The sequence below is a fragment of the Pseudophryne corroboree genome, chromosome 5 (assembly GCF_028390025.1).
Source record: "Pseudophryne corroboree isolate aPseCor3 chromosome 5, aPseCor3.hap2, whole genome shotgun sequence".
Lineage (NCBI taxonomy): Eukaryota > Metazoa > Chordata > Amphibia > Anura > Myobatrachidae > Pseudophryne > Pseudophryne corroboree.
Window position 1 is genome coordinate 719,682,125 of NC_086448.1, and position 108,721 is coordinate 719,790,845.

Here is a 108,721-nt window from a genome sequence, read left to right on the forward strand (position 1 = left end):
TCTTCGAAATCCCAAATCCACAAGGAGAGTCCAATTGTGTCGGTTGCGATGCCTGACCTTCCCAACACTGGACGTGAAGAGCATGCGCCTTCCACCATTTGCACGCCCCCTGCAAGTGCTGGAAGGAGCACCCGCAGTCCAGTTCCTGATAGTCAGATTGAAGATGTCAGTGTTGAAGTACACCAGGATGAGGAGGATATGGGTGTTGCTGGCGCTGGGGAGGAAATTGACCAGGAGGATTCTGATGGTGAGGTGGTTTGTTTAAGTCAGGCACCCGGGGAGACACCTGTTGTCCGTGGGAGGAATATGGCCGTTGACATGCCTGGTGAAAATACCAAAAAAATCAGCTCTTCGGTGTGGAGGTATTTCACCAGAAATGCGGACAACAGGTGTCAAGCCGTGTGTTCCCTTTGTCAAGCTGTAATAAGTAGGGGTAAGGACGTTAACCACCTCGGAACATCCTCCCTTATACGTCACCTGCAGCGCATTCATAATAAGTCAGTGACAAGTTCAAAAACTTTGGGTGACAGCGGAAGCAGTCCACTGACCAGTAAATCCCTTCCTCTTGTAACCAAGCTCACGCAAACCACCCCACCAACTCCCTCAGTGTCAATTTCCTCCTTCCCCAGGAATGCCAATAGTCCTGCAGGCCATGTCACTGGCAATTCTGACGAGACCTCTCCTGCCTGGGATTCCTCCGATGCATCCTTGCGTGTAACGCCTACTGCTGCTGGCGCTGCTGTTGTTGCCGCTGGGAGTCGATGGTCATCCCAGAGGGGAAGTCGTAAGCCCCCTTGTACTACTTCCAGTAAGCAATTGACTGTTCAACAGTCCTTTGCGAGGAAGATGAAATATCACAGCAGTCATCCTACTGCAAAGCGGATAACTGAGGCCTTGACAACTATGTTGGTGTTAGACATGCGTCCGGTATCCGCCGTTAGTTCACAGGGAACTAGACAATTTATTGAGGCAGTGTGCCCCCGTTACCAAATACCATCTAGGTTCCACTTCTCTAGGCAGGCGATACCGAGAATGTACACGGACGTCAGAAAAAGACTCACCAGTGTCCTAAAAAATGCAGTTGTACCCAATGTCCACTTAACCACGGACATGTGGACAAGTGGAGCAGGGCAGGGTCAGGACTATATGACTGTGACAGCCCACTGGGTAGATGTATGGACTCCCGCCGCAAGAACAGCAGCGGCGGCACCAGTAGCAGCATCTCGCAAACGCCAACTCTTTCCTAGGCAGGCTACGCTTTGTATCACCGCTTTCCAGAATACGCACACAGCTGAAAACCTCTTACGGCAACTGAGGAAGATCATCGCGGAATGGCTTACCCCAATTGGACTCTCCTGTGGATTTGTGGCATCGGACAACGCCAGCAATATTGTGTGTGCATTAAATATGGGCAAATTCCAGCACGTCCCATGTTTTGCACATACCTTGAATTTGGTGGTGCAGAATTTTTTAAAAAACGACAGGTGGCGTGCAAGAGATGCTGTCGGTGGCCAGAAGAATTGCGGGACACTTTCGGCGTACAGGCACCACGTACAGAAGACTGGAGCACCACCAAAAACTACTGAACCTGCCCTGCCATCATCTGAAGCAAGAAGTGGTAACGAGGTGGAATTCAACCCTCTATATGCTTCAGAGGTTGGAGGAGCAGCAAAAGGCCATTCAAGCCTATACAATTGAGCACGATATAGTAGGTGGAATGCACCTGTCTCAAGCGCAGTGGAGAATGATTTCAACGTTGTGCAAGGTTCTGATGCCCTTTGAACTTGCCACACGTGAAGTCAGTTCAGACACTGCCAGCCTGAGTCAGGTCATTCCCCTCATCAGGCTTTTGCAGAAGAAGCTGGAGACATTGAAGGAGGAGCTAACACGGAGCGATTCCGCTAGGCATGTGGGACTTGTGGATGGAGCCCTTAATTCGCTTAACAAGGATTCACGGGTGGTCAATCTGTTGAAATCAGAGCACTACATTTTGGCCACCGTGCTCGATCCTAGATTTAAAGCCTACCTTGGATCTCTCTTTCCGGCAGACACAAGTCTGCTGGGGTTGAAAGACCTGCTGGTGACAAAATTGTCAAGTCAAGCGGAACGCGACCTGTCAACATCTCCTCCTTCACATTCTCCCGCAACTGGGGGTGCGAGGAAAAGGCTCAGAATTCCGAGCCCACCCGCTGGCGGTGATGCAGGGCAGTCTGGAGCGACTGCTGATGCTGACATCTGGTCCGGACTGAAGGACCTGACAACGATTACGGACATGTCGTCTACTGTCACTGCATATGATTCTCTCAACATTGATAGAATGGTGGAGGATTATATGAGTGACCGCATCCAAGTAGGCACGTCACACAGTCCGTACTTATACTGGCAGGAAAAAGAGGCAATTTGGAGGCCCTTGCACAAACTGGCTTTATTCTACCTAAGTTGCCCTCCCACAAGTGTGTACTCCGAAAGAGTGTTTAGTGCCGCCGCTCACCTTGTCAGCAATCGGCGTACGAGGTTACATCCAGAAAATGTGGAGAAGATGATGTTCATTAAAATGAATTATAATCAATTCCTCCGCGGAGACATTGACCAGCAGCAATTGCCTCCACAAAGTACACAGGGAGCTGAGATGGTGGATTCCAGTGGGGACGAATTGATAATCTGTGAGGAGGGGGATGTACACGGTGATATATCGGAGGGTGATGATGAGGTGGACATCTTGCCTCTGTAGAGCCAGTTTGTGCAAGGAGAGATTAATTGCTTCTTTTTTGGGGGGGTCCAAACCAACCCGTCATATCAGTCACAGTCGTGTGGCAGACCCTGTCACTGAAATGATGGGTTGGTTAAAGTGTGCATGTCCTGTTTTGTTTATACAACATAAGGGTGGGTGGGAGGGCCCAAGGACAATTCCATCTTGCACCTCTTTTTTCTTTTCTTTTTCTTTGCATCATGTGCTGATTGGGGAGGGTTTTTTGGAAGGGACATCCTGCGTGACACTGCAGTGCCACTCCTAAATGGGCCCGGTGTTTGTGTCGGCCACTAGGGTCGCTAATCTTACTCACACAGTCAGCTACCTCATTGCGCCTCTTTTTTTCTTTGCGTCATGTGCTGTTTGGGGAGGGTTTTTTGGAAGGGACATCCTGCGTGACACTGCAGTGCCACTCCTAGATGGGCCCGGTGTTTGTGTCGGCCACTAGGGTCGCTAATCTTACTCACACAGCTACCTCATTGCGCCTCTTTTTTTCTTTGCGTCATGTGCTGTTTGGGGAGGGTTTTTTGGAAGGGCCATCCTGCGTGACACTGCAGTGCCACTCCTAGATGGGCCCGGTGTTTGTGTCGGCCACTAGGGTCGCTAATCTTACTCACACAGCTACCTCATTGCGCCTCTTTTTTTCTTTGCGTCATGTGCTGTTTGGGGAGGGTTTTTTGGAAGGGACATCCTGCGTGACACTGCAGTGCCACTCCTAGATGGGCCCGGTGTTTGTGTCGGCCACTAGGGTCGCTTATCTTACTCACACAGCGACCTCGGTGCAAATTTTAGGACTAAAAATAATATTGTGAGGTGTGAGGTATTCAGAATAGACTGAAAATGAGTGTAAATTATGGTTTTTGAGGTTAATAATACTTTGGGATCAAAATGACCCCCAAATTCTATGATTTAAGCTGTTTTTTAGTGTTTTTTGAAAAAAACACCCGAATCCAAAACACACCCGAATCCGACAAAAAAAATTCGGTGAGGTTTTGCCAAAACGCGTTCGAACCCAAAACACGGCCGCGGAACCGAACCCAAAACCAAAACACAAAACCCGAAAAATTTCAGGCGCTCATCTCTAATCTGGTGATGGCAGCTGGCCATCTGATCTATGTGCTCCTGCTGAGACCCTGGTGCAGTAAAGTGATGCTGTGAAGCCAACATCTCACTTTACAGCACCAGGAGTCATAGTAGAGCACAGTCATAGGCGTTTCTATAATGGGTGCAGTGGGTGCGGTGAACACGGGCCCCTGTCCAGAGGGGCCCACACTGCACACAATCGGAAACAATCGGGCACAAACCACTCGGAAACGGCCGCCGCGGCCATTTCCGAGATGTCCCCGGGAACAAGACGCGGGCGCAATGTTTCCGGAGACCTGCGCATGTGCTGTAGACTCTGGCATTATGTAGAGTCTACTGCTGCCAGAGAGGAGGGGTCCCCTCTTCTCTCAAAACACCCCTGAGCACTGTATAAGATAACCGTCTGCCCTCACGGGTCAACAATCACCGGTCCTGGCTGCAGATAAGTGTAAGTGGAGGGGGGGTGAATAATACCCTGAGAAGTGTGGTAAGCGGATTCACTGGGACAGAGCTTTCTTGCAGGCTCTGACCAGCATGCACTAAATGCTACATCCTTGCAATGTATCAATTATTGCAATGCAATGTTGAATTTATCACAATACTTCCACATCTGAAATGCTGATTGTAATAAATACGCCCCTAAGAATACGCCCGTAAGAAATATACGCTTGAAAAGGTGTTTCTATTTATTATTATTTTATTTCTATTGCTTGACTGTCATCCTTTGTAAACCAGCTTTATGTTACATTTTATAAATGCTGACTGTAGCACTATATACAAAAGAAAATGTATAAATATTTATGTATATTAATAATAAGAATTTACTTACCGATAATTCTATTTCTCGTAGTCCGTAGTGGATGCTGGGGACTCCGTCAGGACCATGGGGATTAGCGGCTCCGCAGGAGACAGGGCACAAAAGTAAAAGCTTTAGGACTAGGTGGTGTGCACTGGCTCCTCCCCCTATGACCCTCCTCCAAGCCTCAGTTAGGATACTGTGCCCGGACGAGCGTATACAATAAGGAAAGATTTTGAATCCCGGGTAAGACTCATACCAGCCACACCAATCACACTGTACAACTTGTGATCTGAACCCAGTTAACAGCATGATAACAGAGGAGCCTCTGAAAAGATGGCTCACAACAATAATAACCCGATTTTTGTAACAATAACTATGTACAAGTATTGCAGACAATCCGCACTTGGGATGGGCGCCCAGCATCCACTACGGACTACGAGAAATAGAATTATCGGTAAGTAAATTCTTATTTTCTCTGACGTCCTAAGTGGATGCTGGGGACTCCGTCAGGACCATGGGGATTATACCAAAGCTCCCAAACGGGCGGGAGAGTGCGGATGACTCTGCAGCACCGAATGAGAGAACTCCAGGTCCTCCTCAGCCAGGGTATCAAATTTGTAGAATTTTGCAAACGTGTTTGCCCCTGACCAAGTAGCAGCTCGGCAAAGTTGTAAAGCCGAGACCCCTCGGGCAGCCGCCCAAGATGAGCCCACCTTTCTTGTGGAATGGGCATTTACAGATTTTGGCTGTGGCAGGCCTGCCACAGAATGTGCAAGCTGAATTGTACTACAAATCCAACGAGCAATCGTCTGCTTAGAAGCAGGAGCACCCAGCTTGTTGGGTGCATACAGGATAAACAGCGAGTCAGTTTTCCTGACTCCAGCCGTCCTGGAAATATATATTTTCAGGGCCCTGACAACGTCTAGCAACTTGGAGTCCTCCAAGTCCCTAGTAGCCGCAGGCACCACAATAGGTTGGTTCAGGTGAAACGCTGACACCACCTTAGGGAGAAACTGGGGACGAGTCCGCAGTTCTGCCCTGTCCGAATGGAAAATCAGATATGGGCTTTTGTGAGACAAAGCCGCCAATTCTGACACTCGCCTGGCCGAGGCCAGGGCCAACAGCATGGTCACTTTCCATGTGAGATATTTCAAATCCACAGATTTGAGCGGTTCAAACCAATGTGATTTGAGGAATCCCAGAACTACGTTGAGATCCCACGGTGCCACTGGAGGCACAAAAGGGGGTTGTATATGCAGTACTCCCTTGACGAATGTCTGGACTTCAGGAACTGAAGCCAATTCTTTCTGGAAGAAAATCGACAGGGCCGAAATTTGAACCTTAATGGACCCCAATTTGAGGCCCATAGACACTCCTGTTTGCAGGAAATGCAGGAATCGACCGAGTTGAAATTCCTCCGTGGGGGCCTTCCTGGCCTCACACCACGCAACATATTTTCGCCAAATGCGGTGATAATGTTGTGCGGTCACCTCCTTCCTGGCTTTGACCAGGGTAGGTATGACCTCTTCCGGAATGCCTTTTTCCCTTAGGATCCGGCGTTCAACCGCCATGCCGTCAAACGCAGCCGCGGTAAGTCTTGGAACAGACAGGGTCCTTGCTGAAGCAAGTCCCTTCTTAACGGCAGAGGCCATGGGTCCTCTGTGAGCATCTCTTGAAGTTCCAGGTACCAAGTCCTCCTTGGCCAATCCGGAGCCACGAGTATAGTTCTTACTCCTCTCCATCTTATAATTCTCAGTACCTTGGGTATGAGAGGAAGAGGAGGGAACACATACACTGACTGGTACACCCACGGTGTTACCAGAGCGTCCACAGCTATTGCCTGAGGGTCCCTTGACCTGGCGCAATACCTGTCCAGTTTTTTGTTGAGGCGGGACGCCATCATGTCCACCTTTGGTTTTTCCCAATGGTTCACAATCATGTGGAAGACTTCCGTGTGAAGTCCCCACTCTCCCGGGTGGAGGTCGTGCCTGCTGAGGAAGTCTGCTTCCCAGTTGTCCACTCCCGGAATGAACACTGCTGACAGTGCTATCACATGATTTTCCGCCCAGCGAAGAATCCTTGCAGCTTCTGCCATTGCCCTCCTGCTTCTTGTGCCGCCCTGTCTGTTTACGTGGGCGACTGCCGTGATGTTGTCCGACTGGATCAGCACCGGCTGACCTTGAAGCCGAGGTCTTGCTAGGCATAGAGCATTGTAAATTGCCCTTAGCTCCAGTATATTTATGTGGAGAGAAGTCTCTAGACTTGACCACGTTTCCTGGAAATTTCTTCCCTGTGTGACTGCTCCCCAGCCTCTCAGGCTGGCATCCGTGGTCACCAGGATCCAATCCTGAATGCCGAATCTGCGGCCCTCTAGTAGATGAGCACTCTGCAGCCACCACAGAAGAGACACCCTTGTCCTCGGAGACAGGGTTATCCGCTGATGCATCTGAAGATGCGATCCGGACCATTTGTCCAGCAGATCCCACTGAAAAGTTCTTGCGTGAAATCTGCCAAATGGAATCGCCTCGTAAGAAGCCACCATTTTTCCCAGGACCCTTGTGCAATGATGCACTGACACTTTTCCTGGTTTTAGGAGGTTCCTGACTAGCTCGGATAACTCCCTGGCTTTCTCCTCCGGGAGAAACACCTTTTTCTGGACTGTGTCCAGAATCATCCCTAGGAACAGCAGACGTGTCGTCGGGATCAGCTGCGATTTTGGAATATTTAGAATCCACCCGTGCTGTTGTAGCAGTACCCGAGATAGTGCTACTCCGACCTCCAACTGTTCCCTGGACTTTGCCCTTATCAGGAGATCGTCCAAGTAAGGGATAATTAAGACGCCTTTTCTTCGAAGAAGAATCATCATTTCGGCCATTACCTTGGTAAAGACCCGGGGTGCCGTGGACAATCCAAACGGCAGCGTCTGAAACTGATAATGACAGTTCTGTACTACGAACCTGAGGTACCCTTGGTGAGAAGGGCAAATTGGGACATGAAGGTAAGCATCCTTGATGTCCAGGGACACCATATAGTCCCCTTCTTCCAGGTTCGCTATCACTGCTCTGAGTGACTCCATCTTGAATTTGAACCTTTGTATGTAAGTGTTCAAAGATTTCAGATTTAGAATAGGTCTCACCGAGCCGTCTGGCTTCGGTACCACAAATAGTGTGGAATAATACCCCTTTCCCTGTTGTAGGAGGGGTACTTTGATTATCACCTGCTGGGAATACAGCTTGTGAATTGCTTCCAATACTGCCTCCCTGTCGAAGGGAGACGTTGGTAAAGCAGACTTCAGGAACCTGCGAGGGGGAGACGTCTCGAATTCCAATCTGTACCCCTGGGATACTACCTGTAGGATCCAGGGGTCCACTTGCGAGTGAGCCCACTGCGCGCTGAAACTCTTGAGACGACCCCCCACCGCACCTGAGTCCGCTTGTAAGGCCCCAGCGTCATGCTGAGGACTTGGCAGAAGCGGTGGAGGGCTTCTGTTCCTGGGAAGAGGCTGTCTGCTGCAGTCTTTTTCCCTTTCCTCTACCCCGGGGCAGATATGACTGGCCTTTTGCCCGCTTGCCCTTATGGGGAGGAAAGGACTGAGGCTGAAAAGACGGTGTCTTTTTCTGCTGAGAGGTGAGTTGGGGTAAAAAGGTGGATTTTCCAGCTGTTGCCGTGGCCACCAGGTCCGAAAGACCGACCCCAAATAACTCCTCCCCTTTATACGGCAATACTTCCATGTGCCGTTTGGAATCCGCATCACCTGACCACTGTCGTGTCCATAAACATCTTCTGGCAGAAATGGACATCGCACTTACTCTTGATGCCAGGGTGCAAATATCCCTCTGTGCATCACGCATATATAGAAACGCATCTTTTAAACGCTCTATAGTCAATAAAATACTGTCCCTGTCAAGGGTATCAATATTTTCAGTCAGGGACTCCGACCACGCCACCCCAGCGCTGCACATCCAGGCTGAGGCAATCGCTGGTCGCAGTATAACACCAGTATGTGTGTATATACTTTTTAGGACATTTTCCAGCTTCCTATCAACTGGCTCCTTGAGGGCGGCCGTATCAGGAGACGGTAACGCCACTTGTTTTGATAAGCGTGTGAGTGCCTTATCCACCCTAGGGGGTGTTTCCCAGCGCGCCCTAACTTCTGGCGGGAAAGGGTATAATGCCAATAATTTCTTAGATATCAGCAATTTTTTATCGGGGGAGACCCACGCATCATCACACACTTCATTTAATTCTTCTGATTCAGGAAAAACTACGGGTAGTTTTTTCACACCCCACATAATACCCTTTTTTGTGGTACTTGTAGTATCAGAAATATGCAAAGCCTCCTTCATTGCCGTGATCATGTAACGTGTGGCCCTACTGGAAAATACGTTTGTTTCTTCACCGTCGACACTGGAGTCAGTGTCCGTGTCTGTGTCTGTGTCGACCGACTGAGGTAATGGGCGCTTTAGAGCCCCTGACGGTGTTTGAGACGCCTGGACAGGCACTAACTGACTTGCCGGCTGTCTCATGTCGTCAACAGTTTTTTGTAAAGTGCTGACACTATCACGTAATTCCTTAAATAAGACCATCCAGTCAGGTGTCGACTCCCTAGGGGGTGACATCACTAATACAGGCAATTGCTCCGCCTCCACACCATTTTCCTCCTCATACATGTCGACACACGCGTACCGACACACAGCACACACACAGGGAATGCTCTGATAGAGGACAGGACCCCACTAGCCCTTTGGGGAGACAGAGGGAGAGTTTGCCAGCACACACCAGAGCGCTATATATGTATAGGGACAACCTTATAAATAAGTGTTTCTCCCTTATAGCTGCTATATATGTTTTTATATGCCAAATTAGTGCCCCCCCCTCTCTTTTTTACCCTGTTTCTGTAGTGCAGGACTGCAGGGGAGAGTCAGGGAGACGTCCTTCCAGCGGAACTGTGAGGGAAAATGGCGCTTGTGTGCTGAGGAGATAGGCTCCGCCCCCTTCACGGCGGCCTTTCTCCCGCTTTTTATGAGGTAAAATGGCAGGGGTTAAATACATCCATATAGCCCAGGAGCTATATGTGATGTATTTTTTACCATAAATAGTGTTTTCATTGCGTTTCAGGGCGCCCCCCCCCCCCAGCGCCCTGCACCCTCAGTGACCGGAGTGTGAAGTGTGCTGAGAGCAATGGCGCACAGCTGCAGTGCTGTGCGCTACCTTTCTTGAAGACAAGATGCCTTCTGCCGCCGATTTCTGGACCTCTTCACTCTTCTGGCTCTGTAAGGGGGCCGGCGGCGCGGCTCCGGGACCCATCCATGGCTGGGCCTGTGATCGTCCCTCTGGAGCTAATGTCCAGTAGCCAAGAAGCCCAATCCACTCTGCACGCAGGTGAGTTCGCTTCTTCTCCCCTTAGTCCCTCGATGCAGTGAGCCTGTTGCCAGCAGGACTCACTGAAAATAAAAAAACCTAAGTCTATACTTTTATTCTAAGCAGCTCAGGAGAGCTACCTAGATTGCACCCTTCTCAGCCGGGCACAAAAACCTAACTGGGGCTTGGAGGAGGGTCATAGGGGGAGGAGCCAGTGCACAACACCTAGTCCTAAAGCTTTTACTTTTGTGCCCTGTCTCCTGCGGAGCCGCTAATCCCCATGGTCCTGACGGAGTCCCCAGCATCCACTTAGGACGTCAGAGAAAAAAGAAATAAAAATATATAACACACAAATCCTTGATAATATTGGTAGTTTACTTTGACATGTTGACTTGACATGTTATATATGTGTGTGTATATATATATATATATATATATATGTTGCTGTGACGGATTGGCACTCGCCTACCAGACGGTAAAGTGCTCCGGTGCCTTCTGAAACATCATGTAAACAACGATTCTATTCCATACAGCGGCACTCAGAGACTGGATGAAGTGGTAAAAATCCTTTTTACTGATTCATAGTGATAAGTTGCATTTCCAACGTTTCGGGGCGCAACCCGCCCCTTTGTCAAGGTGAGCAAACAAACAAGTGAATAAAACAAGTAGTACATACCTTTATGTGTTGGGAAGACCCGTCGGCGGGAAAGACAGCGGTGTGCAGTGAGCGTGAGTGATTTCCGGCTGCCAGCTGTGACGCGTGTAAGAGGTGCACGTCCAGTGATCGCGATACTGAGCTGCTGATCTCGGGCGTTGCCGTGGTAACCTCCAGTATACGGAACTGCCAGGTGATTCCGTATGTGGTCATGGCAACCGCGGGACTCCGTGTATTCGCTTGCTGAGTATGGATCGCTATCCGTGACTGTGAAAAGAAGTGGTTATAACTAAAAAGGGGGTATACTGCAATTAGGAACAAGACTACTTTGTAGAAATGAATTGTCAAAATTATTCAGACTGAAGTAAGCAATAATAACAACATCTAGTACTTAGTTATAATGTGCGTTCATGAAAATAGGTATAGTATCTTATGGCGTCAGATGTACCCAAGTGTAAGAGAGAGAGGGCACAGAAACGAAAAAAAGAAAGAAAGAAATTAGGATAGACCAGAACCGTACAAGTGACCGACAGTATGTGTAATTGCTATATGTATGGTTAATAAGCCAAACCCGTCGGATGTGTGATTGATTTGGTAATTATCAAAAACATATCTAAATATATTCAAATCGCTGTACGTTATGGTTCTTTTTTCTGTCCTCCATATATGATGGTACGGCATATGTGGATCCATTTATCCAGTGTTCACACATATGTTGTAAATGAGGACAACTGGAAAAGAAAAGAGTATTGACTGCATAGGAGAGGAAAGGGTTAAACATCTGGGGAGGGGTGGACCTAGCTGTAAGGAAAGTACAGCCTTCTTTAAGGGGAGGGCTTGATATATATAGGGAAGGTGAAGCCATTTTAAGTCCTCTTGGTGATTCGGTTTGGTGAGTGCTGCAGTGCCAGCAAAAAACTTTTGGTTTACCTTGCTTTTGCTGCACACATATTTTATTATTAGCATCTGTGGTGTTTTTCTCCTCCCTATTTATACCCTCTCACCTGGTGCCTGCTGACATGTCTGCTAGGCCCCGGCGCGTGTTAAGGGCCCCGGCTCGTTTCATGGGCTCGGACGTCCGAGCGGGCCCTGAGGAGGCGGTGGGTGGCCTGAGGGACGGGGCTCCGTCCGCTAGGGCCTCTACACCCACGGCCGTCGGCAGCGCGGACGGGGGCCGGGCGGGCTCGCCGCCGGGGGCCGGGAGCACTTCAGCAGGACGAGGACGGCGTAGGGGGCCGGTGGTCCCTCCAGGCCACCCGAGGATCAGCGGGCGGCGGCCGTCCCCTCCGGGGGCCGCCGTACCCGGGAGCAGGTCGGGCGCCCGCGGGCGCGCGCATGCGCGCTGCGGTGAGCGCCCGGGAGCGACAGAAAACAACTCTCCTTCCTCGCCGCGGCCGAGTGTTCGTGCCGGGCGGGGGGAGAGGTCAGGTGCGGGAACAGGCGGTCGCCGCGCGGGGCCTATACAGGAGCCTCGCGCGGCGGCCGAAGAGGCAGATCAAGGCGGGAGAGTTTTGACGGGAGGACGTGGGACGCGCGCCCGAGGCGCGCGCGCGCCCACGCTCGTTCCGGACTCCACAGGCCGCGCACGTGCGCGCGCAGGGGAGCCAGCTGCCCATAAATCACCCGTTCCTTCTCCCCGTATGCCGGTAGACGGCAGGGAGAGGGAACACATGAGGGGGGTGCAGCGTGTGCCTCAAGTAGGCAACGCTGGGCGCACGAAGGGAACAAGAGGAGGAAGGGGTGCAGCACCAGCGGCAAAGGATGGCCGGGGCCAGCGGGCGGGTGCGCCCTCCGCGGGCCCGGCGGCACGAGGGGGAGCAAGCGCGGGGGGGCAGCAGGTCCCCGGTAATACCGCGGGGCACAGCAGGTCCTTCGGCAGGAAGGAAGACAGGGAGTGGGTCAGCAGCCGCAGGGCCGCAGCACGGGCCGCTGAGCCCGACAGTGGGTCCTCCGCGGGGTCAGGGGATTTTTCTGCTTCCCCGGAGAGGGAAGAAGTAGGCTCTGAAGTTGAGAGTGGTAGAACTGTCCGGGGTGCACTTGCCTTCGGTTTGGAGCACGACGAGCAGGGTCCCCGGGGCGCGTCAGGCAGTCGGCGGGCGCGGGCTCGCGCCCAACCAAGGACCGGCCGCACATCGGGCGGCGGTTCCGCGCGTCGCGCCGCGCGGGATGTTGGCCAGTCTGCGGGACGCAGGGGGTCTGTAGATCATAGGGCATCAGCGGCACAGCGAATAGCACGAGCCTGCCGAGAGCTGGGGGCCGCCGCGGCGGAGCTGGAGCTGGGACCAGAAAGGGAGCAGCGGGGGCGCACGGTCACTGCGCATTCCGCACGGTCTGCCCGGCATGCGCCGCAAGCGCGGGCCGGGCCCTCTTCTTTTTTGTCTTCCACAGAGGACCGAAGTGAAAGAGAGGGGGCGGATTCCGTGGCGGACGATGATTGGATGGAAGATAACGAAGGATCCGGGTCGGAAAGGTCGATGGCATCCGGTGAGTTGGTACAGTCGATATCAGTTTCCACCACGAGCTCGAGTTCGCGAAGCTCTTCGTCCTCCTCGTCCTCCTCTTCTTTAGCGTCGCAGGCGTCCGACGCAGATAGTACTGCTAGGGCAAGGAGGGAGGCCGAGAAGCTTGCCAAAAGGGCGGCAAAGCAGCAGAAGAGGCGCAAGCGACGCAGGCGAATGAGTGTAGAGGAGCGTAGGGCAAAGAAGCGGCGCGATCTGCCGGGGGTCGTGCGCTGCGAATACACCGCAGTTATGAGGGGGCTGCGAGATAGCTGCCGCAAAAAAATATGTAGGGGTGACTTCGTGGACTTATTCGTCTTGACTAGGGCCATGAAGAGGGACTACAAAGCGGCGGCCGCTAAGACGGGCATGGGTACAGAAGCTTTCCGGTCTTTTGATAATTGGCTGGCCGGTTTTTGGGTGTTTGCGGCATGCTATTTGGAGGATAGGCCGGAAGAGCACATGAATATTATCCGGTACCTGCATCTAGTGCATGACATGCAGCGCACTTCCGCAGGCTCGGAATGGCGGCAGTACGACCAAGAGTTTCGGGAGAAACAGGATGGGCTGAGGGTCATGGATTTTGGTTTCAAAGATGTGGAGGTCTGGCTCAAAGTGACCCGGGCATCACAGCAAGAGGCGGAGCCCCAGGCACAGGTGCGTCGCGCGGGGTCATCAGCCCAGGGGGCGGCCACGGACGGAGGAATGGCCAGGACACAAAAAAAGACCAATGGTATGTTACACTAAGGGCAAATCAGTGAGAGACTTTGTGGTACACACAGATATCACCAACTTCAAACCTCTCCCTGCCAGCACGTTCCTGTCAAAAGCCCCAGGGTGCTATAAATGCTTGGGATGTGAAACGTGCAAAAACATGGTTACAGGAGGCACCTTCACTTCTAGTTCGACTGGCCGAACCTATACTATAAGACACGTTCTCACATGTACCACCAATCATGTGATTTATGTAATAACTTGCCCATGCAAATTACAATACGTGGGCAAAACAGTTCGTACGGCCAGAGAACGGTTTGCCATGCACAGGTCTGCTGTCAAAACAGCACTGAAACAACGTAAGTCTGAACAACCGGTGGCCAGACATTATGTGGAATGTGGACATATGCTGAGTGAGTTGAACTTTCAGATTATAGATCACATTCCCAAGAATATCCGGGGTGGTGATAGAGCTGGTGCCTTATTAAAAATGGAAGCACGATGGCAGTTTAAATTGAATACCACAAAACCGACGGGCCTTAATGACCGCATTCAATGGAGTGTGTTCTGAGCTATTTTCCAGTTGTCCTCATTTACAACATATGTGTGAACACTGGATAAATGGATCCACATATGCCGTACCATCATATATGGAGGACAGAAAAAAGAACCATAACGTACAGCGATTTGAATATATTTAGATATGTTTTTGATAATTACCAAATCAATCACACATCCGACGGGTTTGGCTTATTAACCATACATATAGCAATTACACATACTGTCGGTCACTTGTACGGTTCTGGTCTATCCTAATTTCTTTCTTTCTTTTTTTCGTTTCTGTGCCCTCTCTCTCTTACACTTGGGTACATCTGACGCCATAAGATACTATACCTATTTTCATGAACGCACATTATAACTAAGTACTAGATGTTGTTATTATTGCTTACTTCAGTCTGAATAATTTTGACAATACATTTCTACAAAGTAGTCTTGTTCCTAATTGCAGTATACCCCCTTTTTAGTTATAACCACTTCTTTTCACAGTCACGGATAGCGATCCATACTCAGCAAGCGAATACACGGAGTCCCGCGGTTGCCATGACCACATACGGAATCACCTGGCAGTTCCGTATACTGGAGGTTACCACGGCAACGCCCGAGATCAGCAGCTCAGTATCGCGATCACTGGACGTGCACCTCTTACACGCGTCACAGCTGGCAGCCGGAAATCACTCACGCTCACTGCACACCGCTGTCTTTCCCGCCGACGGGTCTTCCCAACACATAAAGGTATGTACTACTTGTTTTATTCACTTGTTTGTTTGCTCACCTTGACAAAGGGGCGGGTTGCGCCCCGAAACGTTGGAAATGCAACTTATCACTATGAATCAGTAAAAAGGATTTTTACCACTTCATCCAGTCTCTGAGTGCCGCTGTATGGAATAGAATCGTTGTTTATATATATATATATATATATATATATATATATATTTCTGGTAAGAAAATTCCTGCATCTGTCTCTAGTCTACAGTGGAACATGGATAACAGTACACTGAGCTCTTCATAGTCAGCCTGGAGGAACTTTAAACTCCTGAAGTTCTTTTATCATACCTCCCAACATTAGAAAACCTGGGATCAGGACTTGAGAGTGCGTACTCTCTCGAGAGGGAGTGCGCACTCAGGTCCGTGGGGCCACACTTGACATTTTGGGGCTATAACCATGTGTCATGCCCTCATTTCTTGTCATGCGCGCATCATCCATTCACCAACGCTCAGTGCAGAGCAGCACTTACTGAGTGGTCCCCCAACCACCTTCTACCCACCATCTGTCTGCGGGACACTGTGGCCCATGGGTGGGGCAGTGACCGGAAACCAGGACTGTCCCGCTGATTTCGAAATGGTTGGGAGGTAGGTTTTATTGGTTACATTTTTTGAACACGTACATAGAGAAATCATCCACTGCTTTCAGAGGCTGGAGCTCCCAATGGACACATACAGATGGATCCTCCGTTATCTTGACTGACTGAGGCGTTAGTCACGATCGGGCATACACAGCGTACCGGGTCGCAGGGAGTCGCACCTAGTCACAGAGAGCCGCGCCTAATCGCACGGAGGCGCACAGAGCGTTTGACGTTACCTCTATGTGTAATACCTGCGATCATCCACCAGATGTCGCTTTTTACAATCACCACCGCTCATGCGTGTGGTCTCCCGTAAAATAAAATACTGAAATACATAGTAAGAACTACTTTACTAGTGCGTTTCATTACGCTACATTATTTCATACAGTATATACAGTACACTATATATGATCAATTTAGAGTACTTTAGGAATATGTAAGCGTCCAAGTCCCGCAGACAAAGCAACATAAAACCAGTAGTGTACACTGACGCAAATGGACGTGTTAGAAGTACATTGTTGCCTATTGATGTTAGGAATATTGTATGTTAGCGTCCTAATCCTGTAGCCATTACGGCATAATCAAAACCAATGGATTTATTCATCTGTCGGCGGCGAAGTGGTGAAGTGTTCCGCTTCCTATACTTAGAGTCCCGGGTTCAATTCCTAAAGTACGAATACATGTTAGTTTTTTCCAGACACTTTATTATTATTTTTTATTTACATAAACCAGGGCAAAGCTTCAGGAGCGGTTCTACAGTTAAAGTTCTATGCACCGTACGGTACACATACAATTCTGTAGCAGGGCAAACTCAATTGAAATGACTACCACATGTGACTCCCAGGGCGGGTGCAAGAACTCTCTGCACCCTAGGCAAATCTTCAGCCTGGCGCCACCTAACCAGCAACCCCCCCCCCTTTCCCCCACACCTCCGATAAGGGCGATGCAGGTGTCCACTTGGTGAGCTGGGGTGAATTGCATTATTATACATACACAGAGAAAAGGGACAACACCCAAGGACTTTTAAAGTGATAAAATATATTGTAAACAAGTAAAAAAATGTTGTGACTGTGTTCACAGTATACTTTCACTTTAAAAGTCCTTGAATGCCGTCTATTCTTAATATACTGTATACCAGGGCTGGCCAAACCCGTCCTCGAGATCTACCAACAGGTCACATTTTCCAGACCTCCTAGCTGGTGCACAGGTGTAGGCATTACTAATTAAGATGTGCTGCATTCATTCCTAACTGACAATTCTACAGGTCTCCAGGAGGCCTGGAAAACATGAACTGTTGGTAGATCTCGAGGACCGGTTTGGCCAGCCCTGCTGTATACTATTGTATATGGGGTCTGGTGTGGGTATTTAATTAGGGCTGGGTCAGAATACCGACAGCAGCTTCCCGACCACCATAATACCGACATTTTGAATGAAATTAATTAACCTTACCCTAACCCTCCCTCCCCGCAGCTTAACTCTAATCCTCCCTTTCATACTAACATTCAGGATGCCGGCTGTCCCTTTAATTGTATGTGCATATACATAAACATATACGCACATACATATATTTGTATGCTCCTTATTGTGTTCCAACCCACCATCCATAGGTTCATTACTAACCTGCATGCAGACACATCCTTCGTTTTTGTTGTAGATGAATTCAGTGGTGCCCTCCAGTGACTGGCGCCCCTAGGCAGCCGCCTAAAGCTGCCTAATGGTAGAGCCGGCCCTGGTGACTCCTTGCCCCATGGAGGCACTCGACTATGGAGCAAGTAACAGCACAGATTTTGCAGGCTATGGGCCAATGCTGAATGAGCGTCACAATCCCCTAGCTAAAATGCACAGGGGCGATAGCGATAAGCGAGGTCTATGCCATTGGCGTTTCTATAATGGGTGCAGTGTGTGTGAGGCGCACAGGCCCCCAGGTCCAGGGGGGTCCACCCCGCACACACTGCACCCATTTGTTTAATACTTACCTCTCTGAAGTCCCCCGTCGAAGCCATCCCTTTTTTGAACACTAGGGGGAACAAACTCTATTGCGCCTGCTGAAAACCCCAGAAAGATGGCATGGCGGCCATTTTTCCCGAGCTTTGCGCATGCGCAGTAGCAAAATCTGCGGGAAAATGCACAATAGAGTCTGGTCTCAGACTCTATTGCCGCTGCGGAGAAGGATGGCACCGCCGGGGGTCCCAGGTAAGGTAAGTATTAAATGCTGTGCCTCGGTCAGAGAGGAGTGGACCCCTGAAGCAGAAGGCTGCACACGGGCCTCCTCCTCTCTTAAAACGCCCCTGGTCTATGCACATTATGGTACACCGGACTCAATCGCATAGCAAACTGACAAAATGGCCGCCGCCCGTGAACCGCCACCGCATGGCAGCGCTCGGATATGGAGTGAGAGATGGCATAAGTTTTGCTGGTCACGGGGCAATGCTGAAGGAGTGTCACAATCCTCTAGCTAAAATACACAGGGGCGATAGGGATAAGCGAGGTCTATGTGCTATGTACACCGGACTCGATCACATAGCATAGCAAACTGACAAAATGTCCGAGGCATGTGAACTCCCGCCGTGTGGTAGCAACAGTGTGGTCTATGCACATTACGGTACACCGGACTCGATCGCATAGCAAACTGACAAAATGGCCACCACCCGTGAACCCCCACCACGTGGCAGCCCTCGGATATGGAGTGAGAGATGGCATAAGTTTTGCTGGTCACGGGGCAATGCTGAAGGAGTGTCACAATCCCCTAGCTAAAATACACAGGGGCGATAGGGATAAGCGAGGTCTATGTGCTATGTACACCGGACTCGACTCGATCACATAGCATAGCAAACTGACAAAATGTCCGAGGCATGTGAACTCCCGCTGTGTGGTAGCAACAGTGTGGTCTATTGAAGTCAGGGATACAGTACAGTAAGTCAGCGGCCAAGTCCCCTAGCCATTAGGGCTTAATCTAAAACCAATGGCAAGGGATCACTGCTTACTGTATATTTAGACATGAGCTTGTGTACAGTATCTGTCATTAGGTGTTTTTTTCACTGACACTATTATTTTTTATATTGTAATATACAGAGCCAGCCCTAGGCATAGGCAAACTAGCCAAATGGGGCACAATCAGCTTCTGCTGATTAAAATGATATGCAGCATGCCTATATTCTGTGTGTGACTGCTGCTCTATGAAATGAAATATGAAAATTTAAATATGAAATGCATTACTAATGTGTGGCATTATGTGTATAAGGTGTACTACAATATTTTCTGGCGTAACATAAAGAAAGGGCACTACTGCGTGGTCTAATGTGAATAAAGAGCAATGTGGTGTGGTGTAATGTGAATAAGGGGCACTACTGTGAGGAGTAATGTGGTACTACCATGTGATGTAACGAGAATAAGAGACACTATTGCATGATATAATGTGAATAAAGTTGCAGTACTGTGTTGTGTCATTTCAACTGGGGGAATTATTGAGTTGCCATGCCCCTTCCCAGCAAGAACCGTTTTGGGCTGGCACTAAATGTGCACACTGTTCCTATTTAAAATATAGGTGGTAGGAGCACCAAAATGGGTGATGGTGCTGGGAAAGGGGTACAGGGTCAGAGGCGGAACTGCATCTGTGCAGGCATCAGGCAAAATCTAGCCTAGGGCATCATATTGGTTAGGTACGGCTCTGGTAATATACTGTACTGTTACTGTACTTTGCATTCAATAGAGATACTGTTTGCACCCAGGTTTTACATGAATCATTGGCAATGCTACAGGAGTGTCTTATTAGGCTATCTAAAATATACCACGACTATGGGTGGGTATACAGTAAGTAAGTTCTGTCACCATAAGCTGTCTGCTGTGTATAGCAGATTTCCAACTGGGATGCATTTGTGTGTTTGTAATGTAAAAAAAAAAAAAAAAAACATTTTACTGTACATTTAGTGTATACAGTATTTCTCCCCCATAATTGCACATCATACTGTACATTTACCCCCATGTACTGTACCATACCGTACTGTATAATGGAATATTTATTGGAAAAGCATCAATATTAATGTAAAAAAAAGTTTTTATTACAACATCCGATTTCATGTACTGTACTGATCAAAAAATAAGAATTTACTCACCGGTAATTCTATTTCTCGTAGTCCGTAGTGGATGCTGGGTACTCCGTAAGGACCATGGGGTATAGACGGGCTCCGCAGGAGACTGGGCACTCTTAAAAGAAAGATTAGGTACTATATCTGGTGTGCACTGGCTCCTCCCTCTATGCCCCTCCTCCAGACCTCAGTTAGGGAAACTGTGCCCGGAAGAGCTGACATTACTAGGAAAGGATTTGGAATCCAGGGTAAGACTCATACCAGCCACACCAATCACACCGTACAACTCGTGATAACTATACCCAGTTAACAGTATGAACAATAACTGAGCCTCTCTCAACAGATGGCTCATACAATAACCCTTTAGTTAAGCAATAACTATATACATGTATTGCAGAGAGTCCGCACTTGGGACGGGCTCCCAGCATCCACTACGGACTACGAGAAATAGAATTACCGGTGAGTAAATTCTTATTTTCTCTGACGTCCTAGTGGATGCTGGGTACTCCGTAAGGACCATGGGGATTATACCAAAGCTCCCAAACGGGCGGGAGAGTGCGGATGACTCTGCAGCACCGAATGAGCAAACTCAAGGTCCTCCTCAGCCAGGGTATCAAACTTGTAGAATTTTGCAAAAGTGTTTGAACCCAACCAAGTAGCAGCTCAGCAAAGTTGTAAAGCCGAGACCCCTCGGGCAGCCGCCCAAGAAGAGCCCACCTTCCTCGTGGAATGGGCTTTTACTGATTTAGGGTGCGGCAGTCCAGCCGCAGAATGTGCAAGCTGAATCGTGCTACAGATCCAGCGAGCAATAGTCTGCTTTGAAGCAGGAGCACCCAGCTTGTTGGGTGCATGCAGGATAAATAGCGAGTCAGTTTTTCTGACTCTAGCCGTCCTGGAAACATAAAGTTTCAGGGCCCGGACTACGTCCAGCAACTTGGAATCCTCCAAGTCCCTAGTAGCCGCAGGCACCACAATAGGTTGGTTCAAATGAAACGATGATACCACCTTAGGGAGAAATTGTGGACAAGTCCTCCATTCTGCCCTTTCCATATGGAAGATCAGATATGGGCTTTTACATGACAAAGCCGCCAATTCTGACACACGCCTAGTCCAAGCTAAGGCCAAAAGCATGACCACTTTCCACGTGAGATATTTTAGCTCCACGGTCTTAAGTGGCTCAAACCAGTGGGATTTTAGGAATCCAACACACGTTAAGATCCCAAGGTGCCACTGGAGGCACAAAAAGGGGCTGAATATGCAGCACCCCTGTAACAACGTCCAAACTTCAGGCAGTGAAGCCAGTTCTTTTTGAGAGAAAAAGGGATAGGGCCGAAATCTTGACCTTTATGGATCCTAATTTTAGGCCCATAGTCACTCCTGACTGTAGGAAGTGCAGGAATCGACCCCCCTGGAATTCCTCTGTAGGGCCTTCACGGCCACACACCAAGCAACCTATTTTCGCCATATACAGTGAAAAAGTCTTGCTGTCACGTCTTTCCTAGCCTTTATCAGCGTAGGAATAACTGCATCCGGAATGCCCTTTTCCGCTAGGATCCGGCGTTCAACCGCCATGCGGTCCAACGCAGCCGCGGTAAGTCTTGGATCAGACAGGGTCCCTGTTGCAACATGTCCTGACTGAGAGGCAGAGGCCATGGGTCCTCTGAGAGCATTTCTTGCAGTTCCGGGTACCGAGTCCTTCTTGGCCAATCCGGAGCATAGAATATTGTTCACACTCCTCCGTTTATTACAATTCTCAGCCCTTGGGTCTGAGAGGAAGAGGAGGGAATATATAGACCGACTGGAACACCCACGGTGTTACTAGTGCGACCACAGCTATCGTCTGAGAGTCCCTTGACCCAGCGTAAAACCTTTTTTATCTTTTTATTGAGGTGGGACGCCATGTAGTCCACCTGAGGCAGTTTCCATCAATTTGCAAAACTGCGTGAAGACTTCCTGATGAAGTCACCACTTTCCCGGGTGGAGGTCGTGTCCACTCCCGGAATGAACACTGCTGACAGTGCGCTTACTTGATTCTCCGCCCAGCGAAGAATTCTGGTGGCTTCTACCCTCACCACCCTGCTCCTTGTGCCGCCCTGGCGGTTTACATGAGCCCCTGCGGTCTGACTGGATCAGAACCGGTTGGTCGCGAAGCAGGAACTCCGCTTGACTTAGGGCGTTGTATATGGCCCTTAGTTCCAGGATATTGATGTGAAGGCAAGTCTGTTGGCTTGATCACAAACCTTGGAATTTTCTTCCCTGTGTAACTGCCCCCCACCCTCGGAGGCTTGCATCCGTGGTCACCAGGACCCAGTCCTGAATGCCGAATCTGCGGCCCTCGAGAAGGTGAGCACTCCGCAGCCACCACAGTAGAGACACCCTGGCCCTGGGGGATAGGGTGATTAACCGATGCATCTGAAGATGTGATCCGGACTACTTGTCCAGTAAGTTCCATTGTCCTTGCATGGAACCAGCCGAAGGGGATGGCCTCGTATGATGCCATCATCCTTCCCAGGACTCGAGTGCAGTGAAGCACTGACACCTGTTTTGGTTTTCAATAGATTCCTGACCAGTGTCATGAGCTCCTGAGCTCTCTCTATCGGGAGATAAACCCTCTTCTGGTCTGTGTCTAGGATCATGCCTAGGCGAGGTAGATGAGCTGTAGGAACCACGACTTCGGAATATATAGAATCCAGTCGTGTTTCCGTTTCACTTCCAGAGAAGGTGATACGCTGTCCAGCAACTGCTCTCTTGATCTCGCTTTTATGAGGAGATAATCCAAGTATGTGATAATAGTGACACCTTGCTTCCGCAGGAGCACCATCATATCCGCCATTACCTTGGTGAAATTGGTAATGACAATCCCGTACCGCAATTCTGAGGTGGATAAATGATGAGGTGGATAAATGGGGACACGAAGGTATGCATCCCTTATGTCCCGATTCATTTCAGGCTTGCAATGACCGCTCTTAGCGATTCCATCTTGAACCTGAACCTTTTCAGGTATATGTTCAGGGATTTTAATTCAATATGGGTCTAACCGAACCGTCTGGTTTCGGGATTATAACATGGTCGAATAATAACACCCTCTTGTTGAAGGAGGGGACCCTTGACCACCACCTGTTGAAGATACAATTTACGAATTGCAGTTAACACTGGCTCCCTCTCTTGGGGGGAAGCCCGCCGGGTCCTCGGTGAGGGGGCATCTTCTCACAGTCCAGCCTGTATCCCTGCGATACAATTTCTATTGCCCAGGGATCTAACAGGCAGTGAACCCACTTGTGGCTGAACTTACGAAGGCGTGTCCCCACCGGGCCTAGCTCCGCCTGTGGAGCCCCAGCGACATGCAGTGGATTTTTGTAGAGGCCGGGGAGGACTTCTGTTCCTGGGGACTAGCTGTGTTGTACAGCTTCTTTCCTCTGCCCCCGGCTCTGACAAGAAAGGACGCACCTCAGACTTTCTTGTTTCATTATTCGAAAAGCTGCATTTAATAATGTCGTGCTTTCCTAGGCTGTGCAGGAATATAAGGCAAAATATCAGAATTACCAGCTATAGCTGTGGAGACCAGGCCTGAGAACCTTTCTCCACACAATCCTCAGCCTTCCATATGCCTCTTAAGTCAGCATCATCTGTCCAATGTATATTCTACAGGACACGTCAAGCAGAAATCGACATAGCTTTTGTCTCTAGGACCCAGTATACTCATGTCCCTTTGGGCATGCTTTATAATTATATATCTATCACTTAAGACAGCATCTTAAAATATTTATATGCATACTAGGTTCTCAATCTCTGCTGATAAGGTACCTGTCCACGCTGCCACAGCGCTATAAACCCATGCCGACACAATTGCCGGTCTGGGTAGTATACTAGAATGTGCACACTATCTGCAGGATCCCTGAGAATAGCTAGTGCAAACAGGACACCCAAGGGGAAGATTCTTACAGCCTGAGAATTCTCTTGTGGGAAGCTGCCGTCTCTTGTCTGGAGATTCACGCTCTTTTTCCTCATGAGAGGAGGGAAATTTACCTCAGCATTCTTCCCCTTAACATGTGTACTCTCGTGTCAGGGACAGATGAGTCATCAGTGATATGCAAATCATCTTTTATTCCAATAATCATATATTGAATATCTTTTAGCCCTCTTGGCTGTAACTTTGCATTATCGTAGTCGACAGTGGAGTTAAACTCTGTGTCGATACTTTGTTATTTTGGATAGTGAACATAGAGAGACTCTGAAGGACTCTGTGACATAGGGACAGACCAGGGAAGATTTCCTTTCTGTTCCCTAACCTTTTGTGCAATAATTTTACCTCAGCACTTACACATATCCAAACAGGTGTCGGCGTTGTTGACGGAGACACCCTCCCACACACTTATCCGCTCTATCACCTCCTTAGAGGAGCCTTTTACCTCAGACATGTCGACACACGCGTACCGACACACCACACACACAGGGGATGCTCTATTTGAAGACAGTTCCCCCACCAGGCCCTTTGGAGAGACAGCGAGAGAGTATGCCAGCACACACCACAGCGCTATATAATACAGGGATGTACACTATACTGAGTGATTTTTCCCCTATAGCAGCTTATATACACAGTTTTGCGCCTAAATTTATGTGCCCCCCCTCTCTTTTTTTACCCTTTGTGTACCAGGATACTGCAGGGGAGAGCCTGGGGAGCTTCCTTCCAGCTGAGCAGTGAAGAGAAAATGGCGCCGGTGTGCTGAGGAAGAAGGCCCGGCCCCCTCAGCGGCGGGCTTCTGTCCTTTTATGTACTTTAATGGCGGGGGTTAATGCACATATACAGTTTATCAGACTGTATTATGTGCTTTTCGCCAAGTAAGGTAATCTAATTGCTGCCCAGGGCCCCCCAGCGCCCTGCACCCATCAGTGACCGGAGTGTGTGGTGTGCTAAGGGAGCAATGGCGCACAGCTGCAGTGCTGTGCGCTACCTTAATGAAGACCGGAGTCTTCAGCCGCCGATTTTCAACTTCTCTTCGTTCTTCTGGCTCTGCAAGGGGGACGGCGGCGCGGCTCCGGGACCGGACGACCGAGGACTGGGCCTGTGTTCGATCCCTCTGGAACTAATGGTGTCCAGTAGCCTTAGAAGCCCAAGCTAGCTGCAAGCAGGTAGGTTCGCTTCTCTCCCCTCAGTCCCACGTAGCAGTGAGTCTGTTGCCAGCAGATCTCACTGAAAATAAAAAACCTAACAAATACTTTCTTTTCTAGGAAGCTCAGGAGAGCCCCTACGGTGCATCCAGCTCTGGCCGGGCACAGATACTAACTGAGGTCTGGAGGAGGGGCATAGAGGGAGGAGCCAGTGCACACCAGATATAGTACCTAATCTTTCTTTTAAGAGTGCCCAGTCTCCTGCGGAGCCCGTCTATACCCCATGGTCCTTACGGAGTACCCAGCATCCACTAGGACGTCAGAGAAATGTACAGTACTCTATTATTCAGGACTTATAAAACTGTAAATAACTGTTCATACACATCAATAAAAGTACTACTGTATAGTATAATGTTTAATATTGTACATTAGCTTATGCAATATTCAGACAAAGGCAATTTTATAAACATTTTTAATAATGCATCAATTTAAAATTTTATACAGAAAATACAGCACAGAACTACATATTTGTTGTTTGACCATTTCTTTCAACTATATCAGGTAATACTTTATACAGGTGATTTATATAATTATTACAATGTACAGGTGTATCCCATCCAACAGCTGCTGTTTTGTTGTTGGCTTCGCAACACTCCTAATGTATCTCTTCAATTGAACCCACACTAATTCAATTGGATTCATGTCTGGTGATCTAAAAAAAAAAAAAAAAAGAGTACGAAAAAAAATGTTTGTAAATGAATGAAGTTAAATAGAGAAAATAAAACATACGGTATTGTACTGTTTATTAAACAAAAAAATAAATTTACAGTACTAGAGTGCTATCCAAAATTGTACTTGTACAGTATTAAAAGAATACTCACTCTGGTGGTGTGCGTTCCCAATTGATACCTTTCTCTTCCATAAATTTGGCTGAGGCAGAGTGTTTAGGGTCATTGTCTTGGAATTTCCTGTGATGAGATGGGTAATATTTATTCACGAATGGCACCATACATCCCTCTACTATTTTTTCTTGGAAGAATTGCTTATCCATGATCCCTACAGAAATAAAAAAAAATGTTGTTCATTAATAAGCAATTCATTTTATTGTGCAGTTACATGTACTCTACAGTACAGCATGTATTTTTACAAAACACAGGCACATAATAAAGTATATTACCTTCGAAAAATAATAGGGGACCAGCTCCTAAACGTGATATGCCTCCCCATACATGGACTTTCAATGGATGCTTTGGGCGTGTTTTTAATGAGATATGGTGACATTTCAGGAATGACATTCTGGAGAACCGCTCAAGAGCAACAGACAATTTATCTGTGAAAATGACATCATGAAATGTTTCACCACTCTCAATCCATCGCCGTGCCTGTTCAACTCTTTTTTCTTTATTCACATTTCTTATCATGGGAGATATCCTGTGAAGAGCCAAAAATAATTAATCAGAAATTAATCAGATACAGTAATGAAAGAGATTACTCTATATACAGTAGACTGTATGTGCAGTATACTGTACTATATACCTACTGAATACATTAAACTGTATATACATTACAGTATATACACAGTACTGTATATATATATATATATATATGACAGATTCACAAGTTCATGGGTAAAAGTACCGCAAAGAGTGACCCCTCCCCATTGGTGTTGGTTTATGCCTTAGGGGACTCGGACACTCATACTTGTATTTCAAAAGCACAGTATTTTCCACCGCCTACCCCTACCCCCATTGCCCTTCCCCCTGGGAGCCTGCACAGATCATGCAGTAGACAGAGAGGGAGTTCAGGTCATGTGCAATACACAAACGCAGACGATCTACAGTACTGTGTTGCTCAGTTAGTTGCATCAGAATACACTAATTTATACTCATTGTCGCTGTGTATTTGCATTTAGCATAAAGAATCGCTCCTGCAGATTTACTCTGATTTATGTGAAACCTGTGTGCACCCTTCCATTGAATGTATTACAAAGAAAAAAATAATAATATTAAAGTGAATGTCACAGGAACACATAAAAAAAAGGTTGGCACTTCCTTCCCATTAGTGTTGGTTTATGCCTTAGGGGACTTGGACGCTCATACTTGTATTTCAAAAGCACAGTATTTTCCACCGCCTCCCCCTACCCCCATCGCCCTTCCTCCCTGGGAGCCTGCACAGGTCATGCAGTAGACAGCGAGGTAGTTCAAGTCATGTGCAATACACAAACGCAGATGATCTACAGTACTGTGTTGCTCAGTTAGTTGCATTAGAATACACTAATTTATACTCATTGCCGCTGTGTATTTGCATTTAGCATAAAGAATCGCTCCTGCAGATTTACTTTGATTTATGTGAAACCTGTGTGCACCCTTCCATTGAAAGTATTACAAAGAAAAAATAATAATATTAAAGTAAATGCCACGGGAACACATTAAGAAAAAGGTTGGAACTTCCTTCCCATTGGTGTTGGTTTATGCCTTAGGGGACTCCAACGCTCATACTTGTATTTCAAAAGCACAGTATTTTCCACCGCCTACCCCTACCCCCATTGCCCTTCCCCCTGGGAGTCTGCACAGGTCATGCAGTAGACAGGGAGAGAGTTCAGGTCATGTGCAATACACAAACGCAGAAGATCTACAGTACTGTGTTGCTCAGTTAGTTGCATCAGAATACACTAATTTATACTCATTACTGCTGTGTATTTGTATTTAGCGTAAAGAATCGCTCCTGCAGATTTACTCTGAGTTATGTGAAACCTGTGTGCACCCTTCCATTAAATGTATTACAAAGAAAAAAAATTATATTAAAGTGAATGTCACGGAAACACATAAAAAAAATAAGTTGCCACTTTAGGACTCGAACCCGGGACTCTCAGCGTGGGAGGTGGGAGCCTTCATCGCTAGCCCACAACGCTTCATGAGAGATTCACAAGTTCATGTGTAAAAGTATTGCAAAGAGCGTCCCCTCCCCATTGGTGTTGGTTTATGCCTTAGGGCACTTGGACGCTCATACATGTATTTCAAAAGCACAGTGTTTATGCATTGTACATACTTCCTTTTACACAATTAGTTGTGTCTGCATACACAATCTTGCGTCTGCATACACAAGTGTTTTAACATGTTCGTTTGTGTCTGTATAAACTGTTTATTTTGAGAACTCTCACCGTCTGACCATTGGTCACCATCTATTAACATTACAGTCGTCACTGACCATTTGCCAGAGCTGTAGATCAATCCGCAGCTATATCATCTAAAGTACTGGATTAGTGGAGCATTAGCCACCCAGTAGTGGAGATGTGTAATGCATGCTGATTATCTAGTGACGCCTCAACGTGCCTGTCCATGATTAAACTCAGCAAGCTAAGCTATCGCCTTAGTGTGACTAAACGTCCGTCTAGGCACAGAACCAGTCAAGATAACGGAGGACCCATCTGTACAGCAGAAAACCCTGGTGGTGAAGTGTGGCCCAGGTGGAAATAAACTGTCTTGTGGATTGAGTACTTAAGCTTTATGCTGATGTTCTTTTACCTCAATGTACAGTAATGTGCAAAAGTTTTAGGCACGTGTGGAAAAAATGCTGCAAGGTAAGAATGATTTCAAAAATAGAAGTGTTAATAGTTTGTTTTTATCAATTAACAACATGCAAAGTGAATGAACAGAAGAGAAATCTAAATTAAATCAATATTTGGTGTGACCATCGTTTGCCTTCAAAACAACATCAATTGTTCTAGGTACACTTGCACACAGTTTTTGAAGGAACTCGTCAGGAATGTTGTTCCAAACATCTTGGAGAACTAACCACAGATTCTGTTGATGTAGGCTTGCTCAGTTTTTTCCATATCTTTATGTAATACAAGACAGACTCGATGATGTTAAAATCAGGGCTCTAGGGGTCCATATCATCACTTCCAGGACTCCTTGTTCTTCTTTACACTGAAGATAGTTCTTAATACCATTAGCTGTATGGGGTCGTTGTCCTGTTGCAGAATAAATTTGGAGCCAGATGCCTCCCTGATGGTAATGCATGATGGATAAGTACCTGCATGATTCTGGCAAGATAGTCATTAGCTTTAAAGCTGCAATACGTCTAAAGGGAAAGTCAGGTTGTTAATCAGAATCTTCCTTACTGGATGTTGCCCATGCAGTAGTGTTCAGAGACCGTTTTAATGTGCAGATTATGGGTTACTTTTAATACTCATTGTGAATTCCATACAAAAGAACATCTCTTCTTGCTGGCCCGCAAATAAGTGCACTTTTATAACATATATGCCCTGGAAAACAGAACAGGATATAACATTATTTATAATAAAGACAAGTAACATGCTGAGGTATAAACACAATTAGTTAATTTTACATTTTCTTGTTTATCATTAAGTGGAAGGATGGTACATATGGGAAATGTACACACAGCGGAACTACAATTGGATGCAGGATGTGTACTACTATAGAGCCCGAAGGTAAGAGAAGCCTAGAACCACTGAGTTGTACCCCATTCCGATTCAAATGTTCTGCTTTCAAATGAATACGGAAGTCACCTCTTTTTGCATAGCAGCACAGTATCAGCAGTGACCGACAACAACCCAAATTTTGGTATGGGACCAGGCAATACATTGCTCTGCCCAGAACTACACATTTTGGACAGTATTCAATTCTTTTCACCCCCTTCCACACCCATTCTGTTTCTGCTAATGGGCGTGGTATAATCATTTCAGCTTGCTGCCCCAGAGTAGCGAGGGCATTCAAACCTTTACACAGCCAAACCTGATTACTATGGGCGCAATATGCGCGATAACAGGGAACACTTTAGAAAGTAGATTGGGCCTGATATATCATTTGAATAAGATGTACAGTATGCCAACATGGCGAAAGTAACTCCTGAAGGAACACAAATTTGGGATCTGCATAATTTCCTGACATGCAGCACCAGCATTTTCAGTTAATCCAGTTACATGAATCCCTTTCAATGGAAGAATGCTGAGATTGACTGAGTAAAGGCTTTGGCAACTGTACAGATTACAAACAAACTTGATTCTTCTACACAATGGCATCAGTAGGGGGGTGTAGACTGCACCCATCCGAGAGGGTGACACCAAAATAGCAGAGCTGCTCTCACCGAGCAACAGTGATGGATGACATGTAAATGTGAGAGTCATCCACACTATGGGGTTAATTCAGACCTGATCGCTGCTGTGCCGACGGCTGTCTAAGCCCTGCGATCGCCTCTGCCTGATTGACAGGCAGAGGTGGTCACTGGGCGGAAGGGGGCGGGATGGCGGCATTTGGCAGAACTTTTAGTGGTGGGCCACGGCGGCTGCGTGATGTCACACGCAGCCACTGCGACCAGAGCAGCATCGAGAAGCTCCCTGCCAGCGCGCAGGAGTTGCGCTGGTGGGGAGATACTCTATCAATACAAAAGCGTCGCACAGCTTTTGTACTTGTGCAATGGGGCGGGGCCTGACATACAGGGTGGACTAGCCCTGTGCTGGGTGTCCCCCCGCATGTCAGGGAAGCTGATCGTAGATGAGTCTGAGTAACCCCCTATGCCAGGAGACGCTGGGGTTGCCCAGCAGATTCTGAAGCACTGGAAAAGCCCAGGCATGACGAGAATGGAGGCATGACATGTGGTCATGCCCCCCAAATATCAAACATCAGGAGTCATAGCATCACTGACACAAGGCCATGCCCACTTTCACGCGTGCAAGGAGTCTGCACTGGCTTACACCAACCCTAGTGATGCCATTGATTCTACAGGTAAGAGATTTGGTGCTTATAACGTGAAATGTAAAGGGCATTGTTTCCTCTAAACTGAATTATCTAAAAATATTAGCATTACAAACAGTCCTTATAAGGAAAACTCCATTGTACAGGGTTGCATTGAACAGCAGAATCTCAATGTAATCTTTCAATAGCTTGATTCACTTTATAGCTGAATGGCAATACTCCTTCCTCTGGGACCACCCAGTGGCTTCACTAGGGGGGGTGCAGGTAATGTGGGTCGCACTGTAGCATTACGTGCAGCATTCCTATCACAATGTAGGAGCTGGCAGTGCAGCCACAAAAGTCTCCTGGGGCAGCACAGAATCTCTGGGGAGTGATGAAACAGGGTTGGGTTGTGAGGCCACAGCCTCTTCCCATGATGCTATGCCCCCTTTTTGGTGGCTCCAGGTGTCTATGAACCCAGTGACGCCCCTGAGACTACCTATATATCACTCCACAGCTTGAGTAATTTTGTTGGAAGTCCCACTGCAGTAACTATTATCACTGAAACATAAGCAGTGTGGCCTACTCCTCAGATCATGGATCATGTCCTCCATTGCGGGGGACTGATTGCAGCGGGTACAATAGAAAGGTAGTTGGTGGATGGGTAGGAGGGGGGGGGAGTTAAAGAGAATTAACTGGAAGTCTTTCATTCATCAGTATTTATTTTCCAAATGATCCAGTTTGGATTGGGAGGGTGGGGGGACATCCTTAGTAGTTACTCCTAAAAACTGAGTTGTTCCCAACATACAGTACACACACAAATCATTCCATTTGCAGATAAAGGGCCAGTCAGATTCGGACACATCTAACCTCATGGATGCAAATAGTGATTGTTACCATATAGCACGTGCGTCGGACGGATCTCTGACGGTTCACACTTTGCATGAAATGGACTGAAACTGGGCAGCAACATACAAGAGATCTGTTTGATATGAGTGTCATGGGCGTATATCGGGAGGCATTTGATATGCGGCATGTCTGGATCCCGGCGCTCACCATACCAACGCCGAAATCCTGACAGCCGGCATACTGACAACTATTATCCCTCTTGGGGTGTCCATGACACCCCTGGAAGGAGAATAAATAGCGTGCCGCGCGCAGCGCACCACCGTGCCTGCAGCATGGTGAGCGCAGCGAGCCCGCAAGGGGCTCTTTTGTGCTCACTCCGCTCCCTGCATGCCGGCGGTCAGGATCCCAGCGTCGGGATTCTGGGCGCTGTGGTCCCAAGCGCCGGCATAACATATTACACCCCGTATATCTATAGCTCCATGTGATTCTGGGATGTATTCATGAAGCAGTGAAAAGAGTGGAGAAGTTGTTCATGGCAACCAATCAGCTGTTCTGTATAATTTTATAGTATGAAAGTTATAAATGTTACTTTAATGCTGATTGGTTGCCATGGACAACTTCTCCACTGGCTCACTTCTCCACAATTTCCACTGCTTCATGAATAGACCCCTCTGAGTGGTGCGTATCAAGAAGGACATTGTTGTTTCTGACGAATCTCCTGCAACCAGCACAAGTCTGATGCAAGTGCCAATGCTAATTAAGACGGTCGCTGGATTGTATCAGTTAGCCTGCTATAGATTCTCACATTGGGGGATCATTCCGAGTTGTTCGCTAGCTGCTTTCTGTCGCAGCGCGGCGATTAGGTGAAAAAGCGGCATTTCTGCGTATGGTGCGCAGTACGCACGCGCAACGTAATTTCACACAAAACTATGCAGTTTCACACAAGGTCTAGCGACGCTTTTCAGCCTCACTGCTGTTCGGTGAGTGATTGACAGGAAGTGGGTGTTTCTGGGCGGAAACTGACCGGTTTCGGGGAGTGTGTGTAGAAACGCAGGCGTGCCCGATAAAAATGCAGGAGTGGCTGGGAAAACGGGGGAGTGGCTGGCCGAACGCAGGGCGTGTTTGTGACGTCAAAACAGGAACTAAACATTCTGAAGTGATCGCTAGCTAGGAGTAAGTTTCGAGCTGCTCAGAAACTGCACAATCTTTTTTTGTAGCAGCGCAGCGATCCTTTCGTTCGCATTTCTGCTAAGCTAAGATACACTCCCAGTGGGCGGCGGCTTAGCGTTTGTACTGCTGCTAAAAACAGCAAGCGAGCGAACAACTCGGAATGAGGGCCATTATCTGTATGACATTAGCAGATAATAGTACATCTGGCTTTCTCGGCTTCGCACAAAAGAACTTCCAAGTTGGAATCAGGACCAAGATACACAAATCTGATACACACATTTGCAAATATATGATAAGCTACCCCCACTAACTTCAAGGCATTTCTGCCACTGGTAGTCCTGACTCTAAACAATGCGAGTTCCTATATGTGTTTTTAATTGTGAGCTAACTTACCAGGAGGTATCCCAATAAAACTTCTGGCACTACAAAGACAAGGACACCCGTGGAAGATAGCTCATCATATATATGCAGGTGTGTGTAACTGGAGCTACATTCAGAACGCAAATGCCGGATCCTACCCGGTAAGACAAACGTGTACTTACCGGGTGGGATCCGGCATGTGCGCTCCGCTGCTGGCTTTCCGACCCGGCAATATACCGGGTCGGTTGCCATAGCAGCGGAGGGAGCAGCAGCAGCAGGGGCGGGGGTGGAGGCGGCGCCGGGAGATGAGCTCATCTCCTGCGCCGCCTCTCCCTATGCTGTGAATGGGAACCGTGTCGCATCGACACGGCTCCCATTCACACCGCACCTGACCCGGTAATCAACCCGGGTAAAACCCTTCTTTTTTACCGGGTTCAATTACCGGGTCAGGCGACCCGCTAAATCGTGAAAGGACCTTTCACATCGCACACTGACCCGGTTCGACACGGCAATATTTATTTTATTCATTAGCAGTTTCTTATATAGCGCAGCATATTCCGTTGCGCTTTACAATTAGAACAACAATTATAGAACAAAACTGGGTAAAGACAGACAGACAGACAGAGGTAGGAAGGCCCTGCTCGCGAGCTTACAATCTATAGGGAAATAGGCATTGATACACAAGGATAGATGCTACTTGTCACATAATGGTTCCCCAGGTTGCTAGGTTCTTAATGGGTTGTATATGATATGATCACCCAGCAATGTTGGAAGACAAAATGTGAGTTTATGTGGACTGTACAGAGGGGATGTAACTTGATAGGGAAGCTGTGAAGGTTATGTGTGTGGGTCAGAAATTTGGTAGGCTTGTCTGAAGAGATGAGTTTTCAGAGAACGTTTAAAGGTTTGGAGACTAGAGGAGAGTCTTATTGTGCGTGGGAGTGCATTCCACAGAGTGGGTGAAGCCCGGGTAAAGTCCTGTAATTTTGAGTGGGAACAGGTAATACATGTGGATGATACCGGGTTATTTGTGCGATGTGAAAGGGGTATGGGTGTCCTGTATCACAAACTCCATCATTATAGTCTAGGTTTTAAGGAAATCAATGCTTAAATCCAGATGGTTGAATTACATTGACTAAGGCAGAGGTTCTCAAACGCAGTCGTCAAGGCACCACAACGGTCCAGGTTTTAAGTTTATCCATACTTGGCCACAGCTGACTTAATTAGTACCTCAGACAATTTGATTTAAGCATCTGTGCTGAGCCATGGATATACCTAGAACCTGGACTATTGGGGTGCCCTGAGGACCGCGTTTGAGAACCTCTGGACTAAGGTACTAATTAAGTCACCTGTGCTCAAGCATGAATATCCTTACAATCTGGATTGTAAAGGAGTAGTTTGGGAAACTCAAATACACTACTACAATATCTACAGTACCTTCAGAAATGACATTTTACCAATACTTTTTCCATAGACTCTCATATCCACTGTTTCTGTAGAGAAATAAATATGTAGTTAGTGGATATGTTCAGAAACACAAAAGGTAAAAATAAGATTTTAAACCTACCGGTAAATCTATTTCTCCTAGTCCGTAGAGGATGCTGGGGACTCCGTAAGGACCATGGGGTATAGACGGGCTCCACAGGAGATAGGGCACCTAAAAAGAACTTTTACTATGGGTGTGCACTGGCTCCTCCCTCTATGCCCCTCCTCCAGACCTCAGTTAGAGAACTGTGCCCAGAGGAGATGGACAATACAAGGCAGGATTTAGCAATCCAAGGGCAAGATTCATACCAGCCCACACCAATCATACCATGTAACCTGGAACATACATAACCAGTTAACAGTATGAACAAACAACAGTAACGGTCCAAGACCTATTCCAACTGTAACATAACCCTTATGTAAGCAACAACTATATACAAGTCTTGCAGAGTTTCCGCACTGGGACGGGTGCCCTGCCCAGCATCCTCTACGGACTAGGAGAAATAGATTTACCGGTAGGTTTAAAATCTTATTTTCTCTCACGTCTCTGAAAGAAAATCGAGAGGGCCGAAATCTGTACCTTAACAGAGCCTAATTTCAGGCCCATATCCACTCCTGTCTGTAGGAAGTGGAGAAAACGACCCAGATGAAAATCTTCCGTAGGTGCATTCTTGGTCTCACACCAAGACACATACTTTCGCCAGATACGGTGATAATGCTTAACCGTCACCTCCTTCCTAGCCTTTATTAAAGTAGGGATGACCTCTTCCGGAATTCCCTTTTTCGCTAGGATTCGGCGTTCAACCGCCATGCCGTCAAACGTAACCGTGGTAAGTCTTGAAATACACAGGGCCCCTGTTGCAACAGGTCTTCCCTCAGAGGAAGAGGCCAGGGGTCTCCTGTGAGCATCTCTTGTAGATCTGAGTACCAGGCCCTTCGAGGCCAGTCTGGGACAACGAGTATTGTCTGTACGTTTCTTTGCCTTATGATCCTCAACACTTTTGTGATGAGAGGAAGAAGAGGAAACACGTAGACCGATTTGAACAGCCACGGTGTTATCAGAGCATCTACTGCCACTGCCTGAGGGTCCCGAGACCTGGCACAATACCTCCGAAGCTTTTAGTTGAGGCGTGATGCCATCATGTCTATTTGAGGAGTTCCCCAAAGACGTGTTATGTCTGCAAAGACTCCTTGATGAAGACCCCACTCTCCTGGATGGAGATCGTGTCTGCTGAGGAAGTCTGCTTCCCAGTTGTCCACTCCCGGAATGAAGACAGCCGACAGAGCGCTTACACGATTTTCCGCCCAGCTAAGAATCCTTGTGGCTGCCGCCATCGCGACTCTGCTTCTTGTCCCGCCTTGGCGGTTCACATGAGCCACTGCTGTGACATTGTCTGATTGAATCAGAACCGGTAGGTTTCGAAGAAGACTCTCCGCTTGTCGAAGGCCGTTGTAAATGGCCCTGAGTTCCAACACATTGATGTGTAGACAGGACTCCTGGTCTGACCAAAGACCCTTAAAAAAAATTTCCCTGTGTGACCGCTCCCCATCCTCGGAGGCTCGCGTCCGTGGTAACCAGGATCCAATCCTGAATTCCGAACCTGCGACCCTCCAGCAGGTGAGCACTTTGCAACCACCACAGGAGAGACACTCTGGCCCCTGGGGACAGAGTTATTTCCCGATGTAAGTGCAGATGGGACCCGGACCACTTGTCCAGAAGGTCCCATTGAAAAGTCCTTGCATGGAACCTTCCGAAGGGAATGGCCTCGTAGGCCGCCACCATTTTTCCCAGAACTCGAGTGCATTGGTGAACTGACACCCTTTTCGGTTTTAGCAGGTCTCTGACCATGTTCTGGATGTCCTGGGCTTTCTCTATTGGGAGGAAGACCTTCATTTGTTCCGTATCCAGTATCATACCTAGGAACGGTAGTCGAGTTGTCGGAATCAACTGTGACTTCAGGAGATTTAGAATCCAACCGTGTTGCTGGAGCACTCTCAGAGAGAGCGCCACACTGCTCAGCAATTTCTCCCTTGATCTCGCTTTTATCAGGAGATCGTCCAAGTATGGGATAATTGTGACTCCATGCTTGTGTAACACCCCTTTACCTGGGCTTTCTGGGTAATGGTGTGTATTTAAACTCTTCCCGCTTTGCAATGCTTCTCACCTTGTACTTCTCTTGGTATTAGTGCCTCCACCCGAATCTTGACGTGACGTGCTCTTCTGGGAAGTGTTAAATTTTGGAAACACCAGAGGGAGACTCGGGAAACCCTCTGCCCACCACGTGCTTAGACCGACCCCACTACAGGAATATATCACACGGATATGTTGCAAAAGCCACTCTGGCACATTTATTAAAGGGTCTGGAATAGCAATTGCTTTTATGCATTTATATACAAGGGACTATAGTAGATCAATAAAAGAGGACATATACTAAAGGCATAGGAACATGTTGGTCAGTAATGCACACACATATCTAAAGGGTGTATAATGCAGTAATAAGAAAAATGAACATAATACATGAATCTGCTTTCTCCTGTCTGTCCCTTCCTGAACTTCCCTTTTGTATGCAGATAAAACCCTGGCCTTTGCAATCACTGACTGGGTAATGACAACTTAAAACAGCAGTATAACAAGGAATTTCACACATACCACATACAGCATTAGACAATACATCCCCCACTATAGTGCACTGTTATTTCAGAGTTCCTTATCTTCTGCATGCTATAGCTTGACTGAAAAGGTACTTTAACAGGTTCCAATTGGCACTTTCAGCAATGCTGGTACTTGTAGTTCCACAAACTGATTCTTGGTGAAATCACACACTTTGTTAGCTACTATTTATCAGTCTTTACCAAGAAACATAACACTGTAAACCGTTACTTATCTCACATTCCTCCAAAGTGTGTCCCTCTGCAAACTGTCCTCTCCAGGGGTCGAAAAGGAAGGTTTGAAATGCATTATCCTCTGTAGGCCACTTAACTTCATCAGACTGGGGTTCTCCCTCTCCGTAGGGCTCTTTCTGTACAGTCACGTGGACTTCTTCCCCAGTATTCTCCAGTCATTGTCAGCTGCATCTTGCTATATTCCAGACATGGTTCCTTCTCCCTCCTTGGCCATCTCCTCCTCCACTCCCCTGGACAAAAGCATTCCATTCTCCACTCCCCCCTCCCCATGCCCTGTTTCTCCACCCCCCGACAGCCTCTGCGTGTCTCTCTGTATATCCTCTGAAACCCAAGGCTGTCTGGGAGATGTAGTCTCTAAACACAAAATGGCCGGTGTCCAATTTCACATTTGCTGCCTGTCATAAGCGCGGGGCGCTACATACTCCCCCTGTGGGACTGGCAATCCGCTGACAAAGTGATGAGCCTGTTCCACACCCTGAAAAGGAATATGTGTTAAACCATTCTGTCTGTTTACACATCCACACATACCCTGACAAGCTCCTACGATGACAGGGGTGGGCCCCAAATAAGGCCAAGGGTAGACCCAGTGAGGGTGAACCACCCTGGGCACTTCAGTGGCCCTTCCTAACTCATCATAAGTAAATATCATAGGGGCCCTAGTGGTGCGTCTGGGTCGGCTAATAGCTGGAAGGGCTCCCTCATCTCCCTCTGACACCCTTTCTGGTTGTTCAGCCTCTCCCCCAACATCTCTCTCTTCTGGTTGGTCCTGAGCCTGTCCCTCAGGTTCTCTAACTTCCACCGTTACTTCAGGTACGACCTCCTCCAACCTGCACACCTGTTCTCCTCTTGGCTCTCCTGTAGCTCTCTCAGTAGACCTGTGGGGTCTAGTGACCTCATGACTTTGAATGACAGTCTCATTTTCCGTAGTGGGAGAATCATACCCCCATTCATCCTCACTGCAATCTGTCTCTTTATAATCTCTAGTTTCCTCTCTCCTGGTAGACCTCAGTCTTCCTGGCTTCCTCCAGGGCACCCTCTCGGTGGTCTCAACAGCATGCTCGGTCTTGAACCTCACATCTCTCCCAATCGGTAATAGGTGTTGACGGTGATAAGTCTTTATGGGCCCTGTTTGTCCTTCAGGCCTTACACGGTAAACAGGTGCCCCAGACATTTTGGCCACCACTTCATAGGGTTCTTCTCTCCATCGATTTGCCAATTTATGCTTTCCTGGTATTCCCAGGTAGCGGAGCAGTACTCTGTCTCCTATCCCCAGCACATTCTCTTTCACACGACTGTCATATCGAGTCTTGTTTCTCAAACCAGACTTAGTAGAAGCTTCTTGAGCCAACTTGTGAGCATGTCTCAGTTCTTCTCGCAGTCTCTGCACATACTGTAAATGTGTCTCCCCCGAGTGGGAAACCTCCATTATTCCGAAACAAATGTCTACAGGCAGTCGGGCTTCTCTTCCAAACATAAGGAGGTATGGTGAGTATCCAGTTGACTCATTTTTTGTGCAGTTATATGCATGTACTAACTGACTGATGTGCCTACTCCAGTGTGCCTTCCTGGCAGTGCCCAAAGTGCCCATCATGTTGAGAAGGGTTAGATTGAATCTCTCTGGCTGCGGGTCCCCTTGTGGATGGAATGGTGTCGTCCTCGACTTCTGTATCCCGCACAATTCGCAGATCTCTTTTATCAGCCGATTCTCAAAATCTCTTCCTTGATCAGAATGTATCCGGGCTGGAAGTCCATAATGCACAAAGAATTTCTCCCATAGAATCTTGGCAACAGTTGTGGCTTTTTGATCTTTGGCTGGGTAGGCCTGGGCGTACCGAGTGAAATGATCTGTCACGACGAGAATATGTGCTGTGTTGCTTTCATCTGGCTCTACAGAAAGGAAATCAATACACACCAGCTCTAGTGGCCCATCACTCGAAATGTTTTTCAATGGTGCAGCTCTTTCGGGCAGTGTTTTACGCAGAATGCAAGTCCCACAATTTCTGCAATATTTTTCAATATCAGTCTCCATCCTTGGCCAATAGAACCGATCGGCAATCAACCCGCTTGTTTTCTCAACACCTAAGTGCCCATGTTGGTCATGTAGGGCATTCAGTATAGAATCACGATGTTTATTTGGCAGAACCAACTGTCTTCTTACTCTACCATCTCGGTGGGTAGATTCCCTATAAAGGAGGCCTCCTCTGACCATCAGAAATTCTCTTTGCCTGTGCAGTAAGATGGCTTCTTCTGTTTTAAGGGCCTTTGGCCCCAACCTCTCATTGTTCTTTATCATCCAATAGACCGCTCCTAGGGACAGATCTTCTAGTTGATCACTTTTCAGCTGTTTCCTACTGATCCTCTGCAGATCACCCAGTTCAAACTGACTCAGCCAGCAATAATGTTTGGGCAGTGCCGCTTCTGAAAGTCCCAATGCAGTGACACATTCTCTCACAGGTGGCACCACCACTCTTCCTTCATGGCACATACCTCTTACTTCTGGAGCAGGCACTTCAACCCACTCTTCTTCAGGTGATTCCGCATGTCTTCCAGCCAACCTGGACAAAGCATCAGCATCAATGTTTCCTTTGCCAGGTCGGTACTTCAGCGTGAAGTCATACACAGCCAAAGCTGCCAGCCATCGATGTCCTGTGGCATCCAACTTTGCTGTAATCTGGATGTATGTCAACGGATTGTTGTCAGTATGGACTTCAAATGTAGCACCATACAAATAATCATGCAGACGGTCGACAATGGCCCATTTTAATGCCAAGAATTCCAGCTTGTGCACAGGGTAATTCTTTTCGCTGGGTGATAGGCCTCGGCTAACATAGTGCACAGGCCTCATCTGGCCTTCTTGTTCTTGGTAAAGTACTCCCCCGAGTCCATCAAATGATGCATCTACATGAAGAATGTATGGAAGGTCAGGGTTTGCATAGGCGAGCACTGGAGACTGGGTAAGACCCTCCTTCAATCTCTTGAATGCAGTTTCACACTCTTCTGTCCATCTTTCCCCAAATAGGTCATTAACACGGAGAAAGTGTTTATTTCCTTGCTGGTTCATCCACCCCTTCACTGGTGGGTACCCTTTGGTTAATTCTGTCAAAGGCTTGGCTAGTTTCGAATATCCTGGAACAAATCTTCTGTAGTACCCACAGAACCCCAGAAAAGACCTCAGTTCCTTTAGTTTTGTGGGCCGTGGCCACTCTTCCACAGCTTCTACTTTGGCAGGGTCAGTGGAGATCCCTTCTCTGCTGACAATGTGCCCAACATACTTGACTTGCTTCTGGCATAGTCGACACTTTTCTAAAGATAGCTTTAGCCCTTTACTCTTCAATCGGTCAAGTACTTTGAGCAATCTCTCGTTATGTTCTTGTAGAGTCCTCCCAAAAACAATCAAGTCATCCAGATACACGATTACCTCACGGAAATTCATGTCCCCCACGGTCTCATCCATGCACCTCTGAAAGGTGGCTGGGGCACCTTTTACCCTCTGTGGCATTCTCTTGAACTGAAAGAACCCTTCAGGGCATATGAAGGCTGTCTTCTCAGCATCTCCCGGACTCATTAGAATCTGGTAGTACCCACTCCTGAGGTCTAGCACAGAGAACCATTTGCTTCCTTGCAGACAGTCAAGTGCCTCATCAACTTTAGGCACTGTGTACTGGTCTGGCACTGTTCGCTTGTTAAGAGTTCGGTAGTCCACACACATCCGGATATCACCATTCTTCTTACGAGCCACCACTATTGGAGAGGCATAGGGACTCTCTGATTTTTCAATGACATCATTCTCCAGTAGACCTTTCAGATGACTTCTTACATCATACAAATCCGCAGGGGCCAATCTTCGTGACCTTTCTCGAAAGGGTTTTTCATCAGTAAGACGAATCTTATGTTGGACCCCTCTAGCCAGCCCTAGGTCCCAATCTCCTAGGGAGAAAACATCTCTCCTCTCTAACATTTCTTTGATCAGTCTGTCTAGATCGGCTTTCATGGCATCTGTACCTTCAAAGCATGGTTGGAAACTGTCTGCAACCAACACACTCTTTTTCTGAGCTTCTTCTGCCTCCTTTTTTCGATAGTCCGCCAGGCATACAGGATGAATGGTGAGCGTCTGGTAATATTCCTTTCCACCCTCCTCTCTGCACCATTGGGCAAGTGAATTGAACAAATGGGCATTGGTTCCTATGATAGCTTGCACATCCCTATCCTCTTCTTCTGGATCGGGACACACAAGGGCGACTACTTGCACTTCTTTTTCAATCCCAGCCACTTCTCTTGGGAACTTGAGGTCCACTGTGATGTATCCGAGATATGGATAGCTCTGTTCACTGAGGCCCCAGATGGTCAGCCCAGACAATGGATGTACCTTGACATCAGACAGATTCTCACGAAACCACTTCTCGAACACAATGGACACCTGGGAACCACTATCCAGTAGAGCCGTACACCTCTGTCCATTCAATAAGGCAGTCACGTGAGGCGCTGGACCGACTAGGCCAGGTGGCAATATATTCCAGGTAGCAGGTGAGTTCCCCACAGCATTGGTACTAACTTTCTTTAGGGGGCCAGGGTGGGGTCTTCTGGTCCCCCTTTCTCGTTTCCCGAAGGCTGTTCAGGTGGTGGGGATTGCTTATATGATGACCTCTGATTCCATCTGGCTGGACACTGTCTAGCTATATGTCCAGGCCGACCGCACTCAAAACATCTTCTGGGGTCACCTCGACTCTCTAGTTGTATTGGAGATGATGCATGCGAAGGCCTTGGGGCCTCCCTAGCTGTCTGAAGGGCTAACAGATGGTCTATCTGTTCCTTCTGCACTTGAAGGATCTTCAGTAACTCCACCTCTTTTGCACTGGTTTCCTGCTTCAGGCTAACAGTCTTTATCTTTTTGGCCACACCATCTCTAGCTTCGATTATAGCTTCCTCTTGTTTGACTTCATCGATTAGCTGGTTGAAAGAAGGAGCTGGGTTTCTAGTAGAGTCTCCCCGGAGCTTCAATGCAACTGGGTCTAAAGACAGTGCTCCTCTTAGTAACTGTTGCAGGCGACTCCCATCTACTTCACTGAGGGTCATTCCCCCTTTTTCCACAATGCGGTAAATTAGCTTGTCCAGGCGGTATAGATATTTGGACAATCTCTCCCCCGGCTCTTGACAGGTGTTTCTTAACTTGTAAAGGAGGTCAGTGGCATCTTCTGATGTTCCAAACTCTCTTTCCAGAGCCGCTAGATAGTTCCGTGCAGTAGCATTAGGGTCACTCCGACGAGTGGCCTGCACAATCTCCATTGCTGGACCACGTAAACTCTCCACTATCCGTTGTCTCTTTGCAGTCTCAGGACAGTGCCACTCTTCCATGTACTGGATTGCAGTGTCTTTCCACACCTCATAGGCATCTTCTCCAGTTGGAACAGGTTGGACACCTGAGAAAGGTCTCAATCTCCTATATCCACCATCATACTGGTTTCTTCCCAGTTGCTCCACGAGTTTATTCATAGCGACCAAAAATAATCGACTCTGCATGTCAGAGGCTCCATCTAGGCCCAGAGGTGAATCATCTTGTCTTGGAATGTCAGGGGACTGTACAATGGGGCTCCTTGCCCTCTCTTCAGTAGGACTTGATTCTTGGGCAACTCTCATCCCCTCACTTGGCTTAAGAGGCAACACTACACTCCAACGTTTGCTTCCCTCATATGAAAAAACAGCAGGGATCAATCCTCTCTCCAACACAGCATCGCTCTCTAGCAGCACAGCATCATCCCTCCTGCCCAGTACATTTGGCCTCTGCATCCCTGTCCGATCTGCAATCATCTTGGTAACCTCCTCATCTGGAACTTCCTGCAGTTCACCGCACAAAACAAAACAGCATTCTGAATCTTTGGATAGTTGTTCACACCAACCATATACTTCTTCTGGCTTCAAACTAGCCATGACGCCCGCCTGGTAAGCAAATTCTGAGTTAGCTGTACGAATCTCAGCAGTGCACTCCACTGTAACACCCCTTTACCTGGGCTTTCTGGGTAATGGTGTGTATTTAAACTCTTCCCGCTTTGCAATGCTTCTCACCTTGTACTTCTCTTGGTATTAGTGCCTCCACCCGAATCTTGACGTGACGTGCTCTTCTGGGAAGTGTTAAATTTTGGAAACACCAGAGGGAGACTCGGGAAACCCTCTGCCCACCACGTGCTTAGACCGACCCCACTACAGGAATATATCACACGGATATGTTGCAAAAGCCACTCTGGCACATTTATTAAAGGGTCTGGAATAGCAATTGCTTTTATGCATTTATATACAAGGGACTATAGTAGATCAATAAAAGAGGACATATACTAAAGGCATAGGAACATGTTGGTCAGTAATGCACACACATATCTAAAGGGTGTATAATGCAGTAATAAGAAAAATGAACATAATACATGAATCTGCTTTCTCCTGTCTGTCCCTTCCTGAACTTCCCTTTTGTATGCAGATAAAACCCTGGCCTTTTCAATCACTGACTGGGTAATGACAACTTAAAACAGCAGTATAACAAGGAATTTCACACATACCACATACAGCATTAGACAATACATCCCCCACTATAGTGCACTGTTATTTCAGAGTTCCTTATCTTCTGCATGCTATAGCTTGACTGAAAAGGTACTTTAACAGGTTCCAATTGGCACTTTCAGCAATGCTGGTACTTGTAGTTCCACAAACTGATTCTTGGTGAAATCACACACTTTGTTAGCTACTATTTATCAGTCTTTACCAAGAAACATAACACTGTAAACCGTTACTTATCTCACATTCCTCCAAAGTGTGTCCCTCTGCAAACTGTCCTCTCCAGGGGTCGAAAAGGAAGGTTTGAAATGCATTATCCTCTGTAGGCCACTTAACTTCATCAGACTGGGGTTCTCCCTCTCCGTAGGGCTCTTTCTGTACAGTCACGTGGACTTCTTCCCCAGTATTCTCCAGTCATTGTCAGCTGCATCTTGCTATATTCCAGACATGGTTCCTTCTCCCTCCTTGGCCATCTCCTCCTCCACTCCCCTGGACAAAAGCATTCCATTCTCCACTCCCCCCTCCCCATGCCCTGTTTCTCCACCCCCCGACAGCCTCTGCGTGTCTCTCTGTATATCCTCTGAAACCCAAGGCTGTCTGGGAGATGTAGTCTCTAAACACAAAATGGCCGGTGTCCAATTTCACATTTGCTGCCTGTCATAAGCGCGGGGCGCTACACTTGCGCAGGACCACCATCATTTCCGCCATTATCTTGGTGAAAATCCTCGGGGCCGTGGAAAATCCAAACGGCAACGTCTGAAATTGGTAATGACAATCCTGTACAGCGAATCTCAGGTATTCCTGATGGGGGGCATATATGGGGACATGAAGGTACGCATCCTTTATGTCCAGAGACACCATAAACTCCCCCTCCTCCATGTTGGCTATTATTGCTCTGAGTGATTCCATTTTGAATTTGAATCTTTTTATGTACAGGTTTAGGGATTTCAGATTCAAAATAGGTCTGACCGAACCGTCTGGTTTCGGGACCACAAATAGGGTTGAGTAGTAACCTCTTCCCTGCTGGTGCAGGGGAACCTTGATTATCACTTGCTGTATACACAGCGTTTGAATTGCAGCTAACACTATATCCCTTTCCGATGTGGAAGCTGGTAGGGCCGATTTGAAAATCGGCGCGGGGGCACCTCCTCGAATTCCAACTTGTAGCCCTGGGAAACTATTTCCAACACCCAGGGATTCAGGTCTGAACTGACCCAGGCCTGACTGAAAAGTCGAAGACGTGCCCCCACCGGTGCGGACTCCCTCAGGGGAGCCCCAGCGTCATGCTGTGGGTTTTGGAACAGCCGGGGAGGACTTTTGTTCCTGGGCACCTGCCGAAGCAGGTGCTCTTTTGCCTCTGCCCTTACCTCTGGCGAGGAAAGAGGATCCCCGACACCTACTGGACTTGTGCGACCGAAAGGACTGCATCTGATAGGGTGTTACTTTCTTTTGCTGTTGGGGAATATATGGTAAAAAATTTGATTTACCTGCTGTAGCTGTGGAAACCAGGTCCGTCAGCCCATCCCCAAACAATACATCACCCTTATAGGGTAGTACTTCCATATGTTTTTTGGAATCCGCATCACCCGTCCATTGGCGAGTCCATAAGGATGTTCTCGCTGAGATAAACATTGCATTGGCCCTAGAAGCTAGCAATCCAATGTCCCTTTGAGCATCCCTCATAAATAAGACTGCGTCTTTTATATGGGCTAGAGTTAAGAATATAGGCCCTCATTCCGAGTTGATCGGTCGCAAGGCGAATTTAGCAGAGTTACACACGCTAAGCCGCCGCCTACTGGGAGTGAATCTTAGCTTCTTAAAATTGCGACCGATGTATTCGCAATATTGCGATTACTAACTACTTAGCAGTTTCAGAGTAGCTCCAGACTTACTCTGCCTGTGCGATCAGTTCAGTGCTTGTCGTTCCTGGTTGACGTCACAAACACACCCAGCGTTCGGCCAGGCACTCCCACCGTTTCTCCGGCCACTCCTGCGTTTTTTCCGGAAACGGTAGCGTTTTCAGCCACACGCCCCTGAAATGCCGTGTTTCCGCCCAGTAACACCCATTTCCTGTCAATCACATTACGATCGCCGGAGCGAAGAAAAAGCCGTGAGTAAAAATACTTTCTTCATAGTAAAGTTACTTGGCGCAGTCGCAGTGCGAACATTGCGCATGCGTACTAAGCGGATTTTCACTGCGATGCGATGAAAAATACAGAGCGAACAACTCGGAATGAGGGCCATAGTATCCTTATCCATATTATCAAATTGATCTGTCAGCTCATCTGTCCAAGCTGCAATTGCGCTACACACCCATGCCGACGCAATTGTCGGTCTTAGTATGAGAATAAATACACTTTAAGGTAGTTTCTTGCCTGCGATCTGCAGGGTCCTTAAGGGCCGCTGTGTCAGGAGACGGTAGCGCCACTTTCTTGGACAAGCGCGTCAGGGCCTTGTCCACAGTGGGGGATGATTCCCAAATCTCCCTGTCCTGCTTAGGGAAGGGGTATTCCATATAAATTCTTTTGGGGATCTGCAATCTCTTTTCCGGAGTCTCCCAAGCTTTTCCAAAGAAATCATTTAATTCATGAGATGCGGGAAAATTAATAATCTGTTTCTTTCCCTTAAACATGTGTACCCTTGTGTCGGGGACCGAGGGTTCATCCTCAATATGCAACACATCCCTTATTGCCACAATCATACACTGAATGGTTTTAGTCACCCTAGGGTACAATTTTACTTAGTCGTAGTCGACACTGGAATCAGAATCCGTGTCGGTAGTAGTGTCTTGTGTTAAGGGACGCTTTTGAGACCCCGACGGGCCCCGTGAGTCGGTCCAATCCGAGGATTGACCCCCTGATGTCCCCCCTAATTCAGCCTTATCAAGCCTTTTATGTAAAGATGCCACACTTGCATTCAACATATGCCACATGTCCATCCAATCCGGAGTCGGCACAACCGACGGGGACACACCACTCATTTGCTCCACCTCCTCCTTGGAGAAGCCTTCCGCCTCAGACATGTCGACACACACGTACCGACGCCCCACACACACAGGGATTAACCTATAAGGGGACAAAACCCCAACCAGGCCCTTAGGAGAGACAGAGATAGAGTATGCCAGCACACACCAGCGCTTAAAAACACTGGAAAAAATATGACCAGATAGCGCTTTTTTATATATAATATACCAATTCCCACTCACTGCGTCGCTAATGTGCCCCCCTCCTCTTTTTTCCAGCCTGTGAAGTTCAGCAGGGGAGAGACCAGGGAGCCAGCGTTCATGCATGCAGCTTCTGTGGAGAAAATGTCGCTGGTTAGTGCTGAGGATCAAGCCCCGCCCACCCGACGGCTGGCTTCGGTCCCAGTGACTTTTCTATTAAAATGGCGGGGGATCTTAGATTTACTGCCTCCGCAGCCTAATCTATCTGAATTTGCCCAAAAGTGAGGAATATTGCTGCCCAGGGCGCCCCCCCCCTGCGCCCTGCACCCTTCAGTGCTGTTCTGTGTGTGTGACTGGGAGCAATGGCGCGCAGCTTACCGCTGCGCGCCTTACCTCATGAAGATCTGATGTCTTCTGCCGCCTAAGATGTCTTCTGCCTTCTCATCCCGGCTTCTATCTTCGGCATCTGTGAGGAGGACGGCGGCGCGGCTCCGGGACGAACCCCAGGTGAGACCTGTGTTCCGACTCCCTCTGGAGCTAATGGTGTCCAGTAGCCTTAGAAGCAGTGCCCAACTTGACAAGCCAGCTCTGCTTCTCTCTCCTCAGTCCCACGATGCAGGGAGCCTGTTGCCAACAGGACTCCCTGAAAATAAAAAACCTAACAAAATTCTTTTTCAACAGAAAACTCTGGAGAGCTCTCTGCAGTGCACCCATTCTCCTCTGGGCACAAGATCTAACTGAGGTCTGGAGGAGGGGCATAGAGGAAGGAGCCAGTGCACACCCATAGTAAAAGTTCTTTTTAGGTGCCCTATCTCCTGCGGAGCCCGTCTATACCCCATGGTCCATACAGAGTCCCCAGCATCCTCTAGGACGTAAGAGAAATTCAGTATATAATTTATTAGAATAAGATTTACATAGAAACAGAGAAATTGACGGCAGATAAGAACCACTTGGCCCATAAAGTCCGATTTGCAGATCATCAGTCATGAGCATAGTGAGCAGAGCTATTTTGCAGCAGGAACCTGCAGGAGCTCAGTTACTGAATCTCTTATAAATTTAACATAATCAGGAACTGGGTTTCAAAACCTGTCGTAGGCCAAAATGTATTTTCCATAAGATAAGTTTTATTTTAAAGTCCATTTTGAGTGCCTTATGTTCTAAAAACTATCTACTCTATCTATCATCTATAACTTTTTTAATAGCTCCACCCCCAGACCCGTTCCTGAACCTATTTTTCCAGAAAAATAGTACAGATTTTGAGTATATATTATTATTACTCTTTATTTATATGGCGCCACAAGGGTTCCGCAGCACCTAATAAAGTATGTAAACATATGAGCAGACAGTGCTAGAAAACACATGGTATATAAGCTTTTCTGCATCACCCATTCATAATACTCAAATAAGTAGCCGGGTGGCAACAGCCAAGGGTTAAGTGCAATTGTAGGGAGTATGGAGTAGATGATGGCATAAGTAAGGGAAGGAAAAGCACATGAGGTTAGAGGGCTCTGCTCATGAGAGCTTACATTCTAAAGGGGAGGTGCAGACAGACAGGGGTGACAGAAATGTGGTAGACAGTGAGCATGGAAAGATGACTAGGAAGAGAGCTGGCTGTGTTTGATGAAGAAGTGGGTCTTGAGAGCCCATGTGAAGTTTTGTAGAGAGGGGGAGAGTCTGAAGAGAAGAGAAAGAATTCCAGACATATGGAGCAGCACATCCAAAATCTTTATCTCTTAATAAAGCTTAATAACAAAACATATTTTATTTATCTGTGATAGGTATGTTTTCACTAGACCTCAAATAGATGATGTCTTGTATAACAGTGCTACTAATAACATAAGAAATATATATGTAAAACATTAAGAATTAGAAACGTCAGGAGTCATGTTGTTGTGTAGCTGGGGGTGAGGCCAAGATGGCACAGTTCACTGCGAATCGTTTCATCAAGCTGATTTCATTGGCTATTATGTGGGAAGCTGGTCTACTCTCACAGGAAGTCATTAGTCTCCCAGACATTCCAGGGGAGTAGGCAATTAAGTGTATAATTTGCCATACATTAACTGAATTTGAGTTGCCTAATATTGCTTTCATGGTTCTGCCCGTCAGTAACCATGAGATATTGTAAATTTCAAAACTTTGTGTGTAATAACTGTATGACCTATGAATACCTGTGTGCATTGAACGTAGACTGTGATTAACAGTCCAGTAGCCTACCCGACCTATTTCAGATTGCATAAGAGGCCAGTTTCTTATCTGTCAAGGGCAGCAGGGCTCCAGCCCTTATGGTTGGTTGTAAAACAGTGACAGAAATGACACATAAGGTCTGAGAATGTATATGTAAAGGGATTTCAGATTCTCCAACTGTATGTGCAGGAGATAAAGTGGTCTGGAAAGAGACAAAACTGTGTTCCGTCAGTCCACCCTGTACATGAAATCCTGCCTGGTTGAGGTGAGACCTGCTGTGTGCCACGCTGCCTGTATGAATAGATGTGGCAGGGAGTTAAGGGGGTGAGAACCGCCACCTCTTCCGGACCACTTTAAGCCCTGTGTATGTGGATTTTTTGGTCCTACACTCCAATAATTCTGTTTGAAGATGAAATATGTCCAATATCCCCTGACATGTTGATCTACAAACCAAACTTCCTGTGTGTGAGTACTAAGTAGTCCTGCCTATCTCTGGAGTTTGTTGCAATCCCCCCACTTGATTGGGAAATCTGACAAAGGGATGTGTGTGAGTCAGAGACTTTACTTAACATGTACAGTGAAAAGTTGAGGGCTAGGAGCAGCCCTGGACAGGAATAAATGACAGGGAGACCTGTATGAGATGCCCATTTCTCAGCTCAAGGCTAAGATGACCGGGCTAATTTCTAAAGTGAACTCCGATCACTACAGTTTCATAAATCGTACTTTGTGGTGATACTGCTTTCACATCGCAAACCTGGGTCAGACCCTTTCACACTGCACTTTCGACCTGGGTTATTCCTGGGTTGTTCCCTTTTTACACTCAACCCAGTTCACCCATGTAAACACTATGGATGTAATTTAAAATGGATGCTCTCTGGCTCACGAAGAGGAGGCGTCAAAAGGAGACACAGGAAGATCCAATCAGGGCTTTTTTTGGAGCCCTGGGTTAAATAATTGGGTAGGGCCTTAAAAACTGAACATTGAACCAGGTCCGACCCCTGTTTGGCCCTTTGGCGCTTTCACACTGCACCTCAACCTGGGTCAACACGGCAATATCCCGGGTTATTTTGGCAATGTGAAAGGAGTATGAGTGACTCTGGTTTATTTCTTATTTTTTTTAAATATTCAGTAAGAAATAGCCATAAGAAGGTTTCACCAAATGCACAGGAATTCCTTACCACAAAGGTTCTTAAATGTGGTCCTCAGGGCACCCCAACAGTCCAGGTTTTAAGTTTATCCATGCTTGGCCATAGGTGACTTAATTAGCACCTCAGTCAATTTGATTCAACCTTGTGTGCTGAGCCATGGATATACTTAAAACCTGGATCGTTGGGGTGCCTTGAGGACCACGTTTGAGAACATCTGCCTTACCACATGGTCAGGTGATGTCAACTCACTAACTGAATTTAAAAATAGACTGGATGTCTTCCATGCAAAGAATGGTAACAGTAGGGGATACTATGGGGGTGAATGATCCGATTGTCATGTTTGGAGACCAAAAAGGAGATATTCCCCCATTGTGATGCTAAATTGGTAATTGTCACATGTTGGTAATTGTGCTGCCTTCTTGTGGATTAATGTAATTAGAGGTTATGAAGGGGATAATTTTGGTCAACTTCTATCTATGCTCTCCTTTACACCGGATCGTAATGACACTGTTTGTACAGAATCATCATATATTTACACTACACAGCTGAGATAGGGCTTATAGCATAATATATTATATCCCCGTCACAACAGACCCCGCCCCTTCTGCAATAAAGCTCCGCTTGGAAAAACACCACTAAAAAGCAATGGGGGTTATTATTCAGACCTAATTGCTGTTGTGTAAATTTGCAAGCCGGCTGATTATCGAACGACTGTGCATGTGTACGGATTGAAGTACGCATGTGCGAGCCCAAACAGCTAAAAAACAGGATTTTGATACCTACCGGTAAATCCTTTTCTCCTAGTCAGTAGAGGATGCTGGGGTCCACTTCATGACCATGGGGTATAGAAGGTCTCACAGGAGCCATGGGCACTCTTAAGACTTTTCAATGGGTGTGAACTGGCTCCTCCCTTTATGCCCCTCCTCCAGACCTCAGTTATAGGAACTGTGCCCAGGGAGACGGACATTTCGAGGAAAGGATTTACTTTAATACTAATGGTGAGATATATACCAGTTCACACCTCAACCATGCCGCACAACATGGCATTCAACATAACACACACCAACAGGCATGAACCAATTACAGCAAACATGCTGAAACTAATAAAACACAACATGTGTAACTCTAATAAACAAAACTGCAGGTAAAGTACGCACTGGGACGGGTGCCCAGCATCCTCTACGGACTAGGAGAAAAGGATTTACCGGTAGGTATCAAAATCCTGTTTTCTCATACGTCCTAGAGGATGCTGGGGTCCACTTCATGACCATGGGTTTTATACCAAAGCTCCAGTACGGGCGGGAGAGTACAGATGACCCTGCAGCACCGGTTGCCCGAACTTGAAGTCTTCATCGGCCAAGGTGTCAAACTTGTAGAATTTTGCAAATGTGTTTGACCCCGACCAAGTAGCTGCTCGGCAAAGTTGCAATGTCGAGACCCCCCAGGCAACCGCCCAGGATGAGCCCACCTTCCTAGTGGAATGGGCCTTCACCGACGTCAGTAACGGCAATCCAGCCGTAGTATGAGCGTGCTGAATTGTACTTCTGATCCAACGCACAATAGTCTGCTTGGAAGCAGGACACCCAATCTTGTTGGGAGCATACAGGACAAACAAGGACTCTGTTTTCCGTATTCGAGCTGTTCTAGCGACATAAATCTTCAAAGCTCTAACCACATCTAGAGACTTTGACTCAGTGAACGTGTCAGTAACTACTGGCACCACAATATTTATGTGGAAAGATGAAACCACCTTTGGAAGAAAATGTTGACGAGTTCTCAACTCTGCCCTATCTTCATGGAAGATCAGGTAAGGGCTCTTGTGAGACAATGCCTCCAACTCAGACACCCACCGTGCGGATGCCAATGCCAAAAGCATCACCACTTTCCAAGTGAGAAACTTCAACTCTATCTCTTGTAGAGGCTCAAACCAATCTGATAGAAGAAACTGCAACACCACATTAAGGTCCCATGGTGCCACTGGAGGCACAAATGGAGGCTGGATGTGCAGAACCCCTTTCACGAAGGTCTGAACCTCTGGAATAGAGGCCAATTGTTTTTGGAAGAACACTGACAAGGCCGAAATCTGGACCTTGATTGACCCCAATTGGAGGCCCGCCTCCACACCAGCCTGCAGAAAATGGAGAAAACGTCCCAACTGAAACTCTTCCGTAGGATTTACCAAGACACATATTTTCTCCAAATACGGTGGTAATGTTTCGACGTTACTCCTTTCCTGGCCTGAATAAGGGTGGGGATGACTTCCTTGGGAATACCCTTACGGGCTAGGATCCGGCGCTCAACAGCCATGCCGTCAAACGTAGCCACGGTAAGTCTTGATACACGCACGGCCCCTGCTGCAGCAGGTCCTCGTGAAGAGGAAGAGGCCGAGGATCTTCTATGAGCAACTCCTGAAGATCTGGGTACCAAGCCCTCCTAGGACAGTCTGGGGCAATGAAGATTGCTCGAACTCTTGTTCTCCTTATGATCCTGAGCACCTTTGGGATCAGCGGAAGTGGAGGGAAGACGTACACCGACCGGAACACCCACTGGGCCACTAGCGCATCCACTGCTATTGCTTGAGGGTCTCTCGACCTGGAACAATATTTCTGAAGCTTCTTGTTGGGACGAGATGCCATCATGTCTACTTGAGGAACTCCCCAAAGACTTGTCACCTCTGCGAAGACTTCTTGGTGGAGGCCCCACTCTCCTGGATGGAGATCGTGTCTGCTGAGGAAGTCTGCTTCCCAGTTGTCTACTCCTTTTACATGTCTTTCTGCCCAGAGGAGGATCTTGGTCACCTCTGCCATTGCCGCTCTGCTTTTCGTTCAGCCCTGCCTGTTTATGTACACGACTGCTGTTACATTGTCCGTCTGGATCTGCACGGAATGATCTTGAAGAAGATGTACCGCTTGTTGAAGGCCGTTGTAAATGGCTCTCAATTCCAGCACGTTTATGTGAAGGCAGGTTTCCTGAATTGACTATTTTCCTTGGAAGCTTTCCCCCTGAGTGACAGCTCCCCAGCCTCGGAGACTTGCATCCGTGGTTACCAGGACCCAGTCCTGAATCCCGAACCTGCGTCCCTCTAGTAGGTGCGGACTTTGTAGCCACTACAGGAGCGAAATCCTGTCTTTTGACGACAGGATTATCTTCCGGTGCATGTGTAGGTGGGATCCCGACCACTTGTCCAACAGGTCCCACTGGAATACCCTGGCATGGAACCTGCCAAACTGTGTGGCCTCATAGGCCACCACCATCTTCCCCAACAACCGAATGCACTGATGGATCAACACACTCAATGGTTTCAATATCTGTTTTACCATTTTCTGGATTTCCAGAGCCTTTTCCACCGGAAGAAATACTCTCTGAACTTCTGTGTCCAGAATCATCCCGAGAAAAGACAATCTTGTCGTCGGTTCCAACTGTGACTTTGGGTAATTTATGATCCAACCGTGTTGTTGCAGTACTGACAGGGAGAGTGGGATGTTTTGTAACAACTGCTCCCTGGATCTTGACTTTATCAGGAGATCGTCTAGATAAGGAATTATTGACTCTTTTTTGATGCAGGAGAACCATCATCTCCGCCATCACCTTGGTGAATACCCTCGGTGCCGTGGAGAGACCGAAAGGTAACGTCTGGAATTGGTAATGGCAATCCTGAACCGCAAATCTCAGATAAGCCTGGTGAGGAGGATAAATGGGAACATGCAGGTAAGCATCTTTTATGTCTACAGACACCATGTAGTCCCCCTCCTCCAGACTGGAAATCACTGGCCTCAGTGATTTCATTTTGAACTTGAATCGTTTCAAGTAGAGATTCAGATTTTTCAGGCTTCGGAACTACAAAAAGGCTTTGAATAAAACCCCTCCCCTTGTTGTGACAAAGGTACCAGGACTATGACCTGATCCTGACATAATTTTTGGATTACCGCTGTTACTGCTTCCCTTTCTGGAAGAGAAGCTGGCAAGGTCGATTTGAAAAATCGGCATGGGGGAACGTCTTGAAACTCCAGCTTGTATCCCTGGGACACTATTTGCAACACCCAGGGATCCAGGCCAGACAGAATCCAACCTTGGCTGAACAGTTTGAGACGTGCCCCCACCCAAGCGGCCTCCCGCAAAGGAGCCCCAGCGCCATGCTGAAAATTTGGCAGAAGTAGGATTAGACTTCTGCTCCTGGGAACCTGAAGCTGCTATGGACTTCTTTCCCTTTCTCCTTCCCCTACCCGCAAAGAAGGGGGAACCTCTCGCTTTTTTTTATTTATCGGGCCGAAAGGACTGCATGTGCGGGTGATATGTCTTTTTGTGCAGGCGCAGGGGGCAAAAATGTCGAATTACCTGCGGTAGCCGCCGAGACTAACGCATCCAGTCCATCGCCAAATAAGGCCTCACCTTTATATGGGAGAGCCTCCATATTTCTTTTGGAATCTGCATCCGCGTTCCACTGGCGAATCCACAACGCCCGCCGAGCCGATACTGCCATGGTAGCAGCTTATGAACTCAAGAGTCCAATATCTTTCATCGCTTCTAGCATGTATGCGGCAGCGTCTTTGTTATTCCCTAACTTAAGGAGTATCTCATCTTTATCAATCGTGTCAATTTCTGATGACACGCTTTCTGACCATTTTTCAATAGCGCGACTCACCCACGCGCAAGCAATTGTGGGCCTGAGCAGCGTACCATTGGCAACATAAATGGATTTCAATGTAGTTTCCATCTTTCGGTCTGCTGGCTCTTTTAGTGAAACCGTGCCAGGTGCAGGGAGAATTACCTTCTTTGTTAACCTGGACAGTGCACTGTCTAACACAGGGGGTGACTCCCATTTTTTCCTGTCCTTCACCGGGAAAGGATAAGCTATCTGAATTCTCTTGGGAATACGAAATTTCTTTTCGGGATTCACCCACATCCCTTCAAAGAGTGTATTAAGCTCGTGGGAAGGAGGGAAAGTGACCTTAGATTTCTTTTCTTTATAGAAATAAGCCTTCTCCTGAGATACAGGAGTGGCTTCCGTGACTTCCAGAACTTCCCTTATAGCCACAATCATATATTGTATATTTTTTGCCAATTTGTGATCTATTTCTCTGGAGTCACTATCGTCGACACAAGAATCAGTGTCCGTGTCGGTATCAATATTCACAATATTCGCAAATGGTCTCTTATGTGACCCAGAGGGGTCGCCTGCGGATGGAAGAACAGAGCCCTGAAAAATCACATCCTCCACAGATTTTCTCCAGCACTCAGCATGAGATTCAGACTTATCTAATCTCCTATTGATATGATGCATACTATCACGTATTTCTTTCACCCATGCAGGCTCTTGGTGTGCCAGCACATTACACTTCTGTGTCCCTAAAATGTTTTTTGCCAGTTCATAGAGGTGTTTTTGCTGCCCAGAGCGCCCCCCCCCCTGCACCCTGCAGTGCCTGTGTGTGTGGGCAGCAATGGCGCGCTGCACTCCCGCCAGCCGCGCTCTACCTCAGCCATCACTTTCCTTGATAGAAGATCTGTCTTCTTCTACTCACCTGTCTTCTGACTTCTGGCTCTGTGAGGGGGGTGACGGCGTGCTGTGGGAGTGAGCATCTAGACACAGCTAGCGTTCAGTACCCTTCAGGAGCTAATGGTGTCCTGTCAGCCAGAAGCAGAGCCATGAAACTCTTCAGGAAGTTGGTTCCTACTTCTGCCCCCTCAGTCCCACGAAGCAGGAATACTGTTGCCAGCAGTTCTCCCTGAAAACAAAAAACCTAACATAAGTCTTTTCAGAGAAGCTCAGTAGAGCTCCCCTAGAGTGCATCCAGTCTGCCTGGGCACATTTCTAAAACTGAGGTCTGGAGCAGGGGCATAGAGGGAGGAGCCAGTTCACACCCATTGAAAAGTCTTAAGAGTGCCCATGGCTCCTGCGGAACCGTCTATACCTCATGGTCATGAAGTGGACCCCAGCATCCTCTAGGACGTATGAGAAAATCCAGCAACTTTTTTGATTGCTAGCTATACTAGATACCATTCCCAAACATGCCTTACCTCCTTTTACACTTCCACAGAAATCAAATTCATCATCAACTCCAGAACATAAGTCATATCTCTGGTCTGAGACTTTGTTCGAGTCCTGCCAGATTTCTATCTTAGCATGTACATTGTCCAAGTCTGCTCCTGTGAAAGAGACATACTGAAGTTATTTAGTTTACCCCACATGAGGCAAATGGCAAAAAAAAACACATCTCAGGACAAAAATGAAGTTTAAGGCCCTCTTCAAGGTTTGCCATATTGGGGGGGGAGGTAGGTGTGTGTGTGTGTGTGTGTGTGTGTGTGTGTGTGTGTGTGTGTGTGTGTGTGTGTGTGTGTGTGTGTGTGTGTGTGTGTGTGTGTGTGTGTGTGTGTGTGTGTGGGGTATGTGTTTCTTCTTCAGAGATTGTCTTCAGTAATTCAGAAATAACAATCAGATGAATATATCCATATTGTGTCTGTATTTCCAGGGATTTGGTGGTCCCTTTGTGTGTATATAGCTGCATAAGTCCTTTATTTTTGTGCCTTGGGACAGTTAATTTTTTGTATTTTAAACAAAGAGCTGAATGTTTAACCAATATGTTTTCATATTATAAAATTCAGGGCCTTAAGCGCCTTGAGTCCTATTAGAGAAGCGGCGCTATATAAATAAAATTATTATTATTATTCTGCACTATATCAATAAAATTATTATTATTATTATTATTATTCTGCCTCAGATGTAATGCCGATATTCACGCAAATTGTCATCAACTGCACATGCATCTACTGTAAGTAGCTAAAAAGTCACCCAGCGCTTGCGTCCTAAGGTATGTACGTACAGAGTCACAGGATGGACTGACAGTCCCCCAATACTTGCGTCCAATGGTATGTGCATGCAGAGCCACTGACAGCAGTTGCCCAATACTTGAGTCCCATGGTATGTGCGTACAGAGTCACAGGGTGGACTGACACGTATGGAGTCTGAATGTCACAATCCTGACTTTACTCCTCTTATTCTAGTACCTGGTCTTATGTCTTACCTCTGCCATTAGTCCTGCAGATCAGGATATCTTTCTTGCTGAGTTCATTGCCTGAGAGGTCATACAAGTTGAAGGCTGTGTTTCTGGCTGCTGATTCGCCACCTGAGAGAGTTCATTTATGTGAGTAATCTGCAGAATCCTGATTCCAGCAGTGTTATCCCTGACAAACTGGTCTCTGCACTAGTGTGTCAAATCCCGGGATCGGTGGGATCCCAGGATTTTGGGCCTGGGACTGGAGCTTCCAATACCGGGATTTTGTTGTTTCTTCTTTATGCCGGGCAGCTCTGAGCACCTGAGCACTCGGCTCATACGCTGCCTGGCTGTGCGGCTGTGAGCGGCGCTGCGTGATGTCAGTCAGCACAGCAGTGATGGTCCACGTTCCATGGCATGGCTGTCACTCTGAAGCATACTTGCCTACCTGACCCTCTCCATGAGGGAGAAAATGCTCTGCTCCTGGAATTTCCTGGTAATGTATGATTGCAATCACCTGTGGTGAAACACCTTTCTTATCAATTAACTAGCTCACCACAGGTGATGGCAATCATACATTACCAGGAAAGTCCAGGAACAGAGCATTTTCTTCCTCATGGAGAGGGTCAGGTAGGCAAGTATGCTCTGAAGTTGTGCCACTGCTATGAGAAGAGGGCTCATTAGTTCCGTCCGGGACTTGGGACCTCGGGGGGGGGGGACTCTGTGGGACAGGACTCTAGAGGAACAGGGAGCCCTGCTGCTGCCTGCGGAGAGCAGATAGTGCCAGACCTTCCCAGTACCACACACCACCCAACCCCACGCCCAGTGAGATAGTGCCTGCTGCCTGGGCCCTGCTTACACCACACTGAAGGTCTCACTCTGACTGAGACTCTCTGTCTCTGCCAATGCCAAAGCTGCCACTGTGACTCGTTACTCGACTGATTGCTGCTGCTCTTGAAGTGAAGCTGACCGAGTTTGGGGTGCTTTGGGTGTGGAACATTTCATCCTCAGATGTCTGTTTTCCCACAGATGTAGCACTTCTGGACCAGTTGGGGCTCCAGTGGTCTCTGATTACTTGCAGGGACACTGCGGGGCATTTGCTGGCCAAGCACACCTGGGTTTGAAGATGCTTGTTATGGGGGAAGATAAGCATAAGAGGGGTGTCACCATGGTTGTACAGTATTTTGGAGTTGGCTTCTGGTCGGGCGCTTCTGCCCATGTGGCCGAATCTTTAAGCTGGGTGTGATAGGGTTAAAACAAGTTAGCCATAGAGACTCCATTTTTGCATTTGAACACTTAAGGCTTGCACCTGGATAATCAGCAGCTATGCAGCATCATTTCCAGGACTTGGCTGTACGCCCAGACATGGTAGACCTTGCTAGTATGTTCAGAATAAGATAAGAAAGAACTAATTGGACCTGTAGATGGTTGAAGCATAGAATTATGTTTTAGAATATATTCATTAGCTTTGTGTGAAATAGTATGAACTGTATATTCTATATCCTGATTGGTTAAACGCCATTACACCCTCTTTTTGTGTATAACCAACCACGTTAGGAGCCATTTTGCAGAACAAATTCATGGAGCTCAACATTGTATCTTAATCCATTGCTGAATGTTATCTTTTCTCCAGCTAGCTGCATAATTGAAGAATGACTGACTGACATCGAAGGAAATTGTTAGTACAAGGTGACAGCTTGTACCCCGTCAGGTGGCTCCAGGTATAGCACCCACTCCTTCCCCTCTGAGGCGCACCAGTGAAAAAAATGCTCCCAGCAAATCAGGTCAATCAGTGCATCCCATGTAGTGGCTTCAGATCCCTTCACCCACTTTACCAAGTACTGCCGCAGCTGGGTGGCGAACTGCTCATGGGTGCTGTTAGTGTTCTTGGTCAAGTCCCAGAACTTTTTCCTGTAGGACTCAGGCCTTCCTACCTCTATGTCTATCTGTCTTTGCCCAGTTTTGTTCTATAACTGTTGTTCTAATTGTAAAGCGCAAAGGAATATGCTGAGCTATATAAGAAACTGCTAATAAATAAATAATAAATAATATATCGCTGTAGGAGGGCCCCTACGACTTTCTCATAAACTCCACAGTTCTCAGTGGTCACTCCTCGATAGGCCTCACAGTGCCTGTCCATGCACAGTGAGCACTAAGGCCCTAATTCAGCATCAGTTGCAGTTTTGCTAATAATGCAAAACTGCAACTGCTATCACTCGCATGCTGGGGGTTGCCCAGCATAGGGCAAGGTGATGTGAACGCAATGCGACCCACCCCATTTTAGCTATCCCGCAACACCATGTCAATCAGGCAGAGGCGTTTGCATCAATGCAATGTGATCACAATGGCTGGCTTGCACACGCGCAGAGTGGTCCCTGAGCATGAGCACTTGGCCGGACAGCAGCCAGATGCGATCACATCGCACCAGCATGTGATGATGAATAAGGCCATAGGTGTCTTGCCACTCCCACTTGGGTAAATCATGAAGTTTGCATTGCCTTTCAAAAACTTTGAAGTATCATCAATGTCCAAATCGCTGTCTGCAACTTGGCAAACTGTATACCTGCTGATATGGGTAAAGCAGCTGACAATCTTTCTCGGGTTACCATGGCTTGTGGTGCCTGCTCATCACGCCCCATCTGGATGATGATTAAGCGTTCATGCTCCATTGGGAATGTAGGGAAACATGGCTGCTGCAAGAGGGGGCGAGGCTTGGAGATCTCATTAGGTCCAGATGAAGGTCCGCTGTTGGGCCGTCATCTTGGGTGCTGCTACTGTCGGTGCTTCCCACCTCCGTCTGGTGCAACTCCTTCCAACTCACGAACAATACTCTTGTGATGATTTTAGATGCATTGAAAGGTATCTTCACGTCCTTTTCCTGACACACCATTATGTCCTTGGACATTCTGCTGTAGTCAGCCATCTCGTGCGTTCTCCTGTCCTGCAGTTACTCTTCTCCTGAGTAACTCGGCTTCTCCAATCTGGTGACCAAATAAAGCCGCCTGGAATTATCCCACCACTATGCCACCAATTTCTGATATTAACAGCAGTTCAACCTTCTTAATGTCACAGGAAGTATATCTCTCTCTTCTCAGTCAAAAGAGATCTCTCTCTTTCCATTCAGGACTCACAGTACCTTATATATAGTCAGAAGTCACAGTACAGCTCACATTACACAGGAACTGATAATTTACATTCCTTTTGACATATTTATCACAAATTCAAAGTATCTATATGGTTTATGCAGTGGATGAGTGCCAGTTGGCTGCGACTGAACCCGGATAAAACAGAGGTCCTTATGATAGGACCGCAACATCAAAGGATAAGACTGCAGCATAGCCAACCAACTGGACTTGCAATCTGGGATTCAGAATTACAAACCACTGATCATGTGCGGAATCTTGGCGTTGTCCTGGATAGTGGCTTGACACTTAAACATCACATATCAGCCACAATCAAATCCTCATTCTTTCACCTGAGGAACATAGCCAGAATCAAGCACTTAATTCCCTCAGATGATCTGCCAAAAGTCATACATGCATTTGTATCATCTCGATTAGACAACTGTAATGCCCTCTACCTTGGTCTACCAGCAAAAGAATTGCACAGCTTACTGCTGGTGCAAAACACAGCTGCCAGGCTGTTAACCAACCAACCAACCAACCAACCAACCAACCAACCAACCAACCCCACTCTAGCCACATAACACCCATCCTCTACTCCCTTTACTGGCTGCCTGTAAGATGGCGAATCATCTTCACGATTGGTTTACTGAGTTTCAAAGCACTACATGACCAGGGCCCAAGGTACCTGAAGCAGCTACTGACCCCATACTGCCCCACTCGATTACTGCGATCTATAGATGAAGGACTTTTAGCAGTACCTAGAATCTCCCGTAATTCATCTGGGGGTCGAGCTTTTAGTCATGCGGTTGCGACTCTATCGAACTCACTTCCCCGCGCAGTGCAAGAGACCCCAACTATAGAATCCTACAAAAGTAGACTCAAGACTTTCCTGTTTACTCAAGCATATCCATAATGTCCCTTTAGTATCTACATGCTTCTGTATTTTATGAAAAGCTGTTCTGTACTTCATTATTTTCTGTACTATATTATGCTATGTATCTGTTAAGCGCCTTGAGACCTATTGAAGAAAGAGCGTTATATAAATAAAATTATTTTTATTATTATTATAATGTTTGCAGATTTGTCCATTTAAAAAAAACTGATGGATGTGTCACGAGGTTATCCTGTGTGCTGGTTCTGGCCACACTAGGTAACTATGACTTGCATATATTGGAGCATTCCGAGTGTAAATCTCATAGAAAATCACAGAGGTCCTCAGTAAAATGGGTTAGCCTTATTAACACAAAGAGACTGATTCAGAGCTGGGACCAGACCAGACCAAAAACAAACGGAAGCAATTTCGCAGCTGGGCAAATCATGTTGAAATACTTTCTTTTTTTCTGCATGTAGTGTACTGTAAATACTGGATGCTTTACATGTAGCCAGGGGCGCCAGAATGATTTCACGCAGGGAGGGGCCAAGTTTGAATTTCATTTTTGCGCCTCTCCTTCAACCCCCCTCCTCCCCCTCCCGTGGTGCCGGTCTCCTCTCCTTCAAACCCCCCCCCCCCCTTCATCAGTGCGGGGGAGCGCTTACCTCTGTATCCCCGTGGGCGGCTTTTAAAATAGTGTGCTGCCGCAGGCAGGGTGCAGTGCCCCTTCTGTACTGGCCGGCTGTCTCTTCTTTGGTGATGCATTACTGGGAGGAGGCGTCGCATTCCGGGACCACAGTCACGCCTCCTCCCAGTAATACATCACCAGTGAAGAGAGAGCCGGGCAGTACAGAAGGGGCCCCGCACCCTGCCTGCGGCAGCACATTGCTTTTAAAGTTGTAGCCGCTTACGGGGATGCAGAAGGAAGCGCTCCCCCGCACCAGCGCCTGCGCCTCGATCATGTTTGGGGGGGTCAAGCTGCCCCCTTGCCCCCCCCCCCCCCCGTTCCGACGCCCATGCATGTAGCCCATAAATACTGGATAGATTGGTGCCTATTTTGCAATTTAGAATTCCCCTAGGACATGCCCCGCCCTCTCCCAAATCTAAATTGCTCTGCACCTAAATATCTGCACATTTTAAATCTGCTCCACCTACAGTGCAACATGGTTTTGCCAAAGTGTAAATTTGTAATTTTTTATGCTTTGCTTCAAAGACTGAATTAGCCTCATAATCATACTTGCTCTTCCGAACCCTGGGAAGAGTAGGCAAGTGCCCTACTAGCCTTCCCTGCCTACTTCAGTGGCGCACGCAGGGGGGGGGGAGTTCTGAGTACCCAGAACCCCACCAATCAGCCAAATTCTTTTTTTCAGAGATGGAGATAGCTGCGTCTCCGTCTCCATACAAACAGTGATCGTGATCACAGAAGCTGCTGCAGGTAGCTCTTGTCTGCGGAGGTCAGTCTCTGCACAGAGGAGCGTGGAAATTGCTCCTCCACGGGTCATACTTGCCTACTCTCCCGGATGTTGCAGGAGGCTCCCAATTTTTGGGGCGGCACCCCGCACCCCCAGAAATGCAGGCAGATCTCCTGCATCCTGCCCGCACCCTAGTGAAGCGGGCAGGATGGAGAGATACTCTCCGGTATTCGCGTGTCCGTGGGGTGGAGGAGGGGCTGAAATGATGCAAATCGTGTCAACAGGATTAACTTTAAATAGAGGGTCAACGGCAGATATATCCATTTTTTCACCCCCATGCTCACATATTGTTCACTGCTCATTTAGCACACAATAGGCCTGATTCAGCACACAATAGGCCTGATTTAGATGTGGTTGGAGCTGCTATCGTTCCTGCTTACATGGAAGCAACAGTGATAGCTCTGACAAGGTAATGCAGCAGGAGGCGTCACGCTGCCTGCATGCATTACTGATTCGAGCTGAGAAACTGAGGCCATCGCCACCATCTCCCTGCCCCCAATGGGCATCAGACTGTCAATCACTGACAGTCTGATGCGGTCCTGCGTCCAACGCCGCAGATCTGGACTGCACGGGTCCGTTTCATGCACAAAATGGCGAACAGTGCTTTGCGTCATGTGCAGCTACAGCGTTGGGACCTGAACATTGCCCAATGTGCAGCCACTGCCCACCCCACATACCACTATCGAGCTGATCTATTTACCACTTTTTATTGCTTTCAGTTGCTTTTGATTTATTATAGCTAGGTGTATTTGTGATTCTTTTTGGTTTTACACCCTTTGGTGTGATACATTTCAGTCCGTTTACACAGGTGACGTCTGCGCTTATTCAGTTGATTACAAGAAAATGCCAAGTATATTCAGTAAATAATTAATTGATATCATTTTGACCCAATCTACCAGGCTAAATACCAATTTATTTCCATAGCTCCACCAGCAAAATATTGGGGTGACAATACAATTTATGTACAGGGAGGTCTACAGGGAAGTGTGGAAACAGTGTGGAAACACCTTTTTAAAATTCAATTTGAGTTTCATCCAAAAAGGCCAACTTCAAGATGGCTGCCATACTGGTGACATATCCTAAAATGTTCTCCCCCACTCCCATATCATATGTGTAGACATTGGATTAATAGTTCTTTACTCATTTCCTTTTTATATAACCACCCTGTACATCATTTAACGAAGAGTCTGTATCTGCTGTATTAAACTATTTAAAAGCATTGACTTTCTATATAGGGATTATTGTTGATATTCAATATATTTAAGACTATATATCACTATTTGTAGAATATACATATGTCAATTCATCACTTAAGTTATCAGTGATTATTCCCAGTGCTTATGATCCTCTCTCTTCCTTTGGTCATGTTTTTGTACATTGTACTTGATGTAGTGTACCCAAGATGGCTGCCTTACCTCTCGTGTGTAGGCTGAACAATGCATGATTAAATAATTTTATAATGTATATAGCTTTAGTAAATAATTTTGAAGCACCCCCATTACATGTCATCTCATTTAGGCATTGCCAATTCTGCCCAGTTTAACCTAAGTAGTGCATCCAAGATGGCTGCCTTGTCTGGTACCTTTGTGGATAAGTTGAACAATCCTTGGAACTGATGACACAAAATGGCTGCCTCAGCTCTGTATTTTCTGCAAAGTGTGGGGAGGGTTAGGTTTAGGCTGCGGGAAGGTAGGGTTAGGGGGGCATTGGGGAAAGGTAAGTATACTTACCTTGCCCTTGTTTGGATTCTCACCATTGGGATGCTGCGGTCAGTAATACAACCCTATAATCCTATATGCTGACAATTATCACTGTAAAAAGGTCCCATAATTACAACATAAAAAATGAAAGGTTTACTTGGGATCATTGTCGCAGACATATTAAAGAGTTGATTCTTTCTGTAAATACAGGGATCCATTGTTAACACCGGGTGGTCACTTTCATCTGAAATAGAATTAACAGAAAACAATAAAATCGTCCTTTTGTTGTTGTTTTTTTTGTTTTTTTTTATTATACAGTACAGTCTGTTTCAGTAGCTCAATACAATGGATTTACTATATGTGAAACTTCCTTTAAAAGGACATATAAAGAAATTGTAATGTGGTTAACACATAATGGAGACCAAAGCAAGACACTGCCCCACGCTCTCTGGGCCAAATTCAGCATGGAACGTAGATGTGCGAAAAATTGCACATCTTTGATCCATTACACTGACATGAGGGGGGATGCCCAGCACAGGGCAAATCCGCCCCACATGCCGGGCCCTGTCCCTCTCCGGGCAAACATGTGAAAGCATCGCACGGCGGTGATGCTTTTTCATGTTTAGGGTAGTCTTCTACCTACGCAGCCTAGCTGCAAAAGCAGGCAACTACCCGCCATGTTTGGGCGTGGGCCGCCTCGCAAACAGTCGGGATATGCCTGCGTTGTCTAGACCGCGCCCCCCAACACCGCCGCGACGGTCCTTAAACACTAATGCGATGCCTCCTCCCGGCCCATGAACGCCTCCGCTTGTCAATCAGACAGAGGCGTTTGCACAAGTGAGATGCCGTCGCATCTCAGTGTGTGCGCATGCGCAGTGCAGCTGCTGCCTGTGCGCACACTTTGCAGGGATTCAGCATGCGAACACTGCCCCAGCTGTGTTCCATGCTGAATTAGGCCGTCTGATGCCAAATGGCATTTCCCAACACCTTGGGGTATATATACTAAACTATGTTTTTTTAATCGTAAATCAATTAAAACAATGTTGTATTTAAAGGGCTAAAAAGCACATTTACTAACAGACATTTACTAACAGACAATTTTTTATATTGATTTTTATTTTTTATTTTTTTTAAATCTGCTTATTATTTTTGGCAATACAAAACAGTTTACAGCATCACATCAGATAATGGCCCTCATTCCGAGTTGATCACTGCGGATCTTTGCATCGCAAGCAGCGGGAAAAAGCCCAATGCGCACACGCAAAAGCTACAATGCGCATGTGCACAGTGACCCGTGCGATGAATGTACAGAAATACAAACCCTTTTTGTGTTCGTAGCGGGCCAACGACAAAGAGGCGTGATGAAGGCGGTGCGGGGTCATGGCTTTGCTAGCTAGCGAAAAGGGTCGTGAAGGTGGGTGTCTACTGTGGGAGTGTGCTAAGGATAGTAGGTGTGGTTTTCGCATCGCTGCAAAGCTGATAGTAGCTGCTGCATAAGAAGCGTTTGCAACAGGAGTAGGTCTTCAGCTACGTAGAGCAAGCAAACTCGTGCAAGAAGTTGCTGACAGGGCATAGCTAGCTAATAATTGCCAATAAAAAGCAGCTGGTGAGCCACTAATAGCGCAACACTGCAATTGTAACTGAGTCAGTCACACAGATGGTATGTGCATTTAAACTCCTAGGAAATGTTATTTTTCAAACCCATTTCAAAATCAAAGACCCTGAAAAGCATCACACATGTGTCTTATTGTAAAATATATGTGTATTTGCTATGTTCCATATGTCTGCTTTGTGTGGAACGTATTGGCATTGGCTAAGTGTTTTTACTAATTTATGGACATTAAAAGTGCAACCCGGGGCGTGGCTTGGCTAGCAGGGAAGGTGGCTGTGTTTCACCTCAGCTCCTCCAGTGACAACACAGTTAGGGCCTTTTCACCCCTCTTACCTACTCCCCAAACAGCCAGGGGGTACCCCGGTAGCCTCCTCTACCTAACTACTGGAGCCTGGGGAGACCCGCGGAGTCGGGGAGCGCTTTTAAGCGCTTCTGCAGATTGCGGCCTTCCCCCCAGAAGGAAGCCGGGACCTGGAGTCGGAGGAGAACCCGGATCGCTCCCTCCGGAGGCGGACTCCCGCTACGTGCCGGCGCCTGACGAACCTTGCTGCCTTACCCGGACCCATCGTGCCTCGGCCGGTGAGTGGGAGGCCGGACCCGCACGGGGGTGAGTCCGCTTCATAAACGGAGCTCAAGTTGTGGTCGCTAGGCCTGTCTCCCCTCACGGAACAGTCGTGACTCCCGCGAGCCTGCCGCCTCCTTCTCACAGCTCCGCAGCGCAGCGCTGTGCGCCCCGCTGCTGGGACCACTCGGTCATCTCAATAGCGGCTTGCCCCTCTCGTGCTCCCCTCGCCCTGCGGACTCCGGAGCTCCCCTCTACCCTCAGGCACACTGCCCCGGGAGGCCCCTGTGCTACACGAGATAGCTGATTCAACATGCCTATTAACACCCCCACAGAGGCTCATTCCCTCCATCCCAGTGTCCACTCAAACCCTATCGGTGCAAGGATATTATCTGGGCTACAGGAGTCGGGTTTGCGGAGCCGAGGGGGGCCTTAAAACCCCCCTGCGGGTTGCGGCCTAACTCCTTTCCTGAAGCCGGGGACTCAATTATCCACTACATCCGGCAGGCTCTAAGAAAGACCCTGCCACAGACCCTGAGCCATCGCTAACACAGAAAACTCCCCCTGGTGGCCACCTCAGGATAATTCACCAAAGAAGTGCATTTAAGCCCATCTAAGGGAAACCATATGAATGTTTCTTTACCTCTCTGAGTAAATAATGCTACCAGACATGTGCTGCACCTGGCTGTCGTTGCTACTGATACCGTAATGCACTGTTGATGCCAACCCACAGGGAGCCGTTCCGCTGAAGGCATTCTTATGCGAGCTATGCAACTAAATTCCACCTCGTTGATTTGATTTCAAGGAATCTAAACCTCCCGCTGCTGATTGAGTGATGACCAGGAACAAGAGACCTTCTAAAAAGACCGACACATCAACTCCGCGGGGAAACATGTCACAGTCCGCTATGAGATCCTTTCTACAACCCACCCCACCCGCCTTAGCTGACAGCCCTTCTGCTACAGACCCCCCACTCCCCCACAGATCCCTCACCCATCCCCTCCAGGTGCGGAAGCACCATGCGCCTGCTTTTTAGGAAGTAGGGATCTACAAGATATCTTAGCCTATATGAAAAACCTACCCACTAAGCAAGATCTGCAAGATACAGTGAGACGTGAGCTGGCAGCCATGAGACAAGATATCTCCCACATTTCTGACCGGGCGACTAGCCTGGAGGATCACCAGGACTCTTCCGACACATTCCTAAAGTCGCTGACAACCATCATAGATGCCCAGTCCTCGGAGATCCACTCCCTCCAAACATGGTTAACAGATTTGGACAACAGAGGGAGGAGAAACAATATCCGTGTGCGGGGTTTGCCGGAAGATGTCCCTCAGACAGGCCTGATCGACGCTCTCACTAAAATCTTCAAAGAGATCTTGGGTAACGACCCCAACGATGCCATCACTTTCGATAGGGCCCACCGAGCTCTGAAACCAAGAGGTCTCTCCGCAGACAGACCATGTGACGTAATCTGCAGATTACATTATTTCTCCCAAAAGGATGATATTATGCGCAAAGTTCGCCAACTCGACGGAGTTGATTTCAACGGTTCAACGATCCAGATCTACCAAGACTTGTCCTGGCACACACTCCAACAGCGGAAGGCCCTCAAGCCCCTAACGGATGAACTCCGTAAGCGCCAACTGAAATACCGCTGGGGCTTTCCCTTTGATCTCCAAGTCTCCTTGTCGGGGAAAACCCACACCCTCAACTCATACTCGGACTTCCCGGAATTCTGTACAGGACTGGGCATACCGAAACTTGACTTGCGCGATTGGGACTTCCCCACTCCAGAGCTACCATCTTTCCAACCCCTGCGTACCGGAGCACCCTAGAAGGAGGTGCGGAGGGCTGGGAGAAGAAGCTCCAGCGGACCTCCCCCCGACAAGGACTCACGTGTTACCTGATCGATAGGTCGCAGTGGGACACGGTTTCTTCGGTTACAGCGTGATACCATTTCTCACCACTGATGAACCTTCATCCGATATCTCGCTGTCGCTGAGGCTCCACCCTCCCCCCCTAATATGTCTCGAGCTGTTGATTGTTAACTCCTGTTCCCTGATCACAAGATTTCTTGCATCCAATCACCCGAAGATTTCTCCATGTTAACGAGGTTTACAGTTTACAGTTTAAAGTTTACAAATAGCTAATACTATGCATGTTTAACGACTTTTGCTCTACTTTTTCTTATTGTCTAGTTGCCTTCGGCGGAGGCTCCCTTATACGCCCCACACCCGCCTCTGGCTGTATTGCCTCTTGGGTTCCCAATCCTTAGATGGATCGGTAACCTCACTGCGGGTTTTTTGAATGTTACTGTTGTTTTCTCTCCATGCTCTGTTCCTTTCTCACTCTCTCCTATTCCTCCCTCTTTTCTTTAATTGACCATTCTGGGCTCACAGCCTTCCATCACGACCTATGTCTCTCATGGCATCCCCTGGTAGAGTTAAAGTAACATCGATCAACGCAAAAGGCCTTAACGTGCCGGAGAAAAGAGCATCCCTTTTGCGGTCCCTCTGGGCTGATAGAGTGGATGTTGCGCTAGTCCAGGAATCACATTTTAAAATTTCCGCCAAGAACCCTCCCTTGACTAATTACCGTTATCCTCAGGCCTTTTATAACAACAACCCAGACGCTAAATCAAAGGGTGTGGCAATAATATTCTCTAGGACTCTCCAACTGTCAGACATATCAGTGCACAAGCCGATCCCGGGTCGCCTCTTGATAGTAAGCTGTAAAATATGTATGTGCCCATACACATTTGTTGCACTTTATGCCCCAAATAAGGACCAGATCCCATTTTTCCGCTCCGCCCTTACCCAAATGGAACCATTCCTTTCAGGGGTTGTGGTTCTGGGGGGAGACCTGAACTGGACTCATCTTCCGGCACCCCCCGGACCTCCCAACGTCAATACCGACAGGTTAGACGACTATTCCATGACCTTCAGCTGGCTGACTCCTGGAGGGTTCTCCATCCCTCTGATCGAGACTACTCCTTTTACTCGACCCCACATAATGCTTACTCTCGTCTCGATTATTTATTTCTGAGTCATAGACATCTCCCTTTACTAATAGACTCCTCCATAGGATCGATAACCTGATCTGACCATGCCCCTGTACATATGACTCTCTCAACCCCCCAGGTTGCCCCGGGCCAATGGACTTGGCGCCTCAATGAGTCATTACTACAGGACCAATATTGCAAGGGTGAAATAGAAAAGGCACTGACTGAATTCTTCTCCATAAATGACACCGATGATGTTTCCAAGATTATCCTGTGGGAAGCACATAAATGCACCATAAGGGGTAAGCTCATACAGTTGGGGACATTTATGAAGAAACAGAGGTCAGCATTAATCACCAAACTATTAGAACGACTCCACCACCTCGAGTCCTAACACAAAACATCCCTTTCAGAGACTGACTACCTAGAACTACTTGACACACGTGCCCAACTAAAGAAAACCCTCACTGATAGTATTCAGCTTTCAGTCCGTAAATGCAACTCCAAATACTACCAGTGGGGTAATAAACCTGGCCGCCTCCTAGCCCAAGCTCTTAGAGCTCAACGCTCTTCTTTGTACATTAATAACGTAAAAGATCCCGGGGATGCTCTCCGATTCAAAACCCCTGAAATTGCTGCGTGCTTCAAACAATACTACTCCCTTCTATATAATCTAGAGAACCGACCCGATGGCACAGCCACCCCTTATAACTTCCTACAGGCGAAGGCATATTTAGAAAAGGTGTCCTATCCCGTCCTATCACCTTCGGACAGGGAAGCACTGGAACAACCTTTTACCCAGCTAGAGCTGGAAAACGCTCTGGCCTCGACACCCTCTGGCAAGAGCCCGGGGCCGGACGGCTTCACGCTCACCTACTATAAACAATTCAAAGACCTCGTCTCCTCTTATCTTCTCCAGGCCTTTAATTCCATCTCAGCAGATACCAATTTCTCAAGCCAATCCCTGGAGGCCCACATTTCCGTTTTGCCTAAGCCCGGCAAAGACCCCTCGATGTGTTCCAGCTATAGGCCCATATCTCTTCTAAATGTCGATGTCAAGCTGTTCGCAAAACTAATGGCAAATAGACTAAATGCATTCCTGCCTTCCCTAATCCACAACGATCAGGTGGGTTTTGTCCCGAACCGCGAAGCTAAGGACAATACCACCAAGGTACTGAGAATAATCCATATAGCATCTCAGGGTGGTCCCCCCACCGTGCTGCTATCTACCGATGCCGAGAAGGCTTTCGATAGAGTCAGTTGGGGTTTTATTAGGTCTGTGTTGGGGCATATCGGACTGGGTCCCCTAGCGCTTGGCAGAATTATGGGACTTTACAGATCACCCACAGCTCGAGTCCGAGTCAACGGATCCTTATCCGACCCCTTTTTTATAAGTAACGGGACACGACAGGGCTGCCCACTATCCCCTTTACTTTTTGTCCTCTGTATCGAAGCCTTCGCGAGAGCTATTAGGGCCAATGATTGCATCACTGGCCTGAGGGTTGGTGATACAGATCACAAACTCTCCCTGTTTGCTGATGACTTATTAGCTACAATAACACATCCGGTCTCCTCCCTTCCTCACCTCATGCAGGAGCTGTCCCATTTTGGGCTACTCTCCAACTTTAAGATCAACATGTCCAAATCCTGTGCCCTGAACATCTCTACACCCCCCGACACAGTGGCCAAACTTAAACGATCCTTCCCCTTCACTTGGAACACCTCTCACCTATCCTATCTGGGAATACAGCTGCCGAGTGATTTGTCCTGTTTGTTCACTTTGAATTTTGCGCCCCTTCTCCGAACACTCAGAGCTGATTATAGCAGATGGTATCTCAAACCACTCTCTTGGCTGAGGAAGGTAAATGTTGTGAAAATTAATACTCTCCCCAAGCTACTCTACAAATTACAGGCCCTCCCCATACGGATCCCAGACTCCTGGTTCAAGTCCATGCAACTCTTGATACAACAATTTATATGGTCTCGGAGACGGCCTAGAATTAGTCGATCCACTATGATTCGTTCCACCCGAAGTGGTGGTTTCCAATTACCTGATGTCAGAGGCTATTATTGGGCAATTTTGCTTAATAGGGTTCTGGATTGGACGAGGAGTCGAGATACCAAGCAGTGGGTGGCTTTGGAGGGGCTTTATATGCAACAATTCCCAGAGATCTTCCCTTGGCTTCCTTCCCTACCCAGGCCCCCATCCCCTCATCCAATTATCACCGCGACCCTCTCCTTCTGGAAAAAAAAGCGCAGTTGGCCCTCCCCCTCTTCCGCTTTCGGCCCGTTGACCTCTTTTCTAGCTAACCCCGACTTTCTACCCGGCTGAACACCCTCCCACTTTAGTGACTGGGCCCGTGAGGGTCTCTTTAGGGTAGGCCAGTTGGCGACTCCCTTTAGGAGTTAGGCAGTTTTCAGAAGTACGATCAAAATGGGAAATCCCACAACATGACTTCTGGAAATATCTACAGCTTAGACATTTTTTGCATTCCAAGCACAGATATCTCCAGGCCTCACGGGAACTAACACAGTTTGAGAGGCTGTGCGTTTCCAAGTGTACCCCCCAGCATACTGTCTCCGCACTCTACAAACTGTTACAGAGCACCGATGCTCAGACACCTACACCCTTCCAGGTGGCCTGGGAGAGGGACCTCGGGATTCAGTTAACAGATAAAGACTGGCGGATGATATTCCTCAAATCTCATAAAAGTTCAGTGTGTATACAAGTTAGGGAAACCCAATATAAACTTTTAATGAGATGGTACAGACACCCCTCTCTCCTTCACTTCATGTATCCTGGAGTGACGGACAGATGTTGGAGATGTCTTAACGCCACCGGCTCCCTAATGCACATCTGGTGGAACTGCCCCCTACTCCGCCCTTTCTGGGCTGACGTCATTTCCATTTCTCAAGACATACTCCATGCCCCTGTCCCCATTGACCCGGCCTTCTGGTTGCTTTCCCACTCCTCAATTTCGCTGGCCCAGCACAGAATATCATTACTCCGCTACCTATCTAATGCAGCACGGGCAGTTATCTCCACTCTCTGGAGATCTCCAACCCCGCCCACAAGGAAACTATGGTTCACTAGAAATAATTATTATATGAATATGGAGAACATCCTCCTGGTTTCCAGAGATAAACTCCTAGAGTTCATGACCACCTGGTTACCATGGGTAGAATATACGTCCTCCAAAGACTACAAAGATTACGTCTATGCTACCAAATGACTTAGCTTCGCAGTTGATCGATTAAAGAGACTGCATTACACCTATCCCTCAGTTCAAGGGCCCCCAGTTCTGGTCACTCTTTGTTCTTTCCCTCTTCTTTTCTTTATTTCATACTTCGCTCTTTCTATAACTATCCTACTATGTTTACCTAAGATATCACGATTGTAGTCACTGTATAGACAGATAGCAAGTGGATACCGCATTGACGCTATAGGATAACCTACCAATGCCTGTACCTATATCGACCACCAGTGTCTGGGGTGGCCCACCACTCTGCTTCCTTTGGCTAAAATGTACTTAACCCTAATCATACGCTCTGTTGCTTTTGTGTCTGAACGTGATGTAATCCTTATATTTTCTTGAATAAAAACAGATTATAAAAGTGCAACCCACAACTAGAGATGTGCACCGGACATGTTTCGGGTTTTGTGTTTTGGTTTTGGATTCGATTCCGCGGCCGTGTTTTGGATTCGGACGCGTTTTGGCAAAACCTCCCTGAAAATTTTTAGTCGGATTCGGGTGTTTTTTTTTCTTCAAAAAACCCTCAAAAACAGCTTAAATCATAGAATTTGGGGGTCATTTTGATCCCATAGTATTATTAACCTCAATAACCATAATTTCCACTCATTTCCAGTCTATTCTGAACACCTCACAATATTATTTTTAGTCCTAAAATTTGCACCAAGGTCGCTGGATGACTAAGCTAAGCGACCCAAGTGGCCGACACAAACACCTGGCCCATCTAGGAGTGGCACTGCAGTGTCAGACAGGATGGCACTTAAAAAAATAATCCCCAAACATCACATGATGCAGAGATAAATAAAAAAATAAAAAGAGATGCAAGATGGAATTGTCCTTGGGCCCTACCACCCACCCTTATGTTGTATAAACAGGACATGCACACTTTAACAAACCCATCATTTCAGTGACAGGGTCTGCCACACGACTGTGGCTGAAATGACTGGATGGTTTGGGCCCCCACCAAAAAAGAGGCAATCAATCTCTCCTTGCACAAACTGGCTCTACAGAGGCAAGATGTCCACCTCCTCCTCATCCTCCGATTCCTCACCCCTTTCACTGGGTACATCCCCCTCCTCACAGATTATTAATTCGTCCCCACTGGAATCCACCATCTCAGGTCCCTGTGTACTTTCTGGAGGCAATTGCTGGTGAATGTCTCCACGGAGGAATTGATTATAATTCATTTTGATGAACATCTTCTCCACATTTTCTGGAAGTAACCTCGTACGCCGATTGCTGACTAGGTGAGCGGCTGCACTAAACACTCTTTCGGAGTACACACTGGAGGGGGAGCAACTTAGGTAAAATAAAGCCAGTTTGTGCAAGGGCCTCCAAATTGCCTCTTTTTCCTGCCAGTATACATACGGACTGTCTGACGTGCCTACATGGATGCGGTCACTCATATAATCCTCCACCATTCTTTCAATGGTGACAGAATCATATGCAGTGACAGTAGACGACATGTCAGTAATCGTTGGCAGGTCCTTCAGTCCGGACCAGATGTCAGCACTCGCTCCAGACTGTCCTGCATCACCGCCAGCGGGTGGGCTCGGAATTCTTAGCCTTTTCCTCGCAGCCCCAGTTGCGGGAGAATGTGAAGGAGGAGCTGTTGACGGGTCACATTCCGCTTGACTTGACAAGTGTCTCACCAGCAGGTATTTGCACCTCTGCACTTGTGTCTGCCAGAAAGAGAGATACAATGTAGGCTTTAAACCTAGGATCAAGCACGGTGGCCAAATTGTAGTGCTCTGATTTCAACAGATTGACCACCCGTGAATCCTGGTTAAGTGAATTAAGGGCTCCATCCACAAGTCCCACATGCCTAGCGGAATCGCTCCATTTTAGCTCCTCCTTCAATCTCTCCAGCTTCTTCTGCAAAAGCCTGATGAGGGGAATGACCTGACTCAGGCTGGCAGTGTCTGAACTGACTTCACGTGTGGCAAAGGGTTCAAAGGGTTGCAGAACCTTGCACAACGTTGAAATCATTCTCCACTGCGCTTGAGTCAGGTGCATTCCCCCTCATTTGCCTGTATCGTAGGCAGATGTATAGGCTTGAATGGCATTTTGCTACTCCTCCATCCTCTGAAGCATATAGAGGGTTGAATTCCGCCTCGTTACCACCTCTTGCTTCAGATGATGGCGGGGCAGGTTCAGGAGTGTTTGCTGGTGCTCCAGTCTTCGGCACACGGTGGCTGAATGCCGAAAGTGGCCCGCAATTCTTCGGGCCACCGACAGCATCTCTTGCACGCCCCTGTCGTTTTTTTAAAAATTCTGCACCACCAAATTCAATGTATGTGCAAAATATGGGATGTGCTGGAATTTGCCCAAATGTAATGCACGCACAATATTGGTGGCGTTGTCCGATGTCATAAATCCCCAGGAGAGTCCAATTGGGGTAAGCCATTCTGCGATGATGTTCCTCAGTTTCCGTAAGAGGTTGTCAGCTGTGTGCCTCTTATGGAAAGCGGTGATACAAAGCGTAGCCTGCCTAGGAACGAGTTGGCGTTTGCGAGATGCTGCTACTGGTGCCGCCGCTGCTGTTCTTGCTGCGGGAGGCAATACATCTACCCAGTGGGCTGTCACAGTCATATAGTCCTGAGTCTGCCCTGCTCCACTTGTCCACATGTCCGTGGTTAAGAGGACATTGGGTACAACTGCATTTTTTAGGACACTGGTGACTCTTTTTCTGACGTCTGTGTACATTCTCGGTATCGCCTGCCTAGAGAAATGGAACCTAGATGGTATTTGGTACCGGGGACACAGTACCTCAGTCAATTGGACACACGTTTAACACCACCGCAGCTGCCAAGACCTGAGTTATCCGCTTTGCAGCAGGATGACTGCTGTGATATTTCATCTTCCTCGCAAAGGACTGTTGGACAGTTAATTGCTTACTGGAAGTAGTACAAGTGGTCTTCCGACTTCCCCTCTGGGATGACGATCTACTCCCAGCAGCAACAACAGCAGCGCCAGCAGCAGTAGGCATTACATTCAAGGATCCATCGGAGGAATCCCAGATAGGAGAGGACTCGTCAGACTTGCCAGTGACATGGCCTGCAGGACTATTGGCGTTCCTGTCTAAGGAGGAAATTGACACTGAGGGAGTTGGTGGTGTGGTTTGCAGGAGCTTGGGTACAAGAGGAAGGGATTTAGTTGTCAGTGGACTGCTTCCGCTGTCACCCAAAGTTTTTGAACTTGTCAATGACTTCTGATGAATGCGCTCCAGGTGACGTATAAGGAAGGATGTTCCTAGGTGGTTAACGTCCTTACCCCTACTTATTACAGCTTGACAAAGGCAACACACGGCTTGACACCTGTTGTCCGCATTTCTGTTTAAATAATTCCACACCGAAGAGGTGATTTTTTTTTTGTAATTTGACCAGGCATGTCAATGGCCATATTTGTCCCACGGACAACAGGTGTCTCCCCGGGTGCCTGACTTAAACAAACCACCTCACCATCAGAATCCTCCTTGTCAATTTCCTCCTCAGCGCCAGCAACACCCATATCCTCATCCTGGTGTACTTCAACAGTGACATCTTCAATTTGACTATAAGGAACTGGACTGCGGGTGCTCCTTCCAGCACTTGCAGGGGGCGTGCAAATGGTGGAAGGCGCCACCTCTTCCCGTCCAGTGATGGGAAGGTCAGGCATCGCAACCGACACAATTGGACTCTCCTTGGGGATTTGTGATTTAGAAGAACGTACAGTTCTTTGCTGTGCTTTTGCCAGCTTAAGTCTTTTCATTTTTCTAGCGGGAGGATGAGTGCTTCCATCCTTATGTGGAGCTGAACCACTAGCCATGAACATAGGACAGGGCCTCAGCTGTTCCTTGCCACTCCGTGTCGTAAATGGCATATTGCCAAGTTTACGCTTCTCATCAGACGCTTTTAATTTTGATTTTTGGGTCATTTTACTGAACTTTTGTTTTTTGGATTTTACACGCTCTCTACTATGACATTGGGCCTCGGCCTTGGCAGACAACGTTGATGGCATTTCATCGTCTCGGTCATGACTAGTGGCAGCAGCTTCAGCACGAGGTGGAAGTGGATCTTGATCTTTCCCTATTTTACCCTCCACATTTTTGTTCTCCATTTTTTCATGTGTGGAATTATATGCCAGTAATATATCAATAGCAATGGCCTACTGTACTGTACTATATATGTATACTGTTGGTCACCAAAATGCTACACTGTAATCCTAGAAGCTATAGAAAAGTATATATATTATTGTATATATATCAGTACAGAGCAGTGTAACTGTGACACATGTGTCCTGACAAGCAGTATAGAAGCTATAGAAAAGTATATATATTACTGTATATCAGTAGTAGTACAGAGCGGTGTAAATGTGACACGTGTGTCCTGACAAGCAGTATAGAAGCTATAGAAAATGATTTAAAATTATTGTATATATCAGTACAGAGCGGTGTAACTGTGACACATGTGTCCTGACAAGCAGTATAGAAGCTATAGAAAAGTATATATATTACTGTATATCAGTAGTAGTACAGAGCGGTGTAAATGTGACACGTGTGTCCTGACAAGCAGTATAGAAGCTATAGAAAATGATTTAAAATTATTGTATATATCAGTACAGAGCGGTGTAACTGTGACACATGTGTCCTGACAAGCAGTATAGAAGCTATAGAAAAGTATATATATTATTGTATATATATCAGTACAGAGCGGTGTAACTGTGACCCATGTGTCCTGACAAGCAGTATAGAAGCTATAGAAAAGTATATATATTATTGTATATATATCAGTACAGAGCAGTGTAACTGTGACACATGTGTCCTGACAAGCAGTATAGAAGCTATAGAAAAGTATATATATTACTGTATATCAGTAGTAGTACAGAGCGGTGTAACTGTGACACATGTGTGTCCTGACAAGCAGTATAGAAGCTATAGAAAAGTATATATAATATTACTGTATATCAGTACAGAGCGGTGTAACTGTGACACATGTGTCCTGACAAGCAGTATAGAAGCTATAGAAAAGTATATATATTATTGTATATATCAGTACAGACCTGTGTAACTGTGACCCATGTGTGTCCTGACAAGCAGTATAGAAGCTATAGAAAAGTACATATTATATACTGGTGGTCTCCAGTCCCCACAATGCAGCACTCTGATCAGATATTTGCAGCACACTGAGCACAGATATGGAGCGTTTTCAGGCAGAGAACGTAGATATATTCAGCACACTGAGCACAGATTATTTGCAGCACACTGAGCACAGATATTTTCAGCACACTGAGCACAGATTACGGAGCTTTTCAGGGAGAGAACGCTGCCACGTCCTCTCCGTTCAATCTCTAAAGCACGAGTGAAAATGGCGGCGACGCGCAGCTCCTTATATAGAATACAAATCTCGCGAGAATCCGATAGCGGGATGATGACGTTTGGGCGTGTTCTGGTTAACCGAGCAAGCCGGGAAGATCCGAGGCTGCCTCGGAACCGTGTAAAATGGGTGAAGTTCGGGGGGGTTCGGATCCCGAGGAACCGAACCCGCTCATCTCTACCCACAACCATGCCATGTTTTCAAGATTCCATCCTTTGTTTGGTCACTCATATACCAACATTATCCACATAATGCACGCTAAGCTATAATGTTTTGTCATACTGATGTACCTAAGACATTGCAAAGTCTGATTTGGGTTACTTGTCAGTTTCTTCAACTATGGCCTGTTGCCCCTAGTAACCAAACTGCTTTGTGCCAATATATTGTGTTTTGAGAAACAGAAAAGAGTTGTGAATGCAAAGCATTTTGAGTTATGAGATATGCAATGATTGTGTGCTTTATCCCCAAACATAATATTAGCATTTGTAATTGTAATAGAAATAAAATAAGCAAATGTTTATTAAAAAACAATAAGAAAAACACAATATCCACACAAATAATATGTTAATAAAGTCATTTTACTAATCTATATAAATTTACTTACACCAATACAATAAGCAAACATGCCATAGCAATAAACACATGCCAGTGCAGAAAATGGGATTTTAATACCTACCGGTAAATCCTTTTCTCTTAGTCCGTAGAGAATGCTGGGGTCACCATTAGAACCATGGGGTATAGACGGGATCCGCAGGAGACATGGGCAACCCAAGACTTTCAAAGGATGTGAACTGGCTCCTCCCTCTATGCCCCTCCTCCAGACCCCAGTTATAGGAACTGTGCCCAGGGAGACGGACATTTCGAGGAAAGGATTTATTGTTAAACTAAGGTGAGATTCATACCAGCTCACACCTCAAGCATGCCGCACAACGTGGCATTCAACTGAACACAAACCAATGGCATGAACAATTTCAGCAACAGGCTGACTATAAATGTAACCCAATATGTGTGTAACCACAACTAATAACTGCAGATACAGTACGCACTGGGACGGGTGCCCAGCATCCTCTATAGACTAAGAGAAAAGGATTTACCGGTAGGTATTAAAATCCCATTTTCTCATACGTCCTAGAGGATGCTGGGGTCACCATTAGAACCATGGGGTTATACCAAAGCTCTAGAGCGGGCAGGAGAGTGCCGATGACTCTGCAGCACCGATTGACCAAACTTGAGGTCATCATTGGCCAGGGTATCAAACTTGTAAAACTTTGCAAAAGTGTTTGAACCCGACCAAGTAGCTGCTCGGCAAAGTTGCAATGCCGAGAACCCCCGGGAAGCCGCCCAGGACGAGCCCACCTTTCTAGTAGAATGGGCCTTTACCGATTTCGGTAACGGCAATCCAGCCGTGGAATGAGCATGCTGAATCGTATTACAGATCCAGCGTGAAATGGTCTGCTTGGAAGCAGGACACCCAATCTTGTTGGGAGCATACAGGACAAACAGAGCCTCCGTTTTCTTAACCTGAGCCGTTCTGGCGACATAAATTTTCAAAGCTCTGAACACATCCAGAGACTTTGACTCAATTAAGGCGTCAGTAGCCACTGGCACCACAATAGGTTGGTTCATGTGGAAAGATGAAACCACCTTCGGCAGATATTGCTGATGAGTCCTCAACTCTGCTCTATCTTCATGGAAGATCAAATAAGGGCTCTTGTGAGACAAGGCTGCTAACTCAGACACCCGCCTTGCGGATGCCAATGCCAACAGAATGACCACTTTCCAAGTGAGGAATTTCAACACCACCTTCTGTAAAGGTTCAAACCAATGTGATTGAAGGAACTGCAACACCACGTTAAGATCCTATGGTGCCACTGGGGGCACAAATGGAGGTTGGATGTGCAACACATCTTTCACGAAAGTCTGAACTTCTGGAAGGGAGGCCAATTGTTTTTGAAAGAAAACCGATAAGGCTGAAATCTGTACCTTAATTGAGCCCAACTTTAGGCCCACATCCACACCTGCTTGTAGAAAAAGGAGAAAACGTCCTAGCTGAAATTCTTCCGTATGAGCCTTCTTGCATTCACTCCAAGAAACATATTTTCTCCAAATACGGTGGTAATGTTTAGAGGTTACTCCTTTCCTGGCCTGAATTAGTGTGGGAATGACTTCACTGGGAATACCCTTTCGGGCTAGGATTTGGCGCTCAACCGCCATGCCATCAAATGTAGCCACGGTAAGTCTTGATACACGCACGGCCCCTGCTGTAACAGGTCCTCGCATAGAGGAAGAGGACAGGGATCTCCTATGAGTAATTCCTGAAGCTCTGGATACCAAGCCCTCCTTGGCCAGTCTGAGACAATGAGGATCGCTTGAATCTTTGTTCTTCTTATGATCTTTAGAACTTTTGGAATGAGAGGAAGTGGAGGGAATACATACACCGACTGAAACACCCATGGTGTCACCAGTGCATCCACCGCTATTGCTTGAGGGTCCCTCGACCTGGAACAATATCTCTGAAGCTTCTTGTTGAGACGAGATGCCATCATGTCTATTTGAGGAATTCCCCAATGACTTGTCACTTCTGTGAAGACCTCTTGATGGAGGCCCCACTCTCCTGGATGGAGATTGTGTCTGCTGAGGAAGTCTGCTTCCCAGTTGTCCACTCCTGGAATGAAGATCGCTGACAGAGCGCTTGTATGCTTTTCCGCCCAGCGGAGAACCTTTGTGGCTTCTGCCATTGCCGCTCTGCTTTTTGTTCTGCCCTGGCGGTTTATGTACGCTACTGCTGTTACATTGTCCGACTGAATCAGTACGGGCAGATTGCAAAGAAGATGTTCCGCTTGTAGAAGGCCGTTGTAAATGGCCCTTAACTCCAGAATGTTTATGTGGAGATAAGTTTCCTGGCTTGACCATCTTCCTTGGAAGTTTTCCCCTTGTGTGACTGCTCCCCAGCCTCGGAGACTTGCATCCTTGGTTACTAGGATCCAGTCCTGGATCCCGAACTTGCACCCCTCTAAGAGGTGAGAGCTGTGCAGCCACCACAGGAGTGAGATTATGGTCTTGGAAGACAGGATTATCCTTCGGTGCATGTGCAGGTGGGATCCGTACCACTTGTCCAACAGGTCCCACTGAAACACTCTGGCATGGAATCTGCCAAACTGAATGGCTTGGTAGGCCACAACCATCTTCCCCAGCAACCGAGTGTGCATTGATGGATTGACACTCTTGCTGGTTTCAGAATTTGTTTGACCAGACTCTGAAGTTCCAGAGCCTTTTCCACTGGAAGAAAAACTCTCTGTAGTTCTGTGTCCAGTATCATTCCCAAAAACGACAACTGCGTCGTCGGATTCAACTGTAATTTTGGCAAGTTTAGGAGCCAACCCTGTTGTTGAAGAACTGTCAGGGAGAGTGCAATGTTTTGCACCAACTGGTCCCTGGATCTCGCCTTTATCAGGAGATCTTTCAAGTACGAGATAATCGTGACTCCTTGCTTACGAAGGAGAACCATCATTTCCGCCATCACTTTGTTGAAACTCCTCGGAGCCATGGACAGACCAAACGGCAACGTCTGAAATTGGTAATGACAATCCTGAATTTCAAACCTCAGGTAAGCCTGATGCGGAGGATAAATGGGAACCTGTAAGTAGGCATCTTTTATGTCCACCGACACCATAAAATCCCCTTCCTCCAGACTGGAGATCACTGCTCGGAGAGACTCCATCTTGACTTTGAATTTTTTTAGGTAGAAATTATGGGATCAGGTTTAGGAATGGTCTGACCAAGCCGTCCGGCTTCGGGACCACGAACAGGCTTGAATAAAAGCCTTCTCCCTGTTGTGATGGGAGAACCATGACAATGACCTGATTTTGACACAACTTTTGTATTGCGTCACATAGTACCTCCCTGTCCGGAAGAGAAGCTGGTAAGACCGATTTGAAAAATCGGCGAGGGGGAACATGTTGAAACTCCAGTTTGTACCCTTGGGATACTATTTGTAAAACCCATGGGTCCAGGTCCGAACGAAACCAGAACCGACTGATGAGTTTGAGACGTGCCCCCACCGATGCGGACTCCCGCAGAGGAGTACCAGCATCATGCGGTGGAGTTGGCAGAAGCCGGGGAGGACTTCTGCTCCTGAGAACCCGACAAGGCTGGTGATCTTTTACCTCTTCCCCTTCCTCTAGTAGCAAGGAAGGAAGAACCTCACCGTTTTCTATATTTAAAAGACTGCATTTGATAGTGGTGTGTTTTCTTTTGTTGTGGAGGAACATAAGGCAAAAATGATGACTTACCCGCGATAGCTGTAGATACCAAATCAGCGAGGCCGTCACCAAACAAGGCACCACCTTTATATGGTAGAGATTCCATATTTTTCTTGGAATCAGCATCAGCATTCCATTGGTGAATCCACAATGTTCGCCTAGCTGAGACTGCCATGGCATTGGCTTTTGATCCCAAAAGGCCAATATCTCTTGCAGTTTCCTTTAGGTACGCTGCAGCGTCCTTGATATAACCCAGCATCAAGAGGATGCTATCCCTATCTAGGGTATCTATATCAGATGACAAGTTATCTGCCCACTTTTCGATAGCACTACTCACCCACGCAGATGCAATGACAGGTCTGAGTAGCGTACCTGTGGTCGCATAATGGATTTTAACGTAGTTTCTTGCTTACGATCCGCAGGGTCCTTAAGGGCTGCCATGCTAGGTGACGGGAGAGCCACCTTTAAAGATAAACGTGATAGGGCCTGGTCTACAATGGGGGGTGACTCCCACTTTTCCCTATCCTCAGAGGAAAACGGATAAGCCACCGGAATCCTTTTGGGAATCTGAAACTTTCTGTCAGGGCTTTCCCAGACTTTTTCAAACAGAGTGTTCAGTTCATGAGAGGGAGGAAACGTTATCTCAGGTTTCTTTTCCTTATACATACACATACCTCCCAACTTTGCTTCTTTTTGGAGCGGGACACCCGCGCTCGGTCCCGAAAAGGGGGCGTGGTCTATGAAAAGGGGCGTGGCTTTGCGGAGGACCCGCCTCCGTTTTCGTCACTGAGGGGGCATGCCCAGCGCTCTGTAAGCCGCTGGCATGCTCCCTCTCCCTCTGACTCCACTGAATAGACGCTGTGCGCATGTGCACAGCGTCTATTCACCGCTGCTCTGCTAAGCAGAGCAGCGATTGACAGAGCCTCCCAACTGACCCCCCCACCGCAGGACACTGTGGCCCGCGGGTGGGACAGCGGGACAGTCCCCAAAAAACGGGACTGTCCCGCGAAAATCGGGACAGTTGGGAGGTATGCATACAGACCCTTTTATCAGGAACAGCAGGGTCCTCAGTGATGTGTAATACATCTTTAACCGCCACAATCATGTACTGAATGCTCTTTGCCAATTTTGGATCTAATCTGGAATCAATATAGTCGACACTGGAATCAGTGTCCGTGTCGGTACCAGTGTCTGCCAACTGGGCAAAAGTACATTTTTGTGACCCCGAGGGGTCCTGAACTTGTAATAACACATCCTCCACAGATTTCTTCCATGCCTGGGTCTGAGACTCAGACTTATCTAATCTCTAACTAATAAGAGCCACATTAGCATTCAAAGCATTTACCCAAACAGGAGTCGGCGGTGCCGACAGGGTCACCCCCACAGCCGTTTGTGTCCCTAATACAGCCTCCTCCTGGGAAGAGCACTCAGCCTGAGACATGTCGACACACGTGTACCAAACACCCACAGACACACCGGGCATATAGGGGACAGACCCACAGTAAAGTCTGTCAGAGAGACACAGAGGGGATTTACCAGCTCACAACCCAGCGGCAAATTAACGGGTCTGAAAACACACAAAAATGCCCCAGACCTGTAGCGCTTTAAATATCAAATATATTCCACCAAATTATACTGTGCCCCCCCGTTTTGCACCCTGATACTTGTCAGCAGTGTGAGGAAAGACCAGCGTCTCTGCAGCCCTGTGGAGAGGAAATGGGGCCGAGCTGAGTGAGCTGTGAGGAAGAAGCTCCGCCCCCTTAATGGGGCGCTTCTGTCCTGCTTATTTTAATAAATAATTATACTGGCGGGGGTTAGGACAGTGCCTTGGCACTAATGTCCCCTCTTGCCAGTGGAAATTGAGGCATCCTGCAGTGCTGTGTGTGTGGGAGCATGGCGCGCAGCTTTCCGTTCGCTGCGCGGTACCTCAGAATGCAGTCACTGAAGAAGCCTTCTTTTCTTCTGCTACTCACCTGTCTTCTGACTTCTGGCTCTGTAAGGGGGTGACAGCAGGCTGTGGGAGTGAGCATCTAGGCGTACCCAGCGATCAGCACCCTCAGGAGCTAATGATGTCCTGTCAGCCAGAAGCAGAGCCATTGAACTCCCTAGAAGTTGGTCATATTTCTCTCCCCTAAGTCCCACGAAGCAGGGAGACTGTTGCCAGCAGCCTCCCTGAAAATAAAAAACCTAACATAAGTCTTTTTCAGAGAAACTCAGTAGAGCTCCCCTGTAGTGCGTCCAGTCACACTGGGCACAATTCTAAAACTGGGGTCTGGAGGAGGGGCATAGAGGGAGGAGCCAGTTCACACCCTTTGAAAGTCTTGGGGTGCCCATATCTCCTGCGGATCCCGTCTATACCCCATGGTTCAAATGGTGACCCCAGCATCCTCTAGGACGTATGAGAAATTTCAAATACAGAATTCAGTAGTCAGGGTCCCCCATCTACTGGCCAGCAAACAATATAAGAAACAGCTGGCAATACACTGCCAGAGGATCTTGTAGGTCAAACTGAGGAAGATTAGGGGCACACTACCCAAACCCAACTAGCCACAGCACGATATAAAGAGGAAGGTGGCTAAAGTTTACAGGAGAATGCATCACAGGCTACTAACAAAAAGAGAACACCCCAAACCCCATTCAGCATGAGGGAGTTGGCCATTCTGGGCCCACAAGCCAGCAAAAATACATTTTGGGAACATTATAAACATGGGTGCTGGGAAATGTGTCGGCATCTGGAGAGAATTTACTTTTTCTTCTTTCGCCCCGCCTGAAGTGGCTGGTCACTGGTAGGTCTGCGATGTGACCTTCGAGGGCCCTACCCAGTGGGCTCTTCTTCCTGGGCAGGGGTAGGGGAGGGGCCAGGTGTTGGTGGTTCCCTGTCACTGTGGGAAAGAAGGGCAGCGATGTCCTGTAGACCTTGTCCAACTCGGTTTGCAAATTGTTGGAAAGAGGAGGTGAGCTCGGATAGACCTTGCCTGATTTCTCTCATACCTTGCCGAACACAGGTGGTTTGCTCAGTGAGCCGAAGGGACATCTCGCGTATCTCCCGGGTCATGACGTCATGGAATTGGCTGAGCCGATCTCCATGACTAGAGATTTCTGTCAGAATCGCCGGGAGAGAGGGTTGGGTGGGGTGGGGGGGGGCAGTGTGTGGCTGGCCTGGTGGAATAACCGGCTCCACACTGGAGGTCTCACTACTTTCCCCCCGCCTCAGCCTCCGCAAGATGTCCCTCCTGTGACTCACCAAGCTGCCCCTCCTGTGCTGTGTTATGGGAAAAACAGATATATTAATGTGATACAAAAGGGGACAACAATAACATGAGAAAATTATTATCAACTTCTAAACTGAGACATAAAACACTTTAATATATATGTAAGACAACTTACCGGGCAAGTCATGAGGGCCGAACATATCCGGCATGTCTGTGTCCATATCGGACACCCCACGCACCTCCTGATAGGTCATACAGGGCATCGCTAGCTCCTCTAGATCGGTAAACTCCACAGGAGCAGGGGGTGGTACTCACCCTCTTGCCCTCGAAGCATTCCACTCTGCAGACCGTTTTGCCTTCAGGTGGGACTTGAAGTCGGCTCAACTACATATTTGGTTTGTTTTGGGGAGTAAGGTGAAGAAAAGAAAGAACAATAAATGTTTTGTTTGATTTTTGTACACATGTAATGGTTTAGGTTGCTATAGGCAACATCACATTTTTACTTGGATGGTTTTATAATAGTGTATGCAATTGTGTGTCAGTATGTACTTACCGTCTTCAGATTCTGCTGGGGTACGGACTATTGGGCCAACTTCATTTATGCGGTCAGTAATGTCTCTCCAGATGCGGTCTTTAGCCGCAGCACCCATGTTTTTACTGCCATAATGTATTTTCTGCATGGCTTGTGGGACCAAAATTACCAACTCCCTCTTCGTAAATGGGGGCTGGCGCCTTCTCTTTTTGCTTCGTGCCTGTGATGCATCTTCCTGCAAAGTTTCACCACCTTCCTCTTCACTTGGGCCCTGGCTTGGTTGGGTTTGAGTAATGAGGCCAGAATCTCCCTCAGTTAGAATTTCAGCTTCCTCTGGCAGGGCCTCTTGTGTTGTGGATCAGTAGATGGGGGTGCTGGAGTACTGGGTCCTGCACCCTCATCCTCTGCACTGGCCTGTGTTAGACGGAGGCGTTGCTACTGCAGCCTTCTCACTACCGTCTTCTCGCTACCATAACACGCATCTGCACCTGCAGCTCTTCCACCTCAGCATCTGTTTCACTTACAGTGGCCATATTGGTGTTGGCATGTGCGTCTGAATGTGTGTAGAGGTTTTTATACCTGCGTATGTATGTTTGTGCGGGAAATTGCACAGGTGATGCATACACAATGTTTAGGTGTACTTTGTTTACTCGCTATTTAAACGGCCTCCATGCGGCCTGCGTTTGTGGGTGTATGCAGGAGTTCAGTGGTGTTGTTTGCTGTGGAGTGTACTGGAGAGATGAGTATTACAGTTGCGAAGGCGTGAGAGGTAGGAGTTGTTTGGTATTTCTGCTAACACGATTATCCGCTTCGATGGTGCGACTTATTGTAGTGCGTACGGCCAGTGGTTTTTTATGTTTTTTTTTTTTGCTTTTTTACATTCATGTATGTTGCTTTAGTATATTGGGTAACATTTTTTAACAATGCTAGCAAGGAAATTAATGTTCAGATAAGCTGTTGTCATTCATTCTATTTGAATTTTTTCCTTTATTCTAATGCTCTCCACAGTATTTATATAATTGCTGGTAAGTATGGTCATGTTGCTTGCTGTGCTTTGGGTGGAGGTGCTTATTGATTTCTGGGTGAGTTTACAGGATTTTCTGAATCTGTTTGTTCTTCTGTAGGGTGCATAAAATAGGATTTTACTTACCGGTTAATCTATTTCTCGTAGTCCGTAGAGGATGCTGGGACTCCATAAGGACCATGGGGAATAGACGGGCTCCGCAGGAGATAGGGCACTTCAATAAAGCTTTGGATTCTGGGTGTGCACTGGCTCCTCCCTCTATGCCCCTCCTCCAGACCTCAGTTAGGGAAACTGTGCCCAGAGGAGATGGACAGTACGAGGAAGGATTTTTGTAAATCTAAGGGCGAGATTCATACCAGCCACACCAATCACACCGTATAACTTGTGATAAACTACCCAGTTAACAGTATGAACAACAACATAGCCTCGGTCCAACCGATAAAACTATAACATAACCCTTATGTAAGCAATAACTATATACAAGTCTTGCAGAAGAAGTCCGCACTTGGGACGGGCACCCAGCATCCTCTACGGACTACGAGAAATAGATTTACCGGTAAGTAAAATCCTATTTTCTCTAACGTCCTAGAGGATGCTGGGACTCCGTAAGGACCATGGGAATTATACCAAAGCTCCCAAACGGGCGGGAGAGTGCGGATGACTGCAGCACCGATTGAGCAAACAGGAGGTCCTCCTCAGCCAGGGTATCAAATTTAAAGAACTTTGCAAAGGTGTTTGACCCCGACCAAGTAGCTGCTCGGCCCAACTGTAATGCCGAGACCCCACGGGCAGCTGCCCAAGAAGAGCCCACCTTCCTAGTGGAATGGGCCTTAACCGATTTAGGCAATGGCAATCCTGCCGTAGAATGCGCCTGCTGAATCGTGTTACAGATCCAGCGAGCAATAGTCTGCTTTGAAGCAGGAGTGCCAACCTTGTTGGCCGCATACAGAACAAACAGAGCCTCAGTCTTCCTGATCCTAGCTGTTCTGGTCACATAAATCTTCAAAGCCCTGACCACATCCAGGGACTCGGAATCCTCCAAGTCCCGTGAAGCCACAGGCACGACAATAGGTTGGTTCATATGAAAAGATGAGACCACTTTTGGCAGAAATTGAGGACGAGTCCTCAATTCCGCCCTATCCACGTGAAAAACCAGGTATGGGCTTTTATGTGATAAAGCCGCCAATTCTGAAACACGCCTTGCCGAAGCTAATGCCAATAACATGACCACTTTCCAAGTGAGGTATTTCAACTCCACTGTTTTGAGTGGTTCAAACCAAGGTGACTTGAGGAAACGTAATACCACGTTAAGATCCCAAGGCGCCACCGGAGGTACAAAAGGAGGCTGAATATGCAGCACCCCTTAACAAAAGTCTGTACTTCAGGAAGAGAGGCCAATTCTCTTTGAAAGAAAATGGATAAGGCCGAAATTTGGACCTTTATGGACCCTAGTTTAAGGCCCAAATTCACTCCTGTTTGAAGGAAGTGAAGTAGACGGCCCAAATGGAACTCCTCCGTAGGAGCAGCTCTGGCCTCACACCAAGAAACATATTTTCGCCATATACGGTGATAATGTTTCGATGTCACATCCTTCCCAGCCTTGATCAGGGTAGGAATGACCTCTTCCGGAATCCCTTTTTCCGCTAGGATCCGGCGTTCAACCGCCATGCCGTCAAACGCAGCCACGGTAAGTCTTGGAACAGACAGGGCCCCTGCTGCAGCAGGTCCTGCCTTAGAGGAAGAGGCCACGGATCTTCTGTGAGCAACTCTTGCAGCTCCGGATACCAAGTCCTCCGTGGCCAATCCGGAACAATGAGGATTGTTCTGACCCTACTTATTCTTATTATTCTCAACACCTTGGGTATGAGAGGTAGAGGAGGAAACACATAGACCGATCTGAACACCCAAGGTGTCACCAGAGCGTCTACCGCTACTGCCTGAGGGTCTCTTGACCTGGCGCAATACCTCTGTAGCTTTTTGTTGAGACGGGATGCCATCATGTCTATCTGAGGCAGTCCCCACCGACCCGTGATCTGTGCGAAGACTTCTTGATGAAGTCCCCACTCTCCCGGATGCAGGTCGTGCCTGCTGAGGAAGTCCGCCTCCCAGTTGTCCACCCCCGGGATGAACACTGCTGATAGTGCGCTTACATGGCCTTCCGCCCAGCGTAGAATCCTGGTCGCTTCTGCCATGGCCACTCTGCTCCTTGTTCCGCCTTGGCGGTTTACATGAGCCACTGCCGTGACATTATCTGACTGAATCAGAACCGGTTTGTCCCGAAGCAATACCTCCGCCTGACGTAGGGCGTTGTATATGGCCCTCAACTCCAGGACGTTGATGTGGATACAAGTCTCTAGATTTGACCAGAGACCTTGGAAATTTCTTCCTAGCGTGACTGCTTCCCAGCCTCGGAGGCCTGCGTCCGTGGTCACCAGGACCCAGTCCTGAATGCCGAACCTGCGACCCTCTAGTAGGTGAGCACTGTGCAGCCACCACAGGAGAGAAACCCTGGTCCTGGGAGACAGGGTGATCCTTTGATGCATTTGTAAATGGGACCCGGACCATTTGTCCAATAGGTCCCATTGAAAGGTCCTCGCATGGAACCTGCCAAAGGGGATGGCCTCGTATGAAGCCACCATCTTCCCCAGAACCCGTGTGCAATGATGCACTGAAACCTTTTTTGGCTTTAATAGGTTCCTGACCAGGGCTATGAGCTCCTGAACCTTTTCCATCGGAAGAAAAACCCTCTTCTGGTCTGTGTCTAGAATCAGGCCCAAAAAGGTCAGACGCGTTGCAGGGACTAGCTGGGATTTCGGTATATTGAGAATCCAGCCGTGCATTTGCAACGTCTTCATGGACAGAGACACGCTGTCCAGCAACTTCTCCCGAGATCTCGCCTTTATGAGGAGATCGTCCAAGTATGGGATAATTGTGACACCCTGCTTACGCAGGAGCACCATCATTTCCGCCATTACCTTGGTGAAAATTCTCGGGGCCGTGGAAAGCCCAAACGGCACTGTCTGAAATTGATAGTGACAGTCCTGTACTGCAAATCTCAGGAACGCCTACTGAGGGGGGAAAATCGGAACATGAAGGTATGCATCCGTTATGTCCAGGGACACCATCCAATCCCCCTCCCTCCAGGCTGGCGATGACCGCCCTGAGCGATTCCATTTTGAACTTGAATCTCTTCAAGTACAGATTCAGGGATTTTAGATTTAAAATGGGTCTGACCGAACCGTCCGGTTTCGGGACCACAAACAGGGTTGAGTAATATCCCTCTCCTTGTTGGAGATGAGGAACTTTGACTGTTGAATATACAATTTTTGGATTGCAGCTAACACTAGCTCCCTCTTTGACGGGGAAGTCGGCAGAGCCGATTTGAAAAACCGGCGAGGAGGCATGTCTTCGAATTCCAGTCTGTATCCCTGAGAAACAATCTCTAATGCCCAGGGATCCACCTGCGAGTGAACCCAGACGTGGCTGAAAAATCGAAGACGTGCCCCCACTTGATCTGCCTCCCCCCGGGAAGTCCCAGCGTCATGCGGTGGACTTTGCAGATGCAGGGGAGGACTTCTGCTCCTGGGGACTAGCTGCGTGCAGCTTTTTTCCCTTGCCTTTACCTCTGACAAAAAAGGAAGCTCCCCGTACCTTCTTGCTCTTATTGGAACGAAAGGACTGCATCTGATAATGGGGTACCTTCTTAGCATGCTGCGGGGGAACATAAGGTAAAAAATTCGATTTACCGGCCGTAGCAGTAGAGACAAGGTCCGAGAGGCCTTCTCCAAACAACTCCTCCCCCTTGTAAGGCAATGACTCCATATGCCGCTTTGAGTCGGCGTCTCCCGTCCACTGTCGGGTCCACAAGAGTCGCCTAGCAGAAATAGACATAGCGTTTATTCTGGAGCTTAGTAAACAAATGTCTCTTTGAGCATCTCTCATATACAAGGCAGCATCTCTGATATGCTCTATGGTCATTAAAATGGCATCCCTATCTAAGGTGTCAAGCTCCGTAGATAAGGAATCTGCCCATGCTACGACAGCACTACAAACCCAGGCCGACGCCATAGCCGGTCTAACAATAGTACCTGAATGTGTGTAAATGTGCTTCATGGTAATTTCCTGCTTGCGATCAGCAGGATCCTTGAGGGAAGCTGTATCCTGAGAAGGCAGTGCCACCTTCTTGGATAAGCGTGTCAGCGCCTTGTCTACTTTAGGTGAAGATTCCCATCGTATCCTATCCTTTTGTGGGAAGGGATACGCCATAAGAATCCTTTTGGGAACTTGTAGTCTCCTATCTGGAAATTCCCAAGCCTTTTCGCACAATTCGCTTAGCTCAAATGAGGATGGAAAAGTGACCTCAGGCTTTTTCCCTTTATACAGGTGTACCCTCGTGTCAGGGACAGGGGGTTCCTCAGTGATATGCAAAACCTCTTTAATGGCAATAATCATGTACCGAATACCTTTTGCCACCTTCGGCTGTAATTTTGCATCTTCATAGTCGACACTAGAGTCAGTATCTGTGTCGGTATCTGTGTCATCGATCTGGGATATGGTGCGCTTTTGAGACCCTGAAGGTCCTGGCGCCGCAGGGACAGGCATGGTCTGACTACCTGACTGATCCCTAGCTTCAGCCTTGTCTAACCTTTTCTGCAGTAAATTTACATTTGCATTTAAGACATTCAGCATATCCACCCAGTCCGGTGTCGGCGTTGCAGACGGCGACCTGACATTCAAGCACTCCCCCTCCACATTAAGCGAGCCTTCCTCGTCAAACATGTCGACACACGCGTACCGACACACTTCACTCACACAGGGAAACTCTTTTCTGAAGACAGTATCCCCTTTAAGGCCCTTTGGAGAGACAGAGAGAGAGTATGCCAGCACACACCCCAGCGTTATACCCCTGGAAAGAAACACAGAATGCTTTTCCCCAGTAGCGCTGTGTAGTAATAAAACGCCAATTATGTGCCCCCCCCCCCCCTCTCCTTCAAAACCCCCTTTCACCGTGTGTAAAGAAGGGGAGAGTCCAGGGAGCTTGCTCTCAGCGGTGCTGTGGAGAGAAAATGGCGCTGGTGAGTGCTGAGGGAGAAGCTCCGCCCCCTCGGCGGCGGGCTTCTGTCCCGCTCAAAGTTATAAAAAAAAATGGCGGGGGCTCTTTTCTATACATGTACAGTGCCCACCTGTACATGTATATAGTCTTTTGCCATAAGAGAGGTGTTTGTATTGCTGCCCAGGGCGCCCCCCTGCGCCCTGCACCCTTACAGTGACCGGAGTGTGAGAGGTGTGTGGAGCAATGACGCACAGCTGCAATGCTGTGCGTTACCTCAGTGAAGCTCTGAAGGCTTCTGCCGCCTGAGACGTCTTCTGACTTCTTTTCTTCTGGCTCTGTGAGGAGAACGGCGGCGCGGCTCTGTGAGTGAACGCCCAGGACGAACCTGTGTTCACCCCCTCTGGAGCTAATGGCGTCCAGTAGCCGAGGAAGCAGAGCCTATCATTTAAGTAGGTCTGCCCCTCTCTCCTCAGTCCCTCGATGCAGGGAGCCTGTTGCCAGCAGTGCTCCCTATAAAAAAAATAGAGAAAAAATCCAAACAAAAATGCTTTCTAGGCAGAGAACTCAGGGGAGCTCCCTGCAGTGCACCCATTTCCCTCTGGGCACAGTGTAAAACTGAGGTCTGGAGGAGGGGCATAGAGGGAGGAGCCAGTGCACACCCAGAATCCAAAGCTTTCTTGAAGTGCCCTATCTCCTGCGGAGCCCATCTATTCCCCATGGTCCTTACGGAGTCCCAGCATCCTCTAGGACGTTAGAGAAAATAAGATTTTACTTACCGATAAATCTATTTCTCGTAGTCCGTAGTGGATGCTGGGGACTCTGTCAGGACCATGGGGAAAAGCGGCTCCGCAGGAGACAGGGCACAAAAATAAAGCTTTAGGATCAGGTGGTGTGCACTGGCTCCTCCCCCTATGACCCTCCTCCAAGCCTCAGTTAGGATACTGTGCCCGGACGAGCGTACACAATAAGGAAGGATATTGAATCCCGGGTAAGACTCATACCAGCCACACCAATCACACCGTACAACTTGTGATCTGAACCCAGTTAACAGTATGACAAACGTAGGAGCCTCTGAACAGACGGCTCACAACAATAACAACCCGATTTTTTTGTAACAATAACTATGTACAAGTATTGCAGACAATCCGCACTTGGGATGGGCGCCCAGCATCCACTACGGACTACGAGAAATAGATTTATCGGTAAGTAAAATCTTATTTTCTCTGACGTCCTAAGTGGATGCTGGGGACTCCGTCAGGACCATGGGGATTATACCAAAGCTCCCAAACGGGCGGGAGAGTGCGGATGACTCTGCAGCACCGAATGAGAGAACTCCAGGTCCTCTTTAGCCAGGGTATCAAATTTGTAGAATTTTACAAACGTGTTCTCCCCCGACCACGTAGCTGCTCGGCAGAGTTGTAATGCCGAGACCCCCCGGGCAGCCGCCCAGGATGAGCCCACTTTCCTTGTGGAATGGGCCTTGACAGATTTTGGTTGTGGCAAGCCTGCCACAGAATGTGCAAGTTGAATTGTGCTACAAATCCAACGAGCAATCGTCTGCTTAGAAGCAGGAGCACCCAGCTTGTTGGGTGCATACAATATAAACAGCGAGTCAGACTTTCTGACTCCAGCCGTTCTTGAAATATATATATTTTCAATGCCCGGACCACGTCCAACAACTTGGAATCCTCCAAATCGTTAGTAGCCGCAGGCACCACAATAGGCTGGTTCAGGTGAAACGCTGACACCACCTTAGGCAGAAAATGAGGACGCGTCCGCAGTTCTGCCCTGTCCGAATGGAAAATCAGATATGGGCTCTTATATGATAAAGCCGCTAATTCTGATACTCTCCTGGCTGAAGCCAGGGCCAGTAGCATGGTTACTTTCCATGTAAGATATTTCAACTCCACCGATTTGAGTGGCTCAAACCAATGGGATTTGAGAAAATCCAAAACTACATTAAGATCCCACGGTGCCACTGGGGGCACAAACGGGGGCTGTATATGTAGTACTCCTTTTACAAAAGTCTGGACTTCAGGAACTGAAGCCAATTCTTTCTGGAAGAAAATCGACAGGGCCGAAATTTGAACCTTAATGGACCCCAATTTGAGGCCCATAGACAATCCTGTTTGCAGGAAATGTAGGAATCGACCCAGTTGAAATTCCTCCGTGGGGGCCTTCCTGGCCTCACACCACGCAACATATTTTCTCCAAATGCGGTGATAATGTTGTGCAGTCACCTCCTTCCTGGCTTTTACCAGTGTAGGAATGACCTCTTCCGGAATGCCTTTTTCCCTTAGAATTCGGCGTTCAACCGCCATGCCGTCAAACGCAGCCGCGGTAAGTCTTGGAATAGACACGGTCCCTGCTGAAGCAGGTCCCGTCTTAGAGGTAGAGGCCACGGATCCTCCGTGAGCATCTCTTGAAGTTCCGGGTACCAAGTTCTTCTTGGCCAATCCGGAGCCACGAGTATCGTTCTTACTCCCCTTTGCCGTATAATTCTCAGTACTTTTGGTATGAGAGGCAGAGGAGGGAACACATACACTGACTGGAACACCCACGGTGTTACCAGAGCGTCCACAGCTATTGCCTGAGGGTCTCTTGACCTGGCGCAATACCTGTCCAGTTTTTTGTTGAGGCGGGACGCCATCATATCCACCTTTGGTTTTTCCCAACGGTTCACAATCATGTGGAAGACTTCTGGATGAAGTCCCCACTCTCCCGGGTGTAGATCGTGTCTGCTGAGGAAGTCTGCTTCCCAGTTGTCCACTCCCGGAATGAACACTGCTGACAGTGCTATCACATGATCTTCCGCCCAGCGAAGAATCCTTGCAGCTTCTGCCATTGCTGTCCTGCTTCTTGTGCCGCCCTGTCTGTTTACGTGGGCGACTGCCGTGATGTTGTCCGACTGGATCAACACCGGCTGACCCTGAAGCAGGGGTTTTGCCAGACTTAGAGCATTGTAAATCGCTCTTAGCTCCAGTATATTTATGTGAAAAGACATCTCCAGGCTTGACCATACTCCCTGGAAGTTTCTTCCCTGTGTGACCGCTCCCCAGCCTCTCAGACTGGCATCCGTGGTCACCAGGACCCAGTCCTGTATGCCGAATCTGCGGCCCTCTAACAGATGAGCACTCTGCAACCACCACAGAAGAGACACCCTTGTCCGTGGTGATAAGGTTATCCGCTGGTGCATCTGCAGATGCGATCCGGACCATTTGTCCAACAGATCCCACTGAAAAGTTCGTGCGTGGAATCTGCCGAATGGAATCGGTTCGTAAGAAGCCACCATCTTTCCCAGGACTCTTGTGTATTGATGCACAGACACTTTTCCTGGTTTTAGGAGGTTCCTGACAAGTTTGGATAACTCCTTGGCTTTCTCCTCCGGAAGAAACACCTTTTTCTGAACCGTGTCCAGAATCATTCCCAGGAACAGCAGACGTGTTGTCGGTGTCAACTGAGATTTTGGAAAATTCAGAATCCACCCGTGTTGTTGCAGCACTAATTGGGTTAGTGCTACTCCGTCCTCCAGCTGTTCTCTGGACCTTGCCCTTATCAGGAGATCGTCCAAGTAAGGGATAATTAATACGCCTCTTCTTCGAAGAAGAATCATAATTTCGGCCATTACCTTGGTAAAGACCCGAGGTGCCGTGGACAATCCAAACGGCAGCGTCTGAAACTGATAATGACAGTTTTGCACCACGAACCTGAGGTACCCTTGATGTGAAGGGCAAATTGGGACATGCAGGTAAGCATCCTTTATGTCCAGGGACACCATAAAGTCCCCTTCTTCCAGATTCGCTATCACTGCTCTGAGTGACTCCATCTTGAATTTGAATTTCTGTATGTACAGGTTCAAAGATTTCAGATTTAGAATAGGTCTTACCGAGCCGTCCGGCTTTGGTACCACAAATAGCGTGGAGTAATACCCTTTTCCTTGTTGTAGGAGGGGTACCTTGACTATCACCTGCTGAGAAAACAGCTTGTGAATGGCTTCCAATACCGTCGCCCTGTCTGAGGGAGACGTTGGCAAAGCAGACTTTAGGAACCGGCGAGGGGGAAACTTCTCGAATTCCAACCTGTAACCCTGAGATACTACCTGCAGGATCCAGGGGTCCACCTGTGAGCAAGCCCACTGTGCGCTGAAATTCTTGAGTCGACCCCCCACCGCTCCTGAGTCCGCTTGTAAAGCCCCAGCGTCATGCTGAGGGCTTTGCAGAACCCTGGGAGGGCTTCTGTTCCTGGGCAGGGGCTGCTTGCTGTCCTCTCTTACCCCTTCCTCTGCCCCGGGGCAGATATGACTGTCCTTTTGCCCGCTTGTTCTTATAGGACCGAAAGGACTGCGGCTGAAAAGACGGTGTCTTTTTCTGTTGGGAGGGGGTCTGAGGTAAAAAGGTGGATTTTCCGGCAGTTGCCGTGGCCACCAGATCCGATAGACCGACGCCAAATAATTCCTCCCCTTTATACGGCAATACTTCCATATGTTGTTTAGAATCCGCATCACCTGACCACTGTCGCGTCCATAAACTTCTTCTGGCAGATATGGACATCGCATTTACTCTCGATGCCAGAGTGCAAATATCCCTCTGAGCATCTCGCATATAAAGAAAAGCATCCTTTAATTGCTCTATAGTCAATAAAATACTGTCCCTATCCAGGGTATCAATATTTTCAGTCAGGGAATCCGACCAGACCACCCCAGCACTGCACATCCAGGCTGAGGCGATGGCTGGTCGCAGTATAACACCAGTATGTGTGTATATACTTTTTAGGGTAGTTTCCAGCCTCCTATCAGCTGGATCCTTGAGGGCGGCCGTATCAGGAGACGGTAACGCCACTTGTTTTGATAAGCGTGTGAGCGCCTTATCCACCCTAGGGGGTGTTTCCCAGCGCGCCCTAACCTCTGGCGGGAAAGGGTATAATGCCAATAACTTTTTTGAAATTAGCACTTTTCTAACTGGGTTAACCCACGCTTCATCACATACATCATTCAATTCCTCTGATTCAGGAAAAACTACAGGTAGTTTTTTCACCCCCCACATAATACCCCTTTTTGTGGTACTTGCAGTATCAGAGATATGCAAAGCCTCCTTCATTGCCGTGATCATATAACGTGTGGCCCTACTTGAAAATACGTTTGTTTCTTCACCGTCGACACTAGATTCAGTGTCCGTGTCTGGGTCTGTGTCGACCGACTGAGGTAAAGGGCGTTTTACAGCCCCTGACGGTGTCTGAGACGCCTGGGCAGGTACCAACTGGTTTTCCGGCCGTCTCATGTCGTCAACTGATTTTTGTAATGTGCTGACATTATCACGTAATTCCATAAACAAAGCCATCCATTCCGGTGTCGACTCCCTGGGGGGTGACATCACCATTATCGGCAATTGCTCTGCCTCCACACCAACATCGTCCTCATACATGTCGACACACACGTACCGACACACAGCAGACACACAGGGAATGCTCTTATCGAAGACAGGACCCCACTAGCCCTTTGGGGAGACAGAGGGAGAGTTTGCCAGCACACACCCAAGCGCTATAATATATATGGGAACAACCTTATATAAGTGTTGTATCCTTATAGCAGCTTAAATATATAAAATATCGCCAAAAAAAGTGCCCCCCCTCTCTGTTTTACCCTGTTTCTGTAGTGCAGTGCAGGGGAGAGTCCTGGGAGCCTTCCTCACAGCGGAGCTGAGCAGGAAAATGGCGCTGTGTGCTGAGGAGAATAAGCCCCGCCCCCTATTCCGGCGGGCTTTTCTCCCGGAGTTTGAGATATCTGGCATGGGTTTAATACATCCATATAGCCTCAAGGGCTATATGTGATGTATTTTTTAGCCATAAAAGGTATTATACATTGCTGCCCAGGGCGCCCCCAGCAGCGCCCTGCACCCTCCGTGACCTATGGTGTGAAGTGTGTGACAACAATGGCGCACAGCTGCAGTGCTGTGCGCTACCTTCATGAAGACTGAAAAGCCTTCTGCCGCCGGTTTCTGGACCTTCAATCTTCAGCATCTGCAAGGGGGGTCGGCGGCGCGGCTCCGGGACGAACCCCAGGGTGAGACCTGTGTTCCGACTCCCTCTGGAGCTAATGGTGTCCAGTAGCCTAAGAAGCCAATCCATCCTGCACGCAGGTGAGTTGAACTTCTCTCCCCTAAGTCCCTCGATGCAGTGAGCCTGTTGCCAGCAGGACTCACTGAACATAAAAAACCTAAAAACTTTTTCTAAGCAGCTCCTTAAGAGAGCCACCTAGATTTCACCCTGCTCGGACGGGCACAAAAACCTAACTGAGGCTTGGAGGAGGGTCATAGGGGGAGGAGCCAGTGCACACCACCTGATCCTAAAGCTTTATTTTTGTGCCCGGTCTCCTGCGGAGCCGCTATTCCCCATGGTCCTGACGGAGTCCCCAGCATCCACTTAGGACGTCAGAGAAATTAGATTTTTCCTTTTGCCAAGTGCGGCTTATTTTGAGTTTGTTTGCCTTTTTTCTGCTAATTGCTGGTAAGTATGGTCATGTTGCTTGCTGTGCTTTGGGTGTTTGCCTTTTGACTTGTATGTCTTCTTAAACTTACGCATGCATCTTTTTTTTGTATGTTGCATTTATGTTTAAGGTAAGTATAAGACAGCAAAGTTTGGTTTTACAGTGTTTGCTGTATTTGTAACTATGTAGTGTTTTCTCTATCAGCCTAATTGTATTTTTTCTTGCCTCCTGCTCTCCGACATTTAGATATGGAGTACATGCCGGAAGTAAGTTTACTTAGTGGAGGAGGCAAATATGTGTATGTTTAAATCTTGTGAACACATTGGATGTTGTATTGATTTTTTTTTTTGTGGTCATTTTAAAGATGCTGATTGCCACATATCTTGCCTCCGAAGCCATCCAACCCCAACCTGACCTTCATCCTCGAAGGCAACAGAGGCGTGCAAAGCCTTCTATTTTCCATACCCGTGTCACCCTTTTTGGTATGCCAGATGATGAGGTTGTGCGGCGCTACAGGCTGCCTCCTCATATCATCCTAGAAACTCTCTCCATAATAGAGAGTGATCTAGATCAATCTATTCAGTATCCTACAGTAATACCAGCACTGACACAATTCCTTGCTGTGTTACATTTTTGTGCCACGGGATCCTACCAGTACGTCGTTGGCGTGCTGGTAGGTATGTCTCAGGGCAAGTTTTCAATGGTCCTGCATCGCGTCCTAGATGCATTCTTAAAGCGAGCATAGCAGTTCATATTAATACCATTGGATGCTGGTACCCTGGCTATGGTGAAGCGGCAATTCCAGGAAGGGGGTAGTCGCTTCCCACACGTTATTGGGGTTGTGGATGGGACACATGTTCCACTTGTGGCACCAAAACATAATGAGGAAATCTATAGGAACAGGAAACTGTTCCACTCGCTGAATGTGATGGTTGTTTGTGGCCCATCCCTCCAGATCCTGTCCCTGAATGCAAAATACCCCGGGAGTGCCCATGATGCCCATGTCATTCGGCAATAAGGGATCTGGCAAAGATTAAGAATGATGGAAGGCCAAGACATGTGGCTATTGGGTTAGTATTTTGTTTGTTTTGTTTTTTATAATTTTTTTGTGATGTTGTTAAATCTGTACACTTATGATGGTATTGTGTTCTTACAGGAGATTGTGGCTATCCTTGCACCCCCTGGCTCATGACTCCTTACACCACACCCAGGCCAGGGCCGCAGTCCGAATTTAATTCCGCGCTTACTGCCACTAGGCAGCTGGTGGAGCGCACCATTGGGGTCCTGAAGGGACGTTTCCGTGTGCTCCACCACACTGGTGGCTATATCATGTATTCGCTGGAAATGGTAAGTAAAATTGTGGTCCTGTGTGCCATCCTCCACAATATTGCTGTGAGGAGTCGGCTAGAGCTTCCTCGATCAGAGGAATTGCCCAGAGAAGATGAGGAGCCAGGGGTTGGGCGGACATACCGCAGAGGTACGGAGGCCCAGCGTGGTCATGCCGTTAGGGCAAGAATAGTGCGCCAGCATTTCAGATATGCTTATGTCCTGAACACATTTTCAAAATCTTGATGCTACATTTTTTAATAAATTTTTTTGTAACATATGTCACTGTATTTTAGAGGACTTTAAGTAATATGTTGGTATGGGCGAGATTTTTCTACACATGGGTGATTTACTCTATTAATGTGTATGTTTTGAGTAGTATCCTAAGTTACAGTCAACTTCCTACGTCTGTAAATGGTGATTGACAGGCAGAGTCGGTCGCTGGGCGGGAGAGCGGCATTTGCCCGCCATTTAGGGGGTGCAGTCCGGGCAACGCAGGCATGCCCGGACCGTGCGGGGGGGCGAGCCGCGGTGGCTGCATGACATCACACGCAGCCACTGCGACCCTCACAGCGACGAGTAGCTCCTGTCAGCGCGCAGGAGCTGTGCTGTCTGGGAGCTACTCCTAAAGTATAAAAGCATCGCCGATGTGCGTTGCTTTTGTACTTGTGCGGGGGGGGGGGGGGTCGGGCCTGACATGCGGGGCGGACTAACCCTGTGCTGGGCGTCCCCCTGCATGTCTGTGTGACTTATTGTAGCTGTGCTAAATTTAGCACATCTACGATCAGGTCTGAATTAGGCCCTATGTTATTACCCAGTTTTGTTTTATCATTGTGTCCAGTTGTAAAGCGCAACAGAATTTGCTGTGCTACATAAACACTGTTAATAAATAAATGAAGAAATAAATAAATAAATAAAGGGGTCAATGTACTTTGGAAAGCTAGTAGAGAGCTACTGTGTATTGGGGGAAAAGAGTGGAAAGAGCAGCTGTGTATTTTGCAAAGTCATTGATATGGGGGCTGTGTACATTGAGATGTAGTGAAGAGGGCGGCTGTGTGTAGGGGAAAGTAAGTGAACAGAGGGGCCGTGTACTGCTAGAGACAACATGCTATTATAACATACTGTATAGCAGTAATCCCCAAACTCCATCCTAAAAATAAGAATTTACTTACCGATAATTCTATTTCTCATAGTCCGTAGTGGATGCTGGGGACTCCGTAAGGACCATGGGGAATAGCGGCTCCGCAGGAGACTGGGCACATCTAAAAGAAAGCTTTAGGACTATCTGGTGTGCACTGGCTCCTCCCCCTATGACCCTCCTCCAAGCCTCAGTTAGGATACTGTGCCCGGACGAGCGTACACAATAAGGAAGGATTTTGAATCCCGGGTAAGACTCATACCAGCCACACCAATCACACCGTATAACTTGTGATCTGAACCCAGTTAACAGCATGATAACAGAGGAGCCTCTGAAAGATGGCTCACAACAATAATAACCCGATTTTTGTAACAATAACTATGTACAAGTATTGCAGACAATCCGCACTTGGGATGGGCGCCCAGCATCCACTACGGACTATGAGAAATAGAATTATCGGTAAGTAAATTCTTATTTTCTCTAACGTCCTAAGTGGATGCTGGGGACTCCGTAAGGACCATGGGGATTATACCAAAGCTCCCAAACGGGCGGGAGAGTGCGGATGACTCTGCAGCACCAAATGAGAGAACTCCAGGTCCTCCTCAGCCAGGATATCAATTTTGTATAATTTTACAAACGCATTTGCTCCTGACCAAGTAGCTGCTCGGCAAAGTTGTAAAGCCGAGACCCCTCGGGCAGCCACCCAAGATGAGCCCACCTTCCTTGTGGAGTGGGCATTTACAGATTTTTTGGCTGTGGCAGGCCTGCCACAGAATGTGCAAGCTGAATTGTACTACAAATCCAACGAGCAATAGTCTGCTTAGAAGCAGGAGCACCCAGCTTGTTGGGTGCATACAGGATAAACAGCGAGTCAGATTTCCTGACTCCAGCCCTCCTGGAAACATATATTTTCAGGGCCCTGACAACGTCTAGCAACTTGGAGTCCTCCAAGTCCCTAGTAGCCGCAGGCACCACAAATAGGTTGGTTCAGGTGAAACGCTGAAACCACCTTAGGGAGAAACTGAGGACGAGTCCTCAATTCCGCCCTGTCCGAATGGAACATCAGATAAGGGCTTTTTCAGGATAAAGCCGCCAATTCTGACACGCGCCTGGCCCAGGCCAGGGCCAACAGCATGACCACTTTCCATGTGAGATATTTTAACTCCACAGATTTAAGTGGTTCAAACCAATGTGACTTTTGGAACCCAAAACTTCATTGAGATCCCAAAGTGCCACTGGAGGCACAAAAGGAGGCTGTATATGCAGTACCCCTTTTACAAACGTCTGAACTTCAGGGACTGAAGCTAGTTCTTTTTGGAAGAAAATTGACAGGGCCGAAATTTGAACCTTAATGGACCCCAATTTCAGGCCCATAGAAACTCCTGTTTGCAGGAAATGTAGGAATCGACCCAGTTGAATTTCCACCGTCGGGCCTTACTGGCCTCGCACCCCGCAACATATTTTCGCCAATTGCGGTGATAATGTTTTTGCGGTTACATCCTTCCTGGCTTTGATCAGGATAGGGATGACTTCATCCGGAATGCCTTTTTTCCTTCAGGATCCGGCATTGAACCGCCCTGCCGTCAAACGCAGCTGCGGTAAGCCTTGGAACAGACAGGGTCCTTGCTGGAGCAGGTCCCTTCTTAGAGGTAGAGGCCACGGATCCTCCGTGAGCATCTCTTGAAGTTCCGGTTACCAAATCCTTCTTGGCCAATCCGGAACCACGAATATAGTGCTTACTCCTCTCCATCTTATCAATCTCAGTACCTTGGGTATGAGAGGCAGAGGAGGGAACACATACCCTGACTGGTACACCCACGGTGTTACCAGAGCGTCTACAGCTATTGCCTGAGGGTCCCTGGACCTGGCGCAATACCTGTCGAGTTTTTCCCAACGGTTTATAATCATGTGGAAGACTTCTGGGTGAAGTCCCCACTCTCCCGAGTGGAGGTCGTGCTGAGGAAGTCTGCTTCCCAGTTGTCCACTCCCGGAATGAATACTGCTGACAGTGCTATCACATGATTTTCCGCCCAGCGAAGAATCCTTGCAGCTTCTGCCATTGCCCTCCTGCTTCTTGTGCCACCCTGTCTGTTTACGTGGGTGACTGCCGTGATATTGTCCGACTGGATCAACACCGGCTGACCTTGAAGCAGAGGTCTTGCTAAGCTTAGAGCATTGTAAATGTCCCTTAACTTCAGGATATTTATGTGAAGTGATGTCTCCAGGCTTGACCATAAGTCCTGGATATTCCTTCCCTGTGTGACTGCTCCTGGCATCCGTGGTTACCAGGACCCAGTCCTGAATGCCGAATCTGCGGCCCTCTAGAAGATGAGCACTCTGCAACCACCACAGGAGGGACACCCTTGTCCTTGATGACAGGGTTATCCGCTGATGCATCTGAAGATGCGACCCGGACCATTTGTCCAGCAGGTCCCACTGGAAAGTTCTTGCGTGGAATCTGCCGAATGGGATTGCTTCGTAGGAAGCCACCATTTTACCCAGAACCCTTATGCATTGATGCACTGAGACTTGGCTCGGTTTTAGGAGGTTCCTGACTAGCTCGGATAACTCCCTGGCTTTCTCCTCCGGGAGAAACACCTTTTTCTGGACTGTGTCCAGGATCATCCCTAGGAACAGAAGACAAGTCGTCGGAACCAGCTGCGATTTTGGAATATTGAGAATCCAACCGTGCTGCAGCAACACTACCTGAGATAGTGCTACACCGACCTCCAACTGTTCCCTGGATCTTACCCTTATCAGGGAATTGTCCAAGTAAGGGATAACTAAAATTCCCTTCCTTTGAAGGAATATCATCATTTCGGCCATTACCTTGGTAAAGACCCGGGGTGCCGTGGACCATCCATACGGCAGCGTCTGAACTGATAGTGACAGTTCTGTACCATAAACCTGAGGTACCCTTGGTGAGAAGGGTAAATTTTGACATGAAGGTAAGCATCCTTGATGTCCCGAGACATCATGTAGTCCCCTTCTTCCAGGTTCGCAATCACTGCTCTGAGTGACTCAATCTTGAATTTGAACCTCTGTATGTAAGTGTTCAAAGATTTTAGATTTAAACTAAAACTTTCACTAAGAAGCTCAGGAGAGCCCCTAGTGTGCACCCTTCTCGTTCGGGCACAGAGATCTAACTGAGGCTTGGAGGAGGGTCATAGGGGGAGGAGCCAGTGCACACCAGATAGTCCTAAAGCTTTCTTTTAGATGTGCCCAGTCTCCTGCGGAGCCGCTATTCCCCATGGTCCTTACGGAGTCCCCAGCATCCACTTAGGACGTTAGAGAAAGCACCCTAACACCAGATACCAGCAAGTGAAGCTGCGGCTCAGAAATGAAAAGAGACGCCCACCGGAGCTACACATACACAGCCTATACGCCAGAACACGGAACATCAGGCTTAAGGGAAGCCTTATGGTAACACAGACTGGACCGGACAGTAGTCACGCAGGCACCATGTTTTTGTACATTCAAGCTTACAGCTGACATCAGATACATGGCCACGAAAACGCCTATGACACGCCTGTGTTTTTACCACTCCCAGTTAACACTCTCAAAAGGTCACTTCCTGTCAATCACTTTGCGATGGAATCCTCATTGTGAGCGGTGGCAACGCAGCAGCAGCAGCACCTTGATACGTGTGCAATGCAAACGCAGCACATGCGCAATCTGCTGATAATCGCTCAGTAGCATGGAACATCGGCTTTGCGTCTGTCTCTGAATCAGGCCCTTAATTAGAACCTCAGTCAGTTTGATTATAGAATCTGTGCACAAGCATGGATATCCTTAAATCCTAGACTATTAGGGCACGTTGAGGAACGAGTTTGGGAAGTCCTGACCTAAAGTGTTTCCAGTACATAGGTTGAAGAATTTTAAACACAACATAAAAAATACCATAATAGTAATTATTTTGTCACAATAGACTAATAGTCAAGACATCATAATAAAGATTTTTATAACTGTTTCCATATATGAAGTTATTTAGAATGAAGTTTAGCACTTGCCCAGGGGATACCATGTTGTTCCTAAAAGGCAATGGAATTAAAGAGAAACTGTTTAGTCACCTAGTGGTACGAGTATTTTATACCAAGTAGTTACGCAGCCAAATTATTACCTGGAGTTACTCTGTAATTAAATAGAAATGATGCAGGAAGCTGGAGTATGCTAAAGAGTCATCTTAAACAACCTATAGAATGTGTATTGTTACTTACCGCATAGTATATAAAACACATTCAGCTGTGGAGTGTCACAGAGGATATACTTTGGAATCGCTCCCACAGTCCCAAATCCAAGCAGCAACAGAAGGATAACACTAACCATATCAAACAAATGTAAGACCCTATAGCAAGGAGCAGCTGCTTCGCCCTGTAAGAAGGAAGAGGAACATGTGACTGGAGTTCCAGTTCCTCTTTTAGTGAACTTTCATTTTTGTTTAATATCTCTGTTTAATGTTGACTCAGTCAGGTTACATAAATGAGTGATAATTTATACAGAGAAGGCCATTTACAAACACAAAACCTAAACATCCTAAATATGTTTAAATCAGGCATGTCCAAACTGCGGCCCTCCAGCTGTTGAGAAACTACACATCCCAGCATGCCCTGACACAGCTTTAACATTCTCTGACAGCAAAACTGTGTCAGGGCATGCTGGGATATGTAGTTTCACAACAGCTGGAGGGCCGCAGTTTGGACATGCCTGGTTTAAATGCTATACAGCATATATTTAAAGGCATGATCCTGGACCTAATGTCATCTCTAATTCTGCTGATCCGCAGTTCTGACACCAGCCCCTTTGGGTGACAAGTAAATTTGCCTTGCCTTTTCTAGTCCACTTTCTTAATGATTGTCATGTTGAGTTGTATAAGGAGGTACTGGGAATGGAATACATACTATTTACCGACAGCCAGGATGCCGGCTGTCAAGATACCGACAGTTGCACCCCGGCCGTGTCTCCCCTGGGAACAGTGGAGGTAGTGGCTAGTGGGCAATGGGAGACCCCTTTAACTGCACCTGTCCATCAGTGTGGCTACATCACGTGCTTGGATAGGTCATAGGTGTCATAGCATATTGTCAGGTGCTGATATGACTATGGGAAAGATGTAGCAAACCTTTTAAAGAGCAAATGTCTCCTATAGCAACCAATCAGCTATACATTTTATAGAATGTATAAAATAAATTATAGCTGGAAGAAGACTTCTCCAGCTGCCCTCTTTAGCATGAAACATACCCCCACCCCTGTTTGGCAGGTAGCAACTGCCCTTTAAAAATTGTTCAGGACTGGATACTCTAGTATCATGTTTTTATCTGCTCCACACAGTACATATGTATCAATAAAGTCCTCAGTTCCATAAGTTACCGTACAATGGGGTTTATTCAGAGTTGTTAGCAAACCAAAAAATTGGGCAATTGGGCAAAACCATGATGCACTGCAGGTGGGGAAGATGTAACATGTGCAGAGAGTTAGATTTGTTGTTTCGGTGCAGGGTAAATACTGACTGCTTTATTTTTACACTGCAATTAAGATTTCAGTTTGAACACACCACACCCAAATCTAATCTATCTCTGCACATGTTATATCTGCCCCACCTGCAGAGCACATGGTTTTGCCCAATTGCTAACTTTTTTGGTTTGCTAACAACGCTGAATAACCCCCAATGTTTCTCATATGGTAAACCCCTAACTGCAAACACTAACTTCAATAGCTTACAAGCTGTAACATATTGAAAAATAACTCCCTGTTTATAGATCAGGATTTGAAACCTTCTGAAGAGTGGGAGACAATGTGAGCCGAGTTTGGGATGGGCAGGGGTAAAAGGCATAGGGATCACCCACCAAATACATCTTAACTCCTGCCAAAATAAAACCAGCAGCGTTACCTTCTACATCTGGAACGCCAGTACACAGATTGGGATGTCGTTGTGTTCGTAATGCAAGCCACTAGTCAAGGATACTGTAATGCCCCAATGGTAGTCACATTGTGTAATCTAGACTTGTGCCCTGTGCTATTACACAAGACAATAACCATACTCAATTTTGAGATTAAACTAATAATAGGTCAGAAAATCAAATGCATAAAATATGCCTCAACTTCAGTTGCTAAATAATGATTCAATTAAATGGGTTGAAGATCAGAAGAAAGTTGAAGATCAGAAGAAAGTATCTAGGGCCCTTATAGCTATAGCTACTGCTGGTGAAGACACATGTACTATACATATATCTTACATTTCAGTTACTGGGTGAGCAGCCTGAATAATGTTACCCTTAACTGTACATCCACAATATAAATAACTATTAATACCATGACTTCATTCCTTCAGGAAGTGTGTATGTAATGCAGCATCTTATTACACAGTATTTCTTCTTGCACACAGTGTAGCTGAAGTGGCCAGCCAATCGCAGAGGGTATCCGGTTAATAGATCTACAGTAGTAAGATGCACAGTAATAGGTCAACCCCAAATGGTCAACATGCATAAGGTCAACAGGGGGAAAAAGGTACTTTTTCATAATTTACCATCCATGTGGACAATTAGGAATAGTAACCCGTGCCATGCGCATCAATAGCGGAGCGAAGTACATTGCCCGAAGCGTGGCGAGATACGTTTCCACTAATTTGGAACGGATTTGGAAGGATACGTTTCCACTAATTTGGAGAAACATTCAAAATGATTTAAAAAAAAAAAAACCACCTTGTGTCGACCATTGGCATGTCAATCCTTTGTACTGTTTACCTTTTCTATGTCGACCTTTTGACACTGTCGACCATTAGGGGTGAACCTATTGTCTATCTTTTACTGTAGAGCCTTATGCTAATATTAATTTATTTGATAAAAACAAAACTCTTATCCACCACAGTTACACTATTCCGGCATTGCGGCGGATCCTCAACCTCTCCGACTAGGTCTGTCCCGTCTCCCAAGCAGTGGAAGCTGTCGGATAGGCAGCAGGTCGCCACTGCGCATGTATGTTGAAGATGGGACAGACTTTAGCAGATTATAGAGATAGTGGTAGCCCAATGAGTGTTCAGTGATCTGCACATAGAATGCAAGTGTTCCCCCATGTTCTAAAAAAGCAGCAGCACCTCAATTATACTCTTTTCATGCATACATCCCAGAAAACTGCCAGGTCTATCAAGCCAGCAAATTCCCAGTTCTCATCCCGGTCCTGGACTTCATCGCGGTAGCTTCCTTTCACAACCCAGGTTTTAGATGTATGTGTGAAAGGGGTGTGGACTGAAGGCTCGAACCAAGATGACTCCCACCTAGGGAAGCCAATCCTGGGCCATTTTTT

General features: G+C 47.5%; 1 protein-coding gene across 2 annotated transcripts; it reads right to left on the reverse strand.

Annotated features, from left to right (window-relative positions):
- Positions 1–28,562: 28,562 nt before the first annotated feature.
- On the reverse strand, positions 28,563–105,795 carry LY96 (lymphocyte antigen 96). Of its 2 annotated transcripts, XM_063925031.1 has the most exons (6): positions 105,643–105,795; positions 64,771–64,857; positions 57,476–57,577; positions 56,472–56,600; positions 34,470–34,525; positions 28,563–29,224 (listed from the first exon to the last, which is right to left on the reverse strand). In XM_063925031.1, exons 1-6 carry the CDS (start codon positions 105,749–105,751, stop codon positions 29,129–29,131), a joined length of 579 nt encoding a protein of 192 aa, XP_063781101.1. In that variant the 5' UTR covers positions 105,752–105,795; the 3' UTR covers positions 28,563–29,128. The 2 variants fall into 2 exon arrangements, with proteins under 2 accessions (XP_063781101.1, XP_063781102.1); XM_063925032.1 differs by lacking the exon at positions 57,476–57,577.
- Positions 105,796–108,721: the final 2,926 nt, after the last annotated feature.

Excerpts from the sequence above, each read along its gene's own strand:
- LY96 (XM_063925031.1), bottom strand. The coding sequence starts at position 105,751 with ATGGTTAGTGTTATCCTTCTGTTGCTGCTTGGATTTGGGACTGTGGGA. Across the intron at positions 34,526-56,471 it reads CTGTGGAAGTGTAAAAGGAG|AAACAGTGGATATGAGAGTC; the intron begins GTAAGGCATGTT and ends ATTTCTCTACAG. Across the intron at positions 29,225-34,469 it reads GTAAAATGTCATTTCTGAAG|GGCATATATGTTATAAAAGT; the intron begins GTACTGTAGATA and ends TCTGTTTTCCAG.